We start from the raw sequence: 144,179 nt of genomic DNA on the forward strand, positions 1-144,179 counted from the left end.
ATATGTCACGTGTGAGAGGATGAGAAAGAGAGAGAGAGAGAGAGGAGCATTCATGCCTCACCAAACAAACGACAGATCATTCAGGAGTGGGAGAAAAATTAACTAATCAGCCTCTCCAGTGGTGGACTCTCACCCAATTTATTTTCCAGCTAACAGGCGTTGGTTAATGAGCTGAAGCAAAGCATCTCCCCTCTTCCCTCTCCCTTTTCTCTTCCTGTCCTCCTGTTGTTCCACCGGTGATTCTTCAGTCTAAACCAATTACTTGTGAGCGCATCTGCTCGTGGGCACAAATCATTGTTGTGCGTCCGCTCAGACAAGTTTGTAGCTCGGCTCATACTGAAAGAAACGAAAACCTGAAGAAGAAAAACTTTGTGTAGGCCGGGATACAGTTGGCGGTTGATGTGTGCATTTCGTTTACTTTTGTGTGCTCGTTATGAAAGAATTACAGGGGATCACTGCTTTATCATGCAATTCTACATAGCATGAATTTGTACGTTAATGGTCATCACTAACCTATGCTAACGCTTGTAGTAGCCATAATAACAGTAAAAAGTTGTATAAAAACACTCATAGGCTATTAATAGAACACAATAAACTGATGGTCTGCTGTCCTCTAAATCCACCAAAAGTTGCAAGTGAAATTGCAAGCATTCAGTGACGTGCAGAGAGCTCTAGGTTTGGGTAGGCAGGCAGTCGCAAATTGAGACGCACACACCAATTACAAATTTGTGTGTCGGCAGGCGAGTGTACAACGGATCCTCGGGTGACCATATTTTTCATTTCCCAAAAAAAGAGAACACTCAGCCTGACCTCGAGATACTTGATACTCGGATACAAGATGCCATACATTCAAACTATTTTTAACATAACTCTCCTCTCTATGGGAAGAAAAAAAAACAAAAAATCATTACTCTCTTTTGAAGTGTTACATTTTTTGCTCTGTAATCTTATTTTATTGCATTTTTTACTTCGAGTGGGATTCGTACCCATCGCCTCCGATGCGGCAGCTCAACACTCGCCACTCAGCAAAAGTTTTGGGCCACCGTCAGCCAATGTGCAATCTGCCAGCCACAGTAAACGTTGCAGTGCACTCTGCCTCCCATTTGCCGCACAATGAAAAACGGACTATTTCAAACCCGCCCGGACGCCCGGAAAGAATGTAATAAGTGAGTATCTCCCTGTAAAACAGCCCAATTCCTCACAAAATCAAGCTAGCAAAAACATTAAACACCATGTAAAGTGAAAATCGAAGCACATCCACAAAGCCAATCTTTCCTTTTGCACCTTTGTGAAAAGTACGAATAAGTTTTTGTCCCTTATTTTGCTGAAGATCCAGTAGCTAAGGCGTTGGTCTCCCATCCTTCAAAAGATGACGTTTTCCCTCAAAAGAAAGGCGTAAAAATAGTTTTATATTCTCCAGAGTGGCGTCATCTTATCTTACAAGTGTGCTTTGAATTCACGAATGCACTGTGCGAAAGTACGTTGGCATAGAAATAATACAGGCTACGTAGCAATCTGCCTATTTGCGTAAAGGACTTTTCTACTGGGAAACTGACTACGCATGAGCGAACACACATCTACGCAGAAAAGCACCGTAGCAGTGTGCCTTCAAGACGATAATTTTTGCAGCATTTTTGCCTGCTGGCCAGACGAAGTAATGAGTCATTTTTAATTGAGTTATGAAAATCCCCAAATGTTGTCACTTTTAAACCTATAGATAGTGTAGGCTTTTTGAAATGAAAGAAATAATTTAAATAAATAATTTCATTTCAGCCTGGGGCAGGCAGTGTCTACCTTGCCTATCCTGACCGCTCGTCCCAGCCGATAATCACAGAAACGGTGTAGCGTGTGCTAATTTGACGGTTTCCTCACAGCCAATGCTATCACTCAAACGAAACAGCAAAAAAACAAACAAAAACGAGTTAGTGTTTAGAAATTTTTTATACAGTTTGGACAAAAATAACTCTTGGCATGCACACAAGGCATTGTCTGAAATTAAAAGGATATTTACGCAGACCTCCGGGCAAGGATATGCTAGCTAGCGTGTGTAGTCATATTACACAAAGGGCAACTTATTCCTGGTGATTCTTTATAATCGTGAATGCAAGTTCCTTACAAAGAGACAGAGACCAAAATGAAGACAAAGGTATAGGCATGGGAAGGCCACATTCACATTGCTTGGACTGAATTTATTTATTGATTTAATTTAGCAAATTACAGTAGAAAAAAGCAAATAAAGCCAACAGAGATTTGTCCTACTACGCGTTACAGTAACACGCTGCCAACATATTGCGAGTGTCAACTTAAAAAAAAAAGTCTACCACACCATACATGGACATCGGCACTGTCTTGGGCTTTTGTTTGTTTTCCACCACACAATAATGCAGAAAGCCGTGAAAACCTCACCGCATCAAATTCATCAGTTGGAACAAGACAAGATACAAACTACGATGAAGTAGAATGTGTTGTAGAATGTGTGAGAAATGCGTACTACATGTGCGCTTCTTTATTATTATTATTATTTTATTACATTTTTTCTTTTAGAGAAAGCTCAGTATTGTTCATTCGGTAATCTTACCGATTCGACATCATCATTGCTCTTTCTTTTTTTTCTCTTTTTCTTTTTTTTTGTATGTGCGTGAGTATGTGCATGTGCGGGTATGTGTGTGCATGTGTGCGTGTGTGTGAGTGTGTACACATTAATTCACCTAAAACCTATTAAAAATCCCATATCATTCACCGAAACCAAATACTTCAGAATCCAGCTAGAGTCGTGAGGTTGTCAGCAGACCCGAGGAAGGATCAAAGAAAAGAAAGAAAAGTGAAATCACACACACGACCACACATCACCTACTACCCACCGGGTTACCAACCAGAATCTTTCACCAACCCCAGAAACATCTAAATTCCAACAAATTAGGGAGAGACCAAAGGAAAGACTGAGGAAAGGAAGGAAGGATAGATGAAGCAGAGTGAGATCCACAGACATCAGCCTCCACCGATTCAACGACCAGAGGAACATTGTGTTTGAATTTCGGTAGATGCTGGTGTGGTGTGTGTTATGGCTGGAATGAATTGGCCATTTGGGAGTTTTTCCGAACTTCCCAAGTTCCTGCTTTTGCCAGTATAAAAGTGGCAAGTAGTTTTGTGCTGCAATGGTTGGTCTAGTTACAGCACTTCAATAAATTTGTTAAAAGGGAAGTCAGCCTTAAACATTTCTTGACAATAATAATGTTTTATATGTGACCTCTAGTCTAAATATGACATTCTGATCAATATTTGTGGAATGTGAGTTATTAAGCAAAATCCAGCTGTTTTTATCCATTTACGTACACAAGAAAAAGGGGATCTCAAGAGAAAAAAAAGTTGGGTTTATAACATTATGTCATTATCTAGTCATTTGCCCAATAAGACTTCAAAAGAGAGTTATGTTTTTGTTTTATGTTGTACCCATACAGAGGAAGCATATGTTAAAACTAGTTATATGACATCGTTGAGTACATTTTGAGAATCATTTACGTATCTCGAGGCCAGGCTAAGTGTCCTCTTTTTCGGAAATCAAAATATGTCCACCTTAATATACCCTAAAGACATATTGCTATAAAACAAATTTCCTTTGAGCGTTAATTGGATTTATAATGTAAGTCAAGCTCAGCAGCTCTAAAATGCCACAAGCTTAACCAGTTCCAACGTAATCCATATTGACCATCACTACTATTGAATGCTGTAGGTCCAAACCAAAGGACATGTAACAATGAATGTCTAAGGTGACCTTTAGGGGAGATGCTGTTAAAACCTTCTTGCCCCGTTCTCAGAGCAGCAGTGCAGAACATATTGAGAAATGCACATCTCTATCTATAGCAGGTATTGGAAATTGACAAATGATACACACTATGTAGTTTGTGTACTTTAGAGTGTCTCATATTTGACAGCTCTACATAATGAAGAATGAACCTGTGAATATGCAGTGGTCATTTAATTAATAATTAAAGTGGAATCATTAGATTGGGGGATGTCTGCTCAGCATTGTCCTTAAGAAGGGTGACAGAATGAAATCAATTATTAATGCACAAATAAAAAATTACATATCATTGGAAAATGTTTGTTAATAAAAAGTTGTAACTTGATTAACAGTCAAAACTTTAATATTCTATTTCCCTGCAACAAAAGTAACAACATCTAGTGACAAATATGCAGTAAGAATATGGAGGCAAACATGTACCGTAAAGGCAAAGAAATGAATGTTAACTCATATAAATCATTAAAACATTTGACAGGCTCCTGAAAAAAACACATTTCTATTTTTATACCAATGAGGTGACTTTCAGTAAAATGCATTATTGTCTCTTATCCATTTGCCTCATTTTGTTGTATGTCACCAAAGCGTAAACCACTTTAACCCTATGAAAACTGAACCTTGAAATATTTTAGAGAAAATTACGATTCTTTGTCTATAGAGTATTTATTGGTCCTTTTGACCAAACCATTTTTTTCAACTTCCACATTTTGATTTGTGTCATATTTGATACATCCTGTCACAATATATGTTTTTTTAATTTTATTTATAACAGTCAAAAATATAATAATAAACAGTCATATCAAACATCTTAGTATTTCCAAAAATCAGAAAGAATATTTCCTCAATTTTAAAGTATAGGCGCTCCTTTCTCAATTGGGGCAACGTCACTGGAAAAGCCATCAGCTGGGTGATACTGCCCTCTAATGGATTATCCGTGCAATGTATGTGTCAGATCATATACGTCAGGCACTAAGGAACTTTTCAACCTTAATAAAATATTTTCATAACTCTTCCGATGAAACATCGACCTGAAACTAGTTGAATGGTAGCTTTGCCATGGCCTGAGAGGGTCTGTATCATTTTTACTGGCACTAAGCAACTTTGAGGAGGATGGTAGGAACACTGCCACACACAAAAAAAAAACACAAATGTGCTGACTGCTTTATGGCATACTTTCACTTCCTTCTTTTCCCATTGGTTACAAATATGGAAGTCAATTTTAATGTCGATGAACGATTACTGCTTTCCTGACTGAAAAGTTTTGTTTGAGGAGACAAAAAAGAAAAATGCAATGCAATGCGCTTGTCCTTATGGGAAATGTGGTCTTCTTTCAGGCAAAAAATTACCGCTTTTGTCCATATGGCGCCGTCATAATCAACATATACTGAAAGTTCCTTAGTGTGAGAAAAAAATTGGACTCATGAAATAGAGGGCTCAAAATGTCTTGTATTTAATATGATGCGTTATAGGGTTAAATGGAATTACATGTTTTCAAATTCATGCTTATTTCCTATTTCTGAACTCTCCATAGCTCAGACGTCTTATTTGCACATTCTCGACACAATCATGGTGGAAAAGGTCACGCGCAGAAGCCCAGATGTATAAACAACAATCACTCACAAGCTCTCATTTATTCCTCCTTATGTAAGAGGCATGTAATATCTAAATGCTAAATAGTTTGGAAAATGAAGAGTTGATGGTTATACTCAATGTTGCTTTAAACACTAAGAGATTCCGTGATGAAATATCACAATATTAAATTTAGAAAAGCTGTTTTTATTCTGCGTGCTCTGTTTGTCCACAAACTTCATCCGTGCATGCTTTTCTTAGGGGCAAAATGGAAAATAAACAAGTGGTTTCCCAAAATCCCCCAGATCTCTGGGAGCAGCTGACATGGTATTGATGAACCCCAGAGTTTTGTGATCATCAATTGTTCCAAAGAACCAAATAAGTGTGTATCCTGTCCAGTGTGCCCAGATTAAAAGAAGAGATAATAGCACATCATTAAGATGGAGAGTCAGAATGTAACTATGACTGAAAACAACAACAAAGACAAACATTGTGAGATTCTAAATGATATAATGTTGCTTTCAAAATACCAGTAAAGGAGTCAAATTCAGAAGTTGACCCGACCCGAATTGTATTTGTTGTTATAGAAACAAACTTCTCAGAATGGTGACAGATGCCATTAACTCATTTGCTCCCCAAAAAAATGTATAAATACGTTCTATTTTAAATGTTTTAAGTGTCCCAAGGACCGATTTACACGTTTTTTTATGTGTTTTTTTTTTATTCGAGAGCATACAGAAGGCTTTGATGCAGCCTCAACTGCAAAGAATGGTTGAAGAAATGGTAGTTATTACACAAATGGCCAGCAGGTGGCAGCAGAGCAAAAAAGATCAACCAGGGCCATGTTGAAAGAAAGCTCATTTACTCCCATTTCTAAATAGATTTGTGAATAATGATGAAACTTAGCTATATTCTAATGCTAATTGCTGCAAAACAGAAACAGATAGAAATATACTTTTTTTTCCTGATGAAAGAAGAGACTCTAATCTTTCTTTTGGTAGGTTCCATGTGTAGCAATAGGACACAATATTCTGTGGGCCTTGCAAAATTAGTCAAAATCCAGTAAAACAGCCGGGAGCGAAGGCGATTGCTTCAGTGAAAATGGCTGGGAGTGAATGAGTTAAAAGCAGACCAATAATTAGATTTTCCAGTGATATTTCTTGATAGAGGATATTCTAAAATGATTTCATCATCTCTGCCACTGTTGATGTTTATAGTACAAGCCACACACACACACACACACGCCTCATTCAAAGTGAACAGAACAGACAAGCGCACTCAACCGCATCAGGATGGACTCCTATCAATTTGTCTCCCACTTCCAGGCCTTCTCAAGAAATATGATGCAAGGCTACTTGGAGGGAAGCGCCCATTTATTTCCCTGGTGTCGGTGTTGTGGGAAAAATCAATACAAGTGTCCATGCTGGATTCATCTATATTCTACTGTGTGAACAGAATGCCCTCACGGGGGGGAGGAAGATGAGTGGGTGGATTGAGGGGAAGGGGTGAGGCAAGTTCACAGGCAGGGTGGCGTACAGAAGGGGAAAAGTAAGTTAGAAACAGAGAGGTCAAAGAGTTAGGAACGTTCATGTGCACTCACACAAGTTGGAGAAACTATCTGCTCTGACTTTGTGCTGAACTGTTGTTGAAAAGTAGAGTGTTTTCAAAGTAGGCGATCAGAATGTTCCTTAGAAACAAATAAAGACGACAAACAGTGTCGATTAGAGACATGTCAACGCACGAGCACTTGCATGCGTCCGGACACACACGCAACATAACAAGCGCATTACCTGTCACTGAGAGGCTCATTAATCTGACAGGCTTTGGCCTCTCAGGGCATGCCTCGACGTCGGCGCCCTCTCGCTCCTGTCATGGCGTGATGGATCTCTCCAACACCGGCCTGCCAAGCTGCCATTCAAGCAGGCCTCCCAGTGGGCATCCATCAGGAAACACTTGCTAAGCATACTGTTGATCTTATTTGCAAATAGTCACCATGAAGGTTCCATGCGCACACTTTGGTCTCACCTTGTCAGGCACCTGTTGTCTAGTGCGATTTAGCACGTGCACCTGTTTGCTTGCAACTAGTTTTGTGCACTTTGGATGCACCTGCAACTTTCTGGTTGTCTTTTCAGCGGATGCTACTTCCTAATTGTTATGTGATTTATTATCATACTATTGTATGATTGGGCACATCAAAAAATGTAGTACATTTTGGCTAGGATCTGACAACAATAATATGTTGTATGTGCCCCCACTAGTTTAAATATGACATTCAGATTAATATATATATATATATATATATATATACATATATATATATATATATATATATATATATATATATATATATATATATATATATATATATATTTATTGTTTATGGAATATTAAGTTAAGCCAATTTTATCCATCTCAGTGGGCGGCCATTTTGCTACAAGTGCTTTGCTGTCAACTAAAAATGACAACACGGTTACTCAGGGCTAACAACCAATCACGGCTCAGCTTTAGAAACAGTGAGCTGTGATTCGTCGTTACCTGAGCCCTGAGCTACTATGATGTAATTTTCAGTTGACAGCAAGTGGCAAAATGGCCGCCCCCTGAGATGGATAAAAATGGGTGGATTTTGCTGCTTAATTCATAATCAGAATGCTGTGTTTAGACTAGAATGTAACTAAACTGAAATGTAACTGATAAAAGCAAAAAGTATTCTAAAAAAATAAATACTCAGGAAAGTACAAAGTACTGAAAAAATACTCATATGCAGTAATGACATATCTGTACTTGATTACTTACCATCTCTGTTTAGCCTAAGGTTTATCTTGGTTAGAAACAGAGCACAATTAACTACTTTGTGCCTCTTTCAGTGCCAGCCAACCCCCAAAGTGAAGGTAAAAATGACTCTTTTTTTGGATGGATGGATAGATAGATAGATATCGATAATGCAGTATGTACATACATATGAGAAATATTCCTGGCCTAGCAGTATTTTTCATACATACTGTCTATATACTATGATTAAGACTTGACTAATGTATTTGCAAAGGTCCACAATAAAGCACATGAGCTCTGTTTTTGTGCCCAGTGCAAATCTAGCCAAATCTAACCAGCTCAGTTGCCTTGTGGTAGAGTGTCCAACCTGAGACTGGGAGGTCGTGGGTTCAATCCCTCGGCTGGATCATACCAAAGACTATTTAAAAAAAAAAAAAAAAGGACCCATTTGCCTCCTTGCTTGACACTCAGCATTACAGGTTGGAATTGGGGGGGGGGTTAGATCACCAAATGATCCCCGGGCGTAAGACCATGCTGCTGCTCACCGCTCCCTCAGTGGATGGGTCAAATGCGGCAAATGAATTTCACACCACTTGGATCGGCGTAACAATCAGTGGTAGTTTAACTTTAGCACGGCCTAGACAAAGTTTTTTTTTTCATTTTTATTTTTTACTCAGCTTGGCCCAGTTAAAGAAGTTTGCGTCGTTGTGGGCGTGAACGCAGCCAACTTGATTCACAGAAAGCGGTTCCTCTCATTTCCTTTGCAATAAACGTGAGTCAAGGCAAGAGGTCGAACACGGAAAGTAGGTTTATGAGGAACTGCAAGCAAACCTACATGTGTAAATGATGTCAGGTTTGTCAGGAAAATAACAGGTTTGTGCTGTGATGTGTGTACTTGGAAACTGCCTTCCAAAGCAATAATATGTGTGCATATGTGACCCCGAGCCAACTCCCCGCTCTGCCATACTTGTGCTGTGACCAAGTGGAAAATCACTTCAAGTGAAAGTACATTGACATTGTCAGCTTTGGAGGAAACAATCTCAGACTCCTCCACTACCTGATGGCTTCACCGAACATCAACCTGCATCTCTCCTCATGTTGGTATCAACAACCGCCAGCTGGTGGCAGGCTGCGCCATGCATGTCTCTCCAGTGGAGCCATTTTGACAGCCAGTGTAGCTCATGCAGCCCCGACCAGCTTGTACCAATTTAATGGTGCCTGCTCTCATATGTAAGTCGCATTCATGACCCAGTGACCTGGACACTAGCGAGTAGGCAGCTAGTAATAGCTTGGTGGACGTTGGTAATGAGATGATCAATTTGACACTGACTTTCTTCTTATTTGTTGCTGGAGTGATGTCATTTTTTCAGATGGAGCCTCTGCGGAAATGAAGCAAAATAGGAATTGCTTGAGAACATGATGAAGAGGAAATAAAGAAGAGAAGTGAACGAAACTTTTTGCTGAGAGTGCGGCACAGTGAGAAACGAGTGATCAGCTCGCCTCCAAGCCAGCGGAGAGGAGGGAAATCAGCACAAACACCTGCTGTTATGCTGGAACAAAAGACTGCATAAACATGATTTTAGCGGCTTGGCGACTGCTGAGCTGAACAATACTGTATTTTGTTTGATTGCACTCCAAAACATCAAATATACCAATTGGAAAACAAAGACATATAGTGCTTAGTAGGGGTGTGCCAAAAAATAGATTCTCATAAGAATCACGATTCTCATTTAGTACAATTCAGAATCGATTTTAAATGTCCCAAAATCAATTTCATTTAAATTATTTTATACTGTCTTGCCTTTGTCTGTGTGTGCCTTCCTTTAGAGCGCTGTTCATGTTGTACCCGATTTGACCACATTGGGGCAGTGTGGTTCCACACGGTCTAATACACTGTTAAGTTGTAGCCACATTAGAGAGTAGAAGGAAAAAGTCACAATCAAGTTATTCCAATAAAATTTGTTTTTCTTGCAGTGTGGAGCCGATCTTTTGCGTGATAAAAGTGCTGCGAGTGGCGCACTAATTAGCATTAGCAAGTCAGACTGGAGTAGATCATTACAATTCCTTGCACATCTATAGATTGAAGCAAAACTCATTCTCAATCAAATCATTTTGAATCAAAAATCGTTCTTAATCGAAAATCGATTCTGAATCGAATCGCAGACCCAAAAACGGAATCAAATCGAATCGTGAGACATTCAAAGATTCACATCCCTAGTGCTTAGGTTGAAGGTCTACTTGTTGGCCAAACCTGTTATGAAAATCCTGACTTTTCGTTTTTTTTTTAGGAAAATGGATGACATTCCTTGCAGAGTTTCTTCACCAAAGTTTGCATTAACTGTATCGCTACTTCATCCATTCACATTGCTTACCTATAAGCCTTCATTTATATATCCCTAATAACCAAAAGGTATTCAAAATACGTTTTTTGGTAAGCTTGAATTCATTAAGGCAGCTGATGTTAACATTCAAAACTCATCCTATTATAATGGCGTCCTACTTGGAAGCCTTTCCTCAAGGGTCCCAGCTTTGGTCCTCCATGGGAATGACTTTGCTCAAAGACTTCTACAACTCCAAATAATTGATTTTCACAGTATTTTCAGACCCAGACGTGTTGTTTTTTTTTTTTGGTCTGCTCACCGCGTCTTACTCCTCCCCGCACTTTTGTCAGGCTCCATTGACCATACAGATGATAGTGTAGACTCCGGCTTCAGTGTATCGGAACTAAGAGCTGAGGTGAGCAGCAGGCACAGTGAGAGGAGCTGTAAGATAATACCAGACGGATATGTACAAAGTGGGTCTAAGGCCCGTCAGCATTTTTATCCCCGGGATGTCAAAACAAAAATCTTTTAAAGCCAAAAGGTCACCGGATGCAGAGACCTTGCTGAATGGCGAGTAGGCATACTGTATGTCAGCTCCCGCAACCAAACAAGTCGGGTTTTAGTTGGCTGTGTGCTACAAGCATAGCAAAGTTTAAGGGCTGAGAAAGATGGATTTGGGAGATATATCCTTGTGGAGTCTTTTTGGTATAAGGAGGGCAAGTGGTGGACAAATTGGGTCAGACTCTAGTTGGGGGGATCAGACACACTTGGAAAGAGGAGAAGACAATGTTCAGATGCGAAAATAAAACAACCTTTGAGGCAAAACCAGGAAATTTGACGTCGTTGACGATTAGTACCGTTCTTGGCTAATTGGCTTGGAAATATGATTGGGTTATACTGTATTATATTGATATAGTGGTTCTTAACCTGGGTTCGATCAAACCCTTGGGGTTTGGTGAGTCGCTCTCAGGGGTTCGGTGGAGGTTAAGACACACACCCCAACTAAAACGATTTATGCTAATATGCTCCGCTTGGCCATCATTGGTTGCATGTCATCACGCTACGTTGCTTGGCCTGCAGGGAATTTGTCACGCTCAGTAGTCGACGTGTGCCTGTTGTGATGGTACGTCGTGTGATTTCTTCAAAAAAAGAAAGTGGTCATACGAATATGTGTAATATAGATTCACGTGTATAACGGAACATATGGTGTTCCACAGGGTTCAATTATGGGGCCTCTGCTGTTTTCATTGTATCTGAGGGTTAGGTCACTGTACACTCTATTAACAGTTGTTTTAAAAGTAACCCAATTATGGATAAAAAATGTGGACCGATCCACATTATGGGTCAATTTGATCCAACTTTCTGGATTGTTTTATACAAAATGACCCAATTTTTGGACCCAAGGAAAGGAATTGACCAATATTTATGAGTTATTTGACACTAAAAGACCCATTTTTTGACTCAAAGTTGGGTCAAATTGACCCAAGTAGAGGATCGGTCCATTTTTTACCCATAGTTGGGTTATTTTGGCCCAACTGTTTTTAGAGTGTAGTTTCAAAAGCATCTGGCTAGCCATGACGTCTGCTAGCCAGATGCTGAGCTGTAATGTGTTTGTTTGCCAAGCAGATGCGTAGCTAGAGCCATTGTGTCCTTCCTATGTGAGTACCGAATGTTCCTTGCTGAAAATCAGAATCTGAATACCTGTTCCATTACATCCCCTGATAGATACACTTCCATTCCATTTGACAGGGCACAGCCACCTCAGCTATAATCACATATGGCATACAGTAAGTGGGCATTAGGTTTCACAAAGGGGTGACATGACACACTTCTTGGACTGATAAGAACTGGCATTGAGACTCTGCCTGGGTCATATCTCCGCACACTTGGATTTGAGTGCTCACAAAAGCTGCCAGTAGATTGTGTTACACATCAGCCTTCTTACCACTACCCATCTTGTCATCTTCCCTCATGAATATTTCATCCCTCTACCCCTTACTGGCTTTCTCATCATAATTTGCTGGTCATAATTTGCTGCACAGTATACAACGCTGCCTCTCTGTGATCAAACATGACTTGAGCTTTTTTTTGTTTTTGCTTCTTTTTTTCTTTTCTTTTTTACACCTGTCAAGAGTGTAGGTTCGTGTTGGAAAACAAAAAATATAGAACAGGCATATTTAAGATATACCTTTAAAAACAACAAACAAAGCAAAGCACAAGTCATTACATATATTGAAGTAACATCTCCAAAATCATTTTTCAGATATTAGCAAAAAGAAGAGTATCTCTATCATTAGTGGACCAGCCATGGCAACTCTCATTTAGTGCCAAGCTCACAGTACTGCTCCGACATGTCAAAGAATATAATAATTCCCCTTTTGGATTACTAAATGTTAACTGAGACCACTTTTGAAACTCAAGATGAGCTCCTGTAAACCAATCTGGGAACTACTAAGAGATGGATACATGCACACACAACCTAATATTGGAGTGAACCATGTTGTGAAAGCAATCCTAAAAATGCCAGCAAGTGATATGATTATCTTCCTGAGTAGTTTTTTCCACTCCAAGACATGTTCGAAATGACTCACACCTAAAACACATTGTCACGTTACGTGTATAAAAGCAGAGGATAATGATCTAATGGAAGTCATGTGCTGTCGTAGCTTTTATTCCCTGCGTTATCTCAGCCAGATGTTGAGCTGAGTGGCTCGCACTAATTGGCTGCATCTCATCAATTCAAAATGCCCACGTCCATGCTAATGTCGCAAGGCTTCGCATTAAGTGACATGCTCTCAGGGAAGTGCAACGATTGTCTTAAATATAGATGGACTGTTGGGACACTTCCAGTGCTAAGTCAACTGCTGCAAGATGTTCATCAGTAAGGGCATAGGGAAATGTATATAGATGGTAATTTGTGTTGGAGAGATGCTAGTCTACTTCATAACTACTGATGTACATGTAGTTTATTAGTTATCCCTGTTAATAATAATAATATTAAAATAATAATAAGATAAGTATATTTTATAGGCTTTTATTTTAAGGTTCCATTTTCATTATTAATCTTGTTTTATTTAGTGTGAACCAGTTGAGTGGTGGGGAGGCGACTTAGTGCCCTCTGTTGTCCAGTGGTGTAATAGCGGTGTGGGTCACGTGTGTTCCACTCGTACATCTACATTTGTTGTAGAGCAAGTAAATTCGGATTATAATTTGTTTGTGCTTTGTATTGTGACATTGGATGTAAGAAAATATATTGTTGTCAATTGTACAAATGTCAACAACAACAAAAAAGTTAGTCTTCTGTAAAGTGATGTTCATGTTCATTTTGCAATGTTGCTAATGCTAACTTGCTCATAACTGGTGCATAGGCCTACTCAATGGAAAAGTGTGTGACATACAGTAGGCCTATAAGGCAAAGATGATGTAGCGTTGAGGAGTTAAGTTAATGTTTCTCAACATAAAGAAAACTACTTTGCTGGGAAATATACAAGTAAAAATGATTGCAACAAAGCTCCCTTGAGTTTTTATTGTTGCAATGCATGATTTGTGGTCAAAGGGGGTTTCACAATGTTTATTAATGCAGACGTGGAGAGGTGATTTTTTTTTTTTATCCTTAAAAGTTAGAAACGAATGTTGACGCCATTAGACACAGCCAGGTGAATGGATACTGTGTATTAATCTGACACTGTCCTCCCGAGTAATAGCCTCAGCAGCTAACCTTGCAATATTAAGACTTATTTTTGAGGCCATCGTCCCTATCAGTGTCCTTCAAACTTGTCCACTATATTCATACTTATTCATTACACTCTTGACTGTGTGACATTTAAACTATGCAGTGGAGACGCAGTACAAAAAAACAAAACAAAGATAAAGTCCTTGAGATATGTAGTGCAGATAATTAGTTTTTCATATTTACACTTCCCCTTCACATAAGAGGACAATGACTCAGCAAAGTATATAGCTTTTTACAAGTATATTCATGTTCTAGTTGACCCAAAAAGACAATTATCTTTTAAAAAGCAGTGTTGTTCTAAATAAACCTGGTTGTGTACATGTTTTATCACCCACTTAGGGAGACCGGTCTCAGAGAACTGTCTAGGATTACATTGCCCCCTGGAGGCCACAACATACAATAGTCAAGTGCATTTTCTGCCAGTTCAATTTAATAAATATAAAAAGAACAAAATACAGACTGCATGACAATTTCGCCCTATCTACCACATTTCAACCGTCATCCCGACCAAATCATCATATATAATATACATTTCTACAATTTCAAGTGGTTTGGGCTCTTTCAGTGAATATCAACAGGAAGACATTGAAAGGGGGAGTGTGGGTGGCTGACTTTTCACAGGTAAGATAATAAACATCATATTTGAAGTCTTTTTATTCAGATTTATGAACAGATTTATGAATAATTTACTGTTGAGGGTTCTCAACATCCCATTTCTAATCAAGCATCTTACACACACAAGCAGAGAACACAGACACATTTAATCAGTCATGTTAATAAATTAAAATCTGTCCCACTTAATTCCTAGCACACTCACCACCCAAAAAGTAGCAACAGTAAAAAAATAAAACAAAAAAAATACAAAATCCTCAGAGAATCAAAATCAAAATGTACATCGAAAACTGAATTTTCATTATCCAAACAAAATAAGTGTGTTTAAATCACCTGACAAGAATGTTTCTGTCAAACTGTAATGCCTATTAGTGATCAACTGGACAAGTTTCATCAACATATGAACTTCTCACTTGCCACTCAGAAGGCTGTGAATAAATGGTAAGATGGGACTTTACAGAACTAACCTGAACAGATAGCTGTGGTATATATAGTTAATCGATTGTACTAAAATTTAACACAAGTGGAAAAAGAAATCAGTAGCAAATAGTTACAAAAACAATTTAAGTGTAAGAGTGGGAAGGAAACATTTTCACATTTTATTTCACAAATCAATACTTTTGGCTAGTCCCCACATGGGTAGGTTTAGTTATGATTTTTTTTTTAATTTTACTTATTACTGACAAATCTTAGGTGTTGAAAATTGCTCTCCCTTTTTGACATTGGAGTGGTAATGGTTTAACCGACATGCCATGTCATGATGTAGATTTGAAGAGTCTGCCCCACAGCAGCGATATGCTAGTTTGGGGGAAGGGAGGATACGCATTTCCATGAAAAAAAAAAAACCAAAAAAAAAACCACACATTTCTATCAACAAAAAGTGAATCCAACTGAATAGCTCTACTTCTCCCGACTTAAATTTCTCATGGAAAGTTTTCTAAAAAAAAATCCCCTTTGCCTTTGCCTCTCCCTACCCCTCACTGAATAGTTACAGTATTTTATGGCTTGTGTTACCAAACAGTAAGGGACAATTTTAGAGTAAAAGGAAAGATAGAATCTCGGGTACACCCTTATGTTAATGTTTTGTTTTTAATTAATGTTGTGGGCTAAGATTTCACACGGCATGCTCAAGTTCTTAAAAAACTTACTGAACCCAATGCTGGCAGACAATACACAAATCTAGTGTTTTTAAATGGCAACAAATAGATTAAAGTTGGCCTACATTAATTACATGTACATCATTCGATCACAAATAAAAAAAACACTCCAATGAGTTTAAGCAACTGATGAGGGTGATGTTGGGTATTTTCTTTTTGGGGCTTCTTTTATAAAACATTGCGCGAGATAATTCACTAACCTATCGAAGAGTTGACTGCATTGATGAAAACTTGCAATTGATGCAACGGTGAAGATTTAGTGCACCCAAAGTGACTCAACGAGCAGTGGCCATGAGGGCTAGTGGACTATTCAAATGTGTTGGGGGGGGATTTCTGTCTCATGTCCGCCGGGCCTTCTGCCTCTTGGCCTGACGTTTGGCTTCGTCCAAGGCAGCCGTGTCTCCGCTGGTCTGGGCCATGCTCCTCACACCTTGAATACGATTCATCAGCTGCAGGAGGAAGGGGATGACCTAAAAAAACAGGATAAGAGTACATGGATGCAGTCGAACATGTGGTTGCTCACGTGGCGCTTTAGATACCTTTTCATGGTTGTATGCCGCTAACAGAAGTAGCAGAGTGAGGGGTAGAGCAATGTAGGAGCCCTGGGCAACATCTTGGTCAGGCACTTTGCGCTGCAGGTAAAGGTACAGATTAAGACCAAAAAATAAAAAAAAAGACCTATCACATTATCACTTACAGTTGGGTTGAAGGTGAGGGTGACGTGCTTGTGGTAACCAGTGGAAGTAAAGGAGACCTGAGGTAAAGTGAAGTCATACTGTGTGCGGGACAGTGTGGAGTACAGCATCAGAATGTAGCCCTGAACAAATGGGAAAAATACAACTAATTATCGTCACATCAGGAATGACAGTCAAGAGGTTCAAATTAGCAAAGGTACAATACAAAATGCACCACCAGTCGGCATGTGTGGAAAATTTCGATTGCAGATTTAAATTTTTTTGGCTCATGATAAGATCTCCTTTACTGTTATTAACACAAAATGTGAACGTGCGTCAAATAAAACTGTGGTTATAGTAAAGAATAGGTCCAATCAGTTCCTATTCTGCTTGGTGAGCTGGAGGCGATCCCATACAGTTTTGGGCAAAAAGTGGGGAACACATGTGACTGATTCCCAGCCAATCATAGGGCACGTATAGACAAACAAGCATTCATACTCACACTTATGAAGTCTTGATTGGACCCCTTTTTTCATGACCAAACTGTGATAAGCTTTTCATGTCGCTGGTGTCAGGCCAAAAACCTCACGTCACCATTTGTCATCTATACTTTTGGTCAGTCCACATGTGTGTGTGTGTGTGTGTGTCATTTTAATGAATTACTGACCAATTTGAAGTGTTGAAAAAGGTTTGCGCTCTTTGATGATGCAATGTTAATAGTTGAACAAACATTCCGTTTTTTTAGGCTCTCCTGAAAAGTGACGATTTTGAAAATACAAAGTTTTGGCCTAATGCCATCGATATGTTAAAACTGTTCTGATAGAAGCCAAAAATGTATTGTAATTGGGACGTATGGCAGTAAATTAATTTCACTGCTGATCTGGACAAGTCTTTATCATTCATATTTGAGCACCCCTATTTGCTCGAGGACAGAAATGAAGAATGATACCTCTCCATCTCGGTCCACTGGGGGGAAATGGAAGAAGAGGGATTGGCCCAGTGAAACACTGTGGAGGGGGTTGTCCAAGTTGTCACTCCTGTATAGCTTTACCTAAGCAGAGGTGAGGTAAGGAGGAAAAAAAAAGTTGTTAAACCTCGATGATCTCATACGTTTTTGCCACAATAACAGCAGACATTTAGATACATTAATTTAAAAATCAGTTTACCGATAAAGTTGCCAGATGTTCTGGGGATGTAACGACATTCCCACTCAGGTCAAACTGATTGATTTGTCGGAAGGCGATGATGTTGACTCCCTCAATGTCATTGCTGCCGACCTGAATAGGAGAGAGGACATGGTGCAGAATGTGCAGATGCAGCTTTGGAGTCCAACTAGAGACAAAGCTGCATGCGAGTCACACGGTGTGAGAGAATAACAGAGACTTAACAAGAATTAAAGCCCTTTTCAGCCTTGCAAAAGAGATTAGGAGGGCTGCACTTCTCAAAAGAGGACAAATTACAAAGTGAAAGGTTTCCAACTCGCAATGGGATTATCCATGCTTTTGTTTCCGTGTTCAGAATGGAGTCATGAGATACGTCACACTCCATGTTCCCACACTAACAATTTCGTAAGGAGAACCCCCCAACACACACACACACACACACACACACACACACACACACACACACACACACACACACACACACACACACACACACACACACACACACACACACACACACACACACACACACACACACACACACGCACACACACACGCACACACACACACACACACACACACACACACACACAGATTTCCCTGTTGTATGAACAGCATCCAGAAAACCTCACTATGATAAAGCGGCGAAAATTCTTTTCTCATACAACCGACTCAACTTTATGTATAAAGCACTTTAAAACAAGCATTGCTGTATACAAAGTGCTGTACATGGAAGAGAAATCGGTCATGCAGTAAAGCTAAACAAAACAAAAACAAAAGTTAAATAAGTCTTATATGATGCACAAGCTGTAAGCGTTGTCACTGTGGCTGCACGGGAGATCTTGAGAGACTCCGTACGCTGGTCTCGATCTGAACTGATATCTCAAGCCGGTCACCAGTCTCTTTAAGTTCCTGGCGATACCGATAGCACAAAAACACCCATCCATTCATCCAAAAGCAATGAAATACTGTAGCACGGAAAGAGCGCCGTAGAGATATCTGTGTGCTGACTAACTCCACTGAGTCCACTCCTAGTCTGTGTGTGTGTGCGCATGCTGCCCTTGTGAGTGCCGACTCCAAAGTGTTTTAACAGACAGGAGAGGCAAAAGGCAGCGCGAGTGAATATTACATACTGACATATGTAAACAAATGCGCATGCAAATGACCATTTATCGAGTGTGGGGAAAAAACTCTCATGTCCGTTTGTTGTCATGGAGACAACAGCTGTTTTTTTTTTTGTTTTTTTTTTACTGTCTGCATTATTGCCACCTGATTTGGAGTGCGGATAATGCAATGAACTTGCGTATTCGTCGTCTGAGTGTATGCACCAAACCGTGACGGACGAATACAAAAACTGTTACACCCCTAGTAGTAATATATTTTTCTAGCAATATGTAATTATTTCATCCACAGGTACATATGAAATTGTAAATGATATTGTTGTAAAATACAATATATAGTAAGTGTACCGTATATACTGCTTTTATATGACTTGGCGGCGGCCAGCTCAGTCTCACTCACTCAGAACCACGAAATGGGTGTGTGTTAAAAGCCATATCACTTAAAGAAACGCCTACATCTGTCGGCCAATCAGATGACAGTGACGTCACTGCTCAATTTGACCTGCTTCGTAGAACCAAGTTGGAAGAGCTTCTGAGGAATGGTTCCCCTGTACCAGCACAACCGCGAAAAAGTGTAATGGAAAAGTGGAAAATATCTACTCAGAAGCTGCCTTTGGAACTGATTTTTGCCAATGGCGAAGAGTACCATAACTAGGGTGAGTAGACCTGTAGCAAATCCAGTGGGGACTTCCCAGTGATAATGGTGAAAAAAACAACTAAAAAGCACATAATGATTTTGCCACCCACCTCTATGGCTCTTTGTTGTGGTAAGGCTCTCTCTATGTGGTCGTTGCCTTCAGCTCGCAGCTGAATCAGGTACTTGCAACCAGGCTGCACAAAAATAGTAAAGTGAAAAGCTGAAAACAGCCAACAACTGATTTTCTGTCCAAAACAACAATTACTAACCAAAATACAAAATTTTCAAAGTGACTCATTCAGGGAAGCATGGTGGAAACAACCGCTTGTGACTCGCAGTCACACACCTCTCACTGTTTAGCTACAAGTTCCAAAAACAAAACAAAAAAACAGCTACCATGTGATGTGCAGTGTATGTCTAAAAAATGTTGAAACTTGTGTTTCACATTGGTATGCAAAGAAAGTTAATTTCAGGCTATTGTGGCTGAATTTGCATTAAATTATATGAATACATTAAAAAAATTAATGTGTTTAATTTAAATTGATATTGTTGGACAATATCTGAATTTGAACATCGGTATTTTAGATTATTGTTTATGTAACTTACATGGTCTGGTTTAAAAAGCAATAAACCCGACATTACTGACCAGATACCAAGTGCTTAGTAGTTTTTTTCCTCCCATTAAATACTTACTATAGTATGCATGACAACATTTGATTTTATACATTAGATTGTTCTGAGTCTAACTTTTGGCTACAATGGATACAATGACAGTGGATACAATGACTTCTGAGATTAATTCATTCTATGACCAAGCCTGTAACTCAAGTTTACTTGCTTACTGACAATTTCCATTTTGAAAAGGCCATTTAATCCATTTCAGCTCCTTAAAAACCACCACAAGTGTTTTTGCTATACAATTTTGATATTTCGCTTGAGCGGTGCTTTATCTATACCTACCTTGTAACTCAAATTTTGGCAAAGCAAAAAAACAAAATAAAACGCCCCAGAATAAAAAATATATATATAAAATATGAAAGACTCATAAGTTAAGGTACTGCTGTAATAATTGTGTAACTTATTGGCACCCTTACCAGCAGACCTCTAAGTCTGAAGCGACCTTCTTCATCAGTGACAGTGTCCTCACTGTAGATTGTACAGTCTCCTTGACCCACCGCTTCCACGGCAACGTCCCTCTCCGCATCACCACTCAAAGACTGCACTGCTCCGTAGCAGCTAGGCACAAAAGTACAGGAACAAGGAGAGGGTTGGACGATTATCTTTTTTGGATCCGCTTCATGGCGCTTGTTAGAGTCGAGATGAAGAGAACTGGCAGTACCTATATGCAGTCTTAATCCCAGTTATATCGATACTGAGGATTTGACCCTCTTCCACCGTGATCATCTGGGATGCCGGCTCAAAGCGGAATTCTTTCATCATGGGCTTGAAATAGTACTTACTTGGACTCTACAGAGGATGAAAAAAGTTAACATAAAATGAAAAGCAGACAAAGAAACAATTATGGCGTTATAGTGAGGCAATTAATTGTTGCTCCAACCACTATACAAAAAAATATGACTGATTTATTAATATGATTTGGTATTTTCCTACCAGGTTATTGAATGTGAGGAGGCCGGTGTCCTGAGTCAACAGGTTGGAACGAAATTGTCCGCCACTAAGAGACAGAAGGACTCCCGACAATGGATTACCGTCTTCTGATTTTATCTACAAAACAGATGCAAAGGAGCAAAAGAGCATGTTAATATATTAAAAACTTCATACTTGTTTGAGAAGCGTAGCTAAATCTAATACATTAAAATAAAAGTATAGCATGACAAACGGCAGAGATACAGTAACACAACTAAAAGTAGGGCTTGGATAAGAGATTTTACATGAGAAGGGTGACTAGAGCTGTGCGATATAAGCAGTATAACAATATATATTGTAGATACAATATAAAATGTCTATCGTATGGCATAATCATAATCCATAATCATTTGCCGCTAGTATTGGAATCCTGTGTCTTTTCCTATGCTTAGTAATACTTGTAATGGATAAATGGTAGGCACACTTGAATATTAAATATCTTTGCAATTGCCTTTTTATTTGTCCATTTATGACTCAAAAACATATTCTAATTAGCAGATGAACACCTTAGCTGTTTACAATGTGTACTCCTGCAAGCCTCTGGCCAATAGTTTTCAGACTGGATTTACGTTTGAATTCCCCGCCTCGTCTGTGGATGTGATGTCATGCGTGCATTGTGTACGTGAAGAAGGGTGTGTGCAGTTTCATTTTTTGGCCACACGCGGCAGTAGTGATTTGTAATTCAATTTCCTGCATTGAGCAGCTTTAAGTACTGTGTTGTGTTTATTTTCATTCTTTGAGGTTTATTGCAATCTTTGAAATTGGTTGCACTATCTAATAATAAGAATTATATCTATTAAATTAGTTGTGTGGTCTATAATAAAAATAAATGGAGAGAAGATCAGAGAAGATTGCCATCAATTTCATGTAATTTTAAGATAAAATATATCAGAATATAGCGTTATCAGGATTTAAAATGACCTACATCAGGGATATAACATTTTGTACATATCACACAGCTCAGCAGAAATCTAAGGTGAGTGCTGATTTTCAATTAGTGCACAAAAATCCTGCAGAACTCTGAGTTTAATATAATGACTATTCACATGAACAAGACAATCATACTACAGAATTATAAGGGAACATGAGTGCAGGTGTAAAAAGGGCTAAATCATTGAGACGTAAAATATCTAATACAAGTCTACCTTGAATGTGATTCCAGCCAGAGCAAAAGCCTTGAAATCGCCCTGGGTTCCCTCCACTTGACTAAGGACAAACCCTTCTTTACTGGCACTGACGTCATACTGCCTGTCGCTGTGGAGTGGACCCACACTGCCAAGACGTCAAAAAAGAATGTGGTCATGAGAACATATTTTCTCAAAGCATATTACAGATATGGCATTGGGTGAGAAAGTGAACAGTTTGTTCCCAGTGAAATCACATGATGTACAATGGATTTCAAAGCTGGACAACAAAACACTTAATTCTGCTACAGGTCTTCTGTTGTGGCAGTGGCAACTACCACCCTCACGACTCTCTCAAATATGGCTTAGTTCCAGCTTTATTTTTTAAAACTCTAAACTATAAAGTAAACCTGTTAGGATTTTCCTGGCTCAAATTGAGACAGAAGTGGTATCACCCTGACTATGACTAGTGACTACCGATACCAGGCATCGTATCGGTGCCAATACCTGTCTTATTTTGGGACAATGTCTTATTTTAAGGTATACAGTAAGTACTCGCGGCGGTGACCGATTATGGGCCGCCCTCCTGCAGCCGTTTTATGATCATGTACTAGAAATTAGAAATGATATGCAGACAAAGTTGCCATTAATTTTTTTTTGCCATTTTTCAACTACAATCATTAAAAATGCATCCACTAGTACATATTAAATTGTAAATATAGTTCAGCGTTTTTGTAAAACATTATTATGTTTATTGTATATACTGTGTTTTTAGAACTTTGGCGATGGCTGGAGCGTGCCACTTCGGCCTCACAACCAGAAAATGGGCGTGTGCAACGGTTGCTCAATGATCTGTTTCTTCTTCGGTACATCAAAGTTTAAAAAAGAAAAAAGAAAGCCGTTTCTTCTTCGGTTATTATTTCAGGTCTTTCTGGTGCACTGTAGTTGATATAGCGCCTCCATAATGGCGCAACACTGCACCGTATACATTATATATATATATATATATATATTTTTTTTTTTTATTATTTATTTATAAAGAGCTTGGTCTTAAACCTGTTCCATATGAAAAGTGTCTTGTGTTTGATGCAAGCCGTCAGGCTTCTTGTACCTGTATGCGCCATCCTCATTGGTGGCCACAGTTATGAGTGGTGCAGCAGCTCCTCTTTCACTAATGGAGACCTCCACACCTTGCAGTTCCGGTGACACTTTGCCCTCCAGGAAGAGCCCTGCGCGGCCGATAATGTCCACCATGCGGCCAGGACATGACTCTGCAGTACGAGATAATTAAACGGGGAATTTGAAATTTATTTGAGAAATCAATCAATCAATCACTTTTTGTGATTATGACATGATGAGAACATAATCTGAATAATCCCTCTCTGGCCAATCTTGCACCTCAAATTACAGTAATTTCTGGATTACAAAGTGCACTATGAATGACTATAAACCGCGCTAGCTAAATTTGGGGAATACTCGAGTTTGTTACACATATGAGCCGCACCCGACTGTAAGACCCAGGTGTTTTAATGTTACCGCACCGGGTTCCCACTACTTTCTTTGCCATAATGAGGGTGCGAATTGTCTCGCTTTCGTTCGGTCTCTATTAATGTATTTGGGCTCACTTGGTTTGTTTTGCTCTGCCTGACGCTCTTGTGCTTCCTTAATAGTGCGCTCCATTGTGATCTGATGGATAAGCCGCACCTTTGTATTAGCCGCAGGGTTGAATGCAAGTGAAAAAAATAGTGGTTTGTAATCCAGAAATTACTGTACACATTTTAGAAAACACCAGGCCCGAGGAAAAACAACCAATCAGAGACAGAAAGTGTGAATGAAGTAGTGTCACTCAAAGCAGCCCCATTTACCTTGAGCTTTAGGATCTTTGCTGAAACTATGTATACCCACATCCAGAAAATAAAAAAATGTCCATCCTTTGTTTTCCAACAACTTGGCATAAGACTCCCAAACAGTAACAGGTCGAACGGACCTCACACACTTATTGCATTTTTTCTCGATAGGTACGTGTTATCACTTATTTTGGAATTTTAATGGATAATACAGTCCAAAGAATATAAATTCAATACATAGGGTTCAATACAGAATACAAAGTAGCACTCCAGAAGTCATGCTACCAACGCAGAAGCCAAGGCTAACGTCATCTTCTTTACAGTGCTAATGCATTGCTTAGTATTCCTACCTAGTGCTGCTATTTTGAAAAAGCTATTTATAATCTAATTATTCTACTAGTCTACGCACTTCCATAATTGCATGCCATAATGAATGCCAATTTTGGAGAATTGCGCTCTTGCATGTTTGTGAGCTTTGGTCAGTGACTCTGGGGTGGTTGGGGTGGGGGTTAAATAGTGAAGAGAGGTTAAATTCAAATCATGCTACCATTTTTAACAATACAAACTTCCCTTTTAATGTTTACTGTAGCATGATTTTTATAGTAAATTTATAACATTAATAAAAACACACATACACACACAAAACTTCAAAATACTTCATATCTGATAACATATCTGGGTGGACGTTTATTTGACTGGAATTGTCAAGAATCATACCTCCTGTGATAGTGGCCTCCACTTCAGGGGGGTAGAAGAGGAGCTCCTTGGAGGAGGGAGTCACCGTAATTTTCTCTCCAGCCCTGCAAAGTACCATAAATATTAATCATAGAGCCAAGGGTTAACAATGATCTGTTACCTAATCTAGACATCCTATATTATTTTAAGTTAAAAGGAAAAAAAACACATTTTTCTGTATAAACATAAACAATTGCAACAACATTTAACAATATTAGGAAATGCAATAAAGTACCGGTAATAGGTTGTTTAACAATAATGTTAAATTTTTCATTTTGATAGACAGATCTAATAACAGAGGGGATAGGAATGGGGGGGGTCGGGGGGTTCTGTTACGGATTAGGGGCAAGCAAGCGGTAATATAGTAATTTACCGACAATTTAATGAGACAACTATGGACATGAATGTTGAATGCAAACGACCTCGCCCAGTAGGAGAACTCATAGTGGAAGGGGCCTGTCAGCTCATCAGCCTTCTCTTGTATAGGAGGACTATCATCCTTGGCGGCCCCTTCGTCTTCAGCAGCTCGCCGTTCTCGTTCTTGGCGTCGTAACTGTATCTCCTGCAGCTGCTGCTCCTGCCACTGCTCCTCCAGACTCCGCAGGGGGCCAAGAACCAGCGCTGGCTCACTCTCAATGGATGATCTGACAGGCAATGGAGAGACAATTTAACAGTGTAAGATGAGTATTGAAACACTAGCCAAGATTACTTCATTCAACCATGTCAACCAATGTGCAAAATATTGTGACTGAGTTATTACTCTTACGGTACTTACATTGTATGTCATTTTAATTCTAAAATCATGCGTATGTTCTATTATTGCATTTAGTGCACTGGTTCTTAAAGTGTGGTACGAGTATACCACTATCTATCTATCTATCTATCTCTCTATATATAGTTAAGTTTTTGACGAGGACACTCCCACCTATTAATGATTCTTACTTGATGGTGACTGTGACATCTAGGATCTTGTCGGTGGTGATGAGTCCTGTCATGTGATGCCGTACTGCAGTAAGAGTCAGGATGCTGGGTGCTGAGCTGTTAAGACAAGGTATCATAGCACCTAAAGAAATTGGATGCAGCGAGACGGAATATTGGTAGTTTTACTTACGTATCATAGATGTAAAAATCTTGCTCGAACTGGTGGCAGGAGCGAGGGGTGACTTTGTACACGCCTGGATGAGACATTTGACAAATTACTTAACTCCCGAACTGGTACATCATATTAATCTTGATGACTTGATTTTTATTTATTTTTTTAATTTGTGTTGAGGATAATGAAGCTAACCAGGTTTAGAGAGGCAGAAACGGTTGACTCCCTTGGAGAGATTGTAGATGCCCACATTCTCAGGTTTGCTGCCATCCTGAAAGAACTCCTGCACAGAAACATATAGTGAAGCTAACATTGTCATCACATAGACTCACCATCTATGTATGAGTAGCTACTGACCAAAGTGATGGCATGGGAGAGGGAGCAGCGTAGGATGTAGCCAATCTGTCGCAATTCAACCCCCAAGATGTCAGCATCGACAACTTCGACTTCCATGGATTTATGTTTCCAACACCATTCCTCGTGAGAGATGCTTACTAATACATGCCAAATAAATATTGAAATAAGTCATAAAACAGAAAATGCTACAATTACAAGTGCATGGGGGTCACACAAGCCTAAAACATGGACATCTAAACAAGTGTGAGAGCAATTCAGCCCAATTTGCCTTAAGCAGGGTAGCTCAGTAACATTATATTCCTCCATTGTTTATGTGTAAGATTGTGTCATGATATCACACTATTTACTTAGCTTCTGCATCTATCGTCATGCCACCTACATGTGACTTGGTAAACCTATATAAGATGTGTCCAGCTTTAGTACTAAGGATGTAGATGGTTCCTGACCTTTATATTTGCCAGGTAGAACATTGTCAAAGGAGAAGCTGAGGGTGTCACTGCTGCCTGTCAAAGGCAGAGCCCTTCTCTCTCCTTGGCGGCTTACTGGTTGGAGTGTCACTGACAGGTCATCACAAGATGCTAACAGTTCAACAAGAAAGTAGTTTTATTTATTTTTTTCACATATAAATATAGTAATAGCAAAAAACTTCCAGAGGCCGACTTTACCCAAACAGTAGACCTTTCCAGAGACAGAGGCCATGAATTGGGTAAAAAGCAGATCTGTGAGGGGCTGGTCCACAACTGAGAACTCCAGAGCCTGAGGTTGCACGGAAAGGCCTGCTTTCACATCAACGTCAGGGAGGGACACCTACACATAACAATGGGCTTGTTAGCACGTGAAAGGTGTTTTTTCATTGTAGAGTACATAACTATGGGAAAGAGGCAATGGCATAGAATAAAGAATCATGGCACTGGAGTTTCTTAATTAAAATACGGTACACTGTATGTAGTATGAATGCTAAAAATCATTTTCAGACAGGGGACTTCCATCATTTTCAGACAGGGGACTTCCATTTACCCCTCCTTGAGCCACTGTAACCTTATCACGGTTGAGGGGTTTGTGTGTCAAAATGATCCTAGGAGCTAAGTTGTCTGGGGCAATTACGTGACAATTGCAATCAATGGACTTTGTCTTCCCTGCGCCCTCTCCACGGGCCTCATTTATAAACCCGACGTGAGAACCTGCGTACAAAAATACTTATGAACGAAACTCAAACCTCACGCACGCAGATTTTTTTTTTGATTTATAACACCTGCACGCAATTTCCCTTTATAAATGCCGCACAACTCCAACCGGTGTGCGTAGGAGATTCCACGCCGTTCCCCGCACCAGGTCCACCCGTTTTACCCCATATTTGGCAATGCATATAAAATCTGCGTATATGTTAGCAGCACGTGTTGGCGAACAACAAATCAAATTCTTCTGAAATTACTGTATAGGCACGTATTGTTGCGCGGCGCGATGATGTAATGCGTGCAGTACGTGTCCACATTAGTTGTCATTATATGATTTGTTGCATGAGGCTTTTTCAAGATTGGTGATCAATGAGAGAAGACGGGCGTTTAAAATGTTTAAGTTCATTCACGTGCTTTTTGCAACGCCTGCTTGTGACATCAGAAAAAGTCTGGAGCAAAACAGTAATGTGACCCAACATCCAGCATACATGGCGTTTGAAGAATCAAAATGCACCAAGTGTGAGTGTGTGAGTGTGTCACTGTTTTCCCATATCTCCCGAATATGCGCACTGTGTACGGTATGTACAGACTTGACGTGACTGTGAGTAAAGTTTCACGTTTGTTTTCTATAAATACCACCGTTGGCGCAAAAATGTCCGTACATAGGGTTTTGGCCTCATTTCGATCGTACGCGAGCATTATAAATACAGCCCCCGTGTCAAAGATGAGATCCTCCGTGGAGAAGTTCAAGTATCTTGGAGTCTTGTTCATGAGGGCAGTTTTGAGCCGTAAATCAACAGACGCCTGGTTAGCCTGGGAATGTCTTGAGATTCCCCGGGAAGAGCTGAAAGAAATGGCTGGGGAGGGGGAAGCCTGGGCTTCCCTGTAAAGCTGCTGCCCCCATGACCCGGACCCAGATAAGCAAAAGAAAATGGATGCAGAATTCAGTTCAAACACTCCTACTGTCATACATGCACACTGTAGTCTCCAGGTTTCGCCTGAAAGCAGAAGGCTCCCTGTGTGTCCGAGTCAGTGATCCGGCCTGAGGTCTTATCTTGGCCCTGGTGTGTCAAGGTGACCTTGTAGCGACCTTGCTTCATGCCCTCGGGCAGGTTGCTGATAGAGATCCGTCCACAAACGCTGAACCTGCATAACAACAACACGGATCATTAAGGCCTCATTATCAAAATGCTGTGTACTGACCAACATCCACACCAACAAAATGCACAATATAATAAGATATCAAATATACATTATATAGAAAGTAGTATCACAAATATGGCATTAACATGTGTTTTCACTTATTAGATTTTCTGATTCTTTCTGTAAAGGCTCTCACTGTATTAAAAAATTGAGCAGGTATACCAAATGAAATGGTCTGAACGGCTATAAACGTCTTTTTTTCTCTCTCCATTCACCCGCAAATACAAAGTGAAAACCAATATATGCTGTTAAGCGTGTAAAAGTCTGCAGATGCCAGTTTGTTCAATCAACCAGACATACCCGGCTGTGATGATGTCAGGAAGTTGTGGAGTGTTGGGGGCAATTTTCACTGTTACTGGCTCAAAGAACATGAGATCCTTGTGAACACGGATGGTGTAAGTACCGGCTGTCATGTTCTCCAACCTGTACGAACCATCCTCTTTGCTGACAACTATGAGGAGACAAAACAAAAGAAAGCCACAGCATAACATAGTGATATTTAAACACAATGAAGACAAATAAAGCATGGCATCATCTCATAGATTTACCTTTAATCTGATTGTTGACAGAGACTGCAGCATTAACTACACCTTCCCCATCAACACTATTCAGGACCCGACCAGTCACAGAAAAACCCATGACACGAAAAATGGGCTGCACATGACAAATAGAGGGGAAGCGCGGGATGCAAAATGAATTTAATATATTTGAATGTTAACTTGACATTGAAAGATAGATTATACCAATGTACCTCGAGCCTCAAACTGTTGTGCTCCACCTTGAAATTCATTCTGGAAGGTGCAACATCAAAAGTGATCCTTTCTCCTCTGTAAAAGGGCACCTGAAGAAGAGGGTTCATAATCAGTTATAAATGAGTTTTTAAATTAAAAAGCTTCAATTTGGATTGGTTTTCACAGAAGGCTTACCACGGTGTACTCCCCACTAGATAGCGAGGGGAAGGTAAAAGTCCCATCCTCCCTGGAGAGGGCACTGCACAGGTAGATGAGGGAACTGTCCCCAGAGTCTGCGCCCTCCACTGGAGAATAGTTGCAGCCTTTCACATTCTGGGAATCACAACAAAAATGCAGTTTGAATGAACTTTGTGTCTGCAATTTGCTTATTGTGTGAGCATGATCAATCATTGCTCACTTTACCTCTCTTTTCACTACGGCTGAATAAAGCAGGAATGTGACCTCTTTCATGGGCTCTCCATCACTGCGGACTTCACCTGAGACGTCGTAGCCTCCGACCACCAGATGGTCAGCGGCCGGTGCATTGGCAGTGGAAATGAGCACTGTTGTGATGCTCTGCATGAAGACAGCAAGTTGCAATGAAGGTCAGACTTTTTAGTAAGGCCACAGGGGCCTCGTCATAAGTACAAACCCAATTCTAAAAAAGTTGGGACACTATACAAATTGTGAATAAAAACTGAATGCAATTATATGGAAGTGCCAAATTTGAATATTTCATTCAGAACATAGAGAACAGGTAAAAAAGTTTAAACTGAGAAAATGTATCATCTTAAGAGAAAACTATTTATAGAAAGGGACAAGGCTATTTTCACCACTGTGAGGCATCCCCTCTTCTTCTTACAACAATCTGCAAACGTCTGGGGATCGAGGAGACAAGTTTAGAAATAGGAATACTGTCCTATTTTTGTCTAACACACGTCTCTCTAACTGTTCAACTGTCTTGGGCTTTCTTTGTTGCACCTTCCCCTTTATTATGCGCCAAATGTGCTCTAGAAGTGAAAGAAGTGGACTGCAGGCTGGCCATTTCGATACCCGGATCCTTTTCTTACACAGCCATGATGTTGTAATTGGTGCTGCATGTGGTCTGAACTTGGGTTGTCCTTGTCCTCTTTAGTCACTATGATATAGCGCCCCAGTTTTCCACAAAGAACTTCCAATCGTGATTGGTCTGACCACAAAACAGGTTTCCACTTTGCCACACTCCATTTGAAACAACCCCTGGCCCAGAGAAACACCTGTGCTTCTTGGTCTGCTTTAAAAATGGCTTCTTCTTTGTACTGTCGAGTTTCATCTGACAACGGTGGCTGGCACGGTGGATTGTGTTTACCCACAATGTTTTCTGGAAGTATTGCTGAGCCCTTTCTATGATTTCCCTTACAGCAAGTATTACTGCTTGCGGCGCAGTGCCGATTAAGGGCCTGAAGATCATGTGCATCCAGTAGGATTTTTCGGCCTTGACCCTTACACACACAGATTGTTCCAGATTCTATGAATCTTTGGGTGATGTTATGCACTGTAGATGATGATTACTTCAACCTTTTTGCAGTTTTTCGCTGGTAAACACCTTTCTGATATTTCTCCACTATCTTTCTGTGCAACATTGGAGGAATTGGTGATTTTCTACCCATATTCGCTTCTGAGAGACACTCATTACTGGTAACTGGTCTTCCAGCTGTTTATAAGTGCAATTGACTTTTCCAGCCTCTTATTGAAACCTGTCCAAAATTTTTTTGTTGGCACCATGAAATTTACAATCAACATATTTTCCCCTTAAAATGATACCTTTTCTCAGTTTAAACTTTTGACCTGTCATCTATGTTCTATTCTAAACAAAATATTGAAATTTGGCACTTCCACATAATTGCATTCAGTTTTTATTTACAATTTGTATAGTGTCTCAACTTTTTGGGAATTGGTTTTGTATGTTTCTGACACTCCGTTCAAGTGGAATAAAGCCTTGTGTACTCCTTACTCATTGAATAAGAATCATTTCATTGGCAGCAGTTTGTTTATACTCAAGATTATGTACTCCGATTACTATTAAAATACAAAATTACCTAACTTTTTTGTTTCGTAGTTCTGTTAAAAGGCAGGAAACAGGATTACATTTGTTCCAAATATTATCCTTTCAAATGTAGAAGTCAAATAAAAATATAATATATATATATACACACACACACAAATTCACCTTCAAATTATTAAACCATGTAACACAGCATGGCTCAATGTCATGAGGCATGCTTATTAATATAGGGTTATACATTAACAGTGGCCCGGTGGCTACTATGTGACTATAACATACCATGAAATAAAAGCTGAAATTATTTTGTCTCATATTCATCTTTTGCTAAGAAACCGATTACTTTTTTTTAAAGTAGCCTTCCCAACCCTGCTGTTGTACCTAATTCAGTTGTTGCTGATGTACTGTACATAGGTTTGTTTACTTGCTTACTTCTATAAAATGTGCTGCTAAACTGAGAACAGCTAAACTGCTTTTCATGGTTTATGTAACAATGCTGACAACAACAACGTTATTCTCTATAGCTGCCAACCTTCTCCAGAATCCAGGAAGGATGTGAAGCAATGATGTCATATGTTCCAGGGAGCACTTTGTGAAAGTTGTACCTGTGTTACAAGAATTGCAGAGGAAAGACAGCTCAGATTTGATCAGGTCAGGATCACAAGTATATAAACTAGGCATGGGCTGATTGATTACCGGTTAGATAGTTATCGTGGTTTTAAAAAGTCCAGGTTTCAATTATTGTTCAAACTTTCTGTCACTATTTTATGGCTGCTTGACCAATAAAGTAAATGAGCCGCCTCTTTGAAGTTAATATGAGGCCAGCTCCTCTTTTTTTCCCTCCTTCTTGGCTGAGCAGAGAGGGGAAGGATGAGCAGTTATGCACAGATGAGGGAGGAAGGAGATTAAAGAGATTTAGATACTGTAAAAACTCCATCATATTTAACACAGATGTCCTTTTGCACTGCTGATCAATGAGTATTCTCCGGAAAAAAAATTAACATGGTGCCATTGGGTAATGGGTGGTATTAGTTAACCACACTGACAACATGAGTAGGCCAGGAGTTTGTTCTAAAAATAGCTCAACAGTGATGTCACACAGTAACTTATACTAAGAAGAAACAAAACAAGAATTCAGATAAACATATTAAATTTAACATGGTACACATTTCTTAATGTTTCAAATATCCTATATTTTGTCCAAAAATAAAATAGATTGTGTTGAATGGAAAAAATGTGTTTATTTAACCAAATATTTCAAAAAAGGTATTGATTGGAGAGCTGTAATTTTAATACTGTGCTACCGCAATATTTTTTCTCACAGTTATCATATCAGAATATAATATCCGTCCATGCCTAGTGTAAACCATGACTAATCAGAAATACTGAAGCCACATACGCTCCTCCAGGCTGGGTAGTGACAGTTTGGAGTTTCTCATCTGTTCCGGCTCTGCTCAGTTTAACTTCTACTCCAGATGGACCAAGAAGATGGCCTTTACTCATAACCTGTTACATGGAAAAAAATAAATAAGAAGAAGATTTAAAAAACATTACGTGGCATCATGGAATTGTGTGAAAGTGCCACCATCTAGTTCAAAGTTACTCCTTCCATACAAACACTTCAGTGAACATTGTTTAGGTTTATTTTTTTGAATAAAAACTGTTGCAATTATTGAAGGACAAACGGGTAAACAAAAACAAACAAACAAAGCCCCTCACCATTCCTGATATTGAAAAACCAGTAAAGACAAAGTTGATGTCCTCTTCTTTTTTACATATGTCAGTGATGCCATCCACATGGAGGTCCACGCTGGTGGGCTCTGGCCAAAGTAGAAGAAAACATTAACAATAAAATGAGAAATAAATGTCTATGTATTAAAAATATCTGTTCAAGTACATTAATGCAGAACTTACCAAAGCTCCACCCAAGGGGCGGCTCAATCTTTAAAACAAAATCGCCCTTTGCAAAACAAAACAAACGTGTGCATAAATCATCAACAAATAAAATAGGTGAATACCAATGTGTGTATTTCCTACCTTGTCATAAAGAGGAATTGTAAAGTAGCCATTATTTGGAGCACAGTCAGTGTGGTATTTCAAGGAGCCTTGTTTAGTGTAGAGTTTAATCTGTAAAAAAGAAAAACAAACAAAAAAACAGATAAATAAAATATGCAAATGCGGTGAATATGAAGGGATGACGTGTGCAAACGTAGGCGTCAGTTAGGAAAAATGAATGTCACTAATTGAGCCAACAGCTTATCTCATATAGTGGCTGTGAATGAGCCGACTGGGATTAGCTCAAGTGCCTTGTGCTCCGCGTTCTCCTCCTCTACACTGACACATTTGAGGTTTCATAAAAATGAATAAAAAATAGATTTAAAAAAAAAAGTCACGTCAACGATGTACTCCACTACATACAGTATATGAGTACAAAATGTAAGACAACGCCAGCAAGCAACTAAATAGCTTTAAGAAGATATTTTCACTCACCTCGATCAATGAGTAATTGATTTCAACGTCGGACTTCACAAAGCCCCCACATGCTACCACTATCTCATCAGAGGATGCGGCCAAAAACTGAGAATATGTGATCCAGAACAAGACCCAAAGAGTACTTATATCAGCCCGAATTGTGATTCTCAACATTTTGCCTGACTGATTCACCGTCGAACCGTGAAACTGCACGCTGCTTCCGGTTCCGTAGCAGCTGACTCGCTGTCAACGAGCCACTCAAAAGCGAAAACAGCAGCGCCATCTGCTGGCGTGGAGGCAGTAGAGGTGATTTTAAAATGTTTATTTTCCTTTTACAGTCACAACACCCCGGAATGTTAAAATAAACTTTAACATTTTAAAATAATACTTAAAAAAGAAAGAGGTAATAACTATATTCAACAGTACGGACAGCTTTGCAATGAGTTGTAAATGTACCAGATTTTGGTTTCTCATTTTCCCCGATGTTTTTTTTTTTTAGTTTTTCCATTGCCCTCTTGTGGTTCGATCAGGGGATGTCGTTGATATTTGTCAACCGTGGGCATGTAAAGCTCTTTGAGACTCTTATATGAATACGACCTATATTAATAAACTTGACTTGACTTGTAAATGCATAAGTGTAAACATAATGTCATCCAAATACATATGTTACATAAAACAATATTTTGCTTAAAACATATAAAGTGCACAATACAGTACAAAGAGTAGGCTAAAATAGAAATGGTGTTTGTAGTATAGTCCTTCTCAGAAGGAAGAGATAATAGTCGAATGAAAAAAAAGTTAAGAAAAGTTACATCATAAAAACAAATAAACAAACAAAAACAGTTTGGTCCCATCCAACTGCAGCCTGCTTGTCCAGTGTAGTGTTGTTTTTCCTCCCCAACTCCTAAATCTTTCTTCACACATGCGTGAAAGAGTCTGGAGGTGAATGTGCCAAGAACAGCCCTTCTGGGAAATTGTTGGAGAAGCTAGTGTGGTAACTGGGGCTGCTTCTGCTGGACTGCCGCTGACCTCTGGACCCAGGCGATGTGATAGCGGAGAGTTTCTGGGCCTGGCACAGTTTCTGGATCAAAAAATGCTTGTCTCGACCCTCCTGAACAGCACAGTTACACACAAAGTGTATTCCAGTTAAACTTTTAACAGGAATTTGGAGTAAAACATTCACACCACACAAAATTAAGTCAATCTCCACAATCTGAGAGTTGACATGAGAGCCCACTAAAAAGCTGCTTTAAAAACTGAATAAGTTCTTGACTGTAACACCAAGTGTTACTTTAACAGTTTAAGTATAATGACTGTGCCGTAAAACTGATCAAGGACTGTTTAATTGCACCAAAGATTCAATATACCCACCATGGCTAGCTGTTCCCTAAGTTGTTTGATCACCCTCTTATGTGCTCCAGCTAGTGCGATGACGTAAAACATGGCCAAACTACAGCAGAGGAGATAAAGTCATCACTGTTGTATACATTTTGACACATTTTTGTCAATTATTTAAAAATCCTACATACCATGTAACAACAAAGAAGGATACAGCAAACGCCTCAGAAGAGATAGTGAAGAGGAGAGTTTGGACCCCACTGGGTAGCTCGTATATGGCAGTTGGTAGCACCTCCCAGGAGGTGGTGTAATTCACAAATGGGCCGCACGCCTGGGAACAGTTTATTCTGTATGTACAAACATGGTTAGAATGATGGATGAGTATGTTCATAAAATCTGAGTCACAAAGATGTTTTTTTTATATATATATACACACTTCACTCAAATTAGTAACTGTGTTTTATAAATTAAATCTTTACATTATTTAAAAATAATAATAATTACCAAGCAAGTGACATTTGTGTGACAATCAAGCCACCTAATACCGCTGCATATGAGACAAAACGTGCAAACATTACTTACTGTGCTACACTAACAATAACAGGCACGCAGGCCAAACTCAAGCCGATCAGTAGCACACCCAGGAAGAAAAAGTTGGAACTTGAAGCTCTGAATGGACGTGTGACTGGACGACAGTTTTTCATCAGTGACACCTGGTAAACAATGACATAATTAGCACGACAAAATAAAAACAGGCTCATAAAGAAGTTCTGGTCTGGTTTGTAAAAAAAACAAAATAAACCTGCAAGAATAATTTACCTTTTTGATGTAAAAGATAAAAAAGTACTTGATGGTGCAGATGGCAGGCAGCATTGGGGAGTAGAATGCACCGATCCAGCAGATGGTCTGGCCGTAAACAATCTCAAGAACATTCTGAGGGATTGCAAACTCCTGCTGACCCCACCACTTAGCAAGGCCACAGTCACAATACTTAACTATCAGCCTGAGCAAAGGAAAGACAGGAGATTATGAGACTGAAAAGACAGAGTACATTGTATTGAAATGTCAAACATAAATATCACAACCTAATACAGTAGAACACAAATTGAGTTCGTCCGATACGGAAATGTCATTAATTCTGCTTTGGACCTACTTTCGGGGAAACTCCACAAAGATGGTGACTGCCACAATGATCATGAAGTCAAAGATGGTGAGCTTGTACATTTCCTGGCCAACACGCGTCTCCCAACACTGTAGGAAGACACCAGATTACATTTTGGCCCCAGTGACAGTATTTTCGATACAACATGGTTTCAGAATGAAGTGACTTACTGAGTAGACCAAATGGTTATAGCCGCAGACACATGGGCCTTCTTTACATTTGGTGATTTGAGACCAGAGGGAGAAGAGCAAAACTCCAATGCTGGTCAGTCGCATGAATACACACCTGGGTGTTTTAAAAACAAAGACAATCAAGAAATGAAACCACTTTGTTTCACAGGCATCCAAGTATGTCACTATTACCCACTTTGACAAGCCTCTGCTACAAATACCTTGATAAACTCTAAAAGTAAAAAGAGTAAGAATAAGCAAAGCTGTGAGCAGCTTTAAAGGGCCCTTGCAACACTGGCCACATTGGGATACTTGCACATAGGACAACAACCCTCTAAAATATGTTTTTGCCAAGCTTTAGGTGTGTGAAAAATCCCTCGAGTATTCAACTAGATTTAGATCATCAGAAATAGCTTTTTTGGGGGGGTAAATAGTGTATTGCTCGCCATGGTAACGCCCTGCGGCGTAGTGAAAAGCTTTCAACAACTTTAAGTCTCTTTAGATGTTTTCCAAAATGAATTCAAAATGGTGGATTTCCTGTTAGGTTTAGCATATGGCTACTGAACTTTTTTGGGCTGTTATATTTGCCTCCCAATTTTTATAGATCTAGGTAAAACGTCCTGCTTTGTTAAAAATTTATAGGGGGCAATAATGGGCCAATTGCACAATATTCCTGTAAAACATATTTATTTTTTGCTAGGCCTGATGTGCGTGCAAGGTTTCATGAGTTTTCACCTAGATTTAGACCCCCCAAAACAGCATCATTTTTCTTTGCAAATGGCACATCGTCACAGCAACTGCACGATGCGAAATAAAAATGGTCGCCGCTCAGGCCCTAATAATAGATTTGATTTATATAGCGCCTTTCAAGGCACTCAAGAATGCTTAGGTGATAAGTTACTGAAGTCCTAATTGTCATGGTTATTTTATTGTAATGACATGATGTTGCATGCACCTAATGAGAGTAAAACGGATCTCGAAAGCAGGCGAGTAGTCCTCAAAGTTGATGATGACTGAGAAGAGGAAGGGAGTGATGAAGTTGGCCAAAGTGATCACAATTGACGGCAGATACTCGTGGATGAGATCCACAATAAAATTTCCCTGCAAATCAGAAAAACTGACTCAGGATGGCTTTCCATTTTTAAACAGTTTTTATGTTAAGTGTGAAGAAGCCTGCGCTTACCTTGACCTCATTCCTCTGTGCTTCCTGGGAGAAAATGGTGGCAATGTAAATGCTGTAGAAGCAACCAGCTAATACAGCAACGACAAACAGGTTGAGGATGAAGCGTATGAGATAAATGCGACATTTCTCTTTACGGGTCCGATCTGCTATTTTCTGTTTGATCCTTTCTTCCTCCAAATCTGTCTAAAAGGTAAAATGGGAGAACTGATTCAGAATAAAATGCAGAATTTCTGTTTCAACAAAATAATACATTTATGAAAATTACACATGCTAAATCCCCCAAAAAGGGGGAAAAAGGACCAAATTACCCTAAGCTCATAAAGCAGGCTGCTCATTTTGAGCTTGGCTGCATTCCCATTGGTGATGCAGAAATCCCAGCCAGCAAATATCTTGTTACAAAAACTCTGAAAGCGGTCTTCATCCTGAACCAGATTACGTTTGAAACCAGTGGCAGACCTGGGAAAATTAGGCATCTCTTGTCAGCAACACTTTAAGCATTTCAAAATAACACTAAATAACTCTCCAGCACCTTTTAACGATCCAGATAAGACTGAGGAAGAGGTATGCTACAGTGACCAGCAGGTAGGCTAGAGGCAAATTATAGGTGACCCTGGGGAAGTGGATTTTATCCGCTCTATAGTAGCCATAAAATAGATAGGTCCGCTCAAGAAAGCCCTAAAGAAAAAGCACACAAGTTGAGTGAAGACCCCGCAATAACATTATTATTGATTGCTGAAGATAAAAAAATACTTACTCCGCCAGACAAGAGATCTGCGATGTGCTCATGAAAAATGACAAGACCTCGGCGAGCGCTGCTTGGATAATCACTGCAAACACCCCCTGTTGTCAGACAAGATCGTACATCATACACATGCTACGACAAAAGCGTAAACTAATTCTAAAGGTTTCTTGGTGTTAACACAAGCAAGTGTTCTCTGACCATCATCCTGGTTGTAGGTGATGTTCCCTGAGGCGTGCGGGGCAATGATGATGGGCAACAGGACGAAGCTGAACATGAGTGTGAAGATGATCAGGTTGAGCATAACAAGATAGCGCAGGAAAGAAAAGTAGGACAGAATCCCTGTGCCAAACATTCCTGGACAAACAAGAGAAATAAAAACAATCAACAATATATACAATTCATTTCACTACTACATTGCACTACAAAATTACCAACATTGCTGTAATTTTCTTTCCAGGTATCTGGTTATGAGATGCATTGTAACACCTCTCTCACCCTCTATGAGATGGATGTCGCCCCTCCAGAGTTGCAGGGCAGTCAGCCACTCATGTACATCATCTTGCAGTCTGCGGAGATACCTGTGGGTGCTTTGCCTCCATTGTCTCCAGCTGCTGAGCTTTGCATCCTCTTGTAGGCGTAACGCTCTAACACCAAGCATGGTCGAACATGTTAGGATCACTATGCCATCACCATCAATATGTGATACCAGTGTTGAGTTAATTGTATAACTAGAGGGGTGAGGATGAACATTTTTTACTTGTCTCTGCGTTTCTCAGCCATGGTCTGTGGAAGTGCTCTAGTTGGTCTCTGCTCCACTTGGCTCTTCTGTTTTTCATCATGTCTACTTACAGTACTCAGAGTCCATTTCCAACTGCCGGAGGAGCCAATACGGGCTCGAGAGCTGCTCCTTCTCTTGGTGCCACTATTGGATGGCTTCCTGCGGTACAGCAGGGACTGGTAGCTGGGGAGCTGGTCGAGCAGCGGGTTGCTGGTGACTTTTCCACTTCGATCAGTGTAGAACACTGCAAAAGATAGAAAAAATGGTGATGGTGAATGATGATACATAATAGTTGATTACATAGAGCACAAACCCCAAACGTAAAGCATTAAACAACATAATACATCAAGTATCTATACTGTTTAAACACAGTTATAATAATAAATCATTATTATAATGTGATAATGGTTTTCAATGTGTTATTCTTGTGGTTGTTTAGGAAGCTCTTCTATGGATGGGGGGCTGTAATCACATAAAAAGACCTGTTGATTCAAGTTGTTCATTGCAAAACACTGACAACGAACGCTAATATGCAACTTATATATAACTCATGTATGGTTATGATCTACAAAAATTTAGAGTGTCTATAGTTCCGACTGTACTCTTGTCTAGTACACTGTCTGACTCGCTGAACTGTGCTGGAGCACTACAACGACTTGTCAAACAATACAGAAGCAATATAATCAGCTTTGTAAATAAATCAATAATTCCTAATGTCTACGACTACTCTTGTATTAAGCCTAATGTTGTTACCGATACGAATCTACCTGATTAATCACTTCACTGTAAACAGACAAGGAGTAGACGAACAAAATGCTAACTGCGTCTTTTTTTCTTTGTTTGGGGGGGATAGTCTGCATCTATGTAGTCGTAAAACATGAAAACGTGTCCGTCTTTTTCGAGACAAATAACCCTTCGTCTCACTTTAAGTCGACATAGCATTAGCTGGTTAGCTGAAGAGTTAACTAAACTAAACTGGAGTGACGATTGCGACAGGTAAAGGCACACGTAAAAGTAAGTAGTTTCACCTGAATCCGTATCCATCGCCTCCCTTTCTGGTGTAGTAAAACGGATATATATTGAACAGTATTATGTTGGACAACTATAAGGCTGTTAGCCTCAGCTGGTGTTCGTTGTTGACGCTACTGTTGTCACTTGTCAGGTTTAAAACTTGCAGTGGCAGCGACAACTTCCTGAACTCCCGAACACTCCCAAAGTGTGTTTATTTAGTGTATTTCATTTTAATTAGCATTTTTTTTAATTAATTCATTCATCAGATTAAGAATATATAATATTTATTTAAAAATAAATAAATAAATACACACACAAGCAGCAAGTCGCAGCTTAGATGTTTTTTGTGCACTACATTTCCCACAATTCATTGCTATATTTGCACAAAAAGGCTCCGTTTGTCGTTCACAGGACAAGGCGGGGCAAGTTTCAGCGAACACAACGCACACGCACACTTAAAAAGCGCTAATATGCGCTGATATCATTTTCAGATATCATTTAATCATTGTATTACTTAATTTCGTACAGCTGCATTTCTGTTAATATTTAATTTTGGGATGATTTTCACAAGTGAAAGCCGAAGAGAAATAATGTAATATGATTTTGCAAAACGTATGAGTTAATGGATGATTTTTATTTCATTTTTATTGTATTTTTTAATGTCCCTGTTATCAATCAAACCACATCTCGCATACGGTCGACAGTGTCGTTCACCTCTAAAATTCAAGCATTATTGATTCAAATTTGATCCTGATCAACTACAGTAGCTTTTGTCATTTTACATTATTGACATAGTGTTCAACCCAGATATAACACAAGTTAGTAGTTACTGTTGCTACTGTAGTCTATATCTTTTCCTTATTTTTGTGTGGGTGAGTATGAAGAGCAGCACGGTTTCAGGTCTATATATCCACTTGGATGCCTGCCCGAATGTCCTAATAAGGACGTTAAATAAATTATGCCTTTGGAATTCATTGTGTTCACAATAGACATTGTACACCTGAGAGGCTGAGACCCACCTGGTCTATTGATAAGCAGTGGACTTTTACCTTTGTGACTTCAGCACATACAGTACTTCCTGGTTACTTGCATTTTGGGATGGTTGTTATTGGACACACAGTGTTTTGTCTTTCAGTTTGATTAGCATGGACTCCTAGGTTTGTTTTTTAAATCAGGCTTCACTTCTGGTGGATTTGTTTCCATTTCCTCACAATCACCAGGTAAGCCAATCATGAAATGTATGTATCTCTTTGACACATTAAATACGTAATTCAACACTACATTCACTCTCTATTCACAGGCTACTGTTTTCTGTGTAGCGTTTTGAAGTTTTAATTTCGGGACCTTACCCAGCTGATTTAAGTTATATTTGATGACTACACCCCTGATGTTCTCCCTTGGTAAACTGGGGTGCCCTTGCTGGGAATCACTTGAACCCTGTTAAATTAATGATAAACCAATGGGGATGATGCAGGCATATTAAATGACATGCTTCTCTCTTGAAATGTGATTGTCGCTTCAAACGTACAATTTAGCCTCGTCAGCAACAACCCAAGATACAATATTATAATCAACACTGTCTGTCCTGTTTGGTTTACTTGAACAGGACTGGACCTATGTCATAGAGTGAAAAGTATCAACAATTTTGAAATTTGAAGACCCTCATGTCAAGTTACAGCAACGGAGGACTTCTCAACCCTGCCTACCATGACAGCGAGACCCTGGAAATTGATAGGTGGGTGGTAATCTAAATTGAAATCACTCCATCATTTATCTCAACATTCACTCTTTTGCTTTGGGCCGCCATTTATTCGTGACATAATGATGTAATATTTACACATGACCTGAGGATATACAGTAACTGGGTGTGCTCCAAAAATTCTTTAAGAGGAGGTTGGAATTTACATTGGTTCAGTAAAGTACTTTTCTTGGAAACCTTTAACTCTCGGGATTCCGGATATTTGCCTAACTGTAATACAGTAAGCCTCTGAAAATAGATTATTATACGCCGTTATTGAAACTTTTAACCTGATTACATTTGTATCTAAGTGATATGATTCCAGATAATAGTCCAGGGGTGGGCAAACTTTTTGACTTGCGGGCGACAATGGGTTTGAAATTTGGACAGATGGGCCGGACCAGGTGCATTTGGACCTCATAGCACAGTAAAAACACACAGATAAATGTACAACCCAATTTACTTATAGTGTGCACTTAGGAGTGCGTTTTTCAAATGTGCAAAATCCACATATTTAAAACAGCTTTTCCAATAGCTAATAAAAGTGGGAGGAGAAATGTAAATAGATTTTAATAGCACATACACTGTGATCTGTCAAACCTGGTGACTGCATCTATTATTAATAGATTTCAATTCAAGGCGTAAAGTTAAAGAATTTTTTTCCATTGGCCCACCCATTTTTAACCCGGACCCACAGTATGTGTGACACATGTGGCTGCATGATAGCCGCTGCTGCCTGTCACGCGCTGAGGACAAAGCGCGTACATCCAATCCGCATTGCAGGGACAAAATAAAATTAATAAGATAAGATCCACTGATTGTTACACCCATTTAAGTGGGGCGAAATTTGTTCTCCGCATTTGACGCATCCCCTGAGGGAGCGGTGAGCAGCAGCAGCGCCGCGCTCGGGAATCATGTGGTGATCTAACCTCCCAATTCCAACCCTTAATGCTGAGTGTCAAGCAGAGTGGCAATCGGTCCCATTTTTATAGTCTTTGGTATGACCCGGCCGGGAATTGAACCCACGACCTCCCAGTCTCAGGGCGGACACTCTAACCACTCGTACACTGAGCTGAACAAAAAAAAAAAAATTTGAATTTTTTTCTAGCCTTATTGGATAAGTTCGGCGGGCCGGATTGAAACGCATAACGGGCCGTATTTGGCCCGCGGGCCGGGGTTTGCCCAGGTCTGTAATAGTCACATTATGAACTTGAAATGTAATTGTCATATATGAACTCTTAGCTAAAGCCCTATGAATTGTATAGCACAACCTGTTGAATATAGCCATTTCATATTTCCCATTGTTTATTCTGTGTTGTATTCAGGTCTTCCAGAAAACCACAGCACACTAACCCGTATGTCCAGGAAGAACAGGACTGGTGGAAGGACAGGGAGGAAACGTATGACTACGAGATTGGTCAAACCAATGGAAATGGTGATAGAGTGAGAGTACCCTGGGGGGGCTGGCAGGAGCAGGACTGGAGGGGAAGAGAAAATATTCCGATGGGACTGCAGTCAAGACACCCAGAAAGCTCTGTATTCCAGCATGACATTAGTGAGTGGGGCTTGATGTCGTGCCAAACAAAACACAGAATATGAATTGTTTAATGGTATGTTATACCAACTCACTCATTGTTATGCAGGTCACAGTCCAAACCAAATTGACCATGGCTCTCAGTATGATCAACTTCCTTCTGCATCATCAGGTAATGGTTACAATTTTTTACACCCCAAGTGATTTTATAAGTGTGGTATATATCTCTAGCTACAGTATCTCTTTAAACACACGCACACACACACACACAATTATAACTGGTGTAAAGTATTTTTTATAATTTGACAAAATACTTACAAAAGTAAAAAAAAAAGAAAAATCTGTGGCATTTCATAGAAAAGTGAGTAGTGACATTTATTCCATCCGTCCTTTAAAAAAAAAGTTTATTCTCTATTATCTTATTTATTTATTTTAGGGGTGTCAAAAATAATTTTGAATTTAATTAAAAGTTCCTTTAGCGCCACAAATTTTTTTAACGTGTGATTAATGACCACCCCTTACTTGGAAGCTTATATTGGGGGAATTCCAGTCGCAACGCAGCAGACACGTCCATGTCAAAATTTAGCAGTAATAAATTAAATATTAATGCGTATATTTGTGGAGACTGGGGTCAAGTTGTATTCTACAATTTAAAAACATTTGCAGAATTTCACAAGTTACTTCATGTTAAAGATTAAATAGCTCTTAAAACTAAAATAAAATGCACTGAGCTGTCACCATTGTCTTACAAAAGTAATTATGCCATCTTGTGGCCAAAAAATGACCCCAACACAAATCAATATCATACTTGTTTTTTACAGTACAGGACATCTTTTTAATTTTATCTCAATTTTATGATTTATTGTGAAATTGCTGTATCAATGACTAAAAGATGCAGCCATATTTATATTAGTTTAACATTTTTATTCGCTTTTATGTTAACAAGAGTATGAAAACTTGGGGGAAAATTGTTTATTGTACATTTTATTGGACATTTACAACATATATAAAATTTGAACTATTGAAGTCACCCCTAATAATTTCTTCTTTACTACTGCATACTCATTGGTTTCCCTCAATGCTAAATTCAGCTTACACTCTGATGTAAACAGTTGTGTTGCACACCACACTTAATAGAATGGAGGTTCCTCCACGTTTCATACTTATCGTGTAGCATTATTGTAACATTAAATTCCATATATTAGGGACAACATATATTTCTACTACTTACAGTATTCTGCTTCTTTCGATCTTTCAGGCACAATGTCTATGAGATGGAGGGGAGTCGGATTAAGGATGAATATGTTTCCAAGCCATGATCCTGATCATCTAGCATTCACAGAGGAGGCCATCATGAATGAGATGGAAAATGGTAAGACTCAGTGGCCTTTACAGTAGATGTTGAATAATTATTTCAGATCTCTGTAGATTTATCAGTGATACACCTGATAGTATTTTTTTCCAGACAAGGATAACAAAAACAGTGCTTGCCTGTCCTTTCCTGTGTAACAGAGGAGAAGAATCTGGTCAAAGAACTTGTTGACTTGTCAACACGAGACAGAATCAAAGCCATACAGGACCTTCCGATGAGCTTTGCAGAGAAAAAGCATATAAGGTGGCTGCAAGGCTCATACACGCTACGTACTTGGCTTTTTGCACGTGTGTGTTACTGGCCTCCTGGCACTACTGCGGTGCAAGCAGCGCTGACTGTATGAGCCCCAATTTCCTTGGCTGCTCATTGGTGTGCAAGGACTCCAGCAAATCAGCTTCTTCTTTTGCCATTTCAAGGACTGAGCCTCACGTGTGAGATTTTAAAGGGAATACTGTGGCACATAAAAGTGTAAAATGTGTTGTTGTTGTTGTTGTTTTAACTGTGCCAGGCTACTTGCATCTGCGAAAATACCAAAACCCAGTCTAGCCTACCCCTGCACAGATTAAGAGCACGCCTCACGCTTGTCTTGGACTGTCCATGAAAACAGAGCCCTAGGTTTTCAGTATAGTCAGTATCAGTGTTCCTCTAGTAATGTTAATCATTTCAGTGGGTGGAAAACCTTGACACATACAGTTTATATAGTATGTTTGAAAATGGTGCTCAATGTAGTCAGTCTAGTACAGCGGTTCCTAAACATCGAATTGGGCCATTTTCACATTCATTTGTTTTTTGCACTTCATCTTCAAACTACAAATTAATAGTATGTTAGTAAAGCCGTAAATGTTGATACAGCAGCTCTATTTGACCTCCTTACAGTGGACAGTGAAGCTCATTGAAGTGCTTAGTTGTAGATGTTGCCTGTGGTCTATCCTGAAACTAATTAGCAGGAAGTCCAAAGTATTTTCTCCTGCCGCTTACAGAATTACAGGCAATTGTGCAAACTGTCCAGAAATATGTTTTTATCAAAAGCAAGCAAATTAGCATCAGATAATATTTTGAATAACCTTTACAGGAGTGAAGTGCTGGCATTTGAGTCCCGGTCTCGTCAGTTCACTTGTTTTGCAGACTGTTCAGAGAGAACATCACTGGTGAGTTTCATTATAAGATCGCAATACTGCATCGAATCTTTGTCATCCTGAAGCACGGCCAGCACGGCCATGCCAAAATCTGTGTTCTGCCAGTTTCTTCGCAGGTGCGGTTACAGTATCCGGTCTGCTAGGCAGACCTTGGAACTGTGGCAAGGCATCATGAAGGAGATCGGTGGCAAGTTTGGCACCAGCGTCCTCACCTACTTTCTATTTCTCAAGTGGTTGCTCATTTTCAACATATTCTCCTTCCTGATTAACTTTGGCTTCATCACCATCCCGCTGCTGGTTTATGATATTTCCCCCAACTTACCTCCAAATGTTGGTTTCAGAGGACTTGAGATTCTAACTGGAGCTGTAAGTGTAGTCTTATATTCAGAGCACCATCATGATTGACACATAATGTGGGCTACTTTTTAGGTACTGTATTTTATTTTTAACCAGCTTATTTCATGTATATTCATTAAAATATTTTTAATATTGAAATAATAATGTGCATTGCTATGTGTTCACTCCATCAGGGTTACTTCAACTTCACTGTCATGTACTACGGCGGTTACAGCAATGAAACCCTTGTGGGTCTGGTGGAATACAACATGCAGCTAGCCTACTTTTTCACAACTGCCATTTATATGGTGTTGTGCGGCATTGCACTAATCGCAAGGTTAGACTAGTTAATGTGATTCCCTTTATTGTAAACATTCGTGAGTTTACGGTATACACCCCTATATAAACATTTCTTTTGTCCATTACAGCATGGCAAACTCCTTCAAGACAAATTACATGCTTGTGGATCAAGTTTCAAACAGTGCATGGCAGCTATTGTGCAGCTGGGATTTTAGCATCATCAGTGAGAGAGCAGTGAGACGACGCAAGAACAACCTCAGAGTACAGCTAAAGGTGAATGCTGTTTTTTAAACCCCTCTCAATATAAGAACATACTGTATGCTGTTACTTTTACACTAACACAGCAATTCAAAGAATACAGTATATTTACTGGGGGTATGTATTTTACCCTGCAGTCAATAAGGATATATTGATCTTACTAAACGCTACAAGATGTCGCTCCTGAACCAACTGTGAAGTGGCATAGGTCATTCAGTGCCATTGACGGCTATAGACGTCAAAAATCCATTTGAACTGAATGAATTAAATCAATCTGGAAATCTGATTGGTCAATCAACCAATTGATCAATTAATCAATCAATCAATCAATGTCTTACTATCTTTTGGGACCATAATAACCTTGTTCATCCTTCCAGGAGTCAATGTCAGAGAAAGCCCAAAGAGATCTGCTAACCCTCACTGAAAAGCTCAAGCACGTTGGGATTCATCTGGGCTCGTGGCTTCTCTCCACCGGTCTGGCTGTTGGATGTGCCGCCAGTATCTATTTCCTCTGCCAGTACGAACAGCAGGTACTCAAGTGATTGCATGATTAACAATAGAAAATGCACTCAGTGGAGGACGGTTAATCGAAGGTGGCGTAAGATGTTCGGTACCATTTTATATTCTTGGTATAGGTAAAAACAACAACAAAAATGTAATATATATATATATATATATATATATATATATATATATATACAGTATATATATACAGTATATACACACACACACAGCTTAACTCGTACAATTCGGACTTCAACCCAAAAATCTGAGTAAAAAATGCCTCGGAGTTTGAACTCATTTTCGGAGTTCGAACACCCAAGCAAAGCAAGCTAAGACAAACATACCTTGAACAGGTAACAGGAAGGAGATTATCGCGCAGTTGTAACTACTGTGACTACTTCTGTAAATACTGGCACGAGGAGCTGTTCAACAAGGTGCCTGACGTTAAACAACGCACGCAAGGACCGCTTAGTAGTCTAACAATATGCCCAATGTCAAATACACAAACTCAGCACAGAACTAAAGCTAGCATTAACATTGCATTTATCATCTACTGATGCCATCAGACCACAACAGGTAAGGTATTTTTTTATTGTTTGAATACTGTACTGTACTGTACTGTAAATGTAAAAAAACATGAATATAAATTAAAATAGGAATTTTCTGTTTTTGGAGCTTGGGAACGGATTAATTGCATTTACATTATTTCCTATGGGAAAAAATGTTTCGGAGGTTAAACAATTCGGACTTTGAACACTTCGCAGGAACGAATTATGTTCAAACTCAGAGGTACCACTGTATATATATATAATGAATAAATAAATGTATATTTCTATATATATTTATTTTAAATTAATTATTAAAACTTTAATATATAATTTATTAAATTATTAATTATTATTATTTATTTTTTTTTAAAATAAAGCTGTATCTGTAGACTGCAGAATAAATAAATATAACATTTCCTCATGTGGCAGTGGCATTCCTGTATACTGCAGTAAAATCCTATCACCATGCTGCTCAAGATAAAGAGGGATGACTCATAATGCAAAGGATTTCTTTTAAATACACACACTCTCTTGTTAGCTTACCATCCACTTATGTACCATCCGTCTCTGCAGAATACAACAGATGCTTCAACCTGGTCGCTGCTCCAAGAGGCAGAGACTCTACTTGTCCCATTTGTGGTCTCCTTGATGAACCTGGTGGTCCCACTCTTCTATTCTCTTTTCAATAAGTTTGAGCAATATTCCAGTCAACGCAGGCAGATCTACACTCTGTTGCTCAGGTCTAATAGCTGGCTTTCTGTTTCTCAGCATGTTGCATGATGAATAGTATGCATTATGTTAGCAAATTTCATACAACCGACCATTCACATTCACACCTATGGAAATTTAATTCCAATATACTGTAAACTGCATGCATGTTTTTAGAATGTGAGAAGAAACCATGAGTACCAGGACAAAACCCCTGCAATCACAAGGAGAACATACAAACTCCTAAGATTTAAATCCACCGGGCCCCTGTGTGTGGCCCCTGAATTGAAATGAGTTTGAAACCTCTGCTGTAGATGGCTCTGCCTCTTTTGATTTATGTACTGTACATATTATGTACAGTAATTGTACAGTTAATACATCTGTTTAAGTATTTGTTTTTCCTATTTGCAGGAATGTTTTACTCAAGATGCTTATTCTGGGTGTGTTATGCTACTACTGGATGAATGTGGTGGCTCAGAAGTTTTCAGTATGTTTAAAAACCCTTTAATTAAGACATTAATCAATTGCTTAAAGTCTTCCTTCACCTTTGTGATGGTTTTCCCACAGTGTTGGGAGTCCATGGTCGGACAAGCATTGTACCGCTTGGTCATTTTTGACTTCTTTTTTCTCATATTGGGATCCTTATTTGGAGAGTTTCTCAGCAAGTGAGTTGTGCGGTTTGAAAAAAATATATGTTTACATTTCACCTCAGATGGGACTTTTATTTATTTTTGTGATCTGCTGCAGTTTGATTGGAACAAAGTTCCTACCACGTCTTGGGGTTCCGGAGTTTGATGTTGCCAGAAATGTCCTTGAGCTCATCTATGCACAGACCCTAGTTTGGTGAGACCGTTTATTGTAATTAATTCGAAATCAATGTATAAATGATGCAGCAAATGATCTTACTATTAGCTCTATTAAGCTCCTATAATAATGTGTTTGGTGTTCTTCTCACTGTAGGATCGGAATTTACTTCTCTCCACTGTTACCTGCCATTCAGATAGTCAAGTTTTTCATCCTATTTTTCATAAAAAGGGTAACTATATGCCAATTTTTTTGCAATGTTTTTCCAGACACAAGACTATTTATGTTTCTGTCAACTCCTTTGTCTCATCTTATTACTTATGCATAGCTTCCATTTTGTTGTGAAGTCAACTAATGGTATACAATAAATGAACTGAGGAGGATCAGTAATTGGAGCCTGGTTCACTGCGGCATTGTTAAATCTTTCATGCACATTGTGAATGACCTTTGAAATAACACAATTCAAACCTTTGAATATTAAAGCCCCCTCATGTTTTCCATTACAGCGTGAAACTAGAAATTAGATTGATGACATTATGATAGTAGTAATAAAATGTACTTGTCCCTAGGTCAGCCTGACTCACAACTGTCAGCCTCCACGGCGGACAGGCAGAGCAGCTCAGATGCAAACCATCTTCGTTGCCCTTCTCTTCTTCCCCTTCTTTGTAGGAGCCCTGTCAATGGTTGGATACACTGCATGGCGGTAGGGACCATTTACAGTAGACCCTTTAAAAATACTTACAAGTGGAGATCCAGTGGAAGTTGAAAATAGACTCAGCAACAGTCCAGATATCTCTAATCAAGTCCTTTCATTTAACGTTTTGTATTCTGTGTAGACTCCCTCCCTCCCAGCAGTGTGGCCCATTTCGGGGCCTAAACAACACCTTCAGTGTGGTTGGAATCTGGATTGATAGCATGGAAGACGTCCCTGGTTCCCAAGGGGCCATCTGGATCTATGAAAATGTCATCAAAAGTGAAATTGTTTACTTCCTCGGCACTCTCATAATCTTGTAAGTGCACAAGAATTTCTTATGTGTGTGTTACTCTTACTGTATTGTATGTTTCAAAAGCCCTAATCAAAAAAGTCAACATCACAATGTATTCACTTAGCAAACAATAGTAACTCGACTTGACAAGGCTCCTCAATGTATAGATTTTATTCGATCAAATCTAGTCATTGTTGATGATTTGATTTGATAAACAATGGTCACAAATAATAATCTTATAACCAGGATTGTGTTTTTTTCTTCTAATTGACTGCTATGCTTTTCTTGTCAGAATCATCATATATATGTTCTGGCAAGTCTCTCAGGGCCGCAAGCTCCTGATTGGTCGACTGAGACAGCAAATTGCTAATGTGAGTGTGACTCCAACGTCCTTGTGAGTGATTTTATTGTTCACATTTAATCACTGTTTGGCAAGGTAAAGGACCCAAGTGGGCAGGGCAGGAGTGCGCCCAGAAACTAATTTCTTAAAAAAAAAGAGTAAACAAATAGAATAGATTTATAAAGATTCCTAACTTAACAAAAGTCCAAAATGGTCAAAGTACCAAAACAAACACTAGGAAAAAGACTCAACTTGATTTTACTTTACTTGGAAAAGGACCGAGACACAAACACAATGAACCAAAAAGGATTGAAAGAAAGGAGGAACAAATCATGCAAGTAAACTGACAATGAAGAACACCAACACAAAACACAAGCAGCTGATTGGTAGGCACCAGGGACCAGGTTAACAAGCACAGGTGGAGTAAAAAACAAAACACGACCAGGACAGGACAGGACAGGACACGAACCACAAAAAAACAAAATCAAATGTATTCAATACAATAAAATAAAAATAAAGTCCCAAAACAGATCACAACATCTTTTTGGTCAAAACTTTAACTTTACCCTCTTTACATTTGTTTTCCCCACCAGGAAGGGAAAGACAAGTCCTTCTTGTTGGAGAAACTAAAGAACCTCCAGAAATCTCATCAGAAGCACAAAAAGAAGAATCAAAAGAAGGTACATTTGCTACATCAGTGGTGTCCAATCTACGGCTTGGGGATCATTTGTGGCCTGCTGTCTATTTGTTGGCGGCCCACAGCAAACACTTAAAATAACTTGTGACATCATTGCCCGCAATGCTATAAAAAAAAGGGAGAGGGGCAGCATGGGATGATGTGAGTAATGGGGACCACAATGACTACTAATAATAATCTTTTCTTGATATACAGAAACACAAATCAATTTACAGCTTAAATAGTAAATTACAAAAATAATTTCCTTCACTTTCTGCTTAGTGTCTAGGTCTGATTTATGAACATATAACACTAATGATTTTCAAGTCTGGTTTTCTTATTACAGATTGCTCTTGATTCAGCGGCTACTCAATGGAGGGGCAGATCTATTCCGGGGGGGATACAGGGCATCGGGCCACCCTAAAACATATAGACAATGTAAAACTGCTTGCTTGCATGCATGCTTGATTGGTTTTTACCATGTTTAATAAGTTAAGTAAAAAAAAGAAAGAAAAGAAATATGACTCTTGCATCTTTTTATTTTTCGGTATATGGTCCTCAGAGGATTAACCCATGTTCTACATGATCGTATGCTAACCTCACTTGGTTTTAGAAATGGTGTGTTTTTCTATTTCAAGCACCCCAAACGACGCCTAGACGACAGTTCAACAGGTGGCCATTCCCACTTGAGCTCCACGGTTCATGCTTTACTTATTCACCAACCACACGAGCAAGAGGGGAGGCGCTTCCCGAGTGGTCCGAGAACTGAGGAGGAAATGGGAGAACCAATCTACCAGTCGTCCTTGACACCACGGATGCCCGCCAGGCACATGGGCGAAGACAGATCCATGGATGTAAATGAAGCAAGGCAAGCAAGACAAAAACAAGAAGAAGATGATGCAGCGCTAGAGGTTGATGGTTTACCCTCTTCGTTTTCAAATGCTATGATACAAGTCATGCAAGCAAGGCAGAGAGCAGAAAGAAATGAGGGTCTTCTTTGGGACCCCGCTCCCCCTCAAAATCTACCTCCTGCTAGTTCCAGTGCTCTCATACAAGCTATGTTAGCCCGGCAACAAGCCCAGAATGAGTATGATGATGGCTACTAAACTAAAGGTTTGAAAGTGTTCAATTCTGAAAAGCAAATGAGGTAGTTATTCAGATAAACTATGTCAGGATTTGTCATCCAAATAATTGTATTTTCAACAAAGCAATCTATATAATATAATATAATCTATAATCTAATTTATTCAAACTATCAAGTTAGGCTCTGTATGTGAGTGTGGCTTCACTAGTGATGTGAAGAAGTGTTTGTCCACTTCCTGATTCCCCCCCCCTCCCCCACACTTAAATGTTTCCCATCATCAAATAAATGCCATTGATGTGATTTTTGCTCAGTCTCTTCCTCATTATTGAGTCATAAACACAGACCTTAATTGAGGTGGGGGAGGCCAGCAGTTCTTTAAATATTGTCCTGGATACCTTTGTGACTTCCTGGATGAGTCGCCGCTGAGCTTTTGGGAAGGTTCACCACTGCTCCATGCTTCCTCAATTTATCATTTATAGCTCTCTCATTATGATTTGCTCTGGTCTTAACGCTTTAGGGATGATTTTGTAAGCCTTTCTACACTGATAGATGTCGATAACTTTATTTTTCATCTGTTCCTGAATTTCTTGGGAACATGGCATTTTGTTTCAGCTTTTTGAGATCTTTCGACTGGCCTAATTTCTTCAGTCATGTTCTATTTAGATGATTTCCTTTTCTTTGTTATTTTTTATTCATAATTTTCATTATGACGTAACAAAGGATATATTACATTACATTACAAAGACAAACAAACTTTGAAAATAATACCAAGGATTATGTTCATATACGCAAATGATATCATTTTTATCAATTTTATCGAATAAAATAATGTAACAGCTAGGCACTTATTCAAATCAGGTTATTTTTCCTTTTTCTTTCAAACATTCTCTAAGACAATGAGGATACTTGCGATTAATTACGATTAAAATTTTAATCGCCTGATGCGCCAACATTTGAATCTTTTCTTTATCTTTTTAATTCATTCACTTCCATTGACGGCTATAAACGTCAAAAATTCATTTGAACTATTTCTGTTAGTTTAACATTTTTTCCCCACTTTTGTTAACGAGTATGAAAACCTAGAATTTTTTTATGGTACATTTAGAACAGATATAAAATTTGTGATTAATCGTGAGTTAACTAGTGAAATCATGCGATTAATTACGATTACAAATTCTAAACGCCTGATGTGTCAAATTTTTAAGAATCTTTAAAAAAAAATCAAAAAAAAATTTTTTTTCCTTTTTTTAAAAGAAGAAAAAACATTATTAAAAATGTGGGGTATCAGGTGATTAACATTAATTGTAACTAATCACATGACTTCACTTATCAACTCACAATTAAAAAAAAAAAAGATTATTGAAAATTCGGCGTCAATGGCAATGAATGAGTTCATGAATATTTTCCGATCCCATTTTAACTTGGTGTGACTGTGTTGTCAGGCAGGGACCTTGACCAGTAGTCTACTTGCTCCCCTTATTGTTTTTATTGTCATTAATTTGTGCGCTTTCTTTAAAATTACACATGAAAAATCAATACGTACAATATTTATTTTTGCATTATATTTAGCGTGATACCATGTATATGATAAAGAATTTGATTTATGATGGATTAGATATAACCCTGTCTTCCAACCACTCTCAGCTACTCTCCATATGCACTGACTTTTATTCACATATGACCATAACAATAAAAACCTTACATTATAAAATAATGAATAAAAATAAACATCAGGTACTGAGCCTCGGCATAAGCAGATTTTTACGACTTTTAAAAAATGTTACAACCATTCGCATTGAATATTTTACTCATTTATTATACAGTATATGTGTGCCGAGATATTTCATATTTTAAGGACCGCAAGGTGGAATAGTCTGCCTCACAAATATAATTGGAACATCTTTATGTGGATTTCACATGTTCTTTCCTCCTGTGCTTGTGTTGGTTTTCTCCGAGTACTTCCTCTCACATTCCAGAAACATGAATGTCAGCTGGGAATATGGCTCCAGTAACTCATGAACCTAATGAGGCTGAGCAGTACCTGGGAAATTCGATGACAGACATATACTGTAAATACTTTTTCTAGTTGTAAACACCATGTGTTTTTGACATGACTGCCAGAAAATACCCAACTCCAAATGTATCCACAGTAAGAAAGATTTTGGGCTGAAACTATTTCATTTTTAGAAAGTTGGATTGGATCCATTCTAAAAAACAAACAAAAAACAAAAAAAACATGGATGAATCTTCAACACATAGGCTACCCAAAAAGAACACATTTATTTTCATTCGGTCATAAGAAGAGTCCTTTACTGACATATATCTGTTAATGTCTTCAAACGTGGTATGATTATTAACATAATTGTTGTTTTTTCCAACTTACAATTTATTGTCTTCAAATTGAAGCCGAATACAAGTAACAAAAAGAGTACAAAGAAAATTAAATCTTTCACAAAGTGTATGACTCAACTGGCTTTTTGTCCAATATAACGTTGCAGTGAAAGTATTGCGGTCGCCCATCCGGGGCAAGACTATGTAAGAGATTTTCCATTGTAAACACCCAGAATAGAACCACATCATGCCCTGTATAGAAAAATACCACCCACGTGATTTACAACAGAACAATTTTATGTCTGTAGGCACAAGATTAGCTTGCTGGCTGTAATTCAAAATCGAAAGCTTTTATGGTTGGACAGTCATTTCCATTGATACTTTTTTTTTTTTTAATAGAAGAAACATGTTCAGTAAGGCTCGAAGCATCTGTGACCTTCACTGGAATCATGGGATTATACTATACAACACTTTCTACATTTTACATAACAATGTCAGTCTTAAATTGCTCAACATCTCCCACTTCCAGGGACCCCATTCAATTAAGGCAGCGTTTAAATATCTGGCCCGAAGTCCTCATTAGTGTTCTTATCTCAAAAACGAACACCGTCAAGCTTGATCCGTCCACCGAGCATCCTCAAATCAAGCTGTCCTGTCAATTTCAGCACTGCTCTTCCCCCAGTGAGGCCCGAAAGTCACTCAGGTCCAAGGAGTCCACCGGTATGGGTGTTTTCCTGCCACTTTTAAGGGTCTGGCTGGAGTAGACCTCTACGGACTTAGAAATGGAGTGCACAGATGGCTCTCGGAAATATTCGAAAGCCTCTCTTGCGTGTTCCTCACGAATGCTCTGCTCAAAGGTCTTGCGTTGGTGCCTGAACTCGATAACAGTCTTTGTGTAGGAGTTGAGTGTGGTGACCGATGCACCCATGCAGCAGGTGAAGGACGCCCAGGCCATGCTAATATGTCACAAACACACACACACACACAACGAGTTAGTTACCTGCGACTCACTTTCAGTTTTAACCTCTGGAGAAAAAGTGGCGAGCGCTCAGTCCAAATTTTGATATTCCCCTCCCAATATCATCACAGTGTGTTTGCCTAGATTAGTGTCAATCCCTTTAAGTCCCTCTGCTCTCCTCAAGTAAAGCGGGTCATGTGTGAGGTCAGAAAATCAAATCATCATCTCATGTACTGATCGCTCAGGTTGCTCTGATGCTCCTACAAGGTCAAGAATTGTTGAGGCTCACAGATGAATTTTTCACACGCTGCACATATTGTAAGGGCGTGAAATATCATCCCCTTATGCAATCCCAATCGCGAGTGTATCGGGGCTTTGGCACCAAAGCCTAATCCTGCATAACATGAGAGCTTTGGCTTTTTTTTCATTAGTGACAGCGATGAGGTGAGAGTGGCGCTAAGAGACTACTTGAAGTGGCTACATGGAATTTTTAGAATCTATCTTTGTTAAAGGGGAAGTCAAAATCCCAAAGATTTCTTTATACAGTGGTACCTCGGAGTTTGAACATAGTTCGTTCCTGCGAAGTGTTCAAAGATCGAATTGTTCAACCTCCGAATTTTTTTTTTCCATAGGAAATAATGTAAATGCAATGAATCCGTTCCCAAGCTCCAAAAACAGAAAATTCCTATTTTAATTTCTATTTATGTTTTTTACATTTACACCCTGTACAGTATTTAAACAATTAAAAAAAATACCTTACCTTTTTGTTGTTGTGGTGTTATGGCATCAGTGGATGATAAATGCTATGTTAATGTTAGCTTTAGTTCATAAATCACATTTTAATGGAAAAAATATCTGCCTCAAATAAAAACCAAATATCAAAATTTATAGAAACATGGTCTACGTATATAGAATTTTTTAACCTAATTCTGGTTACTTAATTCTGTCTGTTAGCGAGAGCCACTACATCGTGATAACTTACATTGATGTTTCTGCATTTGGCAATTTATTATTATATTATATTATTAGTATGGGATTTTTTTTAATGGGCTTTAGGTGAACTGATGAATACACACACGCTCACACACACGCTCGCACGCACGCACGCACACACACACACGCACATACACATACTCACCCACATACAAAAAAAAAATGTATATATATATATATATATATGTGTGTGTGTATATGTATATATGTATATATATTAAAAAAAAAAACACATTTTTTTTTTTTTAAAAGGAGAGCAATGATGATGTCAAATCGAATGAACAATACTGAGCTCTAGAAAAACGCACGCACGCACACACACACACGCACATACACATACTCACCCACATACAAAAAATAAGTGTATATATATATATATATATATATATATATATATATATGTGTGTGTATATGTATATATGTATATATATTAAAAAAAAAAAAAACATATTTTTTTTTTTAAAAAGGAGAGCAATGATGATGTCAAATCGAATGAACAATACTGAGCTCTAGAAAAAAAAAAAAAAAAGTTAGCTTTAGTTCAGTGCTGAGTTTGTGTATTTTATATTGGGCATATTGTTAAGACTACTAAGCGGTCCTTGCGTGCGTTTTTTAACGTCAGGCACGTTGTTGAACAGCTAAGGGGGGTCCTCGTGCCAGTATTTACAGAAGTAGTCACGGTAGTTACAACTGCGCGATAATCTCCTTCCTAATTGCACTGTGGTTCGTAGCACTGTATGTTTTTCTTTGCTGCCACTGGCACTGTTGTCTTTCTTTGGGCCCATGGCAAAGAAAATTGTCGTGGAAAAAGCAAAATGCACTCGCGAGTTTGGAGCACCTCTGGGAGTATTCACGATCTGACTGCAAATGAGCAGTGCATCGTCTCAACTACCGCAACGTGAGCATTCGGCATTGCTCGGCTTCACTCGGCTACCCGTTTTCAAGGTACGTTCGGCTTAGCTTGCTTTGCTTGGGTGTTCAAACTCCAAAAATGAGTTCAAGCTCCGAGGCATTTTTTACTCAGATTTTTTAGTTGAAATCCGATTTGTACGAGTTCCGAGATGTTCAAACTCCGAGGTTCCACTGTAATAATATGTTGTATGCGCCCCCACCAGCCTAAACATAGCATTCTGATTACTTGCATTATTCGGATCCTTTATTTGACTTTTTATTATTCCCCTCACTTTTTCATCGTCTGTCTACTTACACATAAAAAAATTGATTTTCACAGTTCAAATTTCAATTTGCTCAAAAAATTCCAGCCAACCGGGATCTCATGTTTCTCATTCCACTTATATACAGTTTGCGTACAATTTCACATTTAATATCTAATGTGCCCCATTCATTTTTTATGGGACATATATTCAACTTTTTCCACACCCGCTCCCTGACAATTTACCATCATTCCCAACTGTTTGATACTGCTCAGTGGATCATTTGGTAAAGTATATTGTCACGTAAGCAGGAGGTCGTGGGTTTGAATCCCACCTCCAACTCTACTTGGAAAATGTATTCATGGCCATTCCGCTAAGTGATATACATGTTTACCAACTGACTATCATATGGGAAAATGCATTATAATTACACTTAAGTGACTTCAGTATTATACGACATTATTCAACATGAACACGCATCAGATAGCTGAAAGGTTAAGCACACGCCTGGCACTGTGGGGGCATATGAGGGTGTTGTATCAAATCCTGGTTGGAACACATTTTAACCCCAACTTCAATTTCAGAAAGAGTCATTGTCAAAAAATGTTTACATCCATTGTATTACCGGTAAATGTCATTTAACATTATTTAGTTTTTTTTCCTATATAGTACCATATTTTCAGCTATATTATACTGCATTATGCAATACGATTACAAACAATGTCACTGACACTTCCAGCTCCACAATGTCGTAGTGGTTGAAGCACGTGACTAGCCTGTAGAAGATCTGGGTTCAATTCCCTCTTAGAGCACATTTTAGTACACATTCAATTTCATATTATATTATATCATTTTCCAATTAAGATACGATTAAGATATAAAGATACATTATATAATTAACTCTTTGAGTGCCAGACGTTTTCAGAAAAGGGATGCCGTGGGTGCCAGCCGATTTTAAGCATTTTGACTGATCTTTCAAGGTCCATAGAAAATTATGTGTTTGGACTATGGAAACACACATACTACCAAATGAAAGATTGGACTCTCATCTTTCATCAGAAAAAAAAGTTTGTGTCTACCTTATTCCGTTTTTCAGTAATCAACAATAGAAAATGGTTAGTTTCACCTCTGTTTTGAAACAAACGTCTTTTAACGTCTTTGGCACTCCTCCATAGGATTTTACTAAACGTTATTTAACGTTTTTGGCAGTCAAAGAGTTAATATAATTTATCCAGAAATTGCATGTCTAGTTAATATTGTGTTTGTGGAACATGAACTAAGCAGCAAAATCCACCTGTTTTTATCCATCTCTAGGGGCAGCCATTTTGCCACTTGTTGCCAAGTAAAAATGACATCACAGTTGCTCAGGGCTCAGGTAATGACCAATCACGGCTCAGCTTGCATACATCACATGAAACTCAGAAAACAGGTGAGCTGTGATTGGTCGTTACCTGAGCCCTGAGCAACTGTGATGCCATTTTCACTCGACAGCAAGTGGCAAAATGGCCACCCCTGAGATTGACACAATATTCATCCAAATGACGTTCAGTGAAAGCGCAAAGAACATATTAAGAAACATTATGATGCAGAATCATACCAGAAAGACCAGCCATAGTCCCAGTTATAAGGCCTCCAATCGGGAGGTCCCAGACTGACGGTGACCTGGAAGACTTGCGTGTACATCACATGAGCCACCATGCCCAGAAGACCTGCAATCAAATGGAGGAGATTAGGAACATCCAACATTTTCTAACTTTTACTACATAAGTCATGAACACGACAGTCTCGGATATGTCAAAATGTTCCATCACTAAACCTTTAGTAAGATCTTCAATTTGGTGCAGCATGTTAAAGATGAAGTCAACCTTATATGTGACCTCACTAGTCTCAACATAACATTTCTATTAATATTACATTTGTGGAATATGAGTTATGCCGCAAAATACAGCCGTTTTTGTTCCATCTCATCTAAGATGACATCATAGTTGCTCAGGGCTCAGGCAATGACCAATCACAGCTCACCTGTTTTCTCAAGCTGAGCTGTGATTGGTTGTTAACCTTAGAACGTGTGATGTCATTTTTACTCGACGGCAAGTGGCAAAATGGCCGCCTTCTGATATAACTGCTGGATTTTGCTGCTTAACTCATATTCCACTAACACAATATTAACCAGAATACCGTAATTAGACTAGTGGGGCTGCATCCGGTACAGCAGTTCTATCATTGTTTGTTAACGAGGTTGTAGTTTTGTTAGTTGTACACCTTAGCAAACGACAATAATATACTGTACACATTGTTAAATTAGGTGTATTTGCAAGTAGTTGAGGCTTGCTATAGCAGGTATAAATGCATGGTGACAACCTGAGAGCACGGTGAAAACAGCAGCAAACGCATTGAGCTTGAGTCCGTCGATGACGTTGCTGGAATGGACCAGTTCCAAACACATGAGGCTGAAGCCCACCACCAGCAGAACTATGTACAGCATCTCCGATACCAGCGACAGCCAAAGCATCCCTGACAAGAAAGATATCATCATTACACAAAATGAACATTGTAATGTTTGATATTCTCAGTCAGAAATATCATTATGGAAATCATGGATGACATTCCTGTTTTTGAAACACAATTTCAAAGGTTTTAATGAGCAAACGGTGTGTATTACTGTTTGCATATTTCGTTATTGTATGGTGTTGTATGTCATAATTAAGCTCAACCAAGGTTAAGATTCCACTTCAAATGAATGCAGTATCGCTTATAAATGTTGTCTCCTGCTCTATTTAATCATTCTGACAATTCCTGAAGGCCCATTGGGGGGGGAAAGTAATTTCTTGTGATTGATCCATAAGCGTAATGCATCATTGTGTTTTGTTTTGTTCATAAACGATCATACAACATATTGGATTCATCGGGAATAAAGGACACGATGTGCGTCAAGCGTAACATACATTATTTGTTCAACACTTAGCAAGACTCAATTTTGTCTCATGTTTAAATTGAAGCCTAGCTGTCAGTGATTCAATATTAGACAATCAATGGCCTTCCATTTTATTAGATAAATATTCACACACTTAGTCACGGATACTGCAACCACTTGAAACGTAATGTGAAAAATCAAGAAAAGAAAAAAGTCTGCCCGTATAGAGAGACATCTGCAAGCAAAATTGCATTTCTATTGTTTTAGGAAAGAATGGACCAGATTTTTTTAGCTTTTAATATGTCAAACCCATCATAGAACACTCACCTTTCTCGGATGCAGGAGCCAAATCAATGAAGCTGCGGCATCGCTCACCTACAACCATGGAGAATAACACAATTAACTTTTGTTTTTATTTGTTAATTTTTCCTTTCGGACAATCATAGAGGCAATTACCAACAATTACTTTTCACATACAATTATACCCGAAAAGAAGAAGGGCTGACGGGATGAAGCCGAAGTTTATTAATTCCTGTTCCCAGAATGCAATAGGACGCAGATAATCAATTTTGTTGTTGATGTGATGACACAAACTAGAATAAGTTGTCTTCTAAAACACACAAACAAACAAAATAAAGAGTAATATTATATAAGATGGTTCTTCTTTTGTTGTGTGACAATCATTTTGCAGAGCACTAGAAACACTGATACTGAAATACAATTTGAGAAAGTAAAAAAAAAAAAAAAGACCCTTCTTTGCAATGACACGTAAAGCCTTGGACGGGGCAAAGAAAAAAAAAAATAAAACCATGTGCCAATTCCACAGAGATGCCTCATCTTTTAAGTAGAATTTGCTGTTAGAGTTGTTGTAAAGGAACACTTTAATCAGGTAGACGGAGGCTGGCAACAGCTGTTTTGAGGAAAAACTCATCAAGGCCGCTGTTACATAATCCTTATTAACTCAAGCTGTCTCAGCTCCCCCTCCATCGTACAGCCACTTGATGAGATAGACATGTCCTAGTAATGCCCTCAGGAATCATTTCAATTAATGTGCTGTTTTTGTTGCTGGGTGACACAAAGTAACCTGAAGTGCGGCACACGTCTCAAACGTTACAGGGGTTGGCAACAAAAATGGAAAATGCACTCCACTTGTTATTCCAGATTTAGAAACTGTGTGCCAGCTACAGAGGAGTAATCTAGCCAGAGAGCAGCTTTGACCTTGCTTGTCATGACCTCAAAATGCACACATTAGCTTCACACTCATCTTTGCTCTTGTTCCTTAATTACTAGCTTTGTAGGCTATGTGTTGTTTCAACTATTTTTCACACGCCATCTGAGTGACAAAACAATGAGAAAGCATAGTGAATGCACTGGTTTTCTAGTGGACCCGCAGAGTAACTTTTAAACTCCTCCAAACTGTTCAATTGGTCCATGAAGCACCAAAAAAGTGTGCCGATTAAATGGCTGCCAATCCAATGTATCCTTTAGTTATTGAAAAGTGCAAATTTAGCCAATTGAAATCATCAAAACAAATACAACTTTATTGAAACAGTCTGTGTCACCAATTCTGTCATTACAAAGACAATAATGTTCAGTTTTGATTTGATCGTAAACAAAAAAACATGTAGCTAAAAGACTGAGTGAAAATGTTGGAAAAATACTTTCCGTTGGAATGTACTCCACTACTATAACAAAAACAAGAAAACAAACTACAACAGTAATAACCAAGCAGGGGGGCGTGGCACCCTTGTGTGCTTTAAGATGAACCTCTTAATTTGTCTGAAAACTATTATTTATTAATAACAATGCATATTTGTTCATCTATGCCAGGGACAGACAGAACAATAAAATGCTCTTTCATCATCATCATCATTATCATCATCCACCTGTTGCATTCATACAACAGGATATGTCACAGCTTCCTGTGACTATATCACTATATATATATATATATCATGTATATTGTTGTTTTAATATACCAAAACACATCTTCCACAAGTTAGACCCATGAAGCTCAGATTTGCGCTAAGAAACATTTAATATATGTTTATCACAAATAATGGAGGGGAAAAGAGGGGGGAGAAAAATCCCAGAAAAAAACTCTCAAAATAGATTTAAAAAAATTAAGTTTACATTGAAAAAAAAATCCACAAATACTGCATATGCAAATCCATGAGTGCTGAACCGCGAGTATGTGGGGGATGACTGTACTTTGTTGCTGTAGCTACTTAAGTAGATATTCAGGTATTTCTACTTTACTTGAGTACTACACTTTTTTCCTGACGTCCTTTTACTTATATTCCATACATTTGAAGATGTATGTATTGTACAGTATATCTTCACTTTGTCAAAATACGCTTGTTACTTCCGTTCCATGTAATCAAGACATAGAGAAACACAATAGAGAAAGGTGAAGTCAACAGTAGTTGAGATTATGATTGATTGATTGATTGTTCAGCGGAGAAAAAAAAAAACAGCAACATGGAGTGATATGAGCCAGATAGTATAAGAATGAGAGAAACAAGATAATTCCGCTTCCATGTCTTTAGTTAAGATACATTTTTAAAGATGTTGGCCCCAAGAATTATTAATCCCCTTTGTTATATCTTGTGTCATCCTAAAAACCACCAGCTTCTGGCATCCAAAAAATGTCTGTCTATTCTGAAAATAAACAGCATACAAGAGAGGTGTATTTTTTCAGTTGTTATCATTTGATAATTTCACATGTTAATAAATTCTAGGAGTGAACAATTTTGAAAAATTATCTCATTGAATTTTTTTCTCTCAATATTGAAAAAGCAAATGTGACTTTTTTCAAACTCCTCTTCCCTTTCCTGTTTTTTTTTTTAACAAATGCAAGCAATAAATAATTACAATAAATAATATCAGATTCATCATATGTAAATGTTTTGGTCTTGCATGTTAGTCTTCCGCTAAAATTTAGGCAAATGAACCATGCATGAATTAATATGAAAGAAAGTTTATTTGTCTACTTCAATTTGAGTTGTTAGCTAAGCACTTTGGCTTGCAGTGTTGTTGTACTACAACTTCATAAAATTCTACCAAACAAGTGTGGCATAAACATAAGTCAAATTACAACAATACTGCAAACAAATCTGTGTCTTCATCACTTCAATTTTTCATGTTTCATGAAAGAATAATATGTAAACTGTAAACATGTGGACTGCACTTTAAGCACTGAACTTATCTAGGCACTATATAAATAAATAAAATATACAAAACTAGCCTACAGAGTCATATTGACCAACCGAAATGAAGAATTGCTTTCCCCCCAAATTGCATTCTACTACATTGTAAGCACTAGTCGGTTCATGTTATCAAAAACTATGGGAACATTCTATAAATATATTGACTTGAATAATAATTTACTTCCGGTTTCACTTTTTAAAACTTTAACTTGACTTGACTTTAATTTTATTTTTAAAGCAGTACTTCTGCATTTACCAAAGTGTTTTTTACACAAGTATCTCTACTTAATACTTAAATACGAGCCTGTTTCCATGGTGATGAGTGTATTATTGGAGGAGTGGGTGGGAGACACGTGCCCTTGCAACGTCAAGTCCCTACAACGCACGCACACACACTTGGCGATCTTACTTTCATCGTGGATGTTCTCCTCACACGAGAACCAGATTCCAGTGTGGAACTGGCGGAAGAGGAAGCGGTCGTCTCCGGTCTCCCAGCTGTAGACCACCTTGTTTGGGTCGGTCTCGTTGACGCCGTAGTCGATGCACTGGTGGGTCCGCAGTTTGCTGCACTTGGGCTTGGGGACCCTCTGCGTGCCCACGCACCAGTAGGTAGTGATGAAAGCCGTGATGGAGAAGAGCAAGGCAAAGAAGTTCAAGCCCACCGACAGAAGAGTCCTGCATCTGCGAGTTGTCTTCATTGTCTGCGAGGAGGTGGCGGCCAGTTCATGGGTACAAGTGAAAGAAGAGAGGCTCAATCCCAAATGCATCAAACGTTCCACTCTTTCCAAGAGTATCCATTTAAGTGCAAGAAACACGCAGCCAAGTCCCGTCGCCAAGAGTCAGTCTTGCAGCATCGGGTCCCAGCTGCGATTTGACACTCGGTCGCTGGCCAATGAGTGTCTCATAGGAAGTCACGTTGTCAAAGGATTTGACTCCTGCTTGTATCCAGTGTGGGATTTTCTTATCCGCCACACGCGTTTGCGTCATGAGGATGCGTGCCCTCCTCCCTACTCGACATGACGACGCAAAACGTCACAGTGAACTTAACACCAAAAGTTCATTGCCGTGTGTGCGCGCGCGCGCGTGTAGGACTTACATTGGCTTGATTACCAGTTTATGTACATTCTTTTTTATTGTGTTTATTTTCATCTGTTATATTCAAATGTAATTTCTTTAAACTTGTATCAAAAATGTATTTTTTTTAAGAGTAAGACAGTATAACAAACAGTACAGGCCAAAAGTTTGGACACACCTTCTCATTCAATACATTTGCTTTATTTTCATGACAGCACATTGTAGATTCTCACTGAAGGCATCAAAACTATGACAGCAACTATGACAACTAACGAACACATTTGGAGTTATGTACTTAACAAAAAATGTGAAAATACTAAAATAAATACATAAATAATTAGCCACGTCCTTTTCTTTGATTACTTTTTCGCACATTCTTGGTATTCCCTCGATGAGCTTCAAAAGGTCGTCACCTGAAAGGGTTTTCCAACAGTCTTTAAGGATGTCCCAGAGGGAAGAATGAAAAGAGTATGCAAAAAAGTAACCAGACCAAAGGATGGCTATTTTTAAGAATCTATTATATAATACTTTTTTCCCCCAGTTATTTCACCTTTTTTTTGTTAAGGTCATAATGCCACATCAGTTCATACATAGTTTTGATGCCTTTAGTGAAAATCTACAAAGTAACCAGTCAATAAGGCAAATGCATTGAATAAGAAAGTGTGTGCAAACTTTCGGCCTGTACTGTATATGAAAAATACAATCAGAAACAGAAAACAGACAGAGGTCAAGACAAATTTATTTATAATAATAATTTAATATAAATTGTATTTGTAATGTACTTTACATTTCAAGAGAAATCTGAAAGTGCTACAGTGGCAGTAAAAAAAAAACACAGTACAAGTAAAAAAAAAAAAAGAAAAGTGCAAAAAAGTGAAATAAGTGCATAGCCCTTAAAAGCCCAGAATCACAAAAGAGACTCAAAGGGTTCACAAGCCCACAGTTGACAAATATTAATGACATCCCTTGATCTTAACCCACTTGAGGGCAAGGAAAAACTCAAAGTTCAGTGGATGCCTTGACACAGACGCAAGATCTGCACCTGCAAAAACAAGTATGTAGGTCTACTGTACCTGCAAAAACACACTTATAACTGTTGTTTTCCTCAAGTGGAGGCATTCTTAAGGTGCCATTTTACAAATATTATAGGCTGCCATTGTAGCAGATAAGTAAAATAAATGACCCCCCCCAATACAATGCAACTGTCATGTATTGGCATTGGGTTGTGGTCGGAATGAGGACCCCCCCCCGTGCAGAGAAGCAGGTAAATTACATTATCTCCCCCAAAAAAAGTGTGATTATATATTGGTCCAAGAGGCGACTTTTCAACTGTAACTGACATCTCTCAGCAGCGTGCCTTCATCTTCTACCCCCAGTGGCTAAGCTGTCCTCGAACACGACAGGCGAGAGCGCACCACCAGCAATGTGTCCCAAATTCCGTTAAATAAGATGCTACTGATATGGTACCTGGGCTTGGCTTTTATTAAGCCCACATTAAAGTGACAAAGACACAAGAATGGTACACACACCAAATAGCCATTTGGAAAAAGTTACATGTGAGGGTCCAATCATGCTAATGCTGATTAGCTATAATATAGCAAAATCAGTGCTTAATACGAGTTTTTTTTTTCCCCAGGAGAGCTCAGTATTGTTCATTCGATTTGACATCATCATTGCTCTCCTTTTTTTAAAAAAAAAACAAATAAATTAAAGAAAAATTAATAAATGTTTTTTTTTTTTAATATATATACATATATATATACATATACACACATATATATATATATATATATATATATATATATATATATATTTATTTGTATGTGGGTGAGTATGTGTATGTGCGTGTGTGTGTGCGTGCGTGCGAGCGTGTGTATATTCATCAGTTCACCTAAAGCCCATTAAAAAAATCCCATACTAATAATATAATATAATAATAGATTGCCAAATGCAGAAACATCAATGTAAGTTATCACGATGTAGTGGCTCTCGCTAACAGACAGAATTAAGTAACCAGAATTAGGTTCAAAAATTCTATATACGTAGACCATGTTTCTATAAATTTTGATATTTGTTTTTTATTTGAGGCAGATATTTTTTCCATTAAAATGTGATTTATGAGGAGGTTAGACCATTGGTCGATATTCAGAGTTTGTTTATTTTTCCAGTTAACAACTATTGTAATTAATACGAGTTTTGGTGTGGAGTTTGCATGATCTCCAACATACTTGTGTGGGTTTTCTCTGGCCACTCAGGTTTCCCGACGCATTACAAAAATACATTTTGAACAAATTTTGTCAAAATGAGGAGTTAGTCATTTAAAACACACACATATTTTGCTCTATTTGGTGAAACTTTCATTATGACTTAAAGACCCAGTGTGTAGTCCTTAGCGGCATCTTGTGGTTAAAGAATAGCATTAGAAGCACGTAGGAGGAGCACGGACATTACGGTGGCTCAGAGAGACCACATTTCGCAAGTTTACCACCAATCCTTATTTTGCGTGAGCGAACGAGCATCTTGGCGAATGACGGCGACTTGGCATTAGATGTGAAGCTAGGCGAGCCACGCCGAAAGACCAAGTGAGCAGGAATTAGCCAGAGCAGCTAACAAGAGCGGCTAGCGGGAGTTGGCCAGAGCTATTGCGTGGAGTGGCTAACAAGAGCGGCTAGCGGGAGGAACTAATAAATTAAAAAAAAGCTAGTAAAATCTTGCGAGAGCAAAGCAGAAGGTGACAAGCGACGGGAGCCTGAATCACAGGACTCAGCGACGACCACCTGCAGGCCCCAGTTCTGGAAGGTAAGCTGCGGTCGGCCCATTGGGTCCGACACTTGATGCAAGCACCACTCGGGCTAACTACATTCGTGAAGTTGTCCTTTAACATGGCAGCTCTAGTAAAGTGAGATTACAGCCATGTAATATAATAAGTGATTACTAGACCTACAATTATATAAAAATAATAATAAGTTAATGCAATACGACGCATGCATTTTTTTCTTGCATCTTATTGACATGAACAGTCGTTTTTTTTAAGTTTGTTTTTTAGTTTTAATTAGTTCACCACTAGATGGTGCTAGGGATCACTGAATGTCCATTTAACAGTAGTACAGCATAAATCCAGAATATATATAAATAAAAAGGTAAATTCCACTGATTGTCACACCCAATCATATATACAGTATATATATATATATATATATATATATATATATATATATATATATATATATATATATATATATATATTAGGGGTGTTAGAAAAAATCGATTCGGCAATATATCGCGTATATATATTACAGCGCGCAATTCTCGAATCGATTCGATATGCGACCGAATCCATTTTTAAACATCAATTTTTTATGGGAATATTCAACAAAACGTCTTACTTAGGGTTAGGATTTACACATTAAGCATGGAAGAATGTTATATTAATGGAACATTAAGCCTTAATATTTTATTTCAGTGCTGTTCAAACATGAAACAGACTGCAACATGTTTGTTAAATGCAGTGGCTCAGTTATAAGCCTGAATTTTCAGATAAATAAATACATTTTCATACAAATCTTACAGTGCACAAAAATCAATTCACAGATTCGCATCGGGATTAATCGGTAACGAATTGTGACCTATGAACCTATGAATCCTGATACGAATCGAATCGCCAGGTACTAGGCAATTCACACCCCTAATATATGTATATATATATATATATATATATATATATATTTATATATATATTTATATTCATATATTCATATTCATTTCATATATATATATATATATATATATATATATATATATCCATAGCCCATCATTATTAATCCACATGATAGGACACATTCCATATAGAATTCTTACGTAATTCATCAGGCGGAAGTACGAAAACTGATCTGAAATAGTCAAACGCACACATTTCCTCACAGCTTTCCCTAAGCCTGTAGGTCACATGGACAAAAAAAAAAAAGCGGTCGGATAGACATTGTAATGCTCTTTTGTTACACTTAATGTCAGCACAGCTGCTGTCTTTGCTTGCATGAATGTCTCAGCAGGAACAAACAGATTAAAAATACTGGACAAGACCGCGGATGTGATTGTTGTAACTTGAGGGGATCATTTCATGTTGACGTACATGGCCCCAAATTCCATATGGTACTACATTGCTCTGGGCAGGAAAATGGATGGCTATAAAATGAGCTTTTGGTATTTTTTTACAAGTATCCATGTCAAAAGAGATTAAGCGCAGGAAGCAATGCAACTTTTTATTGGGCTTTGAACACCGTGTGAGCATATGTGCATAGAGTGCAACGTTTGAGACCTAAGCTTTTGATAGACAGACTTCATTTGTATTTCAGTGGCAACTCACCCTCAAAGCTGCTAAGAGTAGAATTTTCCACTAAACAGATAGCCCTTGAGGATTAGTCTTCATAATCTGTGGTTCACTGATCCTCGAAATCATACTGTCTGGGTGCTCGGAAATCAGCTTACAGTGACAGTAGATGTTGTGCGAGTGGTTTTATGATTGCAGCTGCATGCGCACGTACAGTAGCAACAAACCACAACATGACAATCATTTAACAGGAGCAGAGACGTGTCACCATTGGCAGATCTCCCCCTACGTCTTGGGGATGATTTTTTGATCAACTTGGTTCTGATCCGCAGAACATTAGTTCCACTTTACTTCCGTTTCTGCACGGTCACATGATACTGAGGCACTTGGAGGCTGTGTACCATTTTACCATCTAGCTAAATAAGTGTTGAGTTGGGATACCTGCAGAACATTAAAAAAAAAAAAATCTTTAATAGTAATGAAACGTTGGATGCTTCCTTGTAGTGAGCATTAATACAGATTGACGATTGATTACTATTTCTACACTTAATCACACAATCAACATGGCTGCAGATGATACCATCCATAGTTAGGGTTTCACACATTTGCAACTTTGTCCTACACACATTACAAGCAAGAGCAAATCTAAGTAAAAAGCAATGTTTTGGATTGGGAAGAATTAAGAGATTGTTGTATCATTGTGCTTCTTAGATAATGATTTGAATGAATGAGCCATCCATCAGCAGTATGCGAAATGTCGCCGGGCCATAGTTGAGTCTCTCTCCAGTATTGCTGGTGTCCGCATGGGAGTAATCACTGAAATTAAAACACAATAGGGCCAGCGAAAAATGTCATATGTGCTCTCTACATTTCGTTGGTGGAAATGGGCCAGCAGCTGAAAATCCAGAAACAATCGATTACAGGTATGTTTATCATCTGCTTTCTCAGGGTTAGCCTTGCTAGCTGCCAGCTACAACATGCTAGCTACTATACATCATGGTGTAAATGCACCAAAATGACCTTGAGTTTTACCTACGGAAGCCACTGCTGCTTAAATGTGAAAATTAATATAAAGTATCAGCGCTATAGAACCCTATGCCTACAACAACATGCTAGTTGATCAGTGTCACTTTAACAGCTTGAAGGTAGGCGTAAAATCTTCAAATGAAAATCGTGACTTTAATGTGTTTCGTGAAAATTAGCGACCAAGCAGTCATCTAGACCGCACCGGAGTGGCAGCAAAGCAACGATCATACAAGAAATCTTACTTTACTTATACTTTGAGATCTCCGCATGTCAACCACCGTTTAAGCTGTTCCAAAGTGTGTTTGTCGATTGAAACATGTTGAAATTTCGCGCCTAGGACGTCGTTCTCTTCCAAAATGATGTGTAGCGTATGTCCTACTCTGTTATTTTGTCCGACTCATGCATATTAATGAGGAAAACGTGACGTCATTTTAAAATCAAGCTTATTGATATGGTATGGTGGGGAACCTAAACGCAGAGAAGCAAGTTAGCAAGGTAAGTGTGTACTTAAAAAAGTAATTTAATTGAAAAACAAAAACAACATACTTGAGTATCCCAAAAACACAAAAGTCCCAAAACAAGACACAAATTAGGAGGAATAAGCGGTTCAGAAAATGGATGGATGGAGTGCTTTTTATTCAGGAATAAACAATATTTCCTTCCTGTATTGGCTTGGATGTAAGCCAAGTCACTGAGGGGTATTAACAATTATTTCTTTAAATGTAACTTTGACTTACAACACTCATAATCAACAATATTGTTGATTGCCAATAGTGGGTTCTGTGAGGCATTGCTTAATTTCTAAATCAAACTTGTTTATTACTTGAAAAGGACAAAAAACATATTTTTTAAAAGAGGTTATTTAACTTCAAAACCAATTAAGAACAACAAAACTTAAGTTACGTAACTATGCAACATATTTCATAGCATACAACCATACATGTGATCTCTTGGAGATCCACTCGTTTTGCCGTAATTATTATTATTTTTTACTGGACTTAATGAAGAAACCATTGGCCAAGCGCCAGCAGGACATCTAGCAAAAAAATTCCGCAAATCTATTACGCTCTTTTCCTCGTCTGTTCATTAATCGCACCAACAAGTGAACCACTTTTTTTTAAAGAGCAAGATTCATTTCCCAGATTGTGCAACATGCTTTGGAGCCTCGGACCAATTCCACCCATCACTACATGTGCGCTGTATAGCCAAGGCCAGGGCTGGACTGACGCAAAAAATAAAAAATATTGGCCGGGCCCAACTCTGCCACTGATGTTGATTGGTTCCGTTTGCTATCTATATTGTGATAATACATTAATGGATTGCACACTTTAAATTGTGAGCCGGTCTGTAGGGGTATAATTGAGGAAAATGATCATTAAATAGCACTGCATCAGCTACAAAAGACGCTGGCCCACGGGGCATCCGCCCTGTATGCCAGATGGTCAGTCTAGTCCTGGCCAATACAGACCTCACAACCCTTGACCTAAGGTTGCAGACATGCAAATACACATGTGCCCATGACCCATCTGTATAGATATATATATATATTTTTACATTATTTTATGTCTGAACTAACCCTTCACACCTTTGAAATGGATGGCGACTTCCATGTGACAAAGCTACCAAACGGAAATTAAAGTTTGTTTGAGGACAGGCAGGCAACATGGATGTGACAAGGCTTCATATGGGTCACATTAAGGCTACAGACACAGCCTAAATCAAATCGTCTCATCTAGCTAAATTGGAGTTTGATTACAAAGATATCTGCGCACCAATTGGCTGCAAAATACCAGATGGTAACCAAGACAGGCTGAATGGACAACTGTCAACAAAGTTCCAAATGAATCCAAATGTTGATCATCCAAACCCCGACGTAATAAACTTCAATTACTCGCAACAATAATCTGTTCAGATAGAATTTTCTTAGAAAGCGCTCAAGGGCAATCCACTGTGCACTTTTCACCCTTTCAAATATCAAATAAGTGCAACCAGTCTGGTCAAAATTTAAGAAGCAGAGTTACATGTATATACATTAGTTTATTTTAGGACAGTAATTACATTTTCTACACCTCATTTGGTTAGTTCCAGACCAAACAAACATGTATTTGCATTAAGCAGCACTTTGTGGGCTGCAACGGAAAAACTTTTGGTGGAAAAAAAGAAAAGAAGAAGAAGCGGTTCAGAAAATAGATGGGATGGATGGAAGGATATTTGAATCACTTTGCATGTCAAAGGTCATATCAAATATAAAGGGATCATTTCATGTTTGAACACTGGAAAGGTCACATTTGAGTCAAGACAAAAAAAATAAAAGGAAGTGAACATGTGGACGCAGACACTTAATGGATGCTGCCAGCAGAACTGGAATGTCGAGTCAATATTTTGTGTTCGCCGCAATGGTTAGGTGAGCTGTTGACAGGTCTACGCAGAGCTGGACACAGCCAGTTTCTTCAAGTGGTCCATGAAGACCTGCAGGCTGACGTCGTCGGTAAGGATCGGCGCTCCCGTTTCCTGTAGTTGCACACCAAACAAAGATGATGAAAATAGTGATAAGCATGCAACCCCCTCCCACAACTCATTCAGACCATCCAATCTCGTTTATGACTCTAATCCCTGAATCACTTTAATGAACTAAGTGCATTTTGTCACTGAGATTAGTTTTTGCAAGTGCTCTTGACAATCTCAAACTCAGGCTGCAATTCTACTCTCCATTTAAGAGGTTAGGTAATCCATGATCCAAAGCACAGATATGCACAATTTTACAGTAATAACGTCAAAACGGTTACCTGTCCCCAGGCGTAGAGGTTGTTGTGGGTCTGGGAAGGGTTGACCTTTGAAAGCAGGAAGCGGGCCTGCGAACCTCCATGCTCTGTATCGACGTAGCGTGGCATGGGAAAACGCGTCTGTAGGATCTCCTGCGCGTCATCCAAAGGTGCCTGGAGCAGCTGTTTGAAATTTTCATACTCGGCCATTTCCTGGTATCCTGCTTTTCGCCACTGGGCTATGGTCTGGGGACAATAAGACAGCATCATTTCATTAACGCCACACAAACACCTGACAAATGCTTTCAAGCATCATCCGTATAATTAATGTGTCTTAAAATTTAAGCATTCATCTGCATACCTCGCCATGGTAGATAACAAGCTGGAAGAAGGTGTCCATCAGCAGGATTCGATCTGGAAGGATGCTGCTGCTGTCCAGGAGTACAGGCTGAGGGGGAGAACAACAACTCGTTGGATGTTTTTTTTGTTTTGTTTTTAATGATAACATTTACATGGAGCAATTCCAAGGATCGAGAGTGTAATATGTGTAAGGCTGACCTCTGGTGGGCCATGAAAGGAGTACGAGTACAGGATGGGCTGGATCATGATGAGCGACTGCGTCAGGTCCTGCCTGACAAAGTTGTGCCTGTAATAGGACGACTCATCTGGGCTGTTGTTGAACACCTGCAGGAAGGGCGATCGCCGCAGGTGGAACATAAACTGCAAGTGACAAACAAAACCTTGTTAAAACGTCATTTCTAAATTTAAGATTAGTGTCACGTTCATGGTCATGCAGCCGTTACACTTGTGGTGTTCTTCTTGTAATGTTAAGAAATCACAGTGAGCTTGTAGATGCGCGTAATGCACCTGAGGGTAGAGTGACAGCGACTCTGACAGCCTGAAGGATGTCGGATCATCTTTATTGAACTGACCAAACTTTTGGCACTGCAAAAACATGACAGCAGACATGTAAACATAAAAAAAACAAGCTTATTTCTAACAGATGAACAGTGCAGTGTTCTTTACGTTGCGCGGTCAGTCACTCACCAAGCGAATGAGCTGCCTGTCGAGCCAGCGCAAGACATCAGGCCCTTCCTCCGACTCTGCTCGGTAGACTCCCAAACGAGCCATGAGCACGGCGGCTGCTTCTTGATCGAATGATGACTCAATGTGCTGGATTTGGGACTGTGCATCGGCCCAGCTTGGGTGGGGACACAAATAACAATGCAGGAGAATGTGGGTGCAGTTGAATGCAGGTGTGGTGCAGGTTTGTCACACAAACATAATTATTTAAACAATATATTTTCTCAGAAACTATAATGATAGCATTGATTTTTTTTTGTCATTGATACAAAGATATTAGAGCATAATTCAGCTACATCCTTTTTCAGAGCAGCTAACTTAATTCTCATTACGTCAACATTCATCTGCTGACAGACTAGGAGAGTCTGTTGCATCCACCCAATGATTAAAAAAAAAAAAAAAAAAACTTCTTACTTCCTGGCAATGGTGGTGACACGTATCCTGCTCTGAGTGTTAGAGTGCTGGTACTGGGTTACAAACTGGACTGCCCCTCGGCCACCCTGCGGGACTGGTGCATTGTGCTGCGCACACAGAACATGCAAGACAAGTCAAACTAGAGCTCATTTTGTGTACTCTGCTCCATATTCTTCCCTTTAGAACAAGAAAGGACAATAACTATAACATAATATGTTATGTTCTGTTTACTCAGTCAAAACAACTTAACATTCCTAAGCTGGAGGCTGAAACAAAAATGTCTACCTGATTCACAACTTCAAAATAAAGGCCCAAAGTGGTGGACGGACTGAGACTGCACACTTTCCACTGGCTTGTGCCACCAATGCCCATCTCCTACACAAAACAATGGATTGTTAAGAATGACAACAAGCGCTCAAATGAACAGAACTAGAATACAATGACTTACATTCTCTGATACACAGGAGCCCTTTGAGCTGAGCGAGACGCAAGGTCCGATGGCCCCACAAACCTTCAGTTCTCGGGATGTCTGTGCAGACACAAAGACACATTTGTTGAGCTTGTAAAATACACGATCATGGAAATGTAGCCCCTGACCAAGACATTATTATGATTCACTTCAACATCGCTTTCACAAATTGAATAATTTGAGCACACATGACTTATTTACCTTGACCTCCATGATACCTCGAAAGGCCATTCGGAAGTCACCATTGTAGTCTTTGTTGAAAACTCTCTGGAAGGTTTGCTTGAACAACGAGGTATTGAAGGAGTCTCCCATCACTATGTGTCCCCTGAGAATAGAGCAGAGACCATTCTCATGTTTGATACTTTGAGGACAGGAGATCCCTACCCCTGATCTAAAAAAACGAGGTAGACTATTCCAGTCTGATGGAGCGCACGGTGACCAAATTCTTTCCTAATTCTTGGTGTAAGGAAAATCATTGTCAAGTCAAGCAAATTATCTTGATGAAGATATACTGTATATGTAACTGCTATAACAATTGTCCGCCATCAGTAAAGTATAAGGCTACTTTGAAATGAAGTGGGATGCTGATGTATCAACAATCAGCAATCCAGTAGATACGACTTCTAAATGTACAAGTTCATGAAATACTTTTTAACCCGTTTAAAATAAAGCATTTAGTTGTTTTTGTTTGCATGTTTAGAAAGCAGTTACATGGTTATAAAAAATACAATAAAATAAGAACTTCTTCTTAATCGTCTACGAATAAACATTTTATATTCAAATCATATACCTAGGTTTTGTTTTTGTTTTTTCCGTCCTCTCTTTCCATGGGGCATTGCAAGAATTGCTAAACATTGGCAACAATATTGGGAATACTTTTGTTAATGCGAAGTAAACGGGTATACACAGCAATATGTCTCTTTAAATAAAGTTATTTAAATAGACATATGGCTGCATCTGATGATTGGCAATCAGCCACAAAATACCTGATTGTGTAAAGCGTAATTTGAGTTACCGGTACACTATGTCTCAGCATTACTGTTATTTATTTAATCATCTTTATAAACTGTAACTACTTTTACCCAAGCTGTTGGGTGGGAGGGATGTGTTTGTGTCTTTTGTCGTTTGTTTTTTGAAGCATTTTGTGTTTCTTTTTAAGTATGGAAAGTGCTATAGAAATAAAGGTTTGTTTAATTGATGTGAATAAAATGGAAATGACAAGACAAAAAAAGTTCTCCTGTCGTTGACAATCATGCTTTAAAACATTATAAGAAAAGTTGAATATTTGACCATAATGAAGAATGAAATGTGTTAAATTGAGCTCAGCATTTTGAAGTAGATACCAAATGTAAAAATCAAAAGCCAAAATTTAATTTTTCAACCAAATTAAACTCAAAAAGTTTCTGAAATACCTTGCTAAAGAAGAAGAGATTACAAAAGGATGGCACTCCTGGAATTTTGCACAATGTTGCGTACGTAATAATTAAATAAACATTCCCACACCCACAAGTGTTTGGCTTCAGGTGCTGACGTACCCAGTGAGATTAGATAAACACTTCATTTCCAGGAGCCCAGTCTGGTCCAGAGCACAGGCGTAGATATCAATACTGTGGCCGTTTACAGCTGACCGGTTGGCTAAGGCTTCATAGTACTGCATGTTAAAAATAATATGAAAACAGTGAAAATAGTGTTTAGTCCAAAGGAGATTATCACTGAACACCATTAGCCATGTATTTGCTCACCTTTGCAGCCTTCTTCAAATGGCGAGCGTTATCTTTCTGGATGTCATGCCAGGAGCGGATGGGGGTTTTCAGCTCGTCTCCCACCACCATTCCGGGGCCCTGAGTGGGGGGCCCGCCGATGAACAGCATCACACGAGCACCCGTATTTGGGAATGTGCCCTATGAGATTGTTACAACTTAAGTTAAAGACTTAAGCACAATAATCACATTTAATTAAGCAGTAAATATAAGCAGTTCGCACTTATGCTGTACAACAGTAGATATTGTCAGATTTCTCCATGAAAGCAGACATCACGATTATATTTGGGTTATTTTCTGACATGTTACAAGCCTAAGCCAGTAACTGAATCATAATCAAATTGTATATTTTCTGCTCTATCAATTTCAAATGTCCTGTTTTTTTATACGATGCAGCACAATATATGCGCACATGTTTTCACGTTTGCCATTGGAATTGGCATGTTGAGGGAAGGGATTCTTGTCGATGCCAATGCGAATGAATGTCGAGGTCTTTCAAGAAACCAGTTTAAACTAAAACAGCCCCCAGGAATATGTGAAGATGCAGAAACATGCACTTCCATGTTTAATTCAGGTTACATCAGGATGAATAAAAGAACAACTCGTAGTATGGAACAACAATATTTGCTTTGCTGCCTCCTTAGTGAACATGCCCATGGACAAACAATTCAGTCTGAAGTCACTGACAAAACCTAATTTAATCTTATCAAGCCTCAATGCTCAGCTAAAGTAGAGTGGTTGGTTGCACTTGCATTACATAATCAAACAGATTAGAGGATAATGACGGTTAAGGGGAAAAGACAGAATGCAAACAGAACTGGCCTTTGAGCTAGATAATTACATGTACTGTTTCTACACAAGATAACGATTTTGCAGAGAGTGCATCACTGTGAACAGTGCCAACATGTGGAGGAATCACCACAAAAGGCTAAAGTTCAGGTTACATGGCTGACTAGTCCATAAAAATGACTGCTAATATAGTAATATCCAAATATTATCCAAATAATAAAAGAGTAAAAAAAACATTCGTGTGTTGCACATTAAATATGATCACAATCAGTTTCACCTTATATGACACTTTATCATCTGGTAAAGGTCTGTGCACTTGCTTATTCTGACTTGACAAAATGACGAGTCAACGACTGTCAATATTACCTTGTTATTTAGCATTTACGTAACACATTGACACGCAAACAAATACTTAAAAAAACAAACCTTTTCCAAATGTTTCTTGTCTCATTTTTATAATATATTTTAATACATTTGGTATGCCCTGTAAATGTATCATGAAGCTTTTATATTTTATAATGGGTTAATTTCTTATTTATCATTGATATGATATTCAAATTGTAGCTCATTTGTGGTGTAATTAGTGTGTTATACCTCCAGTAGACCAACAGCAACAGACAGCGCAACACCAGTAGATCGGAGAGGCCTTTTACCCTGAGGAACAGGCCAGGGGTCTCTCTGAAGCTCCCCCAGTAAATCTGTCAGATTCATATCAACTTTGTGTGCAGGCTGAAGGAACCTGAATATGAAAGATTAGACATGACAATTTTTAAAAAAGCGTCACTTTTAGAAAAAGCTGCCATTCACTAACAAAAAGCAGCGCAGAAAGTGTTGCTACTTCTTCATACCTGCAAGTGGCCCCAGCATCTTGAGGTGCAGGAGGGCGTCCTGGCTGCCCTGACACAGAAGGTTTTGTCAAACCCAGCATCTCCTGAAAATAAAAGAAATACAAACACATAAATAAAAAAAAAGACATTTCACTGTTTGATATGTTTGGCATTTTTGGATTACTAAAGTATGAGTATCAGTGGCACGTGCAACTAATGATGGCATCACAATCTACTTCAAGTGCTGTGAGAGCTCCGGGCATGTTTACATTGACTTAAATTTCAAGGGAAACATACCTCATCAAAACAAAATCTAAGCGTGCAAACCGCTGTCATTTTGGTAAAGGCAGAATGGTTTCCTAAATCCATTTATCAGTTCCTATCTCAATTTTATGCTTGACAAAGGCCGGCAAGCTGCATTCTAGCATTGCATATTCTTGGGATTTCTAAGTTCATCAAAACACTTCGGTTATGAACATAGCGATTTCTAGCGTCTAGTTGTCCATTCCATGTATCAAGAGATCTGGTGCTGGAAACGCACTCTGCAGCGATGTCTTTGATGGTGCCGCTATCTTTAGGAATCCAACCGGAAACGCCTCAGAGGCTTACCAAAAAAAGGACACAAACTGCTGCAATTTAATTGGCTGCTGCATCACTGATGAAACTGAAATGATGAATCATGACAAGACGTAACCAATGCACGGCGCCATCTTGGCTTAGCTGAACAAAATGGAGACGAACCAAACCAAAACTTCGACCTTTTGACCAGTCCCCCTTTTAATAAAGCGAACATCCTAATACATCACCTTCTTACTTCACCCACCTGAATCTGTTTGGAGGTGAGATCCTTGGTGCCCCTGAACACGTAGCTCTTGGAGATAAACTCACAACTGAGCTCATGAACCTGAACCATGCGTCCAAAAGTGATGAGGCCCACTAAAGCATTGGGGGGCAGAAGACTGAGGGACATCTGAAGAGACTCCTTCAAAGCCTGAAGGTCCTCTTCCTCCAGGCATGTGTCGACGACATAGAGGAAAATCAGTGGAGCTGGGGGTGCACGCTGTGAAGTGACAAAAATTGTGTTAGATTCAGTGTTGTTTTACTGTATGTGGTATGCTAATGTGCAAAATAGCATTTCCATGGTAAACACTGTACTATCCTTAGGTCCATGCCTGAGGTCAGAGTGCAAACATGCGTTGTTGTATGTACCTGTACTATGTACTCAATGGTGGAAAACTGGGGCATGAGTTCAGCTGGTTGGTTCACGTCTGATATTCCCGCATAAGAGGGAGGGAACTGCAAATGTACAGAGGTGTACATCAACAAAACTAGTAAGATTAAGCTACTTATTCTTAAAAACATCCTGTGATTAGCAGTACTGTACTTACTGGGTTTCTCTGGAAGCAGAAGTTACAGGCCCAAATCTTTGCTCTGAAGTCCACTTGACTGTAAAAACAAACATGTTTGCATCCACAGTAAATAAAGGTGGCACAAAGTCCTACAATTTATTTGGTTAATTTGGATGTTGGCCCTCATTGCAGTGAGTTCATGACGAATAAATACATAAACAAATACATATAAACAAGTAACTATGTATAAACTAGATGTCTTATCTGCTGTGCCCCAGAGAACGTATTGTACCTAAAACATCATGCTTACTAACAAAAGCAATAATTAAAAAACAGCAACCATGAACAAGTTCAGCATACCACAATTACACTCCAAAATGCAATACTCCACCCATTCTCACCACCATGCATCATTTGTTTCAGTTGTAATACTTGACAGGGGTTAAAAAGCTGACAGAGTGTGTTATGACCATTTGTAAATGAATAATGCACCTTAAAGTTTAGCGTATGGAAGCGCTGAAGTCGAATTCTAAGTGCGCAATTCTGAATCAACGAAAATGTACGAAGAATCTAGACTTTCAAATCTAGACTTTCACTGGGTGCGTATTTTCTAGTGACGGCCAAATGAAGCTTTTGTGAAGCATTGAATGAATTGCTTCGAAAATGGGTTCAGTTCTTGAAGATTCAGTGATAATGCCCTTTCCTGGTGCAAAGCAAGACTGCACTAGATTTTAAACATATCTGCTTGGAAGTCTATGATGCGCACGAACGCACCTACTAAACTCCATGTAAAATAAAAATACAATCAGAATACTTTTTTGTAAATAAACACTGATGAACGGGTGTGTATTGTGTTAGTGATTGATTAGATAGTTCTGGGGAATTATGTCATAGGTTGGGTGTGCCTCTGTAACTCTGGCAAATGATGCTACGTACATGAAAATATTTGACCTTTGAAATACATGAGACGAGTGAGGATAAACGGTTCAGAAAATAGATGGGTGAATTAGGGTATATAAATAAATGCAAAAAACAACAACAACACAAACCCACCCATCCATTTAATCACTTATTCCTCACAAGCGTTACGGAGCTGCTATAGCCCATCCCAGCTAGCTTTGGGCAGTAGGCGGGGTGCACCCTGAACTGGTTGCTATCCAATCCAGGGAACACACAAACAAACAACCATTCACACCCACAATCACACCTAGGGACATTTTAGATTAGAGTGTTCAATTAACCTGCTAATTTATGTCTTTGGAATGTGGGAGGAACCCAGACTATATACGTAAATAAATGTAATTAAAGGGAACAGAAAAAAAACCCACACCCAAATGGGGTAGTATCGATACCAGGACCCGATCTGAGCCAGCCAGAACTGTTAGCTCTACTGTCAAACGACACCACATTATCATCTGATTAGACCACAGACCAGTTTGGTGGTTGATTCAGGTAATGAAGCAGTTGCTGGTTCATATATCATATGTCACGTGAGTTGAAGCAAGCTTCAAACCAGTACTTCATTGGAAATCTACGTCAGTGCTTTGAAGCTTCAGTGTCACACTTAACTGTCATTAATCACCAAACTATTTTAATTAGATTTATGAGGCTTTTTTGAACACTCAAATAATGAACTGCTGTCATGCATTATGTCAATTTACCACTCAACATATCTCTGGAAAGCGGGATGTGCTTTTTCTTCATTTTGTGACACTTCTTCCAAATGAAGAATCAACAAGCAGAGTAACAGATGGACATAATATAAAGTACACCTGATTTAACATTAAAGAAACTAACTCACATTCAAAGCGGTATGGGAAACTTATTAGTCTCGTAAGACACTTAAAAAAAAAAAGTTAGCAGGTGTAACTCACCACAGTGGGTTGAGCACTGCCTTGCAGTTAGCTCGGCTGCACAAGACAGGCTCATATTGGACCGGAGGCAGGTCAGGCCTCTCCTTGAGCGGTGTGAAGAGGCACGAGACTGGCACAACAAGCCTGGTCGCTTCCAGTCGGCTGGAGGGCCAAAGGTTCCAACTGAATCTCACCCCATCCCTGTCCTCATTCTGTTGGATGAATTCCTGGAAGGTGGCCATCAGCAAGCTTCAGGAGAGAAAAAGGCCAACAAATGACAAGTCACGCACATACAAAATGTTCTTCTGGTTTTATCCAGTCCTAAATCAACAGTAAGAGTGTTTGAATTACATTTCAATGTTTATTGGGAAAACATGACGCACAAACGCATCTCAGAGAAACTTGATCAGCGAGTTATAATGAGTGTGTCAGACTTTTAGTAACGTTTTACTCCACCTTTGCTTGTATGTGTGAGTGGAATATTATTTAATACGCGCCTTTTGCAAACAAATGACTATGTTTCTGTTGTAGCCAAAATGAGGAGTGGAAAAAATAAAATAAAATTACCTATCTGTTGCCTCAACAGTCAACGGTATTCTATGCAGTCCGGCAGTATGGTTTTGTTTCTTTTTAATCTAAATTGCATGTAATTTTTAAATAGTAATGAAACTAAGTTGTTCCTGCATTGTGGCCAGGGCCCCCTTGAAAAAGAGTTTTTTAATCTCAAGGGGACATTACTGGTTAAATAAAGTTTTTTTTTTTAAAAAAATGAAGAATTTGAAGAAACCCATGTGCTTGCTTAAAAATGACTTAACTGTCAAAATGACATTGTCCTCACAACATGAATTCATTGCAGAATCTACACTGACAATGGACATTTTCAAGATGTTTTAAATAATAAGATATAAAATATCGATAGTAACACTTGACCTATAATTAGACAACAGTGTTGAATTTAGTCATTGAAAACGCCGTCTGAAAAGATAAAAAAATAACCTCAACGGTCAGAGTGTGTACTACAAGTTCATAAACGTAAAGAGTATACAACTTCTTTCGGGGGAGAAGCCTTGACACGCACAAAAATACTGTACAAGGAAATACTACCTGTTCTGTAGCAAGGTAACAGCCATTAGCCATAAAAGAGCAAAGGGTATTTATTTCCCCAAAATGCAGTAAGTAATGTACTGTACCGTACATACGAGGCCACGTACCTAGACTAGAAGTCAACATCAGCGTCACCAACAGTTTATTAGACCCATCGCTTAATCAAACACAAAAGGTAACACGACAACAAAAGTCAAATCAGTAGCGGTATAAAACAAAATGTTTTATAACACATGTTAACTAAATGGGTAGCCCGGATTGCTACATAGCTAACGACATGTTAGCATTAATCCACATTCTGACAATTCCTCTTAACTGCTATACGTTGTCTCGCCGGAAAAAAAAACCCACATACATATGCTTACCTTTAAAGTCAAAGTGTTGTCCGTATCAAGGGTTCGGCGTTAATTTTATTAAAACAAATACAACATTTGGAGCGAAAAAATGGTACACAAGCAACAGGACAGAGACGACTGCGGGTATTCACTCGCTATCAGCCGGCTTGTGCTCGCTGTAAAGTGACGTGTTACTCCAAGTATCCACCGTTTGGATTGGTTCTGATAATAATGACGTCAAAAAGGGCGTGCCCGCACGCATTCGGAACAGGAAGTTTCCGTCACGCAACGCTTTTTTTAAATTTAATTAACCAGATTCAAAAGAACAAGTATACAAAGAATTCCGTCAGGTAATCATCTCTGAATCAGGATTACCTTAATATTATACCTTGTGCATTTTATACCATTTTATACCAGTGACTTGCGGTGAGGTTCATGACAGGCTTTGACTCCTCTGGAGTTGGTTATAAAAGTAAGTGTGAAAGTAGATTAGCCTATAAATTTCGACCTTAAAAACATTTAATTATTCTTCAATTCCACACTGTGCAACAATGTGATAGCAAGAAAAACTAAATTATTTTTTAATATAAGGTCAAGTTTGTTGTTGCTGCTTTTTTTCTGATCTCTTTTTTCTAAAATTAAAACACATTTGCATTTGGTCTTTTAATAGGTCAATTATAAAATGTAATTTATTTTGTATTATTATTAAACTCAATTCCCCTTATGTCTTGTATGATAACGGCATATCGGATGTTTCTAGAAAACCAATCAGTTTTAAAAAGAAAATTGACGTGGTATGATTAATTTAGCCGAACACATACAAGTGGTATATGGTTGAGACTGCCGGGGACTATTAAAGTTGTTCAAATATATGAGGGATGTTCAATACCACTTTTTTTCAGACTGCTAGTACGAGTAGGCTACTTAACCGATACTGATACCAAGTACCAATACCACTAGTACTTTTCTAACATAAAATTTCTCCTAAAAAAACAATATATTTTTTTAAAGCAATACCTTCCTTATGTTTCCCAATATAACACTTTAATTAAATAAATTTTCTAGTTCCTGATTATTATTGGTACTTGCCTATCCCTAACACAACCTCAGAAATAGAGGGCGCCAAATTACTATTTTGCTAAAGCCCCATGGAGGATTAAAAATCCAGTAGCTATAAACACTGGAGAACATTAGATGGCGCTGCAACTACTCTTTATTTTTCATGATAGTCAACCAACCCTGGAGAGAGAGAGAGAGAGAGAGAGAGAGAGAGAGAGAGAGAGAGAGAGAGAGAGAGAGAGAGAGAGAGAGAGCATGACGTTGTCCACGGACTCTCCTGCGCGGCTTTAATTGTGTGAGCGAACGTGACGCTGAAGACTCGCCTACTATTTCTCACGTTCTCAGGACCTGTAGCTGGGGTAAAAGGGGGGAAAAAGGCAACAGGAAGAGAAGGTTCCGTTAGCACATAGCCCACCTACCGTGGGGATGTTGCAGTGACGGCAGCTTCAGAGCGTCCTCCCTCCCAGCACTCTGCCGGCATCGTCAGCTGTTGCGCCTGCAGAGTGGTGAGCAGCAGACGTGTCGAGAGCAAAGGCGGCGGCAAAAACACTATGCCTCGAATATCTACACGATAACCTTTAACCAGGAGTCAGTCGGAGAGCGGATGCGAGCAGAGACCACCAGCAAGCCGCTGAATATTTTCCGCCCTTTGTCGGTACCGGAGGAGCTGTACCAATGGAGAAAGCGACTCCGCCGCCCCAGCCTCAGGTGCAGCTGTCAATAGCCAAGACCGACAGTCCGGCGGACGACGTCACCGGCTTGTCCGATGAGGATCTGCTTAAGTGGACCAAGGAGGACCTGGTGAGGCGTCTGAGACGCTCCGAGGCCGACAAGATGAGCGTGATTCTGGACCACGGAAATCTCATCCGAGAGGTCAATCGCAGCTTACAGTTGCACTTGAACGAGATCAGGGGGCTGAAGGTGAGGGGGCGAGCATTTCGTGAGGGATGAGATCATGTAGCATTGGAGCGCACCTGAGTGCTTGCACAGTAGTGGGCGTGATGAACAGCAAATATGGTGTCAGACTCGAGGTTATCTTGAAGTTCATTGTGCCGTTGTGTGTGCGCACTATTTATTTAGCTGTACTTACCGTCTGGCTTGTCGGTGAAGTTGTATCTTATACTGTCTATTTTCAGTGGTGACCGAGTGGTCTGCTTCACATTTCTGAGATCAGGGTTAGAATTTAGGCTTTGCCCTTCATGTGGAGTTTGCATGTTCTTCCCCATGCTTGTGTGTGTTGGCACTGCGTACTCCCACATGCACATGAAGTTCATTGAATATAGCCTACTCTAAATTTTCCTTATGGTGTGTGAAATGTGAGTGTGAATGGGATAGAATCCAGCTCATCCACAACTCTAATTGGGATAATGTTTTATTTATAGATTAGATGTTTTGTATAGTGTAACGCAATCTGCCACCAATTGATGTTTCTTTTGTATTTAAACAAAAGCTTACTGTGACAAAAGTGGCACAATGTTCACATTGTTTACAGTTGAAGCAGAAAGCCAGCCTGGTGTAGCATCACATGAGAATCATTTGCTTGAGTCCTTGTCACCTCCCCACCAATCCAAGCTACCTAATTAAAATGGAAAGAACTGGAGGGTATAGGAAGGCAAGAGAGGCAGGAGAGGACGGAATGAGGAAACTTATATTGATGCACAAAGAGGAATTAAGGGGAATATTTGCCAGAGGTGAGAAGGTTAAGTTTAAGCGGATAGCACTGAGGTTATATGTTTCCCTATCTTATAGTTTTACCCAGGGTGAGGCTCCTACAGAGCTTTCTGATTTACTGTATAATGAATGCCACACAGTGAGTCAGTACATTGTCAGGGAAGACAGAAAGAATAAGGATTAGGTTTCAATACAGTAGCAGTAGTTTATTTATAATAATTGTTATTAAATTGGAAATCACATTGTACTTTGACACTGAAAAATAATTTACCATTGTATCAAAACACAACCACGTTTATAACATCTTCTGGCTCTGATTAGCATGAACAATGCTGCCAGTCCTTGGGCCGAAAGGTCACGCCAATGAATCTGCCTTCCGCTCATGTTTCTATTCCTCCCTGTCAGGACATCAATCAGAAACTACAGGAAGACAACCGTGAACTGCGAGACTTGTGCTGCTTCCTGGATGATGACCGCCAAAAAGGAAAGCGTGTGTCCAGGGAGTGGCAGCGTCTGGGCCGTTACAGCTCAAGCATCATGCGCAAAGAGGTGACCCTCTATCTGCAAAAACTCAAGGAATTAGAGCTTCGACAGGAGGAGGTCATCCGCGAGAACCTGGAGCTGAAAGAGCTCTGCCTCCTCCTGGATGAGGACAAAGGATTAGTAGGTGGAGGGGGAGGTACTGGTGGGAGTGTTGGAATGGGCGTGGGGTCCCGAAACTCCATTGACAGCCAGAACAGTTTGCTGCTGGTCCCTGGGCAGGGGCTCCTAATGAGGGATGTTGGAGATGGGAGCAGCACCTCGAGCGCAGGGAGCGCTGACAGCTCAGATCACCATCAGCATAAGCAAACCCACCTGGCTGTTGGAGTGGGCGGTCTCCGAAATTCCGGGGAAAAAGGGAGTCCTGAGCTGGCGCATAAACCTCGATGTAGCAGCATCAGTGCCATAGGAGGAGACAGAGACGTGTCTAGCCCTGAACACCCGGCCGGGCGCAACCGGAGTACAAGTCTGGAGTATCCGTACACTTTGCCCCAACTCTGTCGACCACGTTGCGGCTCCATATCAGTGCCTGACCACAGCCGGGTCATGCGAGGCTTGAGCCCAGAGAAATATGGAAGGAACGTGGGACGGAGTAGTCCAGAGCAGCACCCAAAGCACTACAGCTCTGACCTTCTTTTAGGCCAGAGGCAGCACTACTTGGGCCAGGGTGGCAGCGGTGACCTCTATCAGAGGCACCACCGGAGCAGCGTTAGCAGTACCGGTTGTGAGAGCCCTGAGCCTCGCCATGCACATTTAGGGACCAGTGAGCATGTTGATAAAAGTTGTATAGTCCAAGGGGGCAGTCCTGAGACTCATAGGCACCAATACAGTCCGAGTCCTGACCATGGGAAATTTGGCAGCCCAATTAGAGACGCGCAGAGGAGGTCAGCTGGAGAGGAGTTGTCACCACATCATCGGAGCATCTACAACGGGATGAATGGTACGTTTATATGCATATGAAGGAATCATTTAAAGAAGAAGTCAAAAAAAATGTATTGACAATAATATGTTCTATGATTTAAACAACAAAATCCAGCAATTTTTATCCATTTCAGAAAGCGGCTATTGTGCCACTTGCCGTCAAGTGAAAAGGACATCACAGTTGCTCAGGTCTCAGGTAACAGGTAACAACCAATCACAGCTCAGCTTCAGAAAACAGGTGAGCTATGATTGGTCGTTGCCTGAGCCCCGAGCAACTGTGATGTCATCTTCAGTCGACAGCAAGTGGCAAAATGGCTGCCCCCTGAGATGGATAAAAACAGATGGATTGTGCTTCATAACTCATATTCCACAAATGTAATATTAATCAGAATGTTATGTTTGGACTAGTGTGGTCACATATACCAAATTATGGTCAAGAAATGTTCAAGGTTGACTTCCCCTTTAAATGTAGTGAAAGATGGTCATTTTATTTTCGAACCTCGCAATTGCCGTATCAGACGTTTTGAAGTTTTAAAGTGACAGTGTGTAGAAGTTTTTGATTTTTCAATGTTCATTCATTTAAAAAAAAACACTATTCATTTCAATAATATGCCAAAAATATGTTCTGTCACATCAACATTCATTAAAAAAATAATAATCGTAGGTCTAGTAATCGTTAATTATTTTTACATTGGTTGCACTGCACTTTACAGGAAGCTGACATGTTTCACTGCCATCTTTCTGCTACGGATATCCAAAGGAGACAAACTTAACGAACATAGTAATTGGTGGTGTGTGTGTCGGAGGCACCATATCGTGTGCTCCAAAATGCACATACTTTGAACTTAGGTCATTGCATTCTATTAGTTTACCGATAGCAAAAAAAAAAACCTACAAACTGTCTCTTTAAGAAAAAAAAATCCAAGTGGAATTCCTGAACCTAATTTAATAGTGAACATATGAATGAATAGTTTGACACTTGAAACCTGGCGCGTAAGTGTGACTAGGAGAAGATTCATTCTTTGTTTGTTGAATGAGGCCCAATGTTACAACTAAGCACTGAAACCACAAACATGCAATGTTATTATCCATGGTGCAATTTGAGAGTATCAGATTGTGGGATGAATATCAAAAATAGCCTACCAAGTTGGCCGCTGTTAACATACCCCACAGTGACTGATAATCATTTCTAGAGTACGGGGGAAAAAAAGGTGCTGAGTGGCAGAGCTGGCAGACACGAAAGGTTGTCTCAAGGTGAAATGTGTGCTAGTCTTTGCATTAAAAAAAACTGCAGAGAAAAGATAAACTGTCCACCCAAAACACAACACAATGTCATATTTCATGATATATGCTAAATATACACAATGTCATGGAGATTAATTTGTATAAACATATTAATATTACCTAGGGCTATCACTAACGAATGTTTTTTAGAATTGATTACCCTATTGATTATTCCATCAATTACTCAGGTAATTGCCCCGCTCCGCATTTCGAGGCAGACATTTTTATGTCAACCAATTTTTGTGGTTGATTTAGATGATTTTTTTTTCTCCCTCCTGCCCTAATAATAACATATACTAGTAATATGATTAAAGGTAATTAAAGCTCCTTTTTTTTATTTTAAAAATGTGTAAATTAGTGGCCGTTAAATGTTAACCCTTTGCATCAATCACTCTACCTAGGGGTGTTGCCATATCATACCTTCTACGATATTACCGGTGCATTTTTTTTTGAGTGATAAAAATGTGAAATATCGCAAAATTGACGTGATGACGTATTGCGTAACATCATACGTCTTCCTGTCTATTTGGACGTACATGCGTCGCTCGCTGCTGCATAAAAACAATGTCGGAGCGTGTGAGGCCGTGAGCTACAGCCAGTTCTGTCGGCAAAGTGGGAGTGAGCTATCTTTGTCGTGTGGAGGCTGTTTGGCTACAAGAGGTCAGATATGATGCAAAAAATACAATCGTTAACGTCTGCAAATTGTGCGGGACAACTGTTGCCGTTAAGTTAAGAGGATGCGCAGGCTAAAGACACGCGAGGAGGACATGGAAACAGCTCGTTGTTTGCCGTGAGCAAAAGTTCATTACTGGAGCACTCTTGAATTAGACGCACTCCTTATAAAAAAAAAAACATTAGACGGTTGTTGGATAATGCTGAAGCGGTCACGTATTGTTTGGCCAAGATAAACAATCCGCGGTGGTTATTTTACCGTGACCGGTAACTCGCCTCATAGTTGACGGGACTTTGTGATGCTAACCGGCCGCTAAGCTAACGTGCTCTCGACGAGACGGCGTGCGCGTTGCTGTTGCGCAGCGGCGTAAACATGCACATTTGCGTTATTCATACCCGCTAGTAATGTCTACAAGCAATCACGTTATTTTCTCGCTCCTCTTATTGACCAATTCGAGACATTCACGGCAAAATAACGCTCACAGGAGGGTTGCCGGTTATGGCAAAATAACCACTGCCTAAACAATCGCAGGCGAAAAACTATTTTCAACAATACACTTGCCGTATCATTTTTATTTTATTTTTTTGCAAGGATCAACCTCACAGGAGAAAATAATGGACTTTCTTGACTCATGCAATTTGCCTCTGACTTCTGAAGGTTTGTGTTTTGTTTGTATTTGCTAAGTAAATGTGCTTTATGTGCTTTAAGCAGTTATGTTACAATTAAACCTCGCAGGCTAAACACCAGAGGTGGGAGTAAGTCATTGCCTTGCAAGTCCCAAATCTCAAGTCTTTGCCCTCAAGTCCCGAGTCAAGACTGACAAGTCTCAAGTCAAGTCCCGAGTCAAGACTGACAAGTCTCAAGCAATTCACAAGTCCTACACTTTGAGTTTCAAGTCCTTTCGAGTCATTTTAACAACATCATAGATGATATTATTTGGGGTGAGCATCAAAGTATAAGTGAGGGACTCAGGGAGTGAACCCAGAATGGTGCAATAGATTTCTGTTGTTTGCAATGTGTTACCAGTGAGTTGACAGTCTCATTAACTATGCAGCTAGCAACAATAATTAGCCGATAAACAACTGACATTAGCTTACTTACCGTTCTTTGTGCAACTTCAGATGTTGAACGAAGTTTGAAGTTGTTGCCTCTCCGTCAGTGATCTAATCTTCAACATACTGCAATAAATTTTTTCTTGACCCCCTATTAGTTTTTGTACCCAAACAACTAGTGGTGCAACTGATCACAAAAGTCACGGATCGGATTGTTAAAAAATAAATAAAAAATGAAATCAGATAAATATTTTGTCTTAATGTATTTTATAAAATACTTTTGCCAATTACATTTTAAAAATTATATATAAACTAAAAATGTCCAATTTGGCCGTTAGGATTTAGGAACACAATTTTAAGTGCAATATAAGGCAAGATACATAATTATTTTATACATGGTCCATTTATAAAATAACAAGGTGAAGGTATCCTGCCTTATGTTATATTGCACTTGTAATGCACTTGAAGTTGTGTTCCTAAAATCCAAATTGCCATATTAGACATTTTGAATGTTTTTTGTTTTGTTTTTTTAAAGCTAGTGCTTTATAAAATAACTATAAATGAAGGAAAAGTTCTATTATTATTATTTTTAATAATGAAAAATACATATAAGTGCAATTTAAGGCACATTCCTGTCATTTAAATAGGGAGAGTGGATTACAAAGTAGCATAGGTCCACAATTAGAAAAGCGAGCGAGCCAAGCAACAGCTGTCAAACTACTGTTGCTAGCCAGGCACTTGATGCTAACGCTAACAGTTAGCTACTAGCCACAAACGCCGGAGACTTGTACCGTATCGTGCAATGACGGTGTAATTAACTTGCGGTTTTTCCGCATCCTAAATTCGCTATTTAATATACTTTCGGGGTGGTATTATGATAAAAATATGTAATTTCAATAAAAACGTAGATAATGCAAGCCACAATGTCAAAGGGAAGTAGTTAAGCTGGCGTTCACGCCAACATGCAGGCAGACTTCACAGTAAAATCCACCAAGGATATTGCATTGGTGTCAGTGTATTATTTGGTCAGCTTTATTTTGAAGATTGCCTTAGCGTAGGCGGGGTGTGTTTGCGCCTTTGCGGCTTCCCTGACATGTCTAAATGACGGCTCTGTCAGCTCACCTCGCACGCGTACACACCGAGAGGAACTTACTCGTTAACATACATTTTAATCTTTTTGTATTGGTGGAAGAAGCAAGTATTTTCAATCAAAGGGCTCAAGTCCGAGTGATGTCACAAATCATTGTTGGTCAAGTCCAAGTTGAGTTGCAAGTCTTTTAACATTTTTTTCAAGTCGAGTCTTAAGTCGTCAAATTCATGACTCGAGTCCAAGTCACATGACTCGAGTCCACACCTCTGGTAAACACTACCTGGCCTGTTTTTATTTCCATTTCATTCCATTAAAGTTGCTATATTTGCACCTTGTTTACATTTCAAATGGGGTAAAAAGGTGGCTTAAACATTGTGCTGCAATAAAAGTTATATTATTCCAAAGCATCAATCACAAATATATTGTTCAGTAATTATTACCGATATCGTCAAAAATATCGCCACCGCAAATTCCTTTGAAATATTGTGATACAATTTTTAGGCCATATCACCCACCTCTATCAGTAGCTAAGAAACAGCACTCAGCTTTAAAAAGGTTGGTGACGCCTGTGCTCTACCATAAAGACACCTTAATTTCCATAGTGGGAAATGTAGTTATTTTGGGGACAAGACCAGTTTGGGTCTTAAATCCATATTTTCAATTGTTACCATTATCTTTACCTTATTTGCGTGCCCTGATTTTATAACATTAAAACCTTAAATTGCTCTATATCCATTTTGAACTATTTTGCTTCATAGATGATTGTCTCGTACAGTTGGAAACATTTCTCCTCTTGTCATTTTGCAATCTCTTTGGATTGCAGTGGATTATTGTAAAGACACACACAACTTTTCATTTGGTTCAACGTTCTGTTTTTTCTTTTGGTTGTGGCAGAAGTGTTCTCTCTAATGCTATATGATACAGTATGTCGTTCTTGAACTGATATGTTTGCAAAGAGCGTTGCTGTTTTACTTCTTAATTGTTAAATTTAAGTGCATCGGGTACTCACTGGCTTTCAGGTCTGGTGATTCGCCAACTGGCAAAGCAGTTGTGAATGTAGCTCAGAAAGAAACATGTGCAGCAAATAGTGTTTATCCAGGTCCATATGGACTTCATTAAGCCTGCTAGCATGAGTTAGTCATTACAGTGGATGAGTTGTGATAAAGTCATATTATGGCTATTTGTCAGTCACTATGGTGGCTTATCTACCAAGAGCATGACCCCTGTGGGACTGCTCTGCCGCCACCGGCCTGACAAGACACAGCAGCAGACCGTCATATTTTCACTTAGATCATGACATACGGCCCTGACAAAAAAAGAAATCTGAGAATAAATGATGAATGACCTATCCCAGATATTTTTAGGTGAAACATAAAGCAACAGTTCAAGGGAGAATAAATACGTTGACAAGAAGTTTCAAAATTTTACATTTGAAAGGGTCTTTAGTCTGACCTATCTATTGATCGTTGTCGTGTCTATGTCTCTGTGTGTCATCCCCTGACCCATCCTTGCATGTTCTTTTTTTGGACGAAGAAGGAATTTAATTCCTGTGACGTTGTAGTACATTCCACTTTCTGGGATTATCCCGTAAGCTCTTTGCACAGTATTATTTCAATTTTTATGAAGTTGTGTGTGCGTGCTTGTGTTTGTGAGATGGATGTCTCTGTAGTCGTGTTGTTGTTGACAAATGAAAGTCTCATGCTCATCTGGCACTCAACAGTGCACAAGTTTAAGCCTTTTAAATTTCAGACAAAAACAACACTCTGACCTCCGCTCTACTGTTGCATCTTCTGTGAGGCTTATCACACATTATATTATTATTATTTTTTTTTTTTTGCAGCAAAAATAATGGAATTCCACCCAAATCACTAAAAGGACTACTTTTGCTTCACAAACATGAAGGTTAATCCTACTCGTTCATCTAAACACAAGGGATGCTCTATTAATAAGGCTTTTGAGGATTTGAGAATTGTATATATATATATAAAAAAAAAGGTACATATTAATAAAACAAGTGCAGGCTTTGACATTATTTAAACAACTAGAAAAGTCTGCATTAAATAACATAAAAAATAAAACGTGATATTAGAATATGAGTAGCACACCACAATATAAAGATAAAATTTTACACTCTAAATTATGATTAACTCCATAAATAATGATCCAATAATTGTCCCAAACGGTTAAATCTTGTAGCATTTTTGCCCTGCAGTTGGTCTGTTTCATAAGCGAAGAGACTTAATCATGTTTTCTGCTTCAGCAATCACAGGTTGCGCATATTAACTTAGACTGTTTGTTGATAAGATCAGCACATAAAAAAAAGCCTTTTATGGGAAAAGTAGTGTAACCACTGCCTTTTTTGGGGGCCAGGGAGTGCTGATTGGATACCAAAATTTTTTTTCCATTTGCAAGTAAAACCAAATTAAGGAATGGGACTTGACTGTGGAATTTGTAGTTGAGTTTTTTTTTTTATTATTATTAATTTTTTACAACGTATTTGGCCATGTTTTCAAAAGACACATCTATGCTTTAGAAAATTCAGTTTCATTAAGAGGTCTTACAAGTATTAAAATATGACTATTTCTTGTAATTAAGACTGCCAATCCTGGTATGTTTGTTAGTGAGCAGGATTATGCAACGGTATGTAGGAGTGTCAAACACATTTTTGTTATCGTTTTCTTCAGAGGGTCGGTATGACTGAACCTTAAAATATGTATGATCGCCTTGTATTACTTAACGCAACAATATGCAGGAATGAATAAGTAGTTTTGAAATTAGTGGCCATTAAAACCTGTTTGCTCAAATGTTATTACATTTATTTTAAAAGAGGGATTGACATGGCATAGGGCCATACACATCAGGATATCCATATTGTTTTTCTTTACATTCATGTTAAAATAGCAAAATCTTAAGACATTCATTTAAGAGCTTATTTGGGAATTTAGAGGTGGTAGTGGTGGTGCTAATTTAGTTTGGTTTTTAATCCTTTTTTTTTTAAATTAATTATTTTATTTTGTTTAAATTGCTGTAACACCCGAATTGCCCTTTTGGGCATCAATAATGGATTATCATTTTTTTCATTCAAATAAAGAATAGTGTGCCTTGATGTAGTAATATTATAGTTGCATTAATAGTTTTAACTTTTTAGCGGTATATGTGCTGTCAAATGAAGTCATAGCTTTTCGTCTGAGTTGAAGTTGAACCTTTGCAGGCCTTAAGGTTTTCTCTCTCTGTTCTTTCTCTGTTCCTTCCATCGTAATTGGTTTTCAGTGATAAAAACAGCTGTTAGATTGAGAGAAGAAAAATATTACGAAGCACTCTTTCTGGAGGATGCACTGATTGGCAGGCTGAGCCCGGGAAAGAGGATTGAATATGTATTTGAGTGGATTACTGGCCACCCCTTCCCCCCAACCCATCCCATGCATCTTTCCGCCTTCTTCGCTTATTTCTTTCTCTTTCCCACTCCACTCTGTCCACTTCCTCTCCACTTGTTGGATGGAAAGCATCCCCGATAAATTGTGGAGTGTCACATCCTTAGCGACTCATGAAGAAACTCAAATGTTTGTCACAGCTGCTCGTATGAAAGGATTTAGGGAAGCATTTGGCTGCTGCAACTCAAATGGATTAGTATTATTAGCAGAAAGCCTCATCTGGACAGCTATTATGTCAGCCTTGCCGTTCACGATGGTGTGAATTTGCAACAATAACATGATATTGTCTAGATTGCCTTTTTCAGGAACATAAAGTTGTGTTTTATTGCCTATACCTCCATTTAAAACCTATCCACACAGTCTGCTGCAGCTCATTTTCACTTTTAAATTCAATGCATACGCCCTTTGCATACAGTAAAGAGAGAGCTTCACTGCTCAAGGTGGATGTCTATCAAAATTAAATGTTACTTTTAACTGCTATCTTGGCATTTGAATTTGTAATCTCACCTGAGATGAATTATCCCCAACAACCTTGTCCGTAAACCATTAAAGCAGCCATTATCCAAGGAGTGCATGATTAGGCGTTTTGTGAACTACTTCAGATGCAGATCATTGTCATTTTGAATCAAGATGCAGCTAGCTTCGTCTCCTTAATGCGCTTCATGGATGGTGCAAACAGTGTCACACTGCTTCTTTGCTGTGTGGTAAATACTAATTCTAGACAGCAGCAGTTGCAAATGCAGGAGTCAAAGTGTTAAAGATCCGAAGCAAAAAACAAATGGGATTTTGGAAAGCTAAATAGTAATCATGGCTGATAATGGATATAGTCAAGAATTAAAAAAATTAAAATATTGACACTGAGGGCCCTATTTTGGTAGACAGGAGCTGGCATATATTCATTTTCATCCAGGGGTACAACGAGTTTACTGTTTGGGCGTTGCTGGGCGTTCCGGCGTATTTGACAATTTTGTGACAAAAAGTAAAAATGACAAAAGTGTGGAACAATCCCTCTGAATCGTTGAAAGAAACAATTAATTGAATACGACTCTGTTCTCTTCTACAACAGCGCGAACCTGCACAGTCTAGGAAAATATCAAAAGAAAGAAAACACCACCTATGCATTCCGTTAGACTGCGTCTTACGCTAGCTAGACTTGTGCTGGGCATGAAAATAGGGCCTTGAGTGTGTGTGTAGGACCGTGTTTAAGTATCCCATTGGACTGTCAAGATTTAATGGGTGTTGAGAACAAAATTGAAAAGAAACAATCCACTCATAATTCATGAACTCATTAAGAATGGAAGGATGCTTCCAAATATTCTGACTATTGTAGCTGTGTGAGTTAGCAAGTAGGCAGCTTTCCGTGTACTAGCATCACTCCAGCACAAACCCCTGAGGTATGTGACAACTGTTTCACAGTAACCCCAGTCATCCGGTAGACACGCAAACCCTGTGGACTGGAGAAGGGTCTTTGTCCTTTTTAGACAGTGCCGCTGGGGAATGGCTCAGTGAGCTGAAAGGAAATTAGCTTGCGGAGGGCAGGTAATTAACTGGAAGTTTAGACATAGATGTCATTTAGCAGGGGCACGACTGGGCCGGAGGGAAACTGTCTGTCCGTCCCAAAGTCACCAGCAGTAACCGTATTTGTATGTGTGTGTCACGTTTCGTTGAAGTGAAGTTGAATGCCGTCCTGAGAGCTGTCAGTCTGGAGGTATCAGATGATGAGTGAAGGAGAAATGGAACTCTAGAGTGGGGGCTGATTTGATTATGCACAGTATGCTGGCTTTTCAGCAGCATATGCAGCTTTTAAATGTCTTCTTCATTTTCTTGAGATACAAACATAAACATCCATCTGTCCATCCAGCTATATGACTTGTCTTCAGTAACATCATGGAGGGTGAGCTGGATCCGATCCCAGATGACTTTGGGTGAGAGGCCAAAGAATGGTTGCCAGTCAATCGTAAGGCACATATGGACAAACAAACGTTCATACTCACATTCGCAATACAGTATTAGTCCTTATTTATCCTAACATGCAAGTTGTTGGAATGACCAAAATCTCGCTGTAGTGCCCTATTAAAAAATATATATATATTCTGTATATTTTATGTTTGCAAAAGATGCATCAGGTGCATCTTTATTGCAAGGAGTGACAGTGATTTTCATTTAGATGTACAATCACCAATTCCAATAAAGTTGGGATGTTGTGTAAACAAATAAAAGAAGAATACAATAATTTGCTAATCGTTTTTAAACTATAAAAATTAAATACATTACAAAGACAAGATATTTATTTTATTCTCTCTTTTTCCCGAGAGCTCAGTATTGTTCATTCAGTAATCTTACTGATTCAACATGTCATCATCATTGCTCCCTCTCTCTTGTGTGTGTGTGTGTGTGTGCGCGCGCGCATATGTGCGTGCGTGTGAGTTTGTGCTCATTAATTCACCTGAAACTTATTAAAAATCCCATACCCTTCACCTAAACCGGAGATTTCAGAATCCCGCTAGAGTTGTAAAGTTGGCAGGAGACCTGAGGAAGGATCAAAGAAAAGAAAGAAAAGTGAAATCCAGCACCGACCAGACACCACCTTCTACCCACAGGGTTACAAACCAGAACACTTTCACCAACCCCTGAAACATCTAAATTCCAACAAATTAGGGAGACCCCAAGAGACCAAAGGAAAGATTCAGCAAGCCATTGCTAAGCAACATCTGCACATGATACAACAGCAAGTCCTAGACTGGCCTGCCAGCAGTCCAGACCTATCTCCCATTGAAAATGTGTGACACATTATGAAGTGCAAAATACAACAGCAACACAATAGTTGATATCTTTGAACATTAAATATCTTTTCTTTGTAGTGTATTCAATTGAATATAGCTTTAAAAGGATTTCCAAATCATTGCATTCAGTTTTTATTAACATTTTATACAATGTCCCAACTTCCCTGGAATTGGGGTTTGTACATTTCTTTCCTTTTCCACACCTAATGTAGCTCTGAAGATCATTGTAAGGCTCTGTGTGATGGTGTGGTCCTTACATTTGTGAAATTTCAAGTCATTGTTCTGTAGCCAAGAGCATTTAAACCTAACATAAATACTAAAACAATGCAAGGAAGAACAGACTTTTCAGCTTTCCCCTGGCATGCCCTGTATCATGTTTTATTCATTAGCATCGAGTTGTTGGTTGCTCACATATTAAAATCGAAAAAACAGTGGTTTATCTTGCAAACGTTTGCTTAAATATTTAATTTTTGCAAATTTAGCCGACAACATAGACTTGTGTAGAAGTTGGTGGTAAATGTAGATCTTGAAAACACAATTTGCAGGCTTTTGTGATGCTTCTCACAATAAATCTCGCAAAGTATTTACTTTAGTGTACAGCTTGCTTCATATGTCCTGCTAAAGAATAAATGTTAGATCATATTGGACACACATATCACACACGCATTGCCGATCTTAAACACTATTCACTAAGGTACATTTTCAATAATACGAACAGTATACAACATGGAAAATATATATTGTGAAATATGAAGCGTAAACACGGTTGCAAGAGAACGGATTGTCTTAAAATGTGAGTATGTTTGCATGCTTCCATAAAAACACAAATGCAAAAGAACTGCACACGCAAAACATACACAGTGTTCTCAGGCCAAGGGGGCTCCAATTATCCATCTCTACTTCAGTGAGCTTCATGCTCTTATCTCTATCTACAGTCTACTTTTTCCTCACTGTTAGACGACACAAAAAACAAAACAGTGTTATAACAGGACAATGTTCTTTTACGTTTATGGAATATGTATTTCTATTTAGTTGATTAAGCACAACGTATCATACACATTTTTCATCAACTTACTAAATATTAGAATATGTAAAAACCCCCCAACCCTAATTAATCCTTATTTAAACTTTGCTGCCTATGTTACCATTCCCTGAATATCATGCACGATGTATTTTTTTTAATCAACTCACAACTGCTATTGTTTTTTTATGCGTGTGAATTAACATGTTTAAATAGTGACCCAATGTTAATATGTAGAGATAAGTCATTTTAAGTAACTGATTATATTTCTAAACTATTTGTATTTAAACTTCTGCTTCTCAATTACGACAAATTTACACCAGTTTATTAAAACAATGTGCAATGTAATAGCCTAATACAATTCAATTGAATTAGGATGTTGGTGTGGTCCTGACAACCATTTCAGTTTTTCACATGGCCCCTTCGAAAAATGTATTGCCTTGATTTGCACTATGGGGCCGCATGATCACCTGATTTAGTACAGTTCTGTTGAGCAACAGTCCCCAATCTATTTTGCAGGAGGATCATGTCCACATAAAGAGATATTTTGATTGACCGTTGAAGCCGCTGCACAGTGAGACTGAGATGCTCGCCAAGCTCACCCTCTTGACAGCGGCCTCTCTGCATTAGGCCACCGCCACCGCACCACAAGTCTTGCCATTTTCAGAGGAGTTTCTTGTGTGGCACCACATATGAATCTTAGAACCTAGTCTGCTAATGCGGCCTATTCGCCGTAGTGAGAAGGGAAGCCAATGGTGGCCATTTTGTGTTGCCATTCGCTAAGTGTGTCCAACTCACTGATCTGTATATACTACTGGATAGCCGATAGCCCGTGCAAGCCGTTGAAGCTACAGGGCGGCCATCTTACTCCTCCCATCTCGCGAGCAGACTACTGTATAAACTATACGTAAATTTACAGATTTGACTTATACAGCTCGTAGGCTCTCAGTATAGCGGGGGCGGGGGTGGACGGGTGTTTGGTGGGTTGGTCACTATTTTTTAACAAGTGCTGTTTTGAACACTCCCTTTTTCTTTTATCGCTCAGTTCCTTAGGCCCACTATTAGAATTGGCAGAGGCATATTGTTAAGTTACAGTTATAATTATGTATTATTTTAATAATAAAATCATTAAGCACATAATTTATACATGTATTTAAGACAAGTTGTAAAATGTCTGAAGTCCTCCTGTTTATGGTAACAAATTTAAATCATGCTGTTTTTACTAAGTACTGTCTCAAATGTTCTCCAATTTCGATACTGTAAATGTATAGGATTGTATGCCGAGAAATGTTTCTTGGGAGGAGTAATATGGCGGCCTCACGCCTTCAAAAGTCTTGGCCTATCGGCTATCCAGTAATATCTACAGATCAGTTGTCTAACCCAACTGCACTGATTTTTCCAAGGCGTTTAGCATTACTTTCTATCAGTAGGGCGAAAATGTCAAGTTGTGTGACAGTTGGTCTGGTCGAAGCGCTACATGCACATTTCATCGTGATGATAAATTTTCTCTTATAGGTATATCTATAAATAATACACAATATGCTTCCATAATTATAATAGGGAATGTGTTCAAATGCATACAGTATAAATTGTGAATATAGTTAACATCATTTGATTCTCTGAGCCATATATTGCAACAGTGACTTTAACATCAATAAATATCTTGCATGGTTTCACTTTATGTATGTGGTATGGCGACTTTAAGGTCTTTAAGTATTTAGTTGCCTCCATGGCCGCAGCTACTGTACCTGTAACAGATCTGCCTAAGGATGCTAAGACAAGTAGCTCTTCTACCAGCCAGGCATTACACTTGACTGACTGACTGACTGACTGACTGACTGACATCTAGCTAAACGGAAGGTCACTGATCTATCCCACTTCTCCATGGGCTTTCCTGTCCGGCCTACCTGAATAATTTATGTGGCACTTTTTCAGAGATCTGAGAAGAGTGGTCATGTGAAATTACCTTGCATTGATCCTGTAAATTGAGAGAATAGCAGAGAGGACGGGTGACGGATAAAAGAGGATTGAGAGATGAGCGGCACAGAGGAGACCCGCTTCATGTGTTTACTTACTTGATGTAGACATCAATAACAACTTGATTACCCAGTTTGACAAACGATTCTCATACATCAGTCACCAATTATTTGTCATCATTTAAGTCGATTCATTTTATTTAGTTTCAACAAAATATTGGTTTTAAATCTCCTCCAAAAATGTTTTTAAATCTCTTCAATTAATAGGTATTGTTGATGAATGACCCTTGACTACAAAGTAAACAATGACTCCTTCATTGAGACACCATCACCTTCCAAATTAATGTGGTACATCTTTTTGTAGCGGAATTTATAGGGCTATGCTGAGAGGGAGTTTAAGGTCCATATTATTCTGGGGTAATCATGTTATCTATACACTTGGGCTCTAACCGACACTGAAACCCTTTCCCTTGACACATCTGTCACATCCCATTAAATCCAATTTTATCATTGACACCCTGCCCATAACTAAATCTACTAAAACTGTCCGAGGGTGTTTAAAAAAACACACACTATGTAACTGTCCTTGATAAGGGACAATATATGTTGGTAGATAAAGGAAAGGGCATGGGTCATTACAAACTGAGTTTGGTTGCAAGAGATTCTAAGCGTGTAGATAGTATCAAAAATCACAAGTATCTGTCACAAGATAGCAATTTTCAACTTGAGATGTGTGGCTGGTGACAGCAAAATCAATTTTAACTGGTATACCTCTTGAGGCCTATAAGAACCACAATAGAGCTTGTAAAAGTAGCACACTGAAGCCAAATGCATCGGCATTGGGAACGCTCTAACCCTTTTCTTTTGCTGTATTTTTTAAAGAACACTGTAGTACTGAATTGTTTAACTATAGCATTCAACAGTTTTTCTTTATTTCAGATTTCTGTATTTTTTTGGGTGTGACATAAGTGTGCCTAGTGAAGCACTTGTGCGTCCGACATGAACTGCCCCTCCCCAACTATATAAGAACTTGAGTTGCCCAGTCAGGTCATATGCCAGACTGGCATGTGTCCCACTTCTTCCAGCGTGAACACAGCCGACTAGCTTCCCGGCCAATGGAAGCGGCTCCTTTCATTCGTTCATGTCTGTGTGTCTCAAACCCCCAAAATAGCAAATAGGGTGATTTTAACAAAATAGTAAAGATGATAATAACAATGTGTTCAATGAGTTCATTTCTACAATGATTCAGAGGCTTTGTTGCAGACTGTTGTCATATGAATGAAATAAAATGACTTTCAAAATCTGCCAAAATCACATTATACCAACTGCGCTACAACTTAAACCTCCTTCCAGCGGCTTAAAGTTTAGTCTACTTTTAAGCTACCAAATTGTCAGGTGTGATGGGGGGTAGGTGAAAGAAAACGTAATATAAAATGTCCTCTGTCCGCCGGAACGCCCAGCGTGGCGCAGTGTGGTCTGCCAAATTGCCAAAAACACTAGAGGAGGCTTTCAGCGGCACGGAGATCAAGATGTGCCGGTTTTTACACCCAAGCACACATCAGAGATTTATATGCAGTCAATAACCCTTTCAAAATCCAAATATTCAGGTTTTTAAAGGGTATGTAAACACGTGTAAAAAACATGAATATGCTCATATTTGTTTTTTTTAAAACCCAACTAAGACTCTCGGGTTAGATCTTGGCTGGTTAAATATATGCAGACCTTGCTGCCATTTTGAACCAGTAGTTGTATTGCAGTAAAAGCAACAAGAACAAATTTGCCCATATTTTAAATATGTTGTTTTTCTTTCTATAACATTATTGAAGTGTGTGGAATTGATTGAAGTATAATTAAAAACTTTGACAACAACAAATGTTTCAATTAAGGTCAGAATTGAAAAATAGGCTAATCTATTTTGGATTCATATTTTAATATCCAACTCCAGAGGAGTCATGAGTGCCTCACCAATCATGAACCTCACCCCACATCCCTGGCCCACATGCACTGTTTATAAAATTAGAGCCCTTCATCTTGAACAATTTCCATAAAGTCATGATGAGGTGGGCTAAAATCTAATAACATTTTGGCAGAATTCTGACTAAAGGTGTAGATTTAACCAATTCATTTTCCTGTCACTTGCTAACTAGCACAAGCACAAATCATTTTCCATTTGATTAAAAACCTTTTGTTAACAATATGATCTATGACGTGATTACTTAATTTTTTGTGTTTTGTTTTATCGGCGGGCATCCTGTAATATGTCTTGCACTGAACTTTTTTTTGTCCAACACTATATTAGAATAGAAATTTAACACTGTTAATTTCTCTATTTGAACTTTTTTTTTTATAACCACAGTGGGTTCATTCATTCATTTATTTTAAATAAATAAAAAATTATCATCTGCTCTTAGCATGATAAATCTAGAACACGTACATTTCTTAATCTTTTATGTAATTATTCCATAAATCAAAAAGGGAAAATACAAGCATTGACGTCTACCATCATTCATAAGCCTCAGTCATTCATAGTAAGTGAACTGATGTCATTGTTGGGATTGCTTTATTGATCCACAGGTCGTAGTTCTACTTGGACAACGATATCAATATGCATCATACTAAAACAGACCACACCCATTTCATTTACAGTAGATTTTGTCTGCATTTGAGCGATGAAGCATGTTGATCTGTGCTCACATGTTTCTTTTTTTTTTTTTTTCCCTGGGAGATCTCAGTATTGATCATTTGAAATGTCATCATCATTGTTCTCCCTTTTTTTTTTTTTTTTGTATGTGTGTTTGTGCGTGCGTGCGTGCGTGCGTGCGTGCGTGAGAAAGAAAGAAAAAAAAAAAAAATTCCCATACCGTTCACCTAAACCGAACACTTCAAAATCCAGCCAGAGTCGTGGGGCCGTCAGGAGACCCGAAGGGGGACCAAAGAAAAGAAAGAAAAGCGAAGCCCAGCACCGACCAGACACCACCCACCGGGCCACTAACCTTCACCAACCCCAGAGACATCTAAACTCCAACAAATCAGGGAAACCTCAAGGGCCCAAAGGAGAAACTGAGGAAAGGTAGAAAGGACAGACGAAGCAGAGTGAGATCCACAGACACCAGCCTCCACCGAATCAATGACCTGAGGGAGAAACAAATTGTGTCTGAGTCTCGATAGATGCTGGTGTGGTGGATCTAGCATGCATGAAAATCTCCACCAAAGAGGGGAGCCGTCGACCCCCGCCAGGACAGAGCAAGCGCAACACCTCAGGGCCCCCCAGGCCGCGGCCGCGCCAAAGGACAACCCCCGGGCCCCGCAGGGGCCACCGGCCGGAGAGCAAACCCCAGAGCAGGAGCGCCCCCCACCCCAACGCGGCCCGCGCCCCCAACCCAACGCAGCAGGACGGGGCACTGCAGGCCCACCAGGCACCCCACCGGCCCACAACCCCCGCTCCCCCCACGACCCCCCCACCCCCGCCACCCACCCCAACCCAGCCCCAACCGCCCCCAGGTCCCCAAATCCCCAGACACCCTCCCCACCCCAGCACCCCCCACCCCGGCACCCCCACCACCACCCCCCCACCAACCAAGCCGCCCCCCCCCGCCCCCACCCCCACCAACCGACAGCCCCCCAGCCCCCGACCCCAGACCCCGGGGACACACCGCACCCAGGCATCCGCGCCGAAGAGGGGGCCGGGCAGCGGAGCGGAGAGGGCACCCGCGCCCACCCCACCACGCGGAGGGACGGAACACCAGGGGCAGAAGGGGAGATGGGGGCACCGGAGGACGGGCGGCATCCCCGAACCCCAGGCCCAGCGGGGAGAGGCCCCGGTCGTCACATGTTTCTAACCAGCTTTGGATTTATTGCATTGATTTAAATATATATTTTCATTTTATTCTGTCTGTTCTTATTTTTGTGTTAAGTTACGTTGAACAATGGTGTTGTACACCAAAACCACATTGTCTAGTCCTAAAATCACCCCTCATTTATGCTCACTAACCTCCAAATCCAAATACCCGTAAGTGCCTAACCTTATAAAGGAGTTGAAATATCTATCAGTGCAGTCTTGCGGTATTCTGTCCGCCCCTGCAAAGATAAACAGATGGGTGGGAAGGTGCAGACAGCAGTACTGAAGGTGGCTTGAGGAATCTTTAGCAAACTATGCGGTCACAAGAGTGCTATGAATCTTTAATGGGAGATGTTAGTGAACCAAGGAGAGGAAGTGTGCTGAAAACATGATTAAAGACTCACAGGGAGGAAACTATTATAGGTCAGCGGGAGAGCGAGCGAGCGAGCGAGAGTTTAACATATATTTTCCTGAAGGGCAACCCATGGCAAAGAAGGATTTTTTTTTTTTTTTAAAGCTTGGGCTTAGTGGCCGAGGTGAGCTCAGGGGTAATTTTGAGGTGATAAACACTGTATAATGTATAAAATAGGCCACTAAAGGAATAATTTAGGCACCTACAGTATACATTATGAGATATGTTTAAAATTCAGGCAGTAGTGGAATTATTAAATACCCTTTTAATCTATTACTTGCTTGCAATTAACAAGCTTACTAAGTGCAGTATATGATTCCAAAATTTATTTTCAAAGGAAATATCAGTGATTAAAGAAAAAAACACATATTTTAGTAATTTGTAGCTCATATCATAGAAACTACACAGACTGAAATTATAATATATTGAACCCATTCCATTGTAACCTTGCCTATTACGATATATTTCAAAAGCTTTATTTTGTGATCATTGCAGTTGGTACAAAAGAAATTCACAAACTCAATTAAAACCAAGAGAGTTTGCTCGTTATCACCGCTATTTTGCATAACTAACATGTTAACTTGTTTTTCCTCTGCAAATGTTTTGTATTGTAAACATCCTTAGCTATACACTGTAGCAAATGATGCAATACGGCTACAGTGTTTTCACACTGCAGGGTATGATGCCCAATTCAGATTTGTTGTCAAAATCCAATCTTTTTATGTCATCGTTTACATTACAAAAACAAATATGACTTATAATGTGGCTTCTAAGGCGACATGCATGAACATTAAGCAGCATCACGTAACTAAGGTCCCGCTTGTGGGTCTAATTCCTATCACATTTGTGGCGATTTCAAGGATTTTGTCCTTGACCTGACCCATCCAGGCGATCCCCCCATATATTTATCAGTTCTTAAGCATCCTCCTTTCACTACTGACTGTTTTTCTTTTCTTTGTCTGCCATTGCTTTCCACGCCTGTTAGCTTTGTTAGACAATTGTAATATTTGTTGCCTTTTGATGCCATATATGTCGGATGAGCGCGACCTGATCAGTCTTCCCACTGCAGTTGCAATGCACTGTGAATATTATACATTACATTACTATTATACATAGGTTTAACAAGAAAAAAAATCACATTATTTTAATATATACTAGGTCCTACAAGCAGTACCTCAGGGTTGAAAAAAACAAACTTGTGCTTCACTTGCTATTGTTAAAAGGACAGCATTTAAAAGCATTTATGTTATTATTATGTTTTAAGTCTACATTTATATTATTCATTCTGATTATAAAGAATACCAGCAAATTGGGGTCCTGTATTATTTTATTTTATTTTATTTTTTTATTTATAAGTTACAGGGGGGGGGGGGGGGAATTTGCGGGGGCAGTGATTTGGGTTGTATTGTACACCATGTGCGTATTATTCACAGTATTTTATGGTATCTTATTTATATCCACATACAAAAGATGCCTGGGTCAGATTTGGGGGAAAAAGAATTGTATTGTTCTCATTGTCATGAAAACAAAACAAAACAGATGCATTTCACATATGGCCGGGGGGAAAAAAAATCACAATTGACTAACATTATGGACATAGCCTTTAACATGGCGAAAATTAACTATTGTAACCAGGTTGTTGTTTGGCTGTTTTAATTCCACTTACAGAGTCCCTCTTGTCAAGTTGTAACTATAGATCAATTCCATTCTGTAGTCGTGCTGCTAGCGAAAACATTTGAACTTGTGCCGTGCGTGTATGTGTGCCAGTGAAAAGACTTTGTGGTGAAACTTGCGGCTTTCAAATAATGACCGATCAGTGTTTATGTCCCGGTTGTGAAAGTGCATATCCTCACTAACGCAACACTACACAATATAGGTAAAATGATCAAATATGAATGGCCAAGTGAGTAAGGATACAGTAAATAATGTGCCAACCTTATATTAGCTGACTTATTTTTATTGCAATTTCTTTAGCCCATTTCCTGCATAGAGTGAAGCCAAGTACATCCCAGACTTCCTGTTCCATATGGATACATTATTACTAACAGGATATCTGATTGCAACTTCAAACTCAGATGGTATTCGTGTGTGTGTGTGTACATGCTCATCGATTTTTGAGGATGCACTTCAGTATTTGCTCCCTAAAATGCTGGTATGACTTAACTGGGAATCCCATACTGCAACCTTAAGCCTTTTAACTGTCATTTTAGCGTTTCAGTTTGTGCACAAAATATATAATATCTGATGTGATGGTAGACAGGATTAAAGCAGTTGCTTTGAATTAACTAACTTTTGATCATCTCCCCGTTGGAGCCAACATGAAAGAGTATCATTTGTTGGTGTCAAAATAGCAAAGAAAGCTATTCCCTAAAATGCCACACCAGTTGGTTCAATCAGGTTTCATGCTGTAATTATATTTGTCATGTTCTATAACACACACATCAAAAGTATATCCCTTTACACATTGTGCATTCCTCTGATGAAAACTAGTGGCACGACATCTCTTTGTTTTATTTATGAGGCATTTTGCTTTCTGTGGCACTCCAAGCACACGTCATATTTAAATCATTAGATTAATGAGGCGTTACTCCCATGTCAAAGCAACATTCATAAACCATTTTTTTCTTCTGTCACTTCTCCCCCCTTGTTCCCTTCGCTGTCTTCTTTCCCCTTTCTTTTGTCACAGCTTTGATATCAGCCGGCTGCTGCACTAACAACTGCAGAAATGTCAAGCTATGGGACAGGTAAGAACTTTCCTCTTTGTTCCCTTCTTTATAATGTCCTTTGCATTAATCACAGAAGAGGAAGAATGGCAAATGAAGGTCACTGTCTGTTCTTTTCCACAAGGGTCCATAATCCTGTAATTAGGTGTCATTATGCAGCCTTCTTTCAGCTGCTTTCTTCAAAACTATTGAACTTACAGGCCCGGCAGTACTTTGCATTAAAACTGACTTTGCCAACGAGAAGTGGATAAAATGTCACCTTATTTTTGAAAAGTGTTTTTTTTAGCTAATCACAATCTGATCTCTTAAATCTTTATGATGGTGTGGTTAAATGAATCTGGTTTATTTACTCCAACATTGTGTTGACCAGGTATATCCACATCACGAGACACAATTTTAGGTGACCTATGTGCAATATTCTACACTTTCAATCAGACCCCAGTGGGGGGCAGGGATAGATGGCTGTGTTAATATTTAATGACTGCAAGACAATAAGGCAGATCCTCCCTCAAAGGCCCCTCTGGCCCCTCCTATTTCAGGAAAGCACCCACGCATGGCCATGTATAATTACAGATATTTTTCACACATTTTTTTTCCCCCTCTCACTTTACACTACACTACAATTTGGACAAGCACATGACCATGCTTCCTTTGCATCCTGGAAAAAAAAATATATCAGGTAATCAGGTGTGGAAAGGAAAGGTGAAAGAAGATGATTTGTGAACTCACAAAATCATCAACAGTCAAGTCAAGTCATATTTATTTATATATGAAGCTGAAAGCTGTCCCTCAGCTCTCTGGTGCAAGCAGGAGCAGGAGAGAAAAAAAAGAGTCCATCTATTTAGGTCTTTTGTTTCTCTTGATTCCTGTTTTAACATGTATTTTTACTAACTCAATTATCAATCCACTCACATGTCAAGTCTTAAAGCTATGCCTTGAATAAATATTAATCATACCACCAATATGCCTCCATAAAATCATAAAAATACTTTTTCATCTAATCTTTAACGAATATTCTCAGTCTATTTGTGGATATTATGTAACAAGATGATGATTGTTTAAAAAAAAAAAAATAGCCATGAAATCATTTCGCGTTGTTGCTTTTGCCTCCGACTCCTGGTGTTGTGCATTCTGCTCCACTGTTACAGTGCCAGGGCTTCCCCAAATACTTGTGCCACCACTATTGCTATATCAGCAGATACCATTAGAAATCAGTTGTAACATTTCTTATCATTGACAATGGCCTGGCATTTACACCATAACATTCGGAGTGTTTACTCAATGATATAACATGCAAGTGATGCATTTCATACAGTAGCTCTAGATGAAAATAACTTGCAGGTGTTAATATTGGATATTGCTATGAGAAGTTTAGCAATGCACTGGAATGCATGTAGAGAGTATGAGTACTGCGGTAATATATTTTTTTAATTAAGACCCTGTTGTATTATTGGCAACCTGCTTCTGAGTAGGCTCTAGCGAGCAAAAGGCCCAAAGAATCTGTAATTTTGTGTAAAAATATTGTGTTTCACTAAAGTACTGTGCGGTACTCTAACTTGTTTAACTCTTTAAAGCCATCAATACTTAAAAAAGAAAAAGTAAGAAAGAACCTCTGAACCCCAGCCAATTTCAAGCATTCTGACTGATCTTTCAAGGAGAATATTACACAATATCAGAATATTGTGTTTTATGAGGATGTAAACACAGAAAGTACCAAATGAAAGATTTGACTCTCTTATTTCATCACAAAAAGAAAGTTAGTTTCTACCTTATTCTATATTTTAGTAATCAACAGTACAACATGAGTTGGTTTCATCAAAATCACCTATTTTGAACCAAAAATTGCTGGAAAATAAACTTTTTGTGAAAAGACTTATATATGACTGGCTCCTCTTGGGTCAAAAAATAAAACTAAGATATTCATATATTCTAATTCTACACTTAAAAAGGACATGAAAAAAAAATATACCAACCAAACAATCTTAAATTTTAGGGATGCTGGGATTCAATTTAGGGGTGCTTGAGCACCCCCAAAAAGGGGATTAAAATGGCCATGGTAATATCTTTCCTTTCATTATATTATCTTTCTTTTATTCCTCTTCAATGATTGCACAGCTTTGACGCCTCATCTTGACCTCACTGTCGTCAACCGGGCTCCTCGGAAGAAACCGGATCACAGCAGTAGAGCCTTCTTACGTCCATGGGTCTTGATAATAGCTGCAAAGATTCTGTGGCACCGTGGTCCAAGGCACCAGATGGTCTGCTGTCCGTCCATGGCCTCATTCATGTCTACAGCGCCTGAAAACAACCTGCCTTCATGTTTTCATCTCTACTACTCTATTGAGCACTTTGGGGAGGGTCTGATTTATGTGTTTATAAAACTATGCTGCAGATAAAATGATTAGAATGGAGGTCTCTCCCTGCCAATTGTGATAAGAGAGATTGATGCATGCTGGGAGATTTGAATGCTGTGTTATTTTCTGTGTGTAATGAGGATTTAGAAGGAAATTGTACAAAAAGTTTAACTCTAGATGTTCAAAATGCAACAACTGTGCCTGCGCAGCCTCCGTGTGGTTGAGTAAACAACGCAGTGACACGTTAAAAAAAAAAAAAAATCAACAGAAAGCTATAGCCCTGATACTACATGCAATGCTTTTTGTCAATACTTTGAAGTTGTTAGAATCATTTTACAGCCATAATGGGGCTTTGGGTTTTATTTTCCTTAAACATAAGCAAACAGCAAATGTAACACAAACTTGGTCAAGTCACGCCAAAATATGCCAGCTTCATTATTATTTTTATAATTACAAAGCATAACTTTATGTGCAAAATCGCACAAAATTCTCACAAGGACAGGCTTGTGTGTGTGTTGCCTTCCATCTGTTTACAGTTACAACTCTTGGTGGAGAAGCACATCACTGACCGTCCCACATTCTTCATTTTTTTTTTTAAGCTGGTTCCACTGCCCCCTTCCATTCTTTCAACTTCATTTATTTTCAAGTGTGAAATTAAGAGTTGAGAAATCTGATGTTCAGTCTACCAATGTCACTTCCAGCCCTGCCGTCAGTATACTTTTCTTGTTAAAGCTGTCTTTCAACTGACCTTTAAACCTAAAATGTAAAAAAAAAAAAAAAAAAGATTCTCGATATTCTAGCAATGACAACATATTTTCCTGTGTCTTAAACCAAGAGATCTTATAGCTGCTGAAAATGTTGTAGTTGTATAAAACGCAATGTCCAGGTGTCATTTTATTTTGTATTCACATCTCCGATAAAGCGCCTAGATTGAAGCTAAGATGTTTTATGTTTTTTTCTTCTCTTTTTTACAAGAAAACAAAGTCCAAGTAAATGTATATTATTGGATTAGTTTTCTATATATATCAATATATATCAATATATTATGACCATTATTTTTGACTTCCAGGTATTAGAACTAATATATCAAAATGTAAAGGATATATATCAAATAATAAACAGATTTCTGTATTTAAAATTCTTGCAGTCTGTCAGTATGTAGAATTCATGTGACCGAGTGTGAATGCAAACATGTTCAGTTAATATGATCTCATCATCTGAACCAGTTTGATCCTTTGAGGTGGGAAACAACAGCGTAAGGATTTCCCGTTAAGTAATGGAACTACAAAAACAAGCTCCCCTTCCTGTGCAGCTATCACCTTCCATTACATCCTGTCCAAACAATTCAGCCTTAACATCTGTATCCTGGGATACAGTATACTGGCCAGATCATTAGGAACACTGGTAGAATGTAACACAATCCAATATAAAAACAGTAATGCAATTGCATTTTATTATATATATATATATATATATATATATATATATATATATATATATATATATATATATATATATATATATATATATATATATATATATATAACTACAAAGATACACCGAAAGGATTTCCACCCGACAAAGTCTACCAAAGTGTGTTCTGACCATTTTGATTAAGGTAAGTGTCATTGTAAAATGGTAAAAATGCTTTAACCAAAATGCGATTGTGATATATGTGAGCCGTTAGCCGTGGCTAGCTCTGGCTAAAAATAGATTTGTGGTCAAGATGTTTGATTTTGAGATCTCTCCAAATACCCTCCTTAAGGTCTCTTATTTTTCTTTCCCAGCAGCCCAAAAGTTGAAATTGTTAGTAAAGTGTAGGAAAATAAGTGATGAATCAACAATGTTGTTGTTGTTGTTTTCTTTGTAACATGCTAGCGCTAGTATCTAGCGCGTTCGGGGGAACTAGCTACAGTATTTGGTTTAAAAATAACCTGAGATTCTTCACCTCAAATTCACAATGGATAAATGCACAAGCAACCAATAAAATCTGACAGCACAGAAGATGCAAGAATGTCTGTGTTTTGAGAGCCAGCCTACCTTAGCGCATACGTTTTCAAGTCGTCTGGTGCAGGCAGTATTGGCAAATGTAATCCAATCGATTCCACTAACCAAATGTTTCAACGTGTACCGCTGCAAAGAGTGTTGAGCTAAATCTTCAGCATATGTCTTGCTTACACATGTAACGTTAGAGGACGCTGGGGGTGACATTTGTCAACAACAAAACAACATTCGGTGTAAATTCAATAGAAGCAAAGCTGACCTCACTGGAAAGTTACCACAACATGAGGGGCGGGCTCGCGATCTTGTGTTGTTAGTGAATACTATGTATAATACTATAAAAATATACAAACCAATTGTTAAAGATTTAAGGTGAACCAGAAGGAATTGCTTTGCTTTGTTTTTCCAAATGTGGAAGTACAACATCATTTAAACTTTACGAAAATTGGGAAATGTGGAAGTTCATGACATTAAAATGCTTAATTTATCACATGATTAAACCATGAAATTTATCACAAAAAATCCTGAAATTTATCATATTATAATGCCACACTGATTTTTTATTTCATTAAAAAATTTCCTGGTGTGGCAGCGATATGTTTCCATATCAGTCAATAGTATGAGGGAGCATCTACATATTTGACTGGTACTGTATGTATATGTGTTTGAAAAGTCCCAGGACTTGCGTCACAACCGATCAACGATCAACCAGAGAGGAGAGGTGAGGGGAGGGGAGGGGAGGGGAGGGGAAGTTGTGGCTGCTTTACCATAACAATGCACATGTTCACACTGTGCCGCTACCACTCACTAACAGTATGTATATTACTGTTATGTTATCTTAATACACTGACTTTGAAGTGAGAAAAGTAATTGCAAATGATTTTGTTTTGTTTTTACCTACATTTTACACAGCACTCCAGCTTCATTGTATTCATTATAAGAGTGCTTTTGAAAATGCAGAAACATACCAACACAATAACAACTTCTCTAGCCTGCTGTAAAACAGTACGCAATTTGCTTTTGTGGTTTTGCTCATTAGCAGTAATGTGACAAGCCCATCAGTGGATGTCAGTTTTTTAAGATGGGTGCCAATGTACAGTACTGTATATAACTTTGTGCAGAAGCTGTATTGAAGCCATACAGCAGATGATCTAATTAGACTTAGGTATTGGAGCTGGAGGGTCATATGTTCAAATCCCACTACAGACGAAAGAGAGAGATTCTTGTCTGCTTGTTGGCTACAGTTGACGTGTCCTTGAGCAAGGCACTCTCCCTACTCCCCCATCTTCAGTAGTGGCACACTAATTGTGCTCCTCTTTTGCTCTGAATCTTTGCCTGTATGTGTGTAATGTGGTTTTCCATGTGGTAACACAAAATATACCCCCCCACCCCTTAGGGTTTATAATGTGTATATACAGTATGCATTAAAAAAAAAAAGTCACAATAAGATGTAAGGTAGACTGGTTGCCCATTGGCTTCATGTTATCATTTCTGTGAAAACAAACTAAAGCTTAACTCTTTTGATCTCTTTGCTCAGTGTGATTAGAGTTTACGCAGTTGGCCTAGGAAATCTCTTCTTTGTACTTAACTGCTGTTTAATCATAGCTGTTGTGCCAGTGCTGCTCTATATTCTGAGTCAGTTGGACAGCTAGCTGGGATGTAAGTATGCGTCGATCCTACTGGTCGATGGATTTGAGTGACTGATGTTGCAGTAAAACAGTAAAAAAAAATGGTTTAGAAAAAAAAAAAGATTGTTGTATGTTTTAGCTTTGTTCGTTTTTAAAAAAAAATTTTTTTAAAGTTGCATTTAGTTGGACAAACAATCGTCAGAATTGTGCTTTCTAGGTTTCCATCCATCAATGTGTTTGTCTGGCTACATTCATTCTTGTGTATATTCTGTATTGTAAGTACAATATGCAATTATTTCGACTCCCGGCCATGCGTATTTATCCATAGCACTGCAGGTATTGAGTTGCATATTTGTTTTGTGTATTTACCGTGTTAAATGTGTGTAAGTGAGCAGCAGGAAGTGTGTTTGTTTTGTGGGTGTGTGTGTGCATGCATCGGCACTGATCCGCTTTGGTGCATTGCAGCATGTTTTGCATCACGAGGTCGCCTTCGTCGCTGAGCAGGGCACTCCTCCAAGGTCACGGCAGGTCAATCCTCCCCATCTGCATAGACAGCCATAGCGAGGTTAAATCCTAAACACCAACCCAAATCGGTCGGCTGCAACGGCAACAGGACATCAGTGAGGCACTGAGAAAGCGAAAAGCATAATCAGGCTATAAGGAATATAATCCACAGACATGACTCATCAATATACTGTAGTAAAATAATCGCTAACTTCATATATAAATATACATAGATATCAGATAAGGGGGTTTGGGGGGGGGGGGTGACAATTTTAACTGTGATTGCTCTTTCAAATACTGATACCATTCTGTGATGGCAACAAACTTTTAAAGTTACATGCTCACTGATCTGAGCTCATAGGCGTGAAAATTAATATGCTACTGCAAAGGGACAAGTCCAAATTTCAAGGACAAAAACCACAGTGCATTAATTTGCAGTCATTTGAAAAAAATCGATATTCACAGCTGATGATGGATAATCTTATAGGGTGAAGGCAAAAAGACACTTTTTTTCTCATCATGTGAGAGCCAATAATTTGTCAGTGTGATAGATGCATACAAAACAGAAATTTGGGCGTGTGAACTTTACTCCTACTTTTATTACTCACTGAAATGTGAAATTGTGCCAGCTCTTTGTACCCCGTGACTCCTTTTTGGTGTCACTACATGAAGGTAGCAACAAATCGATAGTTAACTTAAAATGCAACTTCTACTAAGTAGAATAAGTTGACTACATAAAAGCTACGTCAAATGTAGAATAGCCTTTTAAAGCTTAAGCTAACTGTCACATGTCACTTATATAGCCTCTTTACTTGTTTAAAAAAAAAAATCAATAATTGACTTCTCTTTTTTCTTTTCAACCCTGATATTGATTCATAAAACCCTGAATCGATTTTAATATCTCTTTTTCCCATAAATTCGTAAGAAAATATAATTTTAAAGGCCGTTTTTTGTATCTTACTCTTTTCTTGAAATTTACTTTTCACATGAATTTAAACATATTTTCTTACATTTACAAAATACCTTATTACACTTTTAGACAAATCAGAATCTTTTTAATTTTTATTTACAATTATTGAATTAGAATTCTAAAAATATTTTCATCTCACTCTTGCTGAACACTTAATCAAACACATTAATAAACATAATCATTTAACCAATTACTGCCCTCCAAATTTTTTTTATTTCAAATGTAATAGGGATGTACTGAAATGCAAATTTTGGGCAGAAACCTAAAACCTAAAATTAAAACCACTTGGCCGAAAACAGAAACGCTGAAAAAAATTATGCAATTTTTTACGATCATGAAATTAATAAATATAAAATAAACTAATAATATTATTATAAAATACATATTTAGCACTGGCATTCTAACAAAGCACAATATAAAGTGAAATATGACCACGCCGCAGACAGGTTGGCTAATGCTACATTAAACACCGAACCTGAGCATTTTCTGGAGGTGCGATTGCACTTTAAAGTCAATGTAGTCCGCGTGCAGTGTGGATTACGTGTTTATATTTGGAGCGAGACACGGTGCGGCACACTTAAAATTCACACATTCACATATTGATTGATAGCAATTGTGCTAGCATAAGCTAAAGTATTTAACACGGCCACTGGAATGCCAGTGAAAAAGTGGAAGCGCTGGAGGAGCTCAAATCAAAGAAAAAAAGGAAGGCGCTGCAGGAGGAAGAGTGACTGAACTGTTGTACTGTACTCTGCAGTACTCTCTTTTTTCGACCCGCTGAAATGCCGTACAGTAGTTTACCAAGCGACACCCCTCTCCTTCTCCAGGGTGCGCAATGAAGCTGCCTGTACTCACACGGTGAGTAGCAATGCGGACACTCACCCCCCGTGTTGGGTGTTTAATTCAAACAGATGCTTGCTTGTTTTTTCTGCTTGCGTCATCACAACAACCTATTTCGGCCATATTCTTTCGGCCGAATGCCAAAAATGCCTACAGCAATTTTAATGTTGGAAGATGGAAATCCCTAGTTTTGAGAAAAAGGAGTTTAATGTTTTGGTACTTGCATCTTTCAAATGTCCATACCAGTAACTTAGGAAAAGATATGAACCTCAAATTTGCAGGAAATGTTAAAATATAAGTGGAAAGTCAATTCCAATAGCAGTTAAGGCCATTATCTGAGATTTGAAAGTTGATTTCAACTTAGTTTAGTTTATTTGGTCGTAACAATCAATAAGCAAAAAATAAATATACATATAAGAACAAAGACCAAAAGGTGTAGACTGAAGCTAAAGCTTAGACTGTCTACCCTTATTTATATATTTACAAAAAATATTATATTATAGACATACATGTATAGAAAAATATATTTTTCCATATTTTTGCAATAACTATAGACTACATTGCCATTTCGTAACTATTAATAATCTTGCATTTATACATGTATTTGAACTTCTTAATTGAGTTACACAGTTTCAATTCACAATCAAAATTATTACTCAGGTTGACTCCTTTCACTGACATACATCTATCTCTGTTTCACATTTGTTCTGGTTTTTATTTTCTTAAACATCGATGTTCCTCTCAGCTCATAATTGCTAACTGTGTTGGAAGAGCTTCACAGCAAGGGAGCACATTTGATTTTATAAATCGATTATTAGTAGGCGCACGATAACCAACAAGGTTAATTATTCTAATTGCTCTCGTCTGTAAAATCAAGACCGTGTTTGTTATTGATTGACTTAATCATTTTGTGTGAATTAAAATATTATTTTCAATTTGGTGTGGCCTGTGACAAGTAAGTTTATTGATAACATCATGGATGGATGTCTCAAATGCTTTTGGTCCCATGTATAAAGAAAATGAAAATGTTATGATGGTTCAACAGAGTTTAGTGGGCCGGTGGGGTGCTGTGTGGGCCTGCCGTGCCCCGTTCTGCTGCGTTGGGCTTGGGGCGCGACCAGTGTCGGGATGTGGGGCGCTCCGGGCTCCTGGGGTTGCTCTCCGGCTGGTTGCCTCCGCAGGGCCTGGGGGGTTGTGCCCTGGCGCTGCCGCGGCCTGGGGGGCGGTGCTTGCCTTGTCGGGCCGAGGTTGACGGCTCCTCTCTTTAGTGGAGTTTCTCACGCATTCTAAATCCACCACGTCAGCATCGACATAAATTCAAACATAATTTGCTTCTTCCACTGGTCGCTGATTCAGTGGAGGTTGGTGTTCGTGGATCTCACTCTGCTTCATCTATCCTTCTTTTCTTTTCTTAGTCTTTCCTCTCCCTAATTTGTTGGAATTTAGATGTTTCTGGGGTTGGTGAAAGATAACAAATTATTATTATTTTTTTCCAATTTCATACTAAAACAATACAGTAATGAATTGATGTAAGCCCCACCTACCTCTGGCAAAACCACACCCACTTCCGGTTTATACCACATCCATCCATCTATCTATCTATCTATCTATCTATCTATCTATCTATCTATCTATCTATCTATCTATCTATCTATCTATCTATCTTTCAGTGACGGTTCGAAAACAGAATATGGCCTTCAACCAATCAATCAATCTATACATGCATTTTAATGGGTGTCAATTATACAAGGATTTTTTTGCTATTTGTAGGCTGCCCGGGTCCTTATCACCCTCAAATAGCAGGGGCGCACTGTATAAAAGTATATGGTGATATTTATTTTTATTTTGTCTTCATGAGCATGCTTGGTATTGGAGTAATCCAAAGTAATCAAATTATATTACTTTAATATAATATATAATAATGGATTACGTTACTAACTACATTTTTTAGCAGGTAACTTGTAACTGTAATGGAATAGATTTTAAAAGTACCCCCCCCACCCCCCAGTAATACTCTTATTAGATTTTCACAGTCATTAAATGACATTTTACAAGAATTAGCTGGCAACTTTTTATTGCCAGTTATTTCTTGAAAGTTCTACAGTCAATTTGTTACAGTGAACATAATCGCGGTTTTTAAACAAAGCGCAGTCTCTATCCCCAGCGAGGCTTTTCTGTGCTTCCATTTTCTTTTATCATACCAAAATGGAAGATAAAGTTAACATTAAAACGTAACATATTGTAAAAAGCCAATAGAATTCAGTACTATTAATTTCACTCATATACTGTAGATGAATATTCACATTGAGCTTATAGTCTTATATGATACAGATTAGACCCAATTTCTGAGTTCCATTGTATTCGTACTATCACCATTACGGTATTAATGATCAATTAAACTTCTTTCCATCTGCGTCATATTACATTTAAGAATTATTTTTTTCTCACACGATCTTTTCTTCTGTAAACAATTGTAATGTCCAAGGGATAATAGTGGCGTAGAATGCAATGTGTGCATGATCAGCCAGTGTTTCAGTGGTAATAGGAAAAAAAGCGCACACACACATTACATAAACTATTGTTTCTGCAGTGTGACTTAAGGGTCTATGAATGGCTTTTGTTATGCTACACTGACTTCACTAAATGCATCCATGTGTAAGATACACACACACACACACACGATTTTATTGTTATATCTGTTATATCTGTGAATGTGATTCATAAAAGTAGAGTTCACCCAGTAAAAAAACCTTAAATGACTCGTTTGCTTAATGTGAGGCTGCATCGACATATAAAGTGTGAAAACAATGCATTCGGTGTATCCTTCACATGGCATCGACAAACAAGTTTAAAATCCTCATTGTAAGTAGGTCACAGTCAGACGCTAAGAAAATCACATCAATGCTGCATGCTTCTCATCTTAGTATAACGCAAGTTAATTACATTGGCTAATGACTTCACAGACTAAGGCTAATGGCCACCAGAGATAAACGATCTCTCATTACCCTCCTTCGCATATCTTGCTTGAAATGGAAGACTTATTAAACCAACTATTCCCACTTCATTGAATTGTCACATTTATGTGACTCCTATGAGAAACAACTGGATTGAAGATATTTAGATCTCTTTAGATTTTAATGCTCTTATGAAAACCAACACGTTGAAATGTGTACAGTGGAAGTACTGGTAATTGGGGGGGGGACGTTGTGCAGGTGGCAAGCTCGTCTGAGATGGAAACTTTCATTTGCGTGATTGCAGGTGTGTTTGTATGGGTTTTCATCACACATCCCCAAAGTGCACGTTAGGTTATTTGAATTGTGATATGAGTGGTTTTCAGTTTATACACGCCCTGTGATTGGTTGGTGGCCTTAGAGTCCAGGGTTTACAGCATCTCTCAACCAAAGTCAGCTGGGATTTAGTCGTAAATGGATGGATGGATTGGCGTGCTCAAAAGTTTCCATAGCAACATGGATGTATCAAGTCATAAAATATCAACAGATGTCCCAATATTGGATTTTACCTTCTCACTTCTTACCTTTTTTTTTCAACCTCAAAATCTAATGGATGAACAACTACAGTCGTCACCAACCCTTTTGAAACTGAGCGTTATACTTCTGTGCCCAGTTTGAAACGCACTTAAAAAAAAAACACATTTGTTGTTATTATTAATTATACTGATTTATGTAAAAACACTGATCATGTTAATGATTTCTTACAATTAATGAAGAAACATGGATATTAATATGCAGCACTTTATTTCTATACATTTCTACCACTGGTTATATTTTCAACTGATCAATCCACGGGCTAGTCTTGTGCTCACCGGCTACTACGTTGGTGACCCCTGACCTAGAACAAAGAACACCATCAATGTTCTCTGCCTTTGTCTGAATGAATGGCCAAAGACATTAAAAATGCATAGAATACAGTGTTCTTGCTTCGAATTTAGGATCCAAACCATCCATCCATTTTCTTGGCCGCTTTTCCTCACTAGGGTCGCGGGGGTGCTGGAGCCTATCCCAGCTGGCTTCGGGCAGTAGGCGGGGTACACCCTGAACTGGTTGCCAGCCAATCGCAGGGCACACAGAGACGAACAACCACACTCACATTCACACCTAGGGACAATTTGGAGTGTTCAATTAACCTGCCATGCATGTTTTTGGAATGTGGGAGGAAACCGGAGTACCCGGTGAAAACCCACGCAAGCACGGGGAGAACATGCAAACTCCACCCAGGAAGGCCGAAGCCCGGACTCGATCTCACGTCCTCTGCACTGGGAGGCGGACGTGCTAACCAGTCAGCCACCGTGCTGCCCGGATCCAAACCAAATTTTAAAAAATAAACATAATGCATTGGCATTAATGGTTAAAATATGATAAAGTGTGAAGAACAAGAAGGGATACAAAAATTCCTTCTTGCCTAAGAATGCACGTCTTTTGCCATATATTGTTTCAGAAGTGTTTATACACATCCAGGAATGTTGAAGTGCGAGCTGATATACGGTGGCAGCAGTGGAGGTGGGCAGAGATACAGTCGGAACTGAACTCAGACTCAGGACTGATCGGTAGAGACAGGCCAGAGGATGAGATGCCAAACCTCTGAAAGTACTCCAACGCCTGTGATTCATTTAGATTCTTTTCTTTGTTTTCTCTTTGTTTTGTTTGAAGTGGTGAAGTGGAGCAAAGTTAGCGTTCTATTCCAGCGATAAAAGATTTTGCAGTAGCAATCTTGACCAGCCATCTACCTAAGTAATCCAAATGTGGCCACATTGATTGAACATAGATGGATTTAGAATTTAGGAAAATGAAATACTACAATGTAACAAGTGTAAATTCTCTCATACTATGAGGAAGGCACTTTTTTTTTTTTTTTTTAAATAATAAGGACATATTCAAGAGTCTATGCAAAGCCAAGCATCTAAACATGTACATGTAATGAAAAGAATGATTAATGATTCAGTTCCACTTATTGAGAAATCAATGTATCTTAACAATATATTTACCACTATATCTTTAATCAAATTCCGACATTTTGACAGATATGTCATTCATACTTCATGGAACCGAGGCTTAAAGATCACAACCGCAACAGTGTTCCAGCAAAGAAAATATTGAGTTTCCCTTTTTTGGCATATCTTGGGTGTGAGAGAAAACCAAGGTGAGGACATGAGCAGTATGTGCCCTTAATGTGCAAAATCCATGTCAGGTGTTTTAAACTGCTCACTAGGGCAAATCAGACAGAGAGCGCCTCAGCGCTCAGCCAGATGTGAAGCAATTAAGGTAGAAGAATGTGGATATAGTAGATTGTAGATCTTGGCACTCACAAACTGCTAGAAGGTACAGTACAGTATATACGTGCGTACGCAGTTGCACACACAGCAGCTGGGGTAAAAACACAGGCTATAAATATTTGCATTCTGTGATTAAGGAAGAAAACCTTTGGTGTTAGTATTTTCGATTCCATTCTTAATTGCCTGCTTATAATCCAAGGATCAAGGCAAACAGGATTTTTAAAAATGATGAATTTGTAATTCCCATCACATTTTGACTTTCAGTCCATCTCTGTCAAAAATGTAATTAATGTGAGACAGCTTTCATAAGAGGCAGTGACGCACACATAGAAAAAAAATCACTCACTAATACTCAGCTAAAATAGGCAGGATGCCTCCTAAATTTGTATGAAATGAGTCACTGTAAGAGAAGGCAGAACATTAACATCATTATGACTCAATCAATCTTCCAACATGAATGAGAATTTTGCAATCAAAGTGCCATTTCACCTCTGCTTCACTTATCAGAATGCATACAAGCGTGAAGTGCCCACCCAGTAACTAGCCTGAGTGACAAAGGAGCTGAATTAAGTTTGTGCCACTGAATAAAATAAAATACTAATATGAATATTGTGTAATAAATAAATGAATACATAAATAACATTTATTTTTAACAGCTGGGAAATGGGAAATGTAAGAATTTTTTTGTGTTTTCTTTTTTTTTTTTTTTCGGTTCCGTATGGCAACATGGTGGACTAGTAGCTATACATCTGTGTCCAGGTTTTGGGTTTGAGTTCCTGGCCCTGGCCTTCCTAGTACTTAGGTGAGTTTTCTTGGGGTACTCTGGCTTTCTGCCATATTTCAAAGTCATCCATGTTGGACTGTTTGGAGAATCTAAATCAGTCATGGCGAGGTTTATGCTGCCTCTAGTTCAAAGTCAGCTGGGATAGGCGAAGTAACTGTCTGTGCTGACCTGGTTTGACGGATGAAAAACTGCTTCAGTTTCTGCTCAGTCCGTGTATTTATTTGAGGCTTTGCGTGCTAAAGTACTCCCCGAAAAAGTGGGCATTTTGCCAAAAAGGTGGGCGTTGGTCAATGATAGGCTGGTCAAACACTGCTAGCTACGATTTGAGTGATCTTACCCCCCCAAAAGAAAAAAAATAGACTCCTATTTTGTCCAGATGTAACTGGTGTATTAGATATGGAAGACGTGTTTATCTTATTTCTTTGCTGATTGTAATAATCAAACCAGAGGTAAAGACAAAAGTAGAAAGGACTAAAAGGCAGCCGATACTTCCTTTCATACGTCCGAGGGTCAGAACCTTGGCATATAGAAAAATGCTTCCTCCTCAGCTTGTTAGTGAGGAAGTGAAAAAGCAGAGAAAACATTCAGAAATCTGTCAGCTGGATCTGCACACAAAATGTAATATTACATATGTAATGTAACACGTCTCAGCCAATAATCCACTATATTTTGAATACCTTTTTTGTATGGTGTAGTTCTAAATCTAATCTTCTTTACTTTTCTTTCTTCTAGCCCAGCATGGTTATAGCTGCCAATACTCTCAGTACTCTCTTTCTTAATTTGAAGAAGATAAAATTATTTTTTTGTATTTAAATGACATATAAGAAGCTACAGTGCAGAATAAAATAATTTATATTTAAAATAATAATCATCTTTAGAGTCACCATTACATTCCAGATCTATTTTTCTTTTAAGGCCAAGCTTGTTTCGTGACTCTGAGGAGCAAACAAACACAAGAAGGACACACTGGTGTGTTAAAAAGAAAAGGATGCTGTAAGCAGAGGCTGACATGTGAGAAGCTTTGGGACAACCTCCTGACAGCCAGAAACGGACCGGAACAAGCACACTGTTGCCCAGCTGGCCTCGGCCTCATTAGAATCAAAAGTAGTTTGATGTGTGTGTGTGTGTGTGTGTTTGCTTGAACTAGCTGCGAGGCCCAGTGGGCAGAAGCAGATGCTTCAACCTTACACTCAAATTTCCCCAACGGAGTATGTTCTGTGCACGTTTTTTGCTTACATTGTCTCTTGTTCTTGTCCTTTGTACCTCTTAAACACGCTTACCGAACACTTCTTTAGGTACGCCTATAACGAGCCCAAGTCCAAGGGCTCGATCAAAAATCCTGCATTTTCAAAGACCATATTGACAGCCAAGTGGTATCAATGGAGCTATATTTTCAACATGGCTACAAACAACAACCATTATATTAGATGAATACCCAGAAAGCTAGTTTTTAAATACATGTATTTTGCTTGCATAGTTATAATAAAGTTTTCAGGGAGTTAGTGTTATGAAAGCACAGAACTGTTTATTTAGAAATTGTTTATTCCTCCAACGAGCAGACCGTGCATTCCTCTCCGCTGTTTGAATACTTGTCCACTTGATTGCACTGCATGCGAATTCCACTGCTGCTTCTGTATGCCGTAGCATGCCAGGCTTTTCCAAGTTCATCTGCGTTTGTCGTGCATGCTCACAGCAAAGTCTCGTTCGCTGACCCTTGACGATATCGTTGACGATCCCTGCTCTCATATGCTCATTATTTTCAAAAGCGCCACATTATTCACTCATTGCCGAGTTGCGATGTATCACTGGCATTGTGACGCTTATTGTAATGTGAGTCATCTGATAGCAGTGTCAGTTATTTTTTTATATTCTTGGCAGCCCACACTAAAACTGTGGGGGGGGGGGGGGGGGGGGGGAATACAGGCTAGAATATGAAAATAGGTAATTATTTCAAGAGCTATGCAAAAAATGATGATGAAATTTAAAACAATTTTTTTCACAATTCAAACTGTGTGTCCTCATGAGGGTCACAGGAGAGCTGAGCCCAACCCATCTGACCGTGCAGGAAACGGGGTACACCCCAGACTGGTAAACAGCCAATCAATGGGCACTTGTTTTACATTGAACATATTTAATGAAAACTGTATTGGCCAACTGAGATGGAACACAATATTACAGTGAAAAACACAATGCTATCTTCTTGTTTATATCCAATATTGAGGCAAGATTTTAGGACAAGATTATAAAGAGAAGCTTTCTTTTCTCTTTCTTTCTGGAGGGTCACAAAAACGGGCCAAGCCGCTCTGAAAGTGTCCACTCGGGTGGGAGTTTTATTACACCATCTGCAGACCTGTAAAACGACATAATTTGCTCCCCTTCCGCCATACATAAACTCTTGTCTCATTTGGAGCATAATGTTTATTATGGTACACTCACTGCATACTTTATACTCTGGACAAACAAGAACATTTTGTTGCCCAGTTCTTTAAATCGAGTAATTTTAAAAGTTAACAAAAAATAGTATGTTTGTCAACACATAGCATATTTTTTTTCATGTATGTGTTTGTATGTTATGTATTTTAGTTATTGTAACCCCTCAAGGGAGATCCAATTTACGCACTTACATAACCATACATTATTTTCTTGTAACTAAACAGACTTGCGGAGGACGCCGTGCAGTAGTGACTCTTATTATCACTGTGCATGTGACTAAGCGTATGAGAACTGTTCCCAAAAATTTCCAGCAACTTGAAGCAAATAATTGTGTGCAACAATTACTGACATATCTGATGTCAAGTGTAGATGTACAATTGATTATTAGTCTTCTTTTAATAAAATGTGTATGTTGATTCTTTACTCCATGCAGGGATTTGGTGCCCTAGGCAAACATGCAGATTGTCCCCCGGCGGCAATAAAATAAATAAATAAATAAATATATAGATATGTAATATATAATAGCACATCACACAATAAAAAACACATTTTTCAGACAACTACAAATAAAAAAGTATACCTGTCCTATATATTTGTTCACATTAAACCAGCATGCAATTCTTTTCTTGTATAAATGAAAATGGTTATGTGAAACAATGATTTATGCAAATCTATTTGCAGGTATCTGGACTGGGCTGACTGCTTTATTTTAAAGCCAGCAAGCTTCGCCTTGCTTTGGTGCACAGAATAGCATAGTTGTAATGGCGGAGTAAACAAGTTACAAGCAAGCTTAGAAGCTAACCTTATTTTCATGTTTATTTTTATAGACAATGATGATTGATTGACATATAGTGCGTGCCTCTACCCTGGGCCCGTTTTTCCTCCTCCTCCTTTTGCCACTTTCTTAATGCAGCATCTGAGGGCTTGGACCTTTTCATTGTCAATGTTTTTGGGTAAAAAATATTTTGTTTAATCTTTTTTTTTTTTTTGCCCTGCAATTTGGCATCCCTCCACTCGTTGGCGCCCTAGGCGACCGCCTAGTTCACCTATGCCCAGGGCCAGGCCTGATTCACACCATTGTATCTTAGACAATCACAATTATGCCACCAGTCATCTGCCTGCCCCCCTCCCTGAAAAAAAGCTTTATATAGTGTTAAATTGTCTGTCCATCTGAATGGCTGCCTCCATGTATTGTACTGTACTACAGCACCAGTGGTGAGTAAAGTACTTACTTTTTTTTTTTTTTTACTTAAGTAAAAGTAATAGTAAAAATTACTTATATACTAAAAGTAAGTGTTGTGGAATAATCTACATAAGCAAAAGTACAAAAGTATTACATTTGAAATGTACATAACGGTAAGGAAGTAATTGATTCCAATACAATCATACTTGTTAAAATAAGTATAAATTAAAATTGATTAAATGATATACCTGCAAAATACACAAAACTAGCTTAAAAAGACTGCAGGAATTTATTTATTCAGAGCTGAGTGCAGTAAACAAGATGGGTGGAGTTGGGGGGTTAAGAAGAGGAAAATAAATTGCTACTTGCACATGTGTTTTTTTTTATTTTTAGATTTGACGGAAGGTTTTTGACTGTAAACAATTTAGCTTTTCAAGGCAAGTGTTATAAGTATAGTAGGGCAGCACTGGAAACAACAAGAGTCATTTTTGCTTTTCAGACACAAAAATAGCTCTGTCAAGTGGCCACGGGTGAACAGCCTCTGCCCTCGGACTCTTCGTCATCTATCTGGCTCCTGTCGCAGCTGCCCTTATCCACAATATCGTCGGCCGTGTCGCCCACTTCGCCATCAGGTGCCCGCTTAGCTAGGCTTCATTTTCATGTACACGCAAGGTTCACTGTTGAATTTTATTGCTTAATTACTTTTTTTGTCTGCTCCATGTTGGTAGATCTTTCATCTCTAAATGGACTTGCTGCTGTTGGAGTGGTGCAGAGTGATGGGTGAATGTCGCATGCATAACAACATATTTAGAAAAACAGGCCGAAAAAAAGTAGCATGTAATGTAGCCACAATTACAAAAGTAGTGGAATAATCTTTTTATTTACCCACTCTCAAATTACTTAAGTACAGTAACAAAGTACTTTTACTTACATTCCATCACTGCCCAGCGTAAAGCGCAGTCTAACTGTGCGCATGAGTGGAGTTTTCTTACTTTTGGTATTTTGCTAAACTAGCGCAGATAGAAGTTGATGTTTCCAACATTATGCACCGTCATGGGAGGGAACGCATGACTCCCAGACATTCGAAGCACAGCATGTTGCATAGCATTGGCAATTTCTTTGATATATTTGGATTATAATGTGCATATGCACCTGTAAGAATATTTGCACTTTTGATTTTAAGAAATAATTTGCACTTTTTCAACTGGTTGTTCAATAATGAGCTTTTCAGTTTGCAAGTAAAAAAAAAATGTTTACACGTTAAAGTGAAAATGTATTAATTTATGCTACATATTTTCAATAAAGAGTATACGTATTAGAAAATTTCTGTTGCTTTTCCAAACACCTCTTGTAGAAATCCACATAAAATTTGCAGAAAAAGTGTTTGATCAGCAACAACAAAAATTTGCAACTTTTATCGCAACTTTTAGAAAAGTTGGCCGCGAAATCAGGCATTTTAGCCTGCAACAATAATAAAATAGCGTGCAAAATTCGTAAAATTTGAAGAAAAAGTGTTTGAACAACAACAAAAACAATCACGACTTTTCTCACAACTTTTAGAAAAATTGGCTGCGAAATCAGGCGTTTTAGCCTGCAACAATCATAAAAAAAATGCCCGCAAAATCCTGGAGGGACTTTTAATAATGTCATTAGACTGCTTGTCCTGAATGAATACAAAACATCATAATATCATTCTGACATGTAATGAAAACCATCTGTCTGTTCACATTTGTCCAAATGTCCCCTTCAGTTGTGGGCCCACAAGGGTGAACTTTAGGCAAATGAATCCCTAGCTGCAATGTTTTGCAGTAATAGTTACCAAAGAAGAGTGTCAGGCTTTGTTTGGCTCACAAGGTATCCTGGAGGACCTGGCTCAAAGATGTACAGTAATAGTTGCTGCATGGCTGCAGGCAAGCGAGCTCTCCACTTGCTGCTGATGTTGCTTTAAATAGAAATGACTTTTTATGTTGTTTAGACAAAAAGTGGGCCTTGAGATAGTATTAAGATTAATGATACATATGCACTCTCCCTCAAATAAATCGGCTGATTAAATTAAGGTCTAACCTATTTGGTCCTGGAGGTTTTCTCTTGCTTGGGTATGGCAAATACAATGTGTGTGGTTTCTGCAGTTGTGTTATATCAGACCTCGATGTTTGATCCATCACATCTCAGACGAAATAGAGATCATTTTTCAAAAATAATTCACAAATGTACAGAAGATTTACTGTAAGTCACCTAAAACTGTCAGTGTAGAGTTGAGGGTACAGTAAATTTAAAATTCATTCTGAAAATAACGTCATAATGAATGTCACTATTTAACGGTTGTTATTTAGTATTTTAATGAGATGAGGACCAAATATTTGCAATGAAACAGTCAAGTTTGACATACTTGCTTGCTTATTAAAGTGCGGCAGTTTTCAATATTGACTGGAAAGGAAAAAAGGTGTGAAAATTGTAAGTAAAAGTATGACGCATTTTTTTCTTAATGACTAAGCACTTTTTTTTCTGTGATAGTGGAAGGAAACCTGCCAGAGAAAAGGGAGCAACACAAGCAGTGGCAACCAGACTGCGGCCAGAATCTCTAATGAGATGTCTGGAGAGTTAATTGATGCTACTCCGAAATGTGCTTACCATGGACCCGGGACACTTATGTTTAATGAGAGTTAAAGATTCAAAAGCAATGCATTTTATATTACGAAAACACAAGGGGCAAGTGCAGAACAAGAAAAGAAGCAACACAAAGGAAAATCACTAATTGTAGGGCACATGTCAAACTTGGACTGTGAGAGGATGACATAGACCCCAAGAAAACCCACAAGAGCATGGAGGGAACACGCAAACTCCAGATAAGTAGGCCAGAGCCCGGATTCAACCCCCCACCTGAGAACTGGCGGATGTGCTAACCACTCATCACACAACATGGAGGATAGTTGGTGTAGACGTATAGCACAAGAAGTGGTATGGGTGGACGTGAGAGGAAAGATGCCACAACAATCAGCACCCTGCAGACGGATGCACGCTTCCTTACACAACTTGTACATCCAAACCAGCAGGAGCAGATTCTTGACTGAGCGTGACGAGGCAGCCTGGGTAGACTGTACTCTTCGTTAGAGCAGCATTATTGAAGAATTCCCACTACAGTAGCTTTTAATAGTACATTTCTGACATTTTCATGTCTGCATTTTTGCAGTTTAATTTGCTGTAGTTGAGCACACACAACAAAATGACAACATAGCATCATTTTTTATTGATTAAAGAAAAATGTATTCAAAGCTACCCGTCCCTTTGTGAAAAAGTGCTTTCCCCTAAACCTAATAACTGATTGGGCAAGCCTCAGCAGCAACAAGTACTGAAATGTTCTATAACTAGCAATGAGTCTTTCACACCCCTGAGGAGATATTTTGGCCTATTCTTCCGTGCAGAATGGATTTCATTCGGCAACACCGGAGGGTTTTCAAGCATGAACAGCCTTTTTAAGGTCACGCCACAGCATTTCAAAGTCCGGACTTTGACTAAGCCACTCCAAAACATTTGTTTATTTATTCATTTTAAACCATTGAGAAGTTGACTTGCCAGAATATGTTCATTTTTGCTCATATGGAAGTAAGCTTACCTTGGAGTGGGTTCCATTTATACATATTAGTGTAAATGCGGTCTGAACAACAATAAAATGTACTTTCCCTAATTCAAGGGGGGTGGGGGGCACATATTTGTATGTGTATTTTGCCATATTTTACACACAAACATAGTGTTTCCGTATAATATTATATGGCCTATTTGTATACATGAACCATGAAAATAATTTCCAAGCTAATTGAGTCCAAATTACTCTAGTGACCTGCCTGAGCCCACTCTAATAGATAATTCCCTTTACGTAATCATCCTAATGTGATTAATAGATAGAAAAAAGTGTTGGAGGTGACTTTTGTTAACCTTTTATGAGTATTTCCCTCTAGATTAGCTTTAAGAGGCTCAACTATTGTTTGCTTCACTTCCACGACCAATAATCTGTCAGAGTGATATACTTGGATGACGCTTTGGTTCTTTCAAAGGGAGGGGTGGCACAAAGTTCATAAAGTCAATCCTATTTCCCAGTAAGCACATGAAAAGAGCTTAGACAGTTTATTGTGCTCAAGAGAAGGTTTTGTCTCGGGTTGATATGATATTTACAAAATGAAGACATTTCGAAGACACACAGCGCAACCTCCAAGTTCAGAGAACATTTTCTGGAAATATGCCTTAAAATTTAAATGAAAACTTGTAATAAGGTGGTAAAACTTGAGAAAATCTATGAGACTTCAATTCAATGAGCTTCTATTGCGTTGCAGTCTGCCAGGTGTCTTCAAAGGGTGAGTAGTTTTTACTGCACTGTGTTTTGCTATAAAATGGGTCACTTTGCTTTATAATTGGTACCTATAGCGCAAATAAAAAGTTTATGATGGTTACTCAACAGTCACCAAAGTAAACTGTTTTCAAGCAGATTGTGTTGAACTTTGGATGTTCCACTATACATGAGAAAAGTTTTCATTTCAAATTTCAGGTTTCGCTGAACAAGATAGATCACCTGCATTCTTTTGCATGGTTTTCAAAAAATGTTTATCATAAGACCCAAATTAGTTCATGTATTGTATTGTATGTGTCATGTATTGCCATACACAACAACATACGCTGTACATAAACAATGGTCAATAAGAACAAAAGACACATTTATGAAGACAAAACATGAACAAATAAATAAAAATCCCTAAAATTAGGTAAATACTTAAAGGTAACGTTTACGGTGATTAAAAAACAACAATGCTTATTGTAATATACTGTATGAACTGAGAGTATACAATATTACGATCGTTTGGAAAAACATTCCTGTCATGATGTTGTGTTTTTGTGCTGTATGATCAGTTTTTTTGTTTGTTTGTTTTCAGTGCCCGATCGGGTGGATGGGCAGACCTTGCGGCACACACCTGCCCTCCATCATCATTAGTTAGGTTCTTACGCGTTGGATAGAAGGGAGCTGATTAACAAGATATTGTTTACTACTTGCTGTCTGCCCGTGTTGATCATGTGGTTTTTCTCTACCGTGTTACGCATTGTACCATTTCTCTTTCCTACAAGTTATTCAGCTTTTTTTTCTAATACAGTAGGTCTATTTGTATACACTTCACTTGTGCAGATTTTGTTGTTCCTTCATTTATCACGACCAAATCCTATATGGTTTAGATTCAGTTTATTTGCTTATCTAGTCTTTGGTACCTTTCTTGTAGTTAGGTCTCTTTCTGATTGTGTTTTATTTTGCTGCGCTTGTGAGTGTTGTAGTACTTGAGATCGGCCTTGGTCTTGAGAAAGGTCTCAAGACCACGTCTTAAGCGTCTTGTCTCGGAATAGAAAGCATTTTTACTCAGTCTTGCCTCGGTCTCGGACACGGCAGACTTGAGATTTTTGATTAAGACCGGTTGAGAGCAGGCCAGTATGACTAATAGTTGAGTAACGCATAATGCAGGTGCCTTCCCGGTGTTGCCTAGTGATCTGGAGTTGCCGTCATCTCTGACTACCTTCCAACTTTAACTCAGCTTTCGACCACCTAAATAAAGAAAAACAAGCAGGAAGTAGATTCTTGGAATTTTCACAAAAGGATCAAAATGATTCCCATTTGTTCATCATGTTTTGCATTTTGGTAGCCAAAAGTGGCTCTAGGTAGGATTCAGTTCTGGAGTTAAGGATGAAATTGGCAGCATGAGATGAGACCATTGGGTTGGAGGGGCTCATCATTCTCGCCATCCGGTTACACAACCATCTTCGTGAACGACAGAGGAGTGCGTGGAGCATTCTGCAGCTGACAGATGTGCCTTAGCGTGCTTCTTTACTGCCAACTTCCTGGACAACATCACTGAATTCCAGGCGTGTCATAGTTTGTTGGAGACAATTGGAAAAACTTCAGATTGCAAACTGGCATCCTTCTTGTCACTCGCATTGTTTATCTGCTGTCTTTCTACTCCATTCCGTGCTAAAGAGGTGGAGGAGTTGATTAATCTTTCTAATGTACCTCCGGAATGCCACAATTTGTGAACTGTTTTTAGTTGAAGACAAAGTTCATGGCAGATGATGGGCATGACCTTCTGGGCTAGTCCTGCCAACCACACACACTAAACAATCATGTGGCAATGCTAAGTCAACTGGTCATCCTCTGGGGTCAGGGCTGACACACATCTACCACAGTCTGACAGTGATTTCCCTTGTGGACTGTTATTCAGCTGCCTTTGAGAGCACAGACAGTCTCACACACACTCACACCCAGAAATATCCATGATCGCAACTCACAAGCATCAACAACAAACTTCCTGCTGGTATTTCTTTGTTCCTATTCCGTGCCGCACATACACATCTGTTATCAGCTTCTTCCATGCGGCAAATAGGCATGGAGCACCAACATTGTAAAATCTCTGGAGAACCGGAATGTTAGTCCTGGTTCCACTTAATGCTTGATACCCAACCATCGCTGGAACTGATCCTAGCTGACTTCGGCCAACCAATCTTGACGCACATACTTTACAACCGTGTCAGTTTGAGGTAAATAAGAGACTTTCTCTTATATTTAACACATTAACAGGGGATCAATGACTCATATTGTATCGAAATCCTTTGTCAAACGTAGGCTACATCCCAATAAACACGTATACAGTAGTTGGGGCCCATATGGGCACCACTTGGTCTGGTTGGGCTTTGGCTGGGCAGTAGATGGGCGCAACTACTGGTTCAAATCCCTGTCATAACAGTCATGTTTTAGGAGTCAACTTTTAACTGGGACCTAGTTGGGCAGCCCAGATGGGGCCCATTTTTACCAGCCCATTCCATACCTATGTGGGTTTTCGCTAGGGCCCATATGAGGCCCACCTTGAGCGCATGTGGGTTTTAGCTGGGGCCCATATGAGTCCATCTGGGCTTGCCCACATGGGGCCACCATGAAATCCCTGGCCATAATGAACTGGGACCCAGCTGGGCATCTCTGATGGGATCCATTCACCAGCCCATATCCAACCCACATGAGCCCCACATGGGTGTGTTGGCAGTGTTTATGTTAGAACTACATGACTGAGCCTCACAGTTAACAATAACATTGACAGTTAGACAACATAAATGCAACAAATAAATAAATATTTTCTTCACCGCACGGGATTTCATTAAATCAGACAAACCCATTCATAGGTGATGAATCAATGCTGTCATGACTGGAGGGAGATACAGTACGTGTAATAACTTCCAGAGAGAAAATCTTTAGATGAGTGGGTGGAAAGAACTTTCTCCAAAGTAAAAGGTGAAGACATCCCATAATGATATCTTACCAAAGCTTCTGCATTTTTATTAGTGTCTCATATACTGTTCACAGACAGTGTCACAATATGCAACCTGGAGCATCCCACTGGATCAGAGTGAGGAGATGACAAGTGACACAGGATGCTTTAAAAGTCCCACTCACCATGACTCATCTCGAACAGCCCCTAAGGCTGGCAAGACTGTCACTCAAAGTGCTTTCCAATCAATCCAACTTGTGCAGGGAGTTGATTATTGTTTTAATGAGAGCACCCTGATTGATTTCCATTAGTTTATCACAGGCCTGGATGCCAACGGGGATTTGGTTTAATTTCCTTGGTATCCATTTACCCCTGAAGCTGGGTCATAACATGCCACTTATTGGTGAATCATTGTTAGAGTCGATGAATTGAACTGACATGATTACCTCTGGTGGTGATAGGGTTGCTAAGCAATGTGCGATATAATTTCATTTCATTTTATTAGAAGGCAACTCTTTGTTACTCCAAAGTGGCTCAAGCACAACACATCAGCCTTTGAGCTCATGCTTCTATATACGGTATCCCTTACGCCGTTTCCAATTTAACTTTGATTATTGATATGGCAGCGAAACACAATAAAGTAGTACTGTTTCCCCTAAGAGTAATTATAGTTACACTATTCTTCCAGTGGTAAACAGTTTAATTAACCGACCACGTGAATGAAAAAGATTAATGATGCAACGCACCAAACATTAGCAAGCACGTAGCAGGATCACAGCTGTTGGGTTGCTTTCGATTAATACATTATCAGTGACCTAAATTTTATTTTTGTTATTCCTTGCCACACCCAATCACATGGGTGCTGTGTTCTGACAAACAATTTTCCCTGGTAATGAACTGCACCCTTTTTAACACCCAAAAAAGGGATGAGATGTTTAAAAAAAATAATATATGACAGATTTTCATTTTTCAAATGCATGCTGACATTGCACTGTGACTTGTGTTACTCTATGGGTTGTTTATTGCTGCATGAGCTTGAATTGTAGAATCTCTTTCTAGGCCCAATCGTATCTGTCTGAGCATATATTTTGATGATGTAGCAAAGTAAAACGTCCTGTTTCTAAAAAGCTCACCACATGATCAAATCAAATCAACGACTGGCTATCTTTTCAATGCATTGCTGCAGAACAAGTGAAATAAAATCTCTCATCATCATCTTTAGCGGCATATTCATAAAAGCTAGAGGAATCAGTGTTCTTACAGATATTCGATCCAGTCTAGCCAAATTAGTGACTTTGTCAGCATTGACATTAACACCCCCCCCACCCCCCACTCACCCCCACCCTCATTATAGCAAATGTACGGAAAGCTAATATTGCTATTGTTTGTGGGGGTCTATATACCACTAATGCTGCGCCTGCAATGCATGTTTGTCTCATCAGTTAAATCATCTGTGCGCCAAATTTAACATTTGCAGCGTTTTAAACTGCTCGCCGTAATCAACCACGGCATCATATCCTCGACATGCTTTTACTTTCACTTTAGTGTGCATGGTCTTTCTGGCACATATAGCAGGTGCCGCAATGCAGTGACAGGGGTCATAACTGGTCATAACTGAGTCCTCGCAGGATAAATTGACAATCACAGGAGCAGTCTGTGGTGAAGCAAATAATACCATACAGATTGCTAAACAGTGGGTACAGATAAGCAAAAAAATTGCTTTCTTTCAAAAAATCATTAACTGGCACCAGAGGGGCTCTGGCTTCGTATGATTGACTTGAAAGAGGTGAGATACAATTGGTTGCCAGTCAGGCACAAGGCACATATAAAGGAACTATCATCCACACTTACACTTATGTGCTTCTGTCTTTTATTAACCTACCTAGCATGTTTTTGGAATATGAGAGGAAGAAGAAACTTGTGTGAAGTTGGTATGTTTGCAAAAGCCAACACCAAATCCTCTCAACAGTGAGGCAGAGCTTTCCTTCTTTTGGTATTAAAATTCCAAAAACATTTTATTTAACAAAATGAAAATTATATATATGTTATATGTGTATATATATTTATATATATATATATATATATATATATATATATATAGCCTTTGGGGTTGATTTTAAATGGGATTTACCGGTATTTACTTCTGTATTTACTGGAAAAAGGATGTGTAAAAGTGTGTCGCATGGAAGTGATGTTATCGAGCAACAGCCAACAGAAAAGCACCTTCAGATGACGTCGCTCCTAGCTGACAATTTTGCATGCTAGACTTTTGTCTCCAATGGCTCGCCGTGCCTGCTTTTTCATTTAATTCAGCTGAAACACAACGCTAGGTAAGAAGTGTGTTACTTTTTTCATTTTACCATAGCAAATATTAAATCTTGCACACAAGTAATACACATTTCTTAAAAACTAAAACTAATACTAAAACTAAACTAAGCATTTTTTAACTCAAACTAATGCCAACCAGGTTGCTTTGCTGCATGCCTGGGCATCAATACAAAATTGAAGCTCTTCATACCACCACCTGTTGACAAGATTCTACTTGAGCCAGTTTATGGGATGGCGAGTCAGGCCGCTTGCCAAGCACGCAAATAGGTGGAGCACATGCCATTTATGAACAATCCGGGCCCCACTGCCTGTCAAAGCATTACATCCCAAGCAAGTATGAAATGTATGGAATCAAAATCTAGGCAGCATGTCATGAGAGAAGCAGATACTGCATAAAAGGAAAATGCAAATATATTGTATAATGGGATATTTGTCATTCTAAGGAATGCCAGTAAAACACAAAGGGCTCTATTTTCATGGAAAGACACATGTCTGCTCTGCATTAAACCTTTCAAAGGTCCTGTTTACCGTGTTTGAGAATTTGGCAGACCGTGCAACGCCATGCTGGGCATCCGGCAGACTGAGGGTGTTTTTTGTTTTTTTTCTGGAGAGCTCAGTATTGTTCATTCGGTAATTTTACCATTTTAACATGTCATCGTCATTGCTCTCTCTTTTTTTATTTTTATTTTTTTTTTAACTAAAACTTTATTTTGTATGTGGGTGAGAATGTGTATGTGCATGTGCGTATGTGCGTGCGTGCGTGCGTGCGTGCGTGCGTGCGTTTTTTTTTTATTACAAGTTCCTGGTGCATCCGACAATTTGGTGACACACTAAACCTCAGACCAACTAAAAGCAGGTCTAAGTTGTGGCGCAGGTGGTGTAACACAATTTTGGTGGATTTGATCAAATCACAGGCAGACTTGACTCATATGTGTGGTGGATGCCATCATATATATATATCTTGTATATATATATATATATATTAATATATATATTAATATATATATTAATGTATATATATATATATATATATATGTATATATACACACATATATATATATATATATTGATTGATTGCACTTTATACAAGATATATAGTCCCCTGCAGTCACCTCTCCATCCCCACCTTAATGACAGTGTCAGCAATAACCCACACATCATCTTCTGTCACTAGCGTGCTCTCCACAAGCTCTCCCTTCCAAGGAGACAGCACTTGTGCACTGGTTATGTGCAGAACAATATTATACTCTATGCAATATTTATGTATGACAGACTTGCACGCACCATGTACAGTAGTAGATGTGTCATTCATTTGCACGCCCTTATTCTAGCACCACTACTGTGAATACACAGTGAGGCAAGTAAGAACTGGCTTACAGAACTATTTGCAGGCTGTCTACCTGCCCCCTTACTGACCATAAGAGCCAAAATGGATGGCTCTGTATTTCTTCTCTACACTTGGATTTATTGAAATGATATACGATCATACGCTGCTGGCACAGATTTTAAGACTGCAATCTGGTTTCATGTAAGAAATGTGTTACCGTTGGACTGCTTTGGAGAAAATACTTGTTGAAGTACCTGTCTGCAAATTTTGTAGAGTTCAGTGATAGCATTTAGCAGCAATGTAAAACTTACACATTTTTATTTATTTTTTTCATTTATGTCTTCAGATGGTTGCGAATGTTACTAAAAAAAACATTCAAGATCAAATCCACAGGATTTTACCACCTTATTAAAAACCCATGAGACTCATTCTAGTTTCTGAATGACACATGACCTTTTCTTTCAGTCATTTACATATAACCTAAAGATTTACCGCTACACAGGTGGTTTATGCTTTTAGTGCTGTGTATGATAGAAAGCTCCAAGGATGGGATTAAGGAGGTCAGGTTGTCAAGGTTCGAGAAGCTTGCTAATTATGTATCTTCATCCAGCATAATCCCTAACACCAATTGAAAGTATTAATTATTGTTCAAGTATTAAATTACTATCATGAAATACAATTGCCACAATTGACCCCACTTTTGAATGTTTAACATAACTAAGCTATATTCATATTTTCCTGACATTATTTACGTTGTGATTTATCCTACATCCTCTGATTGGCTGTCGAGCAGTCCAGTGTGTAACTCTCCTCTCAACCCGAAGGCAGCTGGCATAGGTTCTAGCTCACCTGTAGCTCATAAGAAAAAGGTCTGAAACTGAAAATAAAGCAAATTAAAAAAGTCTGGACTTTCCATATTTGAACATTAAAATGGGTCTTTTTAGTTTGTTGTTGCTATGTTTGAAATACGGCGTTGTGGTACATTCACCTCACTTTGGCAGAGGAAGTGTGGATTCTCAGTGGTGTGAATGTGAGTGCAAAGGGTTTTCCATCTTTTGCATGAGCTGTATAACAAACTGAGACATGAAACAGGAAACAGAACTATGGAGCGATCTTCCAAATTAAAAGCCTGTATTTCAAAATAAGATATTTAAGCATCACACACAAAACAGCTTGAAGAATACTTAACACATTATGTGGCTGTAAATAAAGTAGTAATATAAGGATTTTTTTTTCATAGGGTGTGTGGAAAATGAGATAAGGGGACAAATTGTGACTTGTTCCTTAAACGAATTAAACTAAACAAGTGTATGTGTTTAAATTTAATTAACTTTGAATGTTTTTGTACATTGTTAACAAACAGCACATTATGTGCAAAAATGTCCTGCATGGTTTATATGTACCTTAATATATTTCATTCAACATTTAGAGATTCCGATTGAAATTAATTTATTATGAAATGAATTATTTGGCATTAGCTTTGGATACCCTAAGCCCTCCCATTTATAAAAGTGTGGCTCCACCAGTGACTCCAGCAGCTCTTAAGTTTGTTTTTTTAATACTCATTATGAGTACTGTCATTGTGATATAATACCAATTTGTCGTTATTGGTTGCTTGTCCTCATCAGCGAAGCATTTTTTTTTTAAAGAAAAATAAATAAATAAATAAATAGACCAAATTTTCAAAGTCATTCCACTTCTGTCCTCGACTTTCAGTTGTTTCTCTTGTACCCAAGCCCTTAGTTACTTTTTTTTCACGTGAGCTTGAGATGTTGAGGCGAATGTTGTCCTCTCTGTGACAACTAGAGGAGGATGACCCCATCTGCAACTGCCATCCGCCAAGCCTTAGCCAATCAGAGATTAGGTTGCGCTGAAGACTACTTCCTGATAGCCTGTCCACTGCAATCAAGGTCCCGATCCGTGCACTCAGCCAACCTTGACCATCTTCATCCTCTTCCACATGCTTAAACCAGTTTGATGACATTCTATCATCTGCTGAAGCCCGCTAAAGGGGAAGAAAAGGAAATCTTGTGTCTTAGATCGAATATGAATATGGAAATCAGCTCTCCTCTGATTGGTAGTTGGAGATAATTCACGTGGTGGCCATGTTGGTCCCACCCACATGCCTAGCGTTATGATATATGGACACCCTGAATGGCGAGACTGTGAAAGCTTTTAGGGGTGCACCGCAATATATTTGACTTCATCACCATTAATAAACCATGAAAAGGGTAAGCAACAATCAAGGAAAAAGTGGCTTGCTAGAGAAATATGACATGGATGAAAACAAATAAAAGGGCTGCCATTCAGTTGAATGTAGCTATTGTGTGTTAGATCATTATATGTTATATGTTGGAGCACAAAGCAGAGGTGGGTAAGTGTGTATGTGTGCACAAATATGCATGTTATGTGTGAGCCACAGCTGGAGGATGTGAAATAAATAATGAAACTTTTTTTTCTTAGGTTTTATTTATTTATCTCATAAAAGAATTGGTTAATTAGTGGAATATTAAAGACACTGTAAATTGAATTCAGAGATTTGTTTCTAAATACATTTTATATGTTTAGAGATAATTGCTGAAAATGTGCCAAGACTGAGAACAATGAAATACTGAATTGTTACGATATAGCATTCAGTTCAACGATTTTTCGGGCCATGGCTAAAACTAAACCCAGGTACGCAGTTGGGCAGAAATCAGTATTCAGATATTCACATCTAACTGCACTAGTGAATTGATGAGACGTCTCAGAGAAATGCATCTGTGGTTTCTGCAGCCTAAAAATTATTTGGATTTTCCAATAAATGGGGAAAAAAATATTAATATATATAATAGAACTATAAAACAATGATATGGCCTGATTAGTGAAAGAAAGCATCTTTAACTGTGTTGTACTTGTTTCAATGACAATAGACTTTTCTCTTCTTGATGGTTTTCCAAAAAACAGTGAGTTTCTATTCTAAAACCATATTGGACTGTATTGATTTTTTCTTTCTTTCTTTCTTTTTTTCCCAGGTGGGAGAGAGTTAACAAAATGAACATTCAACAAAGTGATGTGTGGTCTGAGGGAAAAAGGGTGATTAAGGAACAGAGATTGGCCTTGGTCCTGAAGTGGCTTTACAACTCAGTGAAGGGATGTCTTGTTCAATTTCAAAGTAATTCACAACTTTGCTAAAATGTGTGTTCAAAATTTAATACAAACAGAAAAAGGCTGAAGTGGAAGATTTTTGCAGTGCTGGACGAGCAGCAGTAATAAATATGAGGGGCTTTTCATGTTTGTACCCGTCTACTATATACTTGTATAGTACTATTTGAAGTACTACTATATACTTGTATAGTACTATTTGAAGTACTATACAAGTACTTCAAATAGTCTTACAAAGCTACAAGATCTTTCATTTCACAGTTCCGTATCTAATTTGCTTACTTTGTATGGATGAATAGGCAATGACAATATTGTATAGCAAATAAACTGTGGGATCCAAATTCAATATATCACTGGCATCATTCCAGAACCTCCTATGGCACCATTTGGTAACTTTAATCTATTCTCACAAATCTATGCTATATAGGTCAGTTCTTGCCCAATGTAAAGTTTTGAAAACAGCTTGCTCTCTTTGACGAAGTCATGTTCATGGTTGAACAAACATGCCGTTACTTTCCATGAACGCATACACAACCATACATTCAGTATATTTATTATATTGAGCAATTGTGACAACAGCTTTCACAAAAATAAATCACTTCAACAGCAGCAAGAAATGTCAGATAAGTACTCATTATTGAAGAATATTTATATGGCAGTTAGCAGCTAACATGAGGAGCAGTTCCAACACTTAGTCGACTTCCCCTAACCCCAACCATCAAAAATTATTGCCTACCCCCATTCTTTACCCTAATCTCAACCATAACCCAATTCAAACCTAAACTCTAAAACCAAGTCTTGACCCTCAAAAAGAGGTCTAAACTCGTGGGGTCCAGCAAAATGGCCCCACATGGACGGGTGGGCCCCACAATTCCCGAAATGTTGGCCCCAATATGTAACAAAAACAAGACCACAAACATACGCAGACACACACACACACACACACACACACACACACACCGACATCTCTACCGAGTCATCATTATTTTCACAAAGAAGGATGGAGCAAGGTTTACTACTTTGTGAACAAATACGTGAGCAAATGGTCAACAGTTTAAGAACAATGTTTCTCTACGTACAATTGAAAGTTCATAATATATACAAAAGATTTGAGAATCTGGAGAAACAATTAATGCCCGTGACCTTTGATCACTCAGGCGACACTGCATTAAAAACGTGCATTATTGTGAAATTGGATACTGCCATCTGTGCTCAGAAACACTTCAGAAAACCATTGTCAGTTAGCAGAGTTCATCATCTATAAAGTTAAAAAGTAAAGCAAGTTAAAACCCTACCATATAAAGGCTGACGGGTAGAAGCCATGGCTTGTTAGTAACCCGTCCCCATCAATTCTTACTATACGCATCAGTCATATACATTGATTATGATAGTCATTGATTCATATACCGTTATCAATCCCAGACTTAAGTCTGCACACTCTTCGCTCAGTTCATCTTGAGTAATGTCTGTGTGTAAGTTGCAGCTAGTACCAATCATTTGGTAAATTGGTTCCCGGACGCCACCAACAGGCCCACCGAAACAGGCGAGTAGCCAAGGCGAGCGCATACTCCTTCACCAGCAGAGTCTTCGCTGACTTTGGATCAGCTTTCACACTTGCATTCTGACCATTACGTCCACAACAATGTTCACTCCATTCTGGTCAGTTCAGCCACCACTGTTGCCAGCATCCGATAGATCTTGATACTCCTGAGCGCTCACCAAGGCAAGCCCACCCGGTGGAGTAGCCCCCGCTAGCCGCATCCCGGAACCATGTTCGCCAACCTCATTGTAACTATTTACAGCAGATACATTGCTGCCACAATACAACCTTATCCCGACAGCTTTGCGTGTTACAACAAATGTCCCAACAGAAATAGAGCCAGACAATGTTTACATTCTTACGAGAACAGCAGTACATGTTATCAATGCAGGTGTATAAAGAGTTAACTTTGGCAGTGTCAGCAAGTAATCATATGCTATATTTACATTATTCAAATCATGACAGCTCCAGTTTTGGGTTAATTTGTAATATGTTACAATAATTTCATTTGAGTAAGACATAATCCACAATTTAATGATGGGAGTTACTGCTAACAGTTATTGTCTCTCAAACTCCGCCAATTCTTCTACTCTTTTCACGATCCATATTTTCTTCTGAGAAGATGAGTCTTCTTTTGTTTGGATGAAGAACCGACAGTCCATGTGTTCTCGATAAATCCATTCTTTCTCAATTGTCAACATTTCGTTTTGTGAGATTTTCATTGACGTAGACATGTTTACCTTTAAGCTTGTAGCTATCTCTCAAAAGAGCAATCTTTTTCTTCCTGTCAACAAACCTGATCAGAACTGCCGGTGGTCGTGTTCCCCCAGTTGGAAGCAAAAAGCACATCTGAATGTGCGCTGGATCCACAATTAATACCAAATCTCTGAGTTGAGTTGTCACTTGCTGTTCGACAGTCTGTTTCGCTGAAGTTTGGTTAGAATCAACTGCACTTGTGCTGGCCACAGCTCTCGCCCGAGGGCCGCGGCGTGGTTTAATCTGGATACCTGTAACTATCACATCGTTGATTCACTTTTTGTTCCAAGGTGACAATGCATCGATCTTTTTCATGTGTCGCTTTCTTCAACTTCTAATTTCCTGCAAAAGTGGCTGGATGCTCTTTTTCATTTCAAGTATTTCGATGAAGATTTCTTTGAGTTTTGCAAGAGAAGATTTTATCTCCTCAATTTCATCAGCTCTTTCTCCGCCAGGCATATTGCAACAATGTAGTTAAAAATCCCAATTTCAACAAAATAGTTACAAGTTACGAACGAGTGTAGGAGCAAGTACAGATGCATCCTTGATTCTGTAAATGAATATGTAGGCTAAGTATTTTAAGAAAATATTCAATATTACTTGTTTTTAGTCTGAAAATACTATTTTCAAGACAGCTGTGGTTATATGGGCCTAGTATTATTTTCTTATTTTTCAATATCTTACAAGTACATTTCTGTAAAATGTTCTTGTTCTGTTGGCAGATAATTTTGCTTATTTGAAATCATAATTTTCTTATTTTACTGTATTTTTCCTTAAAAAATTTCTACTGTCCTTTTGCAGTTACGTGAAGTTAACTCATCACCTATACCAGAGTTATAATTCTTTAAAACCAAAAGTAAGTAAGTAAGCTTGTTTTGAAAATGTAAAAAGTAAAGATTCTCATGTTAAAATGTAATGGGTAAAAGTAAAAAGTAGTCTCAGGAAAGTACAATGTACTGGTAAAAAAAAAAAATACTCAAGTACAGTAACAAAGTATTTGTATTTCGTTACTTCCCATTTCTGATGAATGAAATTACATTTTGCAAGAAAATACAAAATTATTATTATCAAAATCATCATTATTCTATTCTCGGTGTCTCCTCTACTCCTTTCAAACGGATGCAGCACTTGAATGGAGGAAGCAGCGTGCAACCTTCAGATCCGCAACACACCAATTGATGCTGACACACACAAACACAGCCGAGCAATGGCAGTGGAGAGGAGTAGCTCTACTCACCACTCCACAAGCCAGTAATCCAACAAAGATGCAAATTCAAATGTCAGCTTCATTTTTCCTCAAAGGCAATGTCGGCTCGGTGAAAGGGTGGAAACTTAAAGTCAATTAATTGTCGTTGGCAAATCCTTGTGGTTAGTTACAAGGTACAACCGAAGGATGACCAAGCACACAAAAAAGATTCCTTGTTATACTCTTGTTGAATGGTGTATGATAAAAGCTGTTGTTGTTTTTTTAAACAAAACGCAAATTTCAGTGCCCATATTCTCCCTAATAATTTAGCTCAATATAACATGCTCTCACGTGTTATATTAGGCTGTACATTACCTAAACACTTCAGTGTTGCCGACACCGCAGCATACAGGTGATGAAGTTTAGACTCACTCGTAATCGTATTATAGCTGCTCTTCCCTGCTCTGGATCAAGGCCAAAACACATATTACACTAATAAAACAAGAGGCCAACAGACCGGAGCGAAGTGTTTGTGATAACCTCTGGCTCTTATGTAGCTCTGTCACCAGCGGCCTCTTCACCAGGATGAAAGATTGTCCTTGGCGCACATCATGGAGTCCAAATATTTGAAATTCCTCCATCGACTGGATTTAATTCAACACATGCTGTAAATAATGTCTTCATAAAATGAATGCAACCTTCAATTCTGACATTTGATCCAATCATACACAA

The 144,179-nt window shown here is 38.8% G+C and overlaps 6 protein-coding genes across 9 annotated transcripts; 2 read left to right on the top strand and 4 right to left on the bottom strand.

Annotated features, from left to right (window-relative positions):
* Positions 1 to 14,827: 14,827 nt before the first annotated feature.
* Positions 14,828 to 34,217, bottom strand: nomo (nodal modulator). Its single transcript, XM_077570264.1, has 31 exons — positions 33,999 to 34,217; positions 33,546 to 33,635; positions 33,423 to 33,468; positions 33,228 to 33,328; positions 32,908 to 33,014; positions 32,041 to 32,113; positions 29,891 to 30,043; positions 29,663 to 29,800; positions 29,488 to 29,577; positions 29,285 to 29,390; positions 29,037 to 29,187; positions 28,505 to 28,679; positions 27,024 to 27,165; positions 26,805 to 26,936; positions 26,359 to 26,495; positions 26,197 to 26,284; positions 26,020 to 26,083; positions 25,851 to 25,946; positions 25,331 to 25,552; positions 24,891 to 24,973; positions 23,438 to 23,597; positions 22,348 to 22,474; positions 21,167 to 21,280; positions 20,895 to 21,022; positions 20,650 to 20,791; positions 19,666 to 19,749; positions 17,801 to 17,911; positions 17,584 to 17,685; positions 16,658 to 16,777; positions 16,500 to 16,592; positions 14,828 to 16,430 (listed from the first exon to the last, which is right to left on the bottom strand). Exons 1-31 carry the CDS (start codon positions 34,152 to 34,154, stop codon positions 16,299 to 16,301), a joined length of 3,663 nt encoding a protein of 1,220 aa, XP_077426390.1. The 5' UTR covers positions 34,155 to 34,217; the 3' UTR covers positions 14,828 to 16,298.
* Positions 34,218 to 34,287: 70 nt separating this feature from the next.
* Positions 34,288 to 40,679, bottom strand: tmc7 (transmembrane channel like 7). The gene is made up of 16 exons (XM_077570269.1): positions 40,382 to 40,679; positions 39,333 to 39,597; positions 39,071 to 39,219; positions 38,774 to 38,929; positions 38,588 to 38,673; positions 38,363 to 38,508; positions 38,142 to 38,289; positions 37,834 to 38,016; positions 37,606 to 37,751; positions 36,651 to 36,765; positions 36,472 to 36,569; positions 36,138 to 36,321; positions 35,901 to 36,031; positions 35,510 to 35,665; positions 35,352 to 35,430; positions 34,288 to 35,091 (listed from the first exon to the last, which is right to left on the bottom strand). The coding sequence occupies exons 1-16, from the start codon at positions 40,395 to 40,397 to the stop codon at positions 34,897 to 34,899; spliced, it is 2,253 nt and encodes a 750-aa protein (XP_077426395.1). The 5' UTR covers positions 40,398 to 40,679; the 3' UTR covers positions 34,288 to 34,896.
* On the top strand, positions 40,247 to 52,904 carry tmc5 (transmembrane channel like 5). 4 transcript variants are annotated; one of them, XM_077570266.1, is made up of 22 exons: positions 40,247 to 40,367; positions 41,500 to 41,584; positions 41,971 to 42,099; positions 43,428 to 43,657; positions 43,746 to 43,808; positions 44,895 to 45,008; positions 45,149 to 45,251; positions 46,081 to 46,156; positions 46,250 to 46,510; positions 46,675 to 46,817; positions 46,909 to 47,053; positions 47,416 to 47,568; positions 48,664 to 48,830; positions 49,210 to 49,285; positions 49,366 to 49,463; positions 49,546 to 49,641; positions 49,759 to 49,834; positions 50,172 to 50,305; positions 50,439 to 50,612; positions 50,881 to 50,959; positions 51,522 to 51,608; positions 52,243 to 52,904. In XM_077570266.1, exons 3-22 carry the CDS (start codon positions 42,029 to 42,031, stop codon positions 52,708 to 52,710), a joined length of 2,814 nt encoding a protein of 937 aa, XP_077426392.1. In that variant the 5' UTR covers positions 40,247 to 40,367; positions 41,500 to 41,584; positions 41,971 to 42,028; the 3' UTR covers positions 52,711 to 52,904. The 4 variants fall into 4 exon arrangements, with proteins under 4 accessions (XP_077426392.1, XP_077426393.1, XP_077426391.1 ...); XM_077570267.1 differs by lacking the exon at positions 41,500 to 41,584 and having other exon boundaries at positions 40,289 to 40,367; XM_077570265.1 differs by lacking the exon at positions 40,247 to 40,367 and having other exon boundaries at positions 40,787 to 41,584.
* Positions 52,905 to 54,949: 2,045 nt separating this feature from the next.
* Positions 54,950 to 65,211, bottom strand: LOC144055807 (germ cell-specific gene 1-like protein). Its single transcript, XM_077572126.1, has 5 exons — positions 64,657 to 65,211; positions 61,366 to 61,413; positions 60,486 to 60,638; positions 59,722 to 59,833; positions 54,950 to 55,975 (listed from the first exon to the last, which is right to left on the bottom strand). Exons 1-5 carry the CDS (start codon positions 65,012 to 65,014, stop codon positions 55,681 to 55,683), a joined length of 966 nt encoding a protein of 321 aa, XP_077428252.1. The 5' UTR covers positions 65,015 to 65,211; the 3' UTR covers positions 54,950 to 55,680.
* Positions 65,212 to 72,691: 7,480 nt separating this feature from the next.
* On the bottom strand, positions 72,692 to 83,613 carry sec23b (SEC23 homolog B, coat complex II component). The gene is made up of 19 exons (XM_077570556.1): positions 83,450 to 83,613; positions 82,002 to 82,229; positions 80,167 to 80,224; positions 79,988 to 80,074; positions 79,602 to 79,838; positions 78,800 to 78,882; positions 78,546 to 78,690; positions 77,145 to 77,303; positions 76,938 to 77,053; positions 75,604 to 75,727; positions 75,382 to 75,462; positions 75,219 to 75,308; positions 74,934 to 75,040; positions 74,484 to 74,637; positions 74,304 to 74,381; positions 73,995 to 74,156; positions 73,798 to 73,884; positions 73,461 to 73,682; positions 72,692 to 73,185 (listed from the first exon to the last, which is right to left on the bottom strand). The coding sequence occupies exons 2-19, from the start codon at positions 82,220 to 82,222 to the stop codon at positions 73,096 to 73,098; spliced, it is 2,301 nt and encodes a 766-aa protein (XP_077426682.1). The 5' UTR covers positions 82,223 to 82,229; positions 83,450 to 83,613; the 3' UTR covers positions 72,692 to 73,095.
* Positions 83,614 to 84,753: 1,140 nt separating this feature from the next.
* Positions 84,754 to 111,347, top strand: ccdc85al (coiled-coil domain containing 85A, like). Its single transcript, XM_077570557.1, has 4 exons — positions 84,754 to 85,399; positions 86,555 to 87,629; positions 107,857 to 107,914; positions 110,009 to 111,347. The coding sequence occupies exons 1-4, from the start codon at positions 85,154 to 85,156 to the stop codon at positions 110,025 to 110,027; spliced, it is 1,398 nt and encodes a 465-aa protein (XP_077426683.1). The 5' UTR covers positions 84,754 to 85,153; the 3' UTR covers positions 110,028 to 111,347.
* The last annotated feature ends 32,832 nt before the right edge of the window (positions 111,348 to 144,179 follow it).

The sequence above is a fragment of the Vanacampus margaritifer genome, chromosome 7 (genome assembly GCF_051991255.1).
Source record: "Vanacampus margaritifer isolate UIUO_Vmar chromosome 7, RoL_Vmar_1.0, whole genome shotgun sequence".
NCBI lineage: Eukaryota > Metazoa > Chordata > Actinopteri > Syngnathiformes > Syngnathidae > Vanacampus > Vanacampus margaritifer.

Bases quoted from the DNA above. Each gene is read 5' to 3' on its own strand.
- sec23b (XM_077570556.1), bottom strand. From the start codon at position 82,222: ATGGCCACCTTCCAGGAATTCATCCAACAGAATGAGGACAGGGATGGG. The intron at 78,691-78,799 runs GTATGAAGAAGT...TTTCATATTCAG, and splicing joins GATGCTGGGGCCACTTGCAG to GTTCCTTCAGCCTGCACACA. The intron at 75,309-75,381 runs GTAAGTCATTGT...TGTTTTGTGTAG, and splicing joins GCTCCTGTGTATCAGAGAAT to GAGATGGGCATTGGTGGCAC.
- LOC144055807 (XM_077572126.1), bottom strand. From the start codon at position 65,014: ATGCATTTGGGATTGAGCCTCTCTTCTTTCACTTGTACCCATGAACTG. The intron at 61,414-64,656 runs GTAAGATCGCCA...CCATGGTTGTAG, and splicing joins GGAGAACATCCACGATGAAA to GTGAGCGATGCCGCAGCTTC. The intron at 55,976-59,721 runs GTATGATTCTGC...GTGACATATTAG, and splicing joins GACTATGGCTGGTCTTTCTG to CATGGCCTGGGCGTCCTTCA.
- tmc7 (XM_077570269.1), bottom strand. The intron at 38,509-38,587 runs GTAAGTATTTTT...CTTTTTCTTTAG, and splicing joins CAGATCTCTTGTCTGGCGGA to GGCTTTCTTGAGCGGACCTA. The intron at 36,766-37,605 runs GTGCATGCAACA...TAAAACACCCAG, and splicing joins ATCCGTTTTACTCTCATTAG to GTGTGTATTCATGCGACTGA.
- nomo (XM_077570264.1), bottom strand. From the start codon at position 34,154: ATGTTGAGAATCACAATTCGGGCTGATATAAGTACTCTTTGGGTCTTG. The intron at 33,015-33,227 runs GTGAGGGGCTTT...TCCATGTAACAG, and splicing joins GTTTTTCAATATCAGGAATG to GTTATGAGTAAAGGCCATCT. The intron at 17,686-17,800 runs GTAAACTGATTT...ACCTCTGCTTAG, and splicing joins AACATCTGGCAACTTTATCG to GTAAAGCTATACAGGAGTGA.
- ccdc85al (XM_077570557.1), top strand. From the start codon at position 85,154: ATGGAGAAAGCGACTCCGCCGCCCCAGCCTCAGGTGCAGCTGTCAATA. The intron at 85,400-86,554 runs GTGAGGGGGCGA...CCTCCCTGTCAG, and splicing joins ACGAGATCAGGGGGCTGAAG to GACATCAATCAGAAACTACA. The intron at 87,630-107,856 runs GTACGTTTATAT...CTTTTGTCACAG, and splicing joins CATCTACAACGGGATGAATG to CTTTGATATCAGCCGGCTGC.
- tmc5 (XM_077570266.1), top strand. From the start codon at position 42,029: ATGTCAAGTTACAGCAACGGAGGACTTCTCAACCCTGCCTACCATGAC. The intron at 48,831-49,209 runs GTCTAATAGCTG...TCCTATTTGCAG, and splicing joins ATCTACACTCTGTTGCTCAG to GAATGTTTTACTCAAGATGC. The intron at 49,464-49,545 runs GTGAGTTGTGCG...GATCTGCTGCAG, and splicing joins TTTGGAGAGTTTCTCAGCAA to TTTGATTGGAACAAAGTTCC.